At 41.3% G+C, this 140539-nt stretch overlaps 2 protein-coding genes across 15 annotated transcripts; both read left to right on the top strand.

Annotated features, from left to right (window-relative positions):
- The first annotated feature begins 25395 nt into the window (after positions 1-25395).
- Positions 25396-88916, top strand: mef2aa (myocyte enhancer factor 2aa). Of its 9 annotated transcripts, none has more exons than XM_046393238.1 (11): positions 25396-25667; positions 45368-45587; positions 54072-54275; positions 71640-71774; positions 73187-73409; positions 75589-75648; positions 81320-81504; positions 83052-83075; positions 84645-84774; positions 84937-85060; positions 85256-88916. In XM_046393238.1, the coding sequence occupies exons 2-11, from the start codon at positions 45534-45536 to the stop codon at positions 85590-85592; spliced, it is 1476 nt and encodes a 491-aa protein (XP_046249194.1). In that variant the 5' UTR covers positions 25396-25667; positions 45368-45533; the 3' UTR covers positions 85593-88916. The 9 variants fall into 9 exon arrangements, with proteins under 9 accessions (XP_046249194.1, XP_046249193.1, XP_046249196.1 ...); XM_046393237.1 differs by lacking the exon at positions 25396-25667 and adding an exon at positions 29096-29269; XM_046393240.1 differs by lacking the exons at positions 25396-25667; positions 71640-71774 and adding exons at positions 29096-29269; positions 71441-71572.
- Positions 88917-89818: 902 nt separating this feature from the next.
- mctp2a (multiple C2 domains, transmembrane 2a) lies at positions 89819-124788 on the top strand. 6 transcript variants are annotated; one of them, XM_046394651.1, is made up of 24 exons: positions 89819-89921; positions 91864-91968; positions 92473-93489; positions 94657-94716; positions 94807-94915; positions 97102-97244; positions 97342-97418; positions 97507-97621; positions 97727-97750; positions 100074-100250; positions 100990-101120; positions 101227-101413; positions 101622-101715; positions 101826-101928; positions 102021-102123; positions 102229-102330; positions 102468-102542; positions 102843-102962; positions 112957-113076; positions 114176-114217; positions 118992-119101; positions 119200-119309; positions 121724-121821; positions 123958-124788. In XM_046394651.1, the coding sequence occupies exons 3-24, from the start codon at positions 92485-92487 to the stop codon at positions 124015-124017; spliced, it is 3165 nt and encodes a 1054-aa protein (XP_046250607.1). In that variant the 5' UTR covers positions 89819-89921; positions 91864-91968; positions 92473-92484; the 3' UTR covers positions 124018-124788. The 6 variants fall into 6 exon arrangements, with proteins under 6 accessions (XP_046250607.1, XP_046250608.1, XP_046250604.1 ...); XM_046394652.1 differs by having other exon boundaries at positions 94804-94915; positions 100077-100250; XM_046394648.1 differs by having other exon boundaries at positions 94804-94915.
- The last annotated feature ends 15751 nt before the right edge of the window (positions 124789-140539 follow it).

The following is a 140539-nucleotide window of genomic DNA, read 5'->3' as shown; positions in this document are numbered from 1 at the left end:
GTTTACACCACTATTTTTTTTTTATTTACACCATTGTCATTGTAAGTAATTAACGTTTTAAAAGCATATTGTCTTTGTAAGTAGTTCATAGCGGGGCCGGGCTAAAGGAGCAGCAGTAGTAAAGCACAAAAAGTGACATGATTAGGGCCTTAAGGCAGGTCATTATTGTCTGATATTTATGCCCTTAAAGTCTAGCTTCAAAACCTGATTTAGTTTTGTTCCTATATGCTGCAAATTCTTAATTTGTGTTACTTTCTACACAGTATACCTGGGGTCAGGTATTTCACCAAATACCTGACAAAAAAGAAAAGAAAGATAGGGTAAACCATCAGCTTATTATTGTCCTGTGGCTCCTTTGCAGGTTGATCTGCCCATGCTGATCACTGGTTACTGAATTCTGTAAACATGAAAACCACCAGCCCTTGTCTAAGTTCTAATCAGATATTTTCTAAAAGATATAGTTATATATTTGATAAATGAATCTGATTGAATCCAAAATTATCTTCCAGTCATCACATGATCTGTTCTTACAGAGTGCCAAACTATAGCCTTTCTTAGTAACTGTCATTTATGAGAATAAATGGAAACCTTTGAATTTTATTTACCAATCTCTCCAAGTTGTTGTCTTTAGTATGAATTTTGGTTCATTTAAATCCAGCAGGAATGCAGATAATATGTGTCAGGTATCTTAGCTAGAAGTTGTTTGTGTAAATCTGGCTTCAAAACTTAATTCTTAGAAATAGAAATATCATTTATTCCAGGGTTTTTCTCCCTTTCCCCAAGATTGTTGTGCAGTTCATTCAACAACCTTCAGCATGTTTTCAACATATGAATTGTAGTATTCTAATATCGCCACAAGATGTCAGTATAGAAATACAAGCGTACTGGTCTCAGATCATACAGCAGGTTTTACCGTTAAACTCAAGTGAAGATTATAATATTGTTGTGCTCAAGAAATGATGGCTGGGATTTTGGCCTCTCCTTAGGGCATGCAAACTTCAAAGTGTTAAACTGGCAATATCTAAATGTCCCTGGGGTCGTCTTGTTATCCAAACTGCATCCTCAGCACTAATCAGACCATTTATTTCATGTTTTTTTCAGACCTCTGACTATGTTACTTATTTTCAGTGAACCGTAATTCGGTTGCCTACATATGCCAACAGTCTTAAAAACTGTAAAACATGAATGTAATTTTTCCTGTAAAATATTTTAAGACAACAGGTAAGTGCAAGGGCCATATAATCAAAAGCGTCAGGATGAATGCAAGAAAAATATGCAGTGCTGTCCGTTAATCAAAAATATCCTCTATACAAACTAGGGCCATAGATTCACTGCATCCTTACTGGTTTGTGTACTGTATGAGAGAGGCAACATTGACCTTAAAGTTGTTCAAAGTCAGTCGCTAATAGCTCATTAGTTTTAATGGGTGGGTGCTAAATGATCTGAAGGCACGCTAGTGCACATGTTGAGAGGTGCCACTCAGATGTAATGGTAAACAATGAACCTGAAAGATGTTCATCTATGGTTTTGAAACCTTTTGCAAAAGAGCACATCTTTCTGCAATGTTTGCTAATGGTCTGTGGTTCACTGAAACTATGCTGCCCGAGATTTAGGGAAACGTTATTTGCTCACAAGATCTGTCTTCTATCTAAATGTCCTGCAAATAAAACAGATTAAACCTTTTATGAAGAGACATGCTTTTCATTCTATTTAGTTACTTTTTATATAGCAAGGACACGTAAGGCTTTTTCAGTATTAAAATAAAGCATGGTTTTACAAAAATCCAGATAAGGATTACCTGTGTTCCAGATCTTTCATAGACATGAATTCTATATGCCAATAGTGAGAAAAGGAAATGTACATTTCCTTGTGAAAATATCCTTTCTTACATCAGTGCTCGAAATCCATGCCAAATAAACAAGAAGAAACGTCTCTGTGGCTGCTTTGAGAAATTGGTCTCTGGAGACAGCTTTCTAGGTTAATTTATTCTGTATCGGTCTGGCAGTATGTGTACTGTCACCACTTTTAAACTTGGGGCAGGGCCTGTTTTGTGTGCAAGACTGCCTAAGATAACTTCTTATGGCTCCTTGGGATGGCTGCTGCCGGTTGATTCTGGCAGGCCATGAGACAACCCGTTTATTTGTTTGTTTGTCCCGTGAGTTTCTGGCTGGCCGTTCAGGGCTCTGTTTGGCCCCGGTCCCTGTTGGGCTTCTATTTCTGAAACCCAAGTGGCTCTTAATGAAGCTGGTAGGGTTGGCATGGGCCCTCTGCAAACCCAGTCCTGATCAGACCCTTCTTCTTCTGCCTTGGCAGCCACACTCCATTTGCTCCCTCTGGCTTCCTAATTTAGTAACGGTGGGTAAAAATATGTGCTAACGAACAAGGTCTGGTATGTCAGGCTGGCGTCCAGAGAAGAGGGAGAGAGGGGAGGGTGGGGGTGAGAAGAAGCGGGAGGGGGAGGGCCGGGGCTGTTTTCACAGCAGGCATCCAGTGACAGGGGTAGAGTCACTCAGACCTCTCTGACATCTGTGTATGTGTGTACGTGCGTGTAGACGTTCAAGAGCGTGTGGGGGTGTACGATGAGACGTAGAGGGTGAGCACTTAAAATTACTCACCCTTGCCAAACTCCATTCAAACACTTCTAATCATCCCTCTCTTTTGTTCCAAGCACACTGCGAGGCTACAAAGTAAACCTGTGGTATACAGTGCAAATGGACAAATTACCGAAAGAGTTACATTTTCATCTAAGGTTGCTATTTAATGTTGTTGTTCACATTGTCTGCAGTTTTCTGGTTTATGGAGGCTAGTTTCCATAAGTGACATGCTTTCAGAGTTGAATTTCAAGCCCCATAGCATATCACGTAAGCTAATATTTATCTATTTATTTTTGTTAAATTATCTCAATGAAACATTAAACTGAAAGAGCAGCAGCAGTTGGTCATGCGAGCAACTACAGCGTTTGCAATATCCTCACCACAGACTTGCAGCCACATCTATAACTTCTGGTACACTTTTCTAATAAGACTAATAAAATGGTTTATAAAAGGTTAAATAGTTACGTAACAGTTCAGTTATGCAGCATTTGCTATAATAACTGTTGGGTTGCTGGGTTGTTATATCTTTATCTTTGGACATTTTAACGTTATGTAGGATGACCAGATATTTGATAACTGAGAAATACTGTTGAAACGTTTCAAAAATCAGTTATGCTGTACATCATCCTCCAATGTAACTTGCTTTGCCTTACTCTTCTCAATTAAATTTGTTTTCAGTTGAATGACCACTTTCTTTAAAAGAGCTTCAGAGAACCCAGACCACAATCCAGGTATTACTTAAAACTCTAACACCTCTAAACTATGAAACAGCAGTGAACATTCTGACTTGAGTGCGTATGGTTTTGAGCAGATGCATTGCTCACTGCAGATTATTTCTGCACTGTTCACTTTCCGCGAGGGCTTACTGGATGTGTAGAGTCACTCTTATGCATGTGATCTAAAGGGCTTTCTGGTTCAGCTCTTTGTGTACTGTGAGTAGTTACAAACCATGCAGGCAGCGGAAGAAAAACATGTTTAATGTATGTTTACCCTATAGACCTCAGACTTTGAAAGTTTTTTCCATTTTCCATGGATTCGTTCCAACAAACATTAAAGGTGAATAACTTTATTGAGTCCACTTCAGTGAAAGACTGAGAAGTGTTGCCGGTAAACTTTGTTGTAATCATACAATAAATGCAAATATTTGATTCTGAAAAAACATTTTTTCCTAAAATGGCCAGCTTTTGAATGATAACAAAGTGTTAACTTTAATGTAATGTCATTTTAATAGCTTGGTCCACTGCCAAAGATGAATCCTCTGCATGCAATTACTCAGTTTTCATCTGTCAAGACACCAGGCCATGGAAATCTGCCCACAAGCACTTTAGCACTCGCCCTTCCTGTTCACAGTTCAAGAGGCTCATGGCAACCTTGTCAACATGACTTGTAAACCCGAAGCTTTAGATGAAAACTGAAAACCTTGTTGGCTGATGGAAGGTAGCAACAGCAGCAACTCTAAATTTTCAGACAGGATAACAGCTGCTCAACATACGGTTAATGTAGTTTTTCTCTGATTCCTTTTGAAAAAGAAAATCACATGGTTGAAATCTGTATCTTGTTGAGTTTGGGTGAATTTCCTCAACCAGTGTGCTGAACTTCTGCTGCACAACTGTGTGGTCACAAACGGGGTAGGTAGCAAACCACATTGTCCCCAGGTTGTGCAGGAACAGTGTTTTTGACATGCAGTACGACTCACATGACACTCACAGGTAGCATGACTGTCCTCACTGAGCTGAAAAGAAATAGGCAGAAACTGCACAACACTATTAACTTTTTGATCATTTGGTATAACAGTCATGTATCATTATGAGTTTGGATCAATATAAGTATGTCACATTGTCTTAATCTGATGAGTGTTTTTCTCAATAAAATAATAGAGAAAATCATATATTTGCAAAACAGTCTCTTTGGAACTATTATAGCAGGCTCATTTGTGCATTTAATAGGGGGCTAACAAGGGAAGTGAGGCCATATACTATTATGTCTTAATATACAACTCTACCCAGATAAGTGCTTTACCTGCCAACACAGGAATGGGTCAGTCTTTCATAACAAGAAGACGATTTATCGATCAAATTCTCAGACAAGTGAAGGCCGACAAACTAATTTTCAATAGGCAGGAATCATCAATAATATTATGCAGTAATGTTGCACTTATTTCTTAAAACCACAAACTAGCACCTAAGTTTTATACAGCTGTCCCCACTTCCTGTGTTAGTTAACCCACAGACGCCCACCTCTCAGCAATGAACATTAGCCCCTTTTCATAACAGATAGTGTTCAGAGGAGGAAGTAATAGAGTAAATGGTAGTTAATGTGACACGTTTTTATCTAATGAAGAAAGGCACTTCATGTTCGAGACCTTCTGATATTCCTGCTTGATCTTTAAGAACAACATTACGCATTTATTTTCAACTGAATTTCCCAATTTAGGGAAAACTGCCTGTTTCTGTTGCCATTTAGCTGCTTGAGAGGTTTACCACTTACACAAAGTTATCCTTTTCTGACTCACAGCAGATACGCTGATGTCTTCACAGCTGCTGCACTTCAGATAACGCATGTTATGTGCACATAGAATAAGAAATGTGTTTGGGAAACATAATCAAAGTATTTGTGCAAGTAATGCCGTTGAAGAGAAAAAAAAGCCAGTCACTTAAGCCAGGCACCCCTTCCTTTCAACTGACTGTAGCTGTTCACAGCAAAGACATGATAGTCACAGTGTGATAAGATAAGCTCTCTTTCCATCCAGTAGCATCGTTCCATGCCAGCGCTTTGTTTAACAATAGTTTTGTATTCAAATGTGAATTGTTCTCTGCTATGGCGAAGACATAGGATGGCTTAAACTTGTGTTTATCCTTACCCAAACCATGGCCTAATTTGAAACATATGCGGGAAAACAAATCTACTATTGTTTCACAGCTAAAGCTTCATCTTTCCTTCCTATTCAATGTCAAAATCAAAGATTACGGAGCGCTTTGGAGGTGATATTGCCATTCTTTGTTTAGACAATGGCACGCTAAACCAATAACTATGTTTTGTGTGCTGACAGCATGTACATTCCTTCGTAATTAGAGTTTTAGCAGTGCTGTGACAGGGAGATATGTGTATGGCCAAGTTTCATCTTCTTCCAATGGTGCTGCAATCAAGCTGCTAAAACACAGATCAGCAACTGTTCAGCAGTCAGCGGGGGTTGTCTGTATCTCTTCACCCTCAAAACCAAAACATAAAGATAGCACTGCCAAGGATATCCCTCCAAATGACGGGAGGATGGTGCAGTTCCTTGTCCTTGGTGCACTGTGGTCCAGCCTTGCACACCCTATCACTTTGTTGTTAACCAGGGGAAAATGCGTAAGTCGTCTGTTAGCTCGCCCAGAGTCCTGCTATTCACAGTTAATTGTGCTTATGCCATGGAGCCCACCATAAACACATGTTTCACATGCTTCTCCAACTACATGTGTTAAAATGTGTGCCATTTGTCCAGGTAATAAAAAGAACCGCTCTGTCCAAAAGAATGTCAGCTATTGTGTTTTTTTTTTCTCCATCTCACTTTAGGCAATATGCACATTTAATGTCCAAAAAAGTCAACTTTTTTCTGGTGTAACAATGAACACAGTTTGTGAATATATATATATACATATATATATATATATACTTTTTGTACTGTTACTTTGAGCAGAATCACTGACATGAGGAAATGAGGAAGGAGCTTCTGTGTCCGAAAAGTGAAGTCTGCACAGAAATGCCTTAAACCTGCATTATTTCCAATGGCCAGCAGGGAGCAATTTCACTGGTTTCAGAGAGAACTGAGATTGTATTTAAGTTTATGAGAAAATTAACCTACTTCCCACTTAATTTATTACCTTAGTTCAGTTCATTTGTAAAATGCATTTAGAGTAAAACAGACAATAAAGAGGGGTATGCTTTAAGGCGAGGGATATCATCCAGATATGGTCACTTCATGCCCCAAACTCGAGGCCTCAACATGATAGTCCACAAACCAGAGGGTGATGTCACAGTGGATTTACACATGAGCAGGATGCTGACTGCAAAAGAAACCAATGTCCTCTGCTTAAAGCTGAACCGAATCACTTATAATTTGACCAAATCACACATTTGACCATCACCGTCCCCTCAAATATGTTTCAAAATTGAATGCGATATCAAAGCAGGGGTTGACTATGAATGTGAATAAGAGTGTAAATGTCTGCCTGTGGTTCTCTGACCTTTGTGGCTCCTCTGCTGAGTCGGTTCAGGTAAGTGCAGGTTGTGTGATGCAGTGGTATCAATAATGGAAGAAAGGCAACCCCCTCCCTCTGGCTGCTATATGGGTCAGAGGAGGCTCTAGGTGGATGGGAGAGATTGATGAAGAGCACCAGGGAGAGCGTCGGCGCGCCTACCTCACAGCAGTGCAACCTGAGCTGCTCCCCCTGCACTTGTTCTGAGGCCCCCCTCCTGAGCTGCAGTGCCTGGCGCTCTTTAAATGACCTTCAAATTAGCCTTATTTTTCAGGGCCCCAAACCCTTCAGGGTCCTTCCTGGGAGGATGGTGGGTCTTGTTCTCACTCTCCTTTTTTGCTTTTTCTTTTGTTATACTCATGTTGACCACAGATGGAGTCGAAATCAACAGAGGAGTAGAGCTTTTGTAGCAAAGGTGATTTTCACTCCTGTTATGTTTCTGATGTAATCAGACAACCAAGCTCCTACATGTTCCTGATTATGCTATTACACTCACAGTTTCTTACTTTTAAACTATTACATCAGCAGATTTCTCAGTTGATTATTTAGCTCATAACCTGTCAAAAAAATGGGAAAAATACTCATTACAGTTTTCCGGAACCCAAAGTGACGTCTTCGGATTGCTTCTTTTACCTTACCAACAGTCCAACACTAACTGTTGCAGCTCTAAAGAATATATGTTATATTTAGAGAGGTTTGTGTGCCTTCTTCCACAACATAACAGGACAACACCATCCACCCATCGCTACAGCTGTGGTTTATGTACATGCAGCAGATCATACTAGTTCTCTCTCCAGACGTGATGCAGAGCTTGATTATCCATTTGCATTAAGAGAAACACCCTTCTCTAATGGAACTAAATGACTCAGACGGCTGCAATTTGTGAGGTTATGCTTTGCTTTTAATGGAATGGCTATCTGTAGGGCTTTGATTTACGAACTTTTCAGCAATTTTCAGGATGATTTGCTCACAATTTAGGTTTATTATGGTAAGACAAATTCCCTAATCTCATGCCTCTACACCTGTGACAGAATGTGGAGGGTGAGGAAGTTCATCGCAATCTCACCTCACCAATCAGCAACAATCTACAGCAAATGACAGAAACAAACACTTGTGTAATCACACAAGCTGTGCTGTTAGTTGATGATTAGCTGATGTTTTAGATGTTCTTCTTAGCTGTGTGCACAGTGTAGCAGCCTTAAAGGTGACCTGATACAGTATAGTAGAGGCATATGTCGCATCCTTTTGGGAAAATCTTTAACTTTTGTTTCATTTTTATTACACTGGAATGATGCCTTATCCTAAAGAAGAATACACCTTCACTGGCATTATAAATTTTATTGGCACAAGTGGCAGTTTGTCATGGAAAGCTTTTCAACATCCTTTCCTTTTAAACTGACCTTGCGCACAATAGTGCATGGGAACTTTTAACTCCCCAAGTCTAGATGAGGTAGTGACAATTCGAAACCCAAGAAGAACAGATATTCCTTTTCATGATAAAAAATATTGCAAAAGGTAAGTTAAGAAATTCAAAGCAGTCTCTTTTCTGTCCAGGTCTGCTTGGTTTTGACACATGGCCAAACATTTGGAGCTAATTCTTCAGCTATCGTGGTGGAAAATCGACAGGCGGGATTGTAGCTCACGGGCAGCAAGGGAGTTAGAGAGCAAACATCAAGGGGAATCAAGTTGGAAAACATAATAAGTCATCATGTTAGCTGCAAAGTGAAAGAGATGGTGTGAAAATAGGCAAGAGGACAACCAGAGGTGGGGCATGACTGATGGCTGGGTACGAAGGGGGCTTGTTGCTGCAGAAGGGCAAACCTGGCCTGATTGATTGGCTAGTATTTCAGAGAGGCCCCTATGCCCATTTGCTTATGATGCTGGAATGCTTTGGTAGCATTTTGCAGAAGGAGTAAAGACAAATGATGAAAAGCAGCCAATGTAAGATTAAAAGAGTTCTGAGGGTGAATTAGGTAAAAGGGAGAATCAGGCCATGGGAGGAGATCGAGATGGTATTTATGTTATTTAAGCCGAATGAAGGCTGTTTAAATTCTAAATGCTACCTTATGATGTTAGTCTTTCATGTCACAGGAAAAGACACTGATTTCTTTTTAATTATCTTTTTTGTTGTCTTTCCTGGACCTCACTCACATATGAAATAAATGAATGTTAGAACAGAGAGGACAGCAATATGACACAATAGATAGATCTCAAAGTATCTATGTTAGGAAAAGTTGTAGGATTTTATTAAACACTGAAGACAAAGAGGTTGCATTTAGACATAGTGATCCTTAAATGCTAATGTCAATCACAAAATGAAACTGCTGAATGTTTATCTGTTTATCTGTTTTTAAATGACTTGGTTGAAAATTTCCACAATACCTTCTACCCTGCTTTAAATACTGTTGCTCCACTAAATGCTAATAAAGAGCCTGACTGACAGCTTCACCATGGCTGAACAGTGTTATGACGTTGAGAGAACTTTCGCGCAACTGACAGAAAATGGAGGAACACAAAGCTTACACTTCACTGTGAGCCTGGATGTCTATAACAAACAAAGGCATCTGGCAAAAAAACAATATTTCTCCAAGATTATTACAGAGCATGCTCAAAACTCCAAAATATTATTCTCCACTATTTATCAGTTTACTCACCAATGCTGTCGCCCATCTGCAGTTCTCTGCATCAACATTGTAAAGAACTTGCATTGTTCTTTGTTAACAAAAATGACATGAACATAGATAATCTCAGAAAACAGGGTGAGCAGGGGAAAATTTGTTGGTATTGCATTAGAGCTTTGAGCTTTGCAACATTGTAACTGAGTACAATTCCTCTTGAACTCGACATCTTCCCAGATGCCCTCAGAACGACTGTTGTAAAATTCATATGTAGATCTTAATGTACTAAGCAACTACAGGTTGACAGCACACCTTCCATTCACCAGTTAGATACCTGGAAATATAGTTTTAGTGCAAATTAACTGCTTTCATAATATCCTGGAGGTATTTGACTCAGGCATTAGAGCACACCACAGCACTGAAACTGCTTGTGCTAACATACTCAGTGACCTCAGACTAAATTCTAATGAGAATGAGTTCTCAATTTTTGTCTTCTTCGATGTAAGTGCACGACATCTATATGTTAACTATGCAAAATAAACCAGGTTGGACATGAATATGTTCATGCATATTCCATGCCAGACTCGTCCTATAGTTGTTGAGATATTTCACTAACGTCACATGTCCACCTACTAAATTCAGGAGAATCAGGAGTCATAATTTAGTCATAGTCATAGACTTTGTTGCTAGCCTGGCTAGAAAGCATAAATTCTGTTTTGATTATGCTTTACTTTTCTCTTGTATGCTTAATTTGCTGTAGTAGCACTCATTGATTACAGTATTATAATGAGAGGGTCATGTAGTTTGAGGGTTTTATTGCATTAAACTTCATATCTAATCTCCCCAGTCTCTCCTGAATAGTGTATGGCTCTGTTCCATGAACTACAACAGAAAGAAACACTTAGGTTTGGAATGTGCTTCACTGGAGAGCTTTTCTCCAGCTGGATAGTGGGGTTGCTGTTTCCTGACTGTCTAATATCTATCCAGAGAGGTTATTACAAAGAGAGGGATATCATGGTGCGTTATCCACAGACATGGTATAAAAACAATCATGGAAATGTACTGAGTGCTTTGTAAGAACATGACCAGCTGTTTGGCTGTTTTAAAGGAGGAAAGAGGATACATGCTGCTTCCACGTTGCACTTTTCCTCTGCTTTTGCCTCTTTGAACTTACTTCAAACATTAGTGAGTGTGTGTTTAGTGTCATGCCAGCCATGTGGATGGCATATGCGTACACTGCAATTGGACTTGCTGGTTATAGGTGTGTGTGGTGACCAGTAGCTCTTGGTTATGTCCCTGAGCTGTAACTTTGATGTGAACGTGGTGGATGCCAGTGGTAGAAAGGTGGTGACTGAGGCAAACGGTTGTATGGAAACAATTCAAACACAAGCAGTGTATGACAGTAGCCACATGAAAGGCTCCTTTGTGGGGCTCTGCTACCTTACAGATGGTCAGCTTCCCTCATCCATTAAATAATAACAGTATTCCGATCTCTCCTCGGGCCAGATGTGCTGAATCCATGATGCTAAATGGAAACAAATCAGCCAGGCTTTACTCTTTAAGTGAGCACTGGAGTGTTTATTTTCTTGAGACTGTCATTATAGACTTCAAAATTCCCATAAAAACTAAACTGTGAGGAGCAGATTAGCCCATTTAACACCTCTAGACAGTATTTTTCCACATGAGACAAGTCTTAAGTGCAGTTCTGCTGGTAGCAAGACTTCCACACGGGACTGGCCACATCTTTAGTCACTCCTTATTTCTGCTCTGTGATCTTGCACTTAGAAGCACCCCTTGTAAAAGCAGCCGTCACGGGGAGGTCGCCCTGACATCTTTATCATAATTGCCCTAAATACCCCCATTAGAGAAGCTAGCCAGTATCCTCAATAACACTAGTCATCCCTGGTAGCACTGGTGCATCTAATTGCCTGGGCCTTTTTTTTGAAAGATTGCCTGACATCAGCACGGCTCCCTGTGGGCTGGCCCTCTTCATTCTCTGCCCAGCAAAGCATATCGTTATCGCAGCCAGCAAAGAGACCCGGCCTCCCTGCTCCTGGATAATTAACTGTCTGGCTTAACTGCATAATGGAAAAAGGAACATTGGAGGTATAGTAGTTATTCAAGCAGGCCTTGGAGAGGAGAAGAATAAGACAATACTGGGGTCATTCATGCTTGCCATTTTTCAGTGGGATGGGTGATAATGTAGAAGCATAGGAAGTCATACTGTAGGCTGGTTATGGAGGATTGGTTTCATATGATAATTAGGTCCATATGCTAATTGCCAAGGAAGCTTGATGAATTCCTGCAGCCCAGCTCTCCACTCCAGTCTTGGCTCTCCTTTCAGCTGTCCCCAACGTCCCCCCACTTCAAAAGCTCAAACCATCCTCACATAGTCCCCCCCCCCACCCCCGAACATGAAAAAAACACGAGAAGACCAACAGCACCAAACAGCAGGAGTAGGGAAGTAAAGGGGCGTGTGCAGTTGTTTGACATTTACAAGTCTCTTAGTGAAATGCGTGATGCATATTCTTGCCTGTGTGCGTGCAAGTGTAATTAGAACACGGCAGGCATGTGTTTGTCTTTGTGTTGTTGTATGGCGGAGGTACCAAGGACAAGTGCATTAATGAGCACCTGGAGAGGAACAGCTTGTGTCTCCTGGTTAGTGTGACCGCGAGCAGGGCGCAGACTCCTTCACTGACTCAGATGATGTGACTGATGGAGGGGGAGGTTTCTGTCAGATCTGGGGCACTCCCAGGAGCTGCAGTTTGTCTCGGCTGACAACAACGCTCAGCAAAGGGGCCCCGCATCCCACACATCAGCTGGAAAGGTGAGAGAAGATGTTGTCCTTCCCTTTGTACTCAGAGTCCTACAGCTCCTCCTTTCCAAAATTTTTCGATTTTCTTTTAAGTCTGCATCTTTTCTCGATGTCCCTTTATTCACGGAAAATATGACATGTAAAGTAGCAGCTTCAAATTGCTGGAACATAAATGCATATAATGTGCTATGTGTTTATGAAATAGGCACCAACACAGTTTCCACCAAAACTGTTCCCTTTGTTCTGTACTCTCTGTAATCAACATTTGAAATACAGTGTATTTTTTCATCTGCAGCCATAAATGTCAATTCATGTCATCGTCATGAGCGTGACCAAATACGGATGAAGTAAATTTCCCCCAAATGTTGTACTGATGTGGCAAAAGAACAAAGAGATAGAGTCGTATCCTCAGCTACATATGGATCGAACAGGATGCATGTGGAACCAGAGATATGAGACGGCAGCTGGATTTTGGCGTTTGGCATTGCTTGAAAGTGTACTGACAAACTGAGTCCAGCCCATATGAAAAAAGGCTCCTACAGAGGCATCAATGCCACTCAACAATCATAGCACTGTGTTTGTGCTGTGTCATTGGTAATAACTGTCTTATTTGATTTGCTCTGTGGTATTACATTGCACTACTAATAGAGTTATATTCTCACTGCTAATAGCATTACATACATTCAAGTATCTCACATCCTCATCAGTTTACAACGCAACAATGTCCTGTCTTATTGGCTGCAGTAGCTCTGACATGAACCACCAACAGCAATGTGTTTATGTTGAAATTGATGGCTTTAGCCTGGATTTGTTAAAGAGCAAGAAGAGAATGAACAAACTACTCACGTTGAGAACTCACCAATGCGTACAACTCTGTCTCATTCAATCAAGATGTTTGATGCTGCTTAAAGGTTTCATTGTTGCTCTGGGAAACAGCAGTTGACAACGCAGCTGTTGTGGAGCTTTTGATCATTTCACACGATCTTCAGCTGCAGATTTCCATATAGATGATCAAATAGCTTTTCGTTAACGTTGGCTTAAATGGCTGCCTTATACAACATCAGTGTCTATAATTCCATGACAACTGGACCAGTCCATCTGCTGACAAAGAACGTGTGACGTGATTGACAAGTCCAGAGCTACTACTAAATGGACCTTGTCCTCGTAGCAAGAACATTTTGTATAAACAACAACATATTATTGTTCTGGGGAGGTGGCATAAAAATAATGACAATTAATTTCTTTTACTCACACTGAAGTTTCACAAGTTCTAGTCCGTGATGAGTTTTCCAGCTTCAAGTCCTCTGGTGTCAGAGCTGCTGCTTTTATAGGTACAACGGCCCTCAACAAAAGCTTTAAACACGTATTACCCGTTACAGTCAAGGATCTCTTCAGCTGTTTGGGGGAAAATGAAGCTTGGAAAATTGGAACAGCATACCACACAGTCATTCTCTTCTCTGTGTCTTCTCATTGCCTGCTTTTTTTTCACCGCACTTGGCTTTGGTGAACTAAACACTGACACAGGAAGAAAAGGCTCAAGGTGTTCTCTGTTTCACCCTGAGACAGGCCTTTGAAGCCAGCCAGACTTACTCAGTGAGGCTGGATCTGCTTTGACTGCATTGTGTTGGTAGTATGGTGCTAAAAGTTTACAGAACTTAATCTGCAAGCAGTCTTCTGAATGCTACGAACGTCCACAGACTCAATATGGTTATCGATAAAGTACTTTCCCCTATCTGTTTCTCTATTGAAAAGCCGAAGCTGAGCCCACGGGGACATTTGTGCTTGCGTTACAGCTGCCCATGTTTACCATCCTCCACCTCAGGCTCTTTCCACTGAGAGAAAGATGCTGGCTAGGGTACAACTCTGCAAATCCCACCTGGATGTGGCATTTGTAATAAACAACCTAGGGGCATGGCTGCCACCCTTTCTCTTTTCACTCCCAGCGCTCCTCCTCAAGCCCCTTCAATGGTGTTCACAGGCTCCCCAAACAACCTCTAATTTGTGTCTTGATTAGTGCCATATAAATTGTGGTGTGTTGTTTCTTAAGTAACTCCATGGGTAACATTTGACATGGCTGTTTCGCCGCGTGCTCTCATTTTCTCCCTCTTTCACCCACATGCACGCTCACTCTTCATTACTGTGATAGCACATGAGGGGGAAGATATAGTTATTCAGGGAATTATCTGCCTCATTGGTGCCATATCTCATCCCTTGCTTTCCTGCCAAATGGCCGTGTTTCCATGGAGTCCGCCTGTGTTTACTGTGACGTGCCATGGCAGAGCCCTTTCTGGTACGGAGGGACTTAGCACACAGCAGTGGAGGGTATTTCAGTCCCTGTTTGGAGTTTTGGGGCTTACTTCTCCATCTCTCCCCTCTCCTCCCACCTGCTCTCCTTGCTGTTCCTTCGCTGGGTGCCTGTGTGGCTCTGTGCTGGTGCTCCTGGCCCTGTTCTTAGACAGACACGGCTAATTGAAAGGGAAGGCTGCTCTCTGCTGATCAGCTTTGACAGCAGTGTCTTGCCAGAGGTGGGTGTGCCACCCCATGCTGAGAGTTTTCACAGCAAAATAACAGTGCTGTCGTGAAAAACACAGACCGCGCCACGATTACCCGGGCAGCTTGCCAAAAGAGCCAGATGAATTTTGCGGACAGAAGAAAGAGGGGAAACCCACTTTGTCTGCTTTACAACTTTAGGGAGGAGAACTGTGCCAGCATTTATTTAAAAAAAAAATCTAAGCGGCCATCTTCCATTTCATTCAGGGTTAGACTGAAATGACACCACATCTTTTTTAAAGAATGCAACAATTAATGATCATGTTTGATCACAGATGTACAGTCTGTCATTGTGTGCTGCTTTCCAAAGTTTAAGAATGAAAGGAATTGTTCAGACGAAATTTGATATTCAGTAGTTAACAGCTCACACTTTTGTCATCAACCTAACACACATCCAGTAGGTTTCATTTGATTAACTACTGAGGATAACAACATAACAACCAATATGTCACTCATAGTTGCCTATATGTTGATGTATATCTAATGCCAAGCTGCAGAATTTTGGGAAATTTTTTAAAGAGCTGTAAAAATCTGAAGGCAGAAGTATGATTCCACTGAATCTGATGATGATATATCATAACTACATTTCCATTTTTAACTCAACTTTCACTTTATGTCACAGTTCAATCTCCTTGTCCAACAGATCATTTTCATATCCTTCTGGTTCTTAGATAAACAGCACCTCTTTAAAACTTTTGTGTTGCGTCTTACCACGCTTGCAGGTCCTTCCCACTGCCCATATCAGAGGTGCCATGATCCACTGTGACTTGATGCACCAGGACAGGCCTGGACCCCTCAGCAGGCCCACGGTGGACAGCTGTGATTACTGCTGACAATAATTTATGGTCCCCTCTGATTGAAAACATGAGGGCTGGAGATAGAAAGGCTGGTGCAGAGTCAAGGCACCACCTTAAGATATAAAACTGAGGCCGCAGCTGCTGTCAGAATCAGGACTCCTGCCAAGCTCTGCAGGCCGTCTGCCCATCCAGACAAACACAAGCTCTCATTTCGCTCTCCTTTCTCTTCCTTCAAATTTTTCTTCCTCCTTTGTTTTTGCCTGATTATAATCTTTCTCTACATTCTCACTGTTGTAATTTCTGTCACACTAACACTTATATTTTGTTCTCTATTTTCAACTTCACGCCATATCAACCCTAACGTCCAACCTAATACAGAGGTATGGTGTTTGTAATAATTGTCTGAGATGAAAAGGGAACAAATACTTATCCACCCCGGCTGATCAGGTGTCTCCACAGTGAGCTTCTCGAGCCCTGAGATTATCATGTTAATCCTAACAATAGCGATGTGCAGCTGGTTTAAATGACTATCTGCACCACTGTTTATGTTGTCATCCCCGCTGGATCGCCGTCATGAGGAATAACCATTTTGTGGATTTGCATTTACTATTCCAATGCCACATCCCAGGGATGAAAAGATCTTCCTCTGAAGCTGAATGTGTGTTCTGGATATTATGTTCTATTTCAAAAAGAGGCCTTGAACTAAAGAGAAGGGACAGCAAAGCTCTTGTGTATATGAAACTAAAATGAACTGATCCCTTGATTGAATTGAAAGAGATTGAAATGGAATCAAACACAGTGAAAAGATTTGTTTTTAAAACAGATTAACTCAAATTCTCTCTTTGACTGGCCCTTGTGATTACCGGTTATGCTAAGTAGATAATTGTATGTTTAATGTGTCTGAACTTGTACAGTGGTTCATGCTAAGCTGTAGCCATGTCATAACAATGTCAGATGTTTGTTTTATAAATTATCATTATCATTATTATATATGTGTAATTGGTACCACTTTTCTAAATAATTTTACAAATAAGGTCTGGCAAAGGGTTATTCAGCTTGAACTCAAACCGAGTCTCTCTCTAGCATGTCTGCTGGCTACCTGTAAAAATAGCACCTCAATCTAAGGACGGAATAGGTTTCCTCTCAGAGCACAATGGTTTGCAGCAGCCTTACAGTTATGTCAACAAGAGAGCGAATGGAATCCCCCCAAAACTCAAGGCGCACAACTTTGCCGTCGTCCAAAAAAAGGAGCCTTTGTTCACATGACTACATGATTAAAAACAAAAGACAAATATGTTGATTGATTAGAGCTAATGAAGAAAAAGCAGCCGTGTCCTTCAACCTGTCTGGTATATACACTGTACTCTCCAGTCTGTGTGGTGGGACAGTCTCCGACCTCCCACAATCATGAACAGGATAAGCATGAATAGAAAATGGACGGATGAGTGATTGAGACACACACACACAGAGAAAGAGAGAGAAAACACTGTATCATCAAACTCACAAAAAAGGTGGAAAATCAAGGTGGAAAATCAAAACAGGGCAAGGACATATGGCATTCAACTTAGAAATCCTCACAGGACACACATCTGCATTGAGCCGCACCAGTGACTTAGAACTGGACAATGAAAACACTACTATTTTCCACTTTAAACAATGTGTTGCTATGATTTGGCAACACTGAATGACTGACAGATCTCTGGAGAGTGGGAGGAAACCACGTTAACCCAGATGAACACAGGAACTCTGAAGAGAAAGGGCCAGTGTTAAGAGTCAGCACAAGGACCTCAGTGGTCACACTGGTGCCAGTGACCTCAGATAAGTATTCATTATCAAATATCCAAATCAAACTTGATTTTCCCTTGTGTCAAAAACAACTAACTTTAATCACATTTTAAGAAGGCTTGTTATTCCGAGAAATTAAATTAGAGAACAAGTTTGGCTCATTGTTTCAATTAGCATCAGAACTGGCTTGTGTTTTTGGCTCACTGACAGCAACATAGAAACCACTGGAGAGTTCTGCCATTAAGTCAGTAATGGTAGTCAATCACTGTAAATGGGACACTTTTTTGGAGGGGGTAAAATATTCTACATCTTAGACGACAGTGATTCCTAACCAGCTGTACTCGTACCCCTACGCTACTTTTACATTTGCCAGGGAATACTACAGTTCAACTACTTTGAAAAAGAATGATTTGATTTTATAAAAAAGTACATCCACATATTGATGATGACTGATAATACATCTGCATACAATTAAATTAGTTATTACTGCAGTTAGGCATGTATATTGAGTATTTTTAATACAATTGATATTTTTCCGCAGGCTAAAGAACACCAAGAAAAAGGAGATTTTCAGACCAGGCTACTTTCAAAGAGAGTACATGTTAATTTTGAGTCATTTTTGGGGCTGTTTACACAGTCAAAATCCAAAATGAATATTCAGTGTTATGAAACATTTTCTTGTGTTTTACTGAGACATACTGTAAGCCCCACCGGAGCAGCTGCTGATATGTAGGTTTTATCCTCGTGCACCTGATCATAGGATCAAACTTTGCACCTTCTATACTTTTTTTCTTAATCTCATATGATATGACTTTGTTCCAGAGACACCACAACCATTCATCACTTTGTCACCTCTCACAAGAGACTCATGGGTGTCTCTTTATCCAAGGGAATACAAAATCTGATTACCGAATGTGTACACTGTAGCCTCCATAACCATGTAGGAACAACTGAGGAAAAAGCGAGTGAAATCTTCACAGAGAAACAAATGTGTTAATTTAGACATGTTTAAATGGTGCAAGATAACTCATTAAGGATATTTAAAATACCCACTACACTATTGGAGGAGAAAATAAAAAATGAAGATGCAGAAAGTGGAGCCAGCATTATGACAGAGTTGCAGGTTTGTTTCATGGTGGTTGTTGCCGGTTGCTTGATGTTTTTTAGCTCACAGAAGGCTGATACCATCAGACTTGCTATCTCTTTTTCTCTCTCATCTCCTTCTCTCCCCCAACGCCTTCCGTGCTCACATTCACTCTCTGCCACCTGCACTCGCTCAACATATGCACACATCGATGACATAAAAAGACTGCTTTCTGATGAATAAATTTGTATATTTTAGAACCTATCCCTGTTTCACCAAGTATTCTCCAGAGGCTCTGCCTTCTTCTCTCCTGAGTTCCCCTGCAACCCAGTGGAGTCATTAGTCTGCTTGCTGTGTTGAACTCTTTAATCATCTGTGTGTTACATAAAAAGAAGACTATTCCTCAGTGACACACAACGGCATGCTCAGTTTGGCTGGGGCTTGCTTTGATGTGTATAGGCTGTTGTGTTGTGTCTGCACTATAGGCTTCTTCAGGCTGAGTTTTTCCATCTCTCTGTGGAGGTGAGATAAGATGTCAGTCTTCCTCTTGTTGCAGTAAAGATGTTACTGTGAGTGTGTAGTTTGCTACTAAATAGGAGCATAGGGCCTTTGTAGACACATGTCCTACTAGAGTGCAGTCCCAGGTTTGCTCCCGTGCCTCTGGTGCCTGGATCGTGTTCACTTTCCCTGCATGACAGTGAAGTGCTTACTTCAGGTTCTGTAGCCCCCGATTTTTATTCAACACTTTTCTTTTGAAAAAAACAAAACATGTTAGCAAAACATGAATACCTGTGTGATGAATCTCTCTCTCTCTCTTGCACACATACACACACATACAGACCCAAGTGCACATATACATGCTGCATCAGTGTTCCACAGGGACGGAGGCAGGCGCCTGCCGCCCTGGTATCAGGTTGCAGGTCTGTCAGATACAATGGTGAGGACTTGCCCCGCGGCTCGGCCTGAGAGGGCAGAACAATGGAGCTGCAGTGCAGACGGAGCAGCAGAGGGCACGACGAGCCGATCTGTCAGCCTGGCAGGGCTGCTTGGGCTTCTCTGGCCCCAGACCCTCGCCTTGCACATACAATGGAAGAGTGGGAGGTCAAGAGCATGAGGAAATGGAGGGGAATTCCCAGCATGCTATAATAGAATGGAGTCCTCTATTTTGGTGACTGAAGCAATGGGACACAACTAGGCTACACCCAGAATATATCATAACTTTCAATGATTACAGTGAAGTCATTTCAGTGGGTCACCATGCAGCTGGGGATAATCAATTTATAGGTCAGTGGTTCACTCTCTTGGACCATCGCTCATTACTTTTGCATAAAAGTAACTGTCAGAAAGCTGAACTTGTACCATGAGACCATTACCATGCGTTTATGGTCATGCTTATCAGAATATTTTACCAAAGGATCTGGTAATAAATTGCGTTTTGAGAGGAAGGATTTTTTTCGTGACATTTTTATTTGAATAATGTAAGGGATTTGTGGTGAACTTCTAAACAGGCATTTTAGTATGCTGAAAAATAAAATTGAATCACATCAAGCCATGACATCCAATAAAGCTGAGTGTGTCTGATCTCCTACTCCTCTTACATGAAGAAGCATTTCACTTTAGACTGATTCTGCCACGAGTTCATACAGCACAGCCATAATATCTCCATTCTTTGCCTTTTATCTGTCGAGCACATGTACGCTGCCCGGTTCCGTTAAGGAGGACGAGGCGTTTAGACGGGGCTCTGTGCAAATCGAGGTCCTGAAGACTGCTGCCCTCAAAGTGGAGACTAAGGGGGGCTAGTGAAAGCCAGATTTTGTTAAAGCTCTTAATAAGGCACAGTGTGATATATAAGCCCACAGGCGGCAAAGCTCTGTGTGCAAACACTTCAACAACTCATGTGATAGGGCAATCTGTGTGTGGAACAGCGGACGGCCTAACATCTCTGTTATTTCACACACGACCCTATTTGGCCTCTCTGATATCCTTAATTTGGTAGCTGAATTTGATATAGTGCTGCAAATATTTGCTTAGGCACACATTTACTCTATTTGCTTGGTATGTTACGATAAACAAACCGCAATGGTGTAGTGAAAGTAATAAATGTTAAACAGTGCATGCAATTATATACTTGACATATCTGGCCCTCCACACTGAAAGCATGCCTTGTGGACCTGAGCTGTATTTTGACAGATCGTTATTCCCCTTCCTGGCCACCTTGGGTTACATTCAGAAATTAACTGTTTATGAGATGCCTAGGGTAGATGGCAAATTTAAGATCATATTTCAGTGTGAAGAAAATATAGATTTTGATGTGAAATTTTCACAGTTTCAGGGAGCAGAGACTATGTAAAAAGGCACCGAGAAAACACCAGTTTCATAGAAATCTTAGTAGAGATAAGAGTATGTACTGCCTAAATGACAGGTTGCTTTGTTTAGCTTTCTACTTTACCTCTTTTCTGATTATTTGTTTTATTAGACTTCAACTGTTGATCCATAGACACAGGCATGAATTCCTCTGTGCCTTCTGTCCTTCTTGCCTGTACTGTTTCTCTGTTTGTGGCCTTTCTATCCACAGTAACAAATTTTATCTGCTTGGCTTTTTTCCACCTCTCTGGGTCTCATAAAAACCCCTTTCTTCCTGCCACAATATCGCCTATTATTCCTATTATGTCCATTAAAACACTCAATAAATTACAAGGGAGGTTTTCGTTTTAGGAAAGGACTTGATTGACTTTTGCTATAAGACATCAAACTGTGAGAGGGGAAACTAGCAGAACATACAGGCTTCTCACTTGAACGGATGACGACATCCACCTCTTGTTCCTGTGGTGGTTTAATGTTCATAGTGCATATGCAATCTCATGTAATGTAATGCGTTTTTTCTTGATGTAAATAAAAAAAACAACGACTTATCACCCTCAAATAAGACCTCTAATTTAATACTGCTTCTGGGGTTAATTACCACAAATTCAAGTCCAGAATGGAAGGAGTGAGCATGTGAGATCAGTGGGAAGTGGGGCACCGGCGGTCAGCTGTATTTGGATTATAAGTCACCATGCTTTTAGCTGTGCTTCTCGCTGAATCAGCTGTTTCTTCGTAAGGATAGTGAATGATCTTAATTCTGTATATCTAGGTAACCTTCTCTGAAGGAAGGAGGAGGAGTACAGGAATAGCTCAGGAATAGGAATAGTTTTGTAAGAGACTTTTTTCTTTTTGAGAGACACTGACAAGCAACAGCTGATATGCCGTAAAAGGGACAATGAGTAAGGGGTCCTGATTCAGTGTTGCAGCTTTATATCTTTCTCTGGGAATACATACGTACCCTCCAGTTTCACAATGGCACCGGCAGTTTCCCTTACTTCTTGATAGTTGTTCTGAAGTAAGCTTTTCTCAGGATGGTGACAGCTTGCCGCACCGGTGTGAGAGGAGGAGAAGACAAAGCACTCTGTACTCCGAGGCTGTGTGTGATTAATGACAGAGGTGTGTGTTGCAGTGGGCACCCTCGGAGCAGCTACAGATCAGTCTTCCTGTAAGACAAATCTGACACTCACCAACCCACCGCCCCACCTGCTACCCCCTCACCACCATCAAACCCTCAGCTCCTCACAGCCAAGTGCACCCAGCACGACATCGCACTCATAAATCATCCTAAACAAAGCATGTTTAATCTGTGACGCGCAGGCCTGACACGCAAATTTATTACCTGTTGTAGGAAAACTGCATGTGCCCACTGAGTTAAGCCTCTATTTACCTTTGAGAAACCAGTAAAATACTGGAAAGACAAAGTCTGCGGCAAAGAAAGCTGATGATGGCAGTGCCTTTCAGGCTGAATTCAGAAAACAAAGCCCCGCTTTACTCAACCATCCCGCTGCCTTTTCATGGTGGATGACATGCTTGCACGACTTTCTCGACTGCACTTGCCAAAAAGATTTAGGGATTTTTCTCAAGCACATTTGTAAAACATGAATACCAAATTATCTCTTGTGGATTAGAGTTGGATAGCTGCTCTATGCCTGGTATGAGTCATAATGCTTAGTGAGAACTGGGCACCTACTACCTACAATTGTGCAAGAGGGTAGGTTTTTAGAAATCAACGGTGCAGTAATAGAACATTGTGAGGGAATATGCATGTGATATTCTGCTCAGTCGCCGAATGCATTTCAGAAAATGTGATAGTAAAACAAAAGCTAATATGAGGAAAAATGTTTCAGTATGTATTTCCAAAACACGTGGGCCTACTGTATACGATATGTCAGGCCTGATCAGTGGGCCACCTATCAGTTATAAAGGTCTAATATTGAAAAAAACAAACAAACATATTTTAGAGCAGAGTGGAGAACACTGTGCCTTCTCTAAAAGCTGCCTTCAGGTAAACAGTCCCAATATATTCAGATATCTTTAGCCTTCTTGCTATACACTCTGACAAACTGAATTACAGTGGCATGAGCTTGATGCGGAATTGCAGCTAAAATGCCAAGAACTGGCTGAAAGGCAGAAATTAGAGTGGCCTCTCCCACACATTCCCTTTGGCAGACTTCCTTGATCCTGCTCGTGCTCAACATGTCTTTACACTGTAAATGGTGGGAATGAGAAGTGATGGCACCTGCTGACTGGCGTTGGCAATGTCAGAAACTCACACGTACACACACGCACACAGCAAGGCTTTTGCTTATGATGCAATCATCAAGTCAGAAAATCTGTGAAATTAGCCAGTGAAATGCAAAAAGCACAAAATGATCGCCATACCTCACAGAACATCAAAGTTTTATCCTCTAAAATCCAGAAAAGACATCATTAAGGCATGCAACCACAGAAATTCTGTCTCTTATGTAAAAAAAAAAAGGAAGAAATTAAGAAATTAGAAGTGTCTTGTTCCGCTTAACTGGAAAATGTACGTTTGCAAGTATGAAATTCACTAATATCAGCCAGCAACTTATGGGATTGTGAATTATTTGACTCATTCCAGGTGATTTATTAAATAACAGTCGAAATTAGGGACAAAATGAATAATGGTAAGAGCAGTTTCATTCCTGACCTTGTTCAATTTTTAATGAGCTCAGTACGGTGGAGACTACATTTTATAAATGGAGCTATAGGCTCATGTGAATATTAGAGATAATTAAAGACCTTGTGTTATTATCTGGATCTCTGTACTTCTGCAGGGAAAAAAAAGAGGGCTCATCAAGCAAAACAAGGCAGGATGGATGTTCGGGCTACTCCACCTCACAGTTGACAAGCATTCAGTAGTGCAATAAACAGAGAAGAATACTTTCAGAAACCCAGGAGACTGATAATCTCAAGAGAGATCATCAGCTCATCATAAGGACCTTTTGTGTGCTGAGGTTCTGTGCCTCAGGAAAAGCACAAATGCTCCACAAAGCCTACTGCAGTGTCGAAGTTACAGAAGGGGCATAAAGAAAAGAAAAAAATAGAACAGAACAGCAACCGAGAAGACATTCCTATCATTAAATCTGTATAACAAACACGCTGCGACAACATTTTTCTTGATTAGCAAAAGAACATCTGACTGCAGTTGGCCAGTAAACCGAACTGGACACCTCTCTACTGACCCACATTCACTGGAGTTCTCATAGCTCCACGTTATCTGTTCTACTTTCCTCGGTGAACTGATACCATGTGGGTTTTCATTTCAAGTGTCATTCCTTCACATTAACAGTTGAGTGCTATTCTTTGCTATTCAGAGCCTTGGCAGCCCTTGGTTACTTTTAATTACAGTGGGTAATGAGAGAAGAGATCCAGACTGTGAGACAACGAGTATTTTTAGATCTTGATTATCTAAAACATTGCTGCAGTCTCCCTTCACACACATGACTTTGTTGGAGGAGTTTTGTACCATCAATACGAAGAAAATCACGGTGGATGCATAGTTTTAGCACTTTGAAACCATTAATTAAATAAATTAACACATTTTAACTCTAATAACCATTTTTGATTTCAATACTTTTGTACTTTAAGCTTTAGCCATTACAATAACTACTTCATTTGTCTAATAAACCCACTTGGTGGTGAGGTAAGGCCCTCATACCAAAGAGTATGTAATAGGCGGCTTTATAATCGAAAATCATTATCTCAAAAGTCATTGAAACTCCAGTATTTGTTAGCAGCATGTGTCCCGTGGCTGGATGTGTAGGACCAGGGATTGGTGAGGGGTGTTCAGAGCTTTCTAGACAGGCGGTTTTTAATGAGCCTCAGATAATTAAATGTTATTTCAGAACTCTGTGGTCAGATTGCTGTCTCAGAAACTTGTGTGACTCAGTGATCTATTTGTGCTTTTCTCATTTACAGAATAAACATCTATTTCTCTGCCTGCTATCGTACTGTAGATCAAACTTGACTTATATAGCCTAATAAAGCTCACTGCATGAGACGCTTGTTGTAGTCTCTTTTTTAATTGGAGAGAAAGAGTGTCTGAGTCTATTTGTGGTCTGGTGCAATGTTGGAAATGCCAGCTGTCATGCATCAAAGCCTTGCTGGAACGAACCATTATTTGGCATGTCCCTGCAACTTGTTGAAATACATCACTATTACTAGGCCACACAAAATAAGTTTTCCCCTTTAATTTGAAGCCTCAGCTTCACAAAGATGTTTGCGATCTTGATGAGGAAAAGATCCCATTATGAAGACTTATGCTTCCATGAACCAGACTACAATGAAGAAACACACATAAACGTAATATAACATGCATGTTCCCCAAAATGTTTCACTAGGTTGTAGAAAACTACATTTTTGCATTCTTTCCAGCTGTCTGTGAGAGGCAGGAAAATCCTCAGCACCTTCTGGAGTCATGACTGACAGCTGTGGCTGGTCCAGAGAGCCCTGAGCCAAGCCCCATCACATAACGCATGCCCGACATGTCTATGTCCATCTGGGGTCCTACCCTTCAAACCACTGCACCCCTTGCTCTCTGCCGGCAGAGAGACCAAGGGACAAGAGGAGGAACAGGGTGTGAAGACGGGCCTCTTAAGGCTCAAAGGGAAACATCCAAAGCCAGCTGGTCTGGCTTTGAGTTAAATCAATGGGCAGAGAGAAAAAAAAGGCAGCAGAAAGAAGACGAAGAGTTGTAGACAGAGCGAAAAGAAGGGATAAAGTAAGTCAAAATTTATAGGCAGGAAAAAAGAGACTGAAGCAGCAGGATCTGTGAAGGCGTTTGTGCAACAACAACAAACAGGTGAGACACGAGTGTCAGGGTCTTGACTCTTTTCACATGGTGGAAATTCGACACCAATTAACACTAATGTTATTTCAAGATCGCATGTATCCACAGTCAAGTGCAAGATTTTGTCTTTTGTGTGATTGTGTGCATTTGCAAAAGTATCTTATCACATGTACTGAAGTTTATTGAGCTGATGTAAATCACCACCTTAGTGTGAATTGCATTTTTGCCAACATCACTGTTTTTTTTTTTTTTTTTTTTTTTGTTTGTTGCTGGCATCACATTGGGAAGATGGGAGGGGTGTTTTTCTGACACAAAAGTGCTGCTAAAGGAGATGCTGAGAGCAATTTGGATCCACACTGTTGTCGGTTGGCATCAGACTGAACTCACAAAGAACCACTACACAGCAGAAACTTTACTGACTGAAAACACTCCAAGAAAACAGCTGGGGACTGTTTCTGTCTAATTATTTCTTGTCACGACTATTGTTACCATCTGATGCACAGGAAAGAGGAGACTAACGTGCGTATGTGAGATTATAAAAAGTGAACAGTTGCAGTAATTTTATCAGTGGTTTCATGCTGTAAAACCTCTATATGCAATATTGCTAAAAGGCTTGTGAACCAAATGTTTTCGGGAGATCAAAATCTAATCTTGCTTTTGTGCCACATTTTGGCAGTTCATTTTGCATTTCCAAATGTTCTGGCATGTAATGCAATTTGAGCCATCAACATCATAAATGAAATAAGTTTTTGCATAATTGTATTACAGTATAATTACCATCAGCAGTATGGATATGAACTAAAAATGTGCTTCTATAGTCATGAAAACATGCCAAAAACGCTCATTTGGTACTGATGAATACATCAGAAAACAAACAAACAAACTTATGGCAACAAATAAGCTACCCTACAAGTAAATAAAATGTAGGGAACGGTATAGCTTCAACATCAGGGCCAAAATATAATGCCAATGCATACACTGACAGCTGTGGACACCACACGTGTAGTGGTTCTGTTTAAACTACTTTGTGGAGTCTGCTGGGAGGATGAATTCCACACTTGTGCAGATGTTTTCCGTAGCTTCTTGTAGCAAAACAAAAAACAAAAAATATGCGGGTACGCGGAACAGGCCCAGCATGTACACTCTCTAATGACAAAATTTAGGTAACATCGTGGACCCTCATGCACTTGGCTGTCTGACTTTTTTCACAGGCAGTTTCATGTAGGAAGCATTTTCTTTCCGTATCACCGCACAGAAGGAAGTGTGCATCTACTCGTGGATGGGGGTCAAGCTAACTAAGGTAGCTAACGTTTCAGCTCAGCTGAGGAGGACGACATCCACTCATGGATGCAGATGGTCCATGAGTAGATGCACACTTCCTTTTGCACAGTGATACGGCATAGTTTAATATTTATTATAGTTTAATCCCACTGGAGACTGGCTTTGCACAGTTAAACAAAAGTAGACAAGGCTCTGGGACACTGCAAGAGGAACTAGTGCATGGCCAAGTGCCAAGACCAGGATAATGCAGGCTAAATTTAATTAACTTCAAGCAATTATTGCAGTTTGTTGTTATAAACTATGACACAGTAGGTATTGTCACTTATATAGCTATTGAGTTGTGATTAGTAATTCAGGAACTTTGTTGTATGGACATTAAGAGCCATTAAGGACAAATTGTGACTTCTTTAAGCACCGATGAAACAGGAATGAATAGGAAGACAAGACACGGCCTTTTCCTTTGGGACTGGGACTAACCGGTGAAAAAGGTAGCACAATACACCAGGGACCAGGCTATACTAGACAAATACAAATGAGCTACATACAGCTGCAGCTGTACTTTGTGAAAACGCTTTGCCGTCATTAGTGAGTGTGCAGTATACACTAATAAAGCAGAATAAAGCAACACAAAAATAGAAAAGGATGTCTTAGGAATCATGCATATACTAGTCAGCCATGAATAGTGCCAGTAAATCACTGATTCTGTTTGCACAGACAGACAGACTGCTTTAACTACTATTTCTAAAACATGAAAATACATGTGAGTATTTTCAAACCTCTGGTGACTCTTTCCAGTTTTAATTTTCAAACGACATAATCTGTAATGTGATGGAGTCATGTGAAACAGAGGCAGTCATTCAGAAGAAACGTGACATGCCTTTACTACAGGGTACTGAAAAGTGTGATTGTGTGAAACTTTAGTGCAGCTTGTATAACTCCTGTGACCCACAAACGTTATCAGGTTGGGACACCAGCTGTGGTGAAAGCAGACCTCAGATCCTTTACTTATCAAAGTCGCAATGTAAAAAAACATTTAATGACAAGTTAAACCCTTCATTTACTTTAATTGAGTTATTGGCAAAATGTACTATGAAAATTACTAATTAAAAGTATAAAATATCAGTGTCATTTTGCATTTGTGTGTAAGCAGCATTTTCGTGTTATAATTGGTTTATTTCATACATCTAAAAAAGGGGGTAGACGAAAAGATCATAAAAAATACGCGAGGCAGCTGTATACTTGTGAAAATATCCTAACCTCATGTGTGACGGCCTGCTCTTGTTTCTCGCAATAGGTTTCAACTGCAACATTTCTTCATAATAGGAGCCCATGTGCATGTAGTTACCCTGTCTACACTTGGTCACACGTCAACCCCACTCATTTTAAACACGCAAGAACTGAAGCACTCGATAATAATTGCGCTGAATTTGTTTTCGCACCTGCTTCCACATACCAGTTAGAAAGTACAGCCTGGCGGTCCAGGCTGTGGGTCCAGGCACCACACCTCCATGCTCTGATCCTGCTCAGACACGTGACATGCTCAGAGCGAGTCAAACACGTCCCGCCTTCCTGCTCTAATTGGCTGCTCAACAGACGCTGCAGATTTTCATTGGCTGCGAGGGACGTCCTTTAAGCCAAATTCCATTGCTGTTGTCTTAGAGATATGACGTCAAATGTAGCTAATGTGATGGATCAGAGCCGAGTGATTTTGGGAAAGGAGTTGTCCAAATCAAACAAGAAAACAGACTGTATGTCAGTGATTGTTACCTTTAGTGATTCATAACTTTGTACTTTTTTTTTGTCAAGTTGTTTTTGCCACCGTTTTCATAAGTTTCGTCTGTAACTGACACACCCCACCTTTCAGAAATATTATATTAATTATGACTCTAATCTGTCAGCATCAACATATTCAAACCAAACAGCGAATGCCTATGTGTAAGCATCATTATCAGTAGCCTTGATGTGTTATAGATGTGTTACCACTCGGATTATTTGCGTTTTTACTGACGGAATAAACATCATTTTACTACTTGTTCTCGTGTTTTGACGGCAGAGAACGTGCGCGCCTTTGTGTGTGCGTGTGTGTGTGTGTGCGTGTGTGTGTGTGAGAGAGAGAGAGAGAGAGAGAGGAGGGAGAGATAGAGAAGGAGAGAGAGGCCGTTCGTCAGATAAGGGGAGGAGTCTCTCACTGACAAGAGGGAGACTGGCTTTTCTGAGTTTGTCAGCTCCCCCTAAAATAGCAGTCAGCGTGTAAATGTGAACTGAAATTACGTTTATCCACTGGAGCCACCGATATAGAGTGTCTATACTCAGCGACTGACTTGGGAGTAAAGGTGAGTAACGGAAATAGAAACAATGTTGCGGAGTGTGGCAGCGGTACTGTAGCTACAGTGAGTGGAGAGTAGAAAGGCGCAAGAGGGAGACGTAGAGTGGATTTGGGAGACGGAGACATTTACTGTAAGCTCTGTCTTCTCCGATGTACGTGCCGAATATGAGACACGTACTGTAGAAACCGTGTCGTGCTATTAGCGCCAGTCATTTTACATTACCGACAAGGTTTTGATGCCGTGAAATGTCTTCTTAGTGTCTGTGTTTTAGGGTGCAGTCAGACGCGCGCGCTGTTGATATCAGTCAATCGCGAGAAACTTTTACGGGATTCACCGCGAACAGTAATGCGCCGGTGCAATTATTCACCGTAACTCCTTCAAAACGGCCCATTTATGAACTATGACTCTCATAAACTCCCTCGCAGTTAGTTGTGGTTATACAAAGTGCCAAGTGTTAAACTGTACTTTGTAAAACGGGTGCGTCGTCTTGGCAAAATAGTAATTAATGTGTGTACAATAACACGGTTGAGCCATCGCAGCAACAGCAGGCTACAGTTCACACAGTGAACATACCGGTAATAGAAGTTGAGGTGTGATTTTGACATAGCAGCAAAATTGTATGTTTGCACATCATGAAACTTCTAGAAAAATAAACAACTTCTATCAAAACTCTCGCACTATACGTCATTATTTGGTATATTTTAAGTTAGGCATCGGGCTTGCCGGTTTTGATGGTTGCTTGAAGTTAGTGGTATTGAAATGTAAATGGTGCACGATGACATCACTACACTTGCTTATTGCCATAACCAGTGTTGTCTGTGCATCCACAACACAACCTACTGCGATCTGTTTAACCAGAGGAGAGACTGGTAGTTGCATGACAACAAGCAAGCCTAAGCAAATTATATTTATAGTGGCACTATGTACAGTGATCTAAGTCCTGATAGCCAATAAAATATTTCCTGATATTAAACCAATCAGTCAGTACTTTATTTATTACGAAGCTGGAATAGCTGATGTACCCAATCAGGTGAAATAAGGGAGATAATTGTTGTCTTGGCAGACTGTTCGCCACATGAGAAGATCCCAGTTTTTAGTGGTTTAAAGGCCATAGGACAGTGCACAGTAAATTTCTGCTAGGCTGTGTCGGCTGCGTGCTAACAGAGAGGTGAGCTGAGAGGGGATCTATGCTGTCTGGTGGTTCTTTGAATCTCCAGGACTCTTGTGACCTTAACCTCATGCCAGAGTGAGCAATGGCTAACAGTAACCTGACCTTCTGAAATGTTTCTGGTGTATGCCTACACTGAACATGTCTTGTTAATATTGTGCGGCAGTTTATTGTATTATTATTGTATCAGAAAATACAACCAGCATAACATGAAATTGTCTCCTATTCACTTCTCCTTTTGCAAGTTGATATTGGCATGAATAGACTCTTTGGAAAAGTTTTGGTTGCAGCTTGTTAAGTGATATAATCCAGCATATTTTATGGATTGGCAACTTCAAACTGTGTATCAGCTTGCTCAAAAGCTGTGTATTGTTTACTTACATAAGAATGAGTACTCTGACTTAATCCCAAAAGTAAATATTTTCCTACTTACACTATATCCCTTCTTTTTTTTCCCCCTTCTTTTATTCATCATCAATATCGTAGCTGTATTTTTCACAGTTACTGTTCTTCTGACGGCATGTACATTACCATGCCAGCTGGTTGCCAGTGATTTCTAAAGCAAAGCAGTAAAGCACCCTCCAATCTGCAGTCATTAGCTTCTGTGCTGCCCCAGGCCTCACCAGTAATGGGCCTTGTTGCTCATGATCCACATCACGTGAGCTCTTATGTGTGATGAGGGATTCTTTCACCGCTGCTGAAATGAATATCATTTTAACAATTTATGTCGTATATTAGTCAAAGGAATGAATACGATGTCTCTGAAGCCCCATACAGAGCCGTCGTGAATGTCTTTTTCATGCATGCGGTGAACTGTTACTCTGACCTCAGAGACTCCAAATGTCAGTGATGTTTGATTAGACTCCACCCTGTATCATTTAATCAACGATACAATGATGTAAGAATGAAAGCTAGATGGATGCTATTCCACGAGGACTACTGGTGTTTATCAAATGTTTTAGCCTTGTTACATGCTGCGTTTGTGTACCCCCTGCATGTCTCTGTAAATGTGCGTAAGTGCGCCTTAACACAAGTTCTCAGTGGAAAGGGAGACATGAGAGGTAGTGACGGTGTGACAAACGGGCAGCTGCAGCATCTTTTACTGCACTCCTCACCCCACTTCAATCTCAGTGTCTCAGCTTCTCCTTCCAGGAGAAATGTGGAGTGTGTGGGCGAGTCGGATCTGCAATTAACGCTGGTTGTCAGAAAGAGAATGCTGGCGTTTACACGATGCCTCTGAATCATTGAGTCTTTCTCCTCCGCTCTCCTCCTCTCAGGACATTTTTCCAAGAAGGACAAAAACAGCAGAAAGCTGAAAGCCAAGGATGTATTGAATGAAAAATATGAGATAGAAGCTGAATCTTCCTGGTCCAATAAAGAGGATAGTGTTTCTCTGATTGTTTGGTAAGCCAAGATGTTCTTTTGCACTGCAAATTTAGTTGTAACATGACAGCGAACATTGTTTTGTGTATTTTTTGGTTGCGAATATATTTTTTGGGATCTTTTTTTTATTTATTTGAATAATATTTTCATTATCTTCAACTGAGCTTTAAGTGTGGTTGAATTTTCCGGTAAAAAATATGACTTTTATGATTACATGTAGTTGTTTGGTTTGGTTGAAAAAATCTCTATAAGGTGCTGAAGAAACAAACAGAAGCCTCTGTTCACAACAATCCATTGGGGGTGTTTGTCTTAATAATATTATTTCCTTTGTTATTGTGCAGTTCATTTTTTTGTATAATGGCATTCTTGAACTTTTTTTTTTTTTTTTTTAAGAAAAGTGCTGTGATAATACTGTGTCACATTGTAGCTGTAAGACTCTCCCTTTGACTAACATCTTACTAACATGATTCATTGTTTATTGGAGCACTATCGTCAGTATGGAGATTCCAGCATTTTCCTGTGAGACCTGGAGGTTGGATGCAGAATTTTGAGCCTAGCAGATAATGTTTTAGACCACAGTTAACTGTAGACTGTCCCCTGTGGATTAAAGAGAAAAGATTTGTGCTCCTGTTTTCTTGTAAACAAATGGATGGCTGTTGTTGTACAGAAAACCACTGATCAGACCAAACTATAAATTTAGGCTCCAAACTGTGTGATAGTTTTTAAGTTTATTTATTTTTTTTCCTCCTCAGTGTGGCTAATGCTAAAATAGGTCATGGTGGGACCTTTGACTAGCGATGCTACAGACCCGGGTTCAGTTCCTGGCCCTCCTCCCTGTGTGGTGTTTGCATGTGCAGTTTCTGTTAGACAGGACATTCATGTGCTGTGATCCTGAGCCATTTATATGGGTTTGAACTGGCACTGGGTGTCAGGCAAGATCAGCTTGCTATGTGCTATGTACTATGTATGTGGAGTGGCTGAGCTAGAGTTAAAGGAATTTTCATTAAAACATTAAAATACAAGGCATAATCTTCAATACAGTTATTAACTTGTTTAAACAAGTATTTTATGGAATCTAAAATTAATAATGACTGCTATTAAAACTTTGTTGAGAGTCTCAAGTATAGTTTAGGCTCGCTAATAGCCTCATGTAAGCTCAGGGGGGTGAATGTATTACTCGCTGAGGCACTGTTTGTATAGCAAGACAGCTCACAGTGACCTTTCAACTGTCCTGCCCTTGACTGAGACCTCTGGTGGTAAGCCACCTCGTTTGGCTCACTCAGCACATGTGCTGCTGAGCAGGGCAGAGCAGCTTAAGGCCGCGCCATCTTTTCCTGCCTCCCGCGCTCTTCCAAACGAGGCCTGACCAGCGTTCTCTTCACCTCTTCAACCTGGACCACACAGGAGAATCAGCAGGAAGATCCTCAAGCAGAGCCGCACTCTAAATCTGCTCTTAATCTGCTTTTCGCAACTCTGATCCTAGTCTGTCTCTCACTTCACATCTATGCCGCTCTCTGACCGTGACTCGGAATACAAGCAAACAAATGTGGTGTTATATTGCCACTGTAGCTGCAGTAGTATCATGAAATAACACCATAGTAACTTTCCGTTCTGGATATTTGTAATTGTTGTGTTTTTAGTCTATATGTTTACAGCGACGAGCATCGTTTGTTTTTCTGTGTACTTCATGAAGGCTACATGACTACTCGAATGAGCAGAAAGAATAGTTCATGCACACTATGTGGTTTGGTAGGGTAGACTGTGGAAGCATGCGGTGGAGCAAAGGTGATGACTTTGAGAAGCTAAGTCATTTAGCGCCTTTCTAAGATGCCTCCTCCTCCTCCTTTGGTTTGCTGGAGTGCAAGAAAAACCACAGTATCACGATGCACATCATCTCAAAAGTGAGTGGGCCACACTCAGACGACATATAACCCAAACGTGTGTGTCCTGTGGTTTAATTAGTCATTGTTTTTTGGCTTGCTTTCTTGTTGTTTACATGTAAAAGACGTTTGCCTGCTTGGAGATGTCACAATAAATAATGGCCACATTGCTGCACAATACGGTGATGTTATTAAGCTGAATTATGTAGAGAGCAAAACTGAAACCTGAGAAAGAAGTTAAGAAAGACATCTCTTTGCTGAGTTGCATTTTAACTGAATATTAATGAGACCCTGAAAAAAACATAAATCAAAGGAATATATTATAATCTAATTTAGTAGATCAAAAGATCTCCCATGATTGCTAATATACCCCACTGCATTGAATTCCTGATGTTCTGCTGTAGATCTTAAAAAGCATCTCTCACTGGAGATTTAACTTCTCTGGCTTTGTATAGAGCCGTTTCAGGAGATGCATCACTCACAGACAAACAGTTAAATTATGTGCAAAGTAAACTTTCTTCAAAGTCTGGTAAGCTGTGTATGATGAAGCTGTTTTTGAGTGTTTCTACCGAGCACTGAAAAAACATCTGAAACATCAGTTACAGACTTTATCATCATTTAATTCAGCCTGCCGTTATGGCACCCAAGATTGCAGGAAGTAGACTCCATGGGGAAATGTTTATCAATGGCTTCCATAGTAAATACAGCTGTGACACCTGGGTGTCACAGCTCCTGCAGCGAGTATGTTGACTACAAGTCCAGTAGCTACTGGAAGGAAGACTCAGATCTCCTGCAGCTGGACGGGCCCTGTGGTCTCCCGAGCTGCAGGAAGGAGGCCTGGCCAGCGATATCGTTGTTTTCCATGTTTGTCTGAGAAGCCCTGTGAACCAAGACAGCTGGGGAGGATGTGATTCCTCCCATTATTCTGCAGCACACATCAGCCATACGAACTGGGAAGGGAAGTGAACCAGCCCCCTCCTCTCCCTGAAAGCTGCTCCAGTCCACCGCAGGGTTCCGACATGTAGTTCAGAGCTGTCTTCCTCTCTGCTGTTAGGGCTGAGCCCGAGCAGCGTGAGCACTGCATGCCTCATGCATGTTCTTTTCAGGCAGAGTGCGAGTTTCCAAACTGTTATACGTTAGATCGAGATATGGTAAGTTGGTTTACATTGCGCAGGCAGATTGAGGATGATAAGAATGTCTTTCTGGCCTTGCCCCCTTTGGGCCTGATCAGGTATCACTTTAACAAGCTGACAATATCGTCTCTAGGGTTTTCCAGTTCAGTTTTTGAAAATTTTGAAATTCAGGTAAAACTAGCCTTTTAAAATCAAGGGCATTCAGAAGGTATTGCAATAGCATCTCAATTCTCTAGATCCCAGCTCTCTGTAGTGTGACTGTGATTGTGAGTGAAGTGTTGAATCTACCCGCTGTTTGTGCGTCTGCCCGTCTGTCCTCTCCCTTTCTCCCTTTCTCCCAGTCCACTTTCCATCTGTGTGCTGTGGGCTGCAAATCTAGTTGAAAATGGTGTAGGGTTTCCACCAGTGAGCTGTTGCCAGCCTGTATTCATGTCAGACTGTGTTCTTGATTTTGTTTCTCGCTCTTTCCCTCAACCTTTGTCGCTGGTCCAACTGCCAGGGGTGGTCAAAACGTAAAAAAGGGGGTGGGGGGGGCTGCATTCATCATCAGCCACAGGCCTTGGGGCTCAGGACCAGAGGCTATCAGAAAACAGTTTGACTGAAAAGATTCCTGGAGAGGTAAGCAGCAGCAGGACCTGTGGGGGTCTCCCCCTCTCCCTCTCTCTGGTTCTTTTTCTTTCTCTGTCTGTCTCCCTCACTTTCTATCACACTGTTTGCACACAGTGTTCATGTGACAGCTAGCACACATCATCTGATTTGGGAGAAACTGTGGGCTGTAGCTGCAGAAGTGCGCCTTAGATGACTTTTTCAGTTCATGCCGTTCACTGATGTCAATAGATTCTCAGATTGAGACACTATTTTTACTATTACTATTACTAATACTTACTATTAAACACATCATTCACAAAGCAGATTCTCTCAAATTGAGCAATGTTTCACAGTGTGACCCAAAATCCAGACTGTATATGTTTTCCAGCAACTTACAGCCTGTATGTGTCACAGTGTTTTCAGAAATGGGTGAGCAGTTGTTTCATTTAAATGTTTTACATGAAATGAAATGTGTGAATCACAGGCACGCGTGAGATCATTAGCAGACTAATCCTATAACATGAAATTATAGGAAAAAAAATCAATGCTACTTTAGCTAGCCCCTTTCACTGTTGTTATGACTCATGGCCATCCTCACTGCTCAGATTGCATAAACCTTTTATGTAATGGAACACTGTGGGAAAGAGGCATCGAGTAGAAGATAAAAATGGGAAGAGAAAATCAAATATTTATCCTGAGCTTTTTAATTTCTTTTTTTCCCATTGAAAGCAGACATTCTCTGAAGGTAGAAAGTAACTATAATCCTAAACAATAAGGAATAAATGTGCTGTATGTATACCAAAAATGTTGTCTTTCAGCGGTGTTCACTATTTGTTTAGTTTAATCTGCATGCTGATCATCAAACACCGGGGTAGAGTTGAATATCTGGAATCTCAGTGTCTAATCTCAATCTGCAGTGTTTCCAAAGATGTGTTGAGATCGGGTAAATGTGCTGCTGCTGAGACACATTATGCATGACGTCCCTAATATCCTTACACTGTGGATTCCCCCTGGAGGAAGATCTCGGTTCATTTTTGCTGTTTACCATTTCTGAGTTACGGTCCGCGCAACATCAAAAGGCTTCCATGGCACTTAACACAGCTCGCAGGGTTCCTGGGAGGGTGCGGGAGTGTTGTTGCCTATGGTGTTGGCATTATTATTGTTCCCTGGTGAGAAGTCCATCTGATGATAGACAACCATGCAAATGGACACATAGCATCACACCACATCAGACCTGGCACCACACTGTAATCCCATGCAAATTTATAAACCTCTAGGACCGTGCATGCATTAGTTTTACTGTATTTGTGCGCGTGCGGGAAACTGTTAGAAAAACAGAAAACGTTTCCAGATTTTCTTCGACACACTTCCACCAGTTTACAGCAGTTTATCAAAAAACAAACAAACCAACCAAACAAAAAAAAGTTAGAAAATAGCAAAAATTTAGATTGAACCTCACTCAGATGTGTGACATGTAACTTTATTAGCCGGCGCAAAGTGTGACACGGTGCTGAATTCTGATGTGGTGCCATGTCAAGACACTCACTCCTTAAACTGACACACTGTCATGAACAATGTTGGTGATGGAGTGTTTTTGCTCAGAGACATAGTTTGTTAAATCAGCGGCATTAATGTGAAGTGAGTAGTTAACCATTAGTCACATAAATTGCATTTTACAGATTTAGCGTGACACACTGTAGATTGTTTGAAAGGGTCAAGAGGTTAACCTAATGGAGAAGTTTCTCAGGTGACAATGACGCTGTACTCAGTGCTACAATGAGAAGTGCGTTACAGTATGTAACTCCAGCAGGACACTAGCCCCAGATTGTGCCTCATGCGTATCATCACTACATTCAAGTTGCAGAGCTAAGCATTCAACTTTCCACAGAAATCAATATCCATCATTCTTTGAAAAAATCCAGGAGGTCTTTTAACAGCACTTAGAGTTGTTCTGAAGGCATTTCCAGAATCCTTGAAGAATCTGGATGGAAAAATATTTAGTTCAACCCGTCTCTCAAAATTGCAATTGTATCTCCTAATCCGGGGAGTTGTAAATATATAAGATATGTATGCCTTCAGTATTTTTTTTTTGTAAAATACAAGCAAAATATTAACCTGATGTTTTACATGTATGGATAGAATATTGGAAAGAAAATCAGTATGTATAATGAAAAAAATAAATAGTGAGGATTGATATAATTGTCAGTTATGTCTTTGGATTGGAAAAAAGAGGAGAAACAGGTTAAAAAGTAATTTTGTCAAGGGGTGGATGTTGTTAAATGACCTTTTCAAAGATCTTTGGGGGGATTATTTTTCAGTAATCAAATGTAATGGAAATGCCTTAGAGCCACAAATTAAGGCTAGTAGGACATTATAGCAACTATACATCTATGATACCTCGATCGTCATTCATTTTTAATGAGACATAATTCATCACCCTACGCTTGCATCAAGGAAGTTATCATCATTTTCTTTGTTCGTAAAAGTTTCACTCAAATATGCATCAAGGGATTTACCTTGAGGAGGAGAGTAGCTTTTCTACATGAAATGGATATAACTGTTAGGAGAGGGTCATCTCTTTATCCTTGAGAAACTGAAAATCCATTCATTGGCTGGGCTCGAAAACCTGACTGACGCAAATGGATCATTGGGAATAGAAGTGTCCCAGCAGTAATTATGTTACAACGCCGCTGCCGCACACTACCACAGAGGTGGGATGGGATGGGCGTGGGGCGCTTCTTTTAGTCTTGTTTCCCTTACATCTTTCCGCATAGTTAACACAGTCATATTGTCTTCTCTCTGTCTGACTCTCAGCGATCCCCCCACCCCTACTCCTCTCTTGGTTTTTTCTGTCTGTTTTTTGTATGCACACCTGCTATATCAAGCCCAAATGCACAAGAGCAGCAATGGAAAGTTTTTGACTAATATTTATCCTGCTCCGTTGTGCTGCTATGTCTCGTCCCTGTGTTGAATGACTCCTAAAGTAAGGAAAAAGTTGCTAGCTGGTCATGTCATCTATTTGTCACTGTTGTCTTCCTGGCCTCAAGATTCCAACTGCCCTTTGCCTTGAAGCCAAAGCAAAAATGTCTGTTTCATTTTTTTCCTGCTATCCAGGGCTCTGTGGCACTAAGTCAGTTTAAAAAGAGACATGAAATTAATGTAATGTCAATGGCGTTTTCTCATGAAACCCCAAGGCACTTAGTCAAAGTCACCTTGCATAGTCCTCTCATCCCCTGACAGTACAGTGAGAGTGAGACGGAGGATGTCTGTCTTGTAATACTGTCAGCATATGATGTCCTCTGATTATTGGCTGTTGTATTCACCCATTGTCTCTAAAATTTTGTAGATTGAATACGTGTCTGGTATTTAGCTGAAGAGCGACATCGTTTCCATTCAGTCGGCTGTGTAACGTGGCCGACAGTGACACATTTTCTCAGCGAGAACAGGTTCATCCTGTGGGGTTTTCTTTCCTTTTGATGTCATTTTGGAGGTGATAAGTAGCTTTCCGTCTCCTGGTCCCTGCCTTACAGCACCATCCCCCAGCCCAAGCAAGGTGCTAGCAGCGTGGAGCATTGTTTGAACTTGCATTGATCCAATGTGGGATTACAGCTGGGTCATTGGAGAGTTGGACTGAGCTACCAGTCATCAGGGCAGATTAACCACTTGCTGTCTGCTTGGCTGCCATTTCAGTGCAGGCTCTTACTGCTGGCTTTGTGACTGTCCCTACTGTGCAGGTCGCTGTCTCCTTTTTGAACAATGCATTTTCACGTCTGACTCGATCGGGCTAGGTTCAGGGTGATCTAATATGTGGATGGAACAGATTGCTCCATGAATTCAGACATGAGGACTTTCTTGCATGGCTTTAACTCTGTGAGCAATTTGTGAAACATTTACCAGTTTTAATTTTAGAATCTCGTGATTTTGACCTGCAGGGTTTTCTTTTGAACGTATATGCGTTTGATTTTTCTTTATCACCTTCCAGTTACTCGTACCGTAATCTTTTCACCTCTCCTCCAAATGTTATTTGAATCATTCTCCGGAACGAGAAATGCCACCTCAAGCAATGCTTTACGGAGGAAGGGGAAGTGCTGCAGAAAGTCCATGTGTTGCAGTTTGCCCCCCACCTCTCACTACATCTCTCAAAGCTTCCTTTTTCACTTTTTTGTTCGCATGCCCTTGTGATAGCTCTTATTAATTATATCTCATTAGTTGCCTTGGAAACTGAGGTGAAGGGATCTATAACATGAGTTTAAAGAAAGAGGGAAAGAAAAAGACAGAAAGAAATTGTGAGAAAAAGCAAGCAAGAAGGAGAAAAAGAAAGAGGTGGTGGTGGTGGGGGGGTGGAGAAAGTGGATGGAGAAAGTGGTTGTTGCGGGATCAGCCGTGTGTCAGATTAGCATCAGGAGACATTAACACTGGTGATGCTGGCTGGGCCCACAATCCTCCCTTTCACTGCTGGAGAGGGAGATAAGCACGCTCTCACAAAAGAGAAGCGGGAGAGCGAGCGTTCGAGGGCTGGCTTGCCTCCACTCCCCTCAGGCCAACAGCCCCATTTACAGGTACAGCACCTCCTGATGAAAGCAAGAACAAAGAGGTGGATGTTCATTTCCTACCGCGCTGGTGTCAAGGCTCCATTGAAACAAATCGGTAAAACTGTGGATTTAGGCCGCTTCCCTTTATGTCTTCAGTCTGCCAGGAGGTAGTCATATCTGAGCCACTGTGCTGACACTTTTCAGTTCAATACAATTTAAAACGTCATCATGGATTATCTCACAGAATCCCCATATCAATGCACATCAGATTACATGCGTGAGGCTGTTGCGTCCTATCAGAAATGTAGCCCTGCCATAATCATGTTGTTACAATGTATATTAACTCGTGTCGTCGAGAGCTGTGATTCATTCTTATGTAACCGGTGGAGTGTTTGAATAACAAGGAAAGGTCTCTGCATACTAATTGTAAAGTGAGTGGCTGAGTGCAGCATGTGCATGTCGACCAGCCTGTGTAATGATCCTTCCAGTAAACATAATAAGCACACAGAGTGAAGCCACAAGAGATGGGCCTCTGTTGTTGTTTAGTCTCGGACTCACGGTCAGGACGGTAATAAGGGGAAGGATCAGAGGGGAAGGGTGTCCCCGAGGTGGTTCCTCCCTTTCTTCCTCCTCTGTGTCTCTCGCCGGCTCCTTCTCACTCCCCCACAGAGGGCATGTAGAAGGGTCCTGAATAACAGGAAGCGGAGGGGCAGGAAGTTGAGTCTTGTCTGCCCACGGCCTGTGGTAGGATACTGAGACTCACGCTGCCTTGCACAGGAAGCACAACTGTCACGGCTATGCTCAAGACTTTGGCTGCTGTCCATCACCTTCAAAGAAAAGGAGGCACATGGTGGGTGCTTCTTAACCAGTCTATTCTAATATTTAATATATTAGATACTATTTGGACACTGAAGATGTAGAAAAGATAAGAGATTAGTCAATTTAGCACAAACAGTTTTATTATAGTACAAACACACACTGAAACATAAATCTACTATGTAATTTACTTACCTTTTATATAGGACAACAGTTGGAGTCGTGCCTCAACTTTGTGCGGAGTGAACACAGACTTACAGGCTGAGAGGGAGGAGGACATGCTGGATCCATTAATTACACTGGGAATTGAGCATGTTTTATTGATTGCAAAAGGGCCAGTACTGTCACCAAGCCTCCCGGTGTCTGCATGCTCTGTCTTAAGGGAGGAAGAGGAGGCAGACTTTCCGCCGTGTCACTCGACTAGCCTCAAACCTTGTCGTGGACGATCGAAGCGGCTTCAGTCAGAAACAGTTGTAATATTTAGTTACTTTTATAGATACTGCATGTGCCGAAACTGCTTTGTGTGTTCAGTCAAAGGTACAGTAAGGCATGGACTCATTCTGTTAGACATGTCATATTGACTTTCTGTCAAGCTGGTGTGGCCCATCCTATGGCCATGTATTCTCTCCATGTTGAGTTATGCGTTACAAATGTTTGGTAAGCAACTTTCAGAAGTGCTGGACGGTTTATATCGAAGAGGACCAGGTGTATCATATCAAGGTCTTTTGTGTGATGAGATGCTGTTATAAAATGTGCTGCCCGTGAACTAAGTAGGGCACTGAAATCTCCCCGTGACACTGATTGCTTTCACAAAATGTGAAATATAAGTTTCTCTCTGTGGAATTTATTAGGGAAATTGAGAGCTAAAGTGAAGCTGTAACTACAGATTGCTTATTAACTAAATGAAGACATTAGGTCATGCAAACATTACAACATATGCACCTCATAACAGCACACAGACCATTAGGTTTTTTTTCTAAGAGATGGAACACACTTTGTGCTGTAGGATTACTGGTGTTGTGAACAGGTACAGACCCTTACAAATAGCTGCCGTGAGCTCTGCACTCACTGTCCTCTGTGCACCCACACGGAAAAGGCTTCCCTAAGTATAATTACATGGTGTTTGGTCTGTTTTTCTCGAGCCATAATCGACCTGTTAGACAAAGTAGCTCTTCCAATAGTGTTTTTTAAGTTTCTGAGGATTCATTGTTAATAAGCTGTGACCTCAGTCCTTGTTCTTGTTAAAGTCATCATAAAATGTATTCCCATCCATGCAACAAAGTAAAGCGGACTCCAGACAAAAAGGCCAGAGAATTAAAAAAAAAATTCTACTGTAATTCTGGCGTTGAAAAAAATATGTGGAGTAAATCTTTGCTTTAGTTAGGCACCTAAGTCAGTTCTGGTTTCACAGGAAAGGCTGACTGCTGTCTTCACTTTAAAATAAATTGATTGTGCAGCGAATGGAGGACGCAGCAAAATATCGGTGGTTGCATTAATCATATTAGCTTTCTACTGGAAATGACTGGAGCAAAACAAAACAAAACAAATGTATTTAATAGGTGAAGTTTGGTTGATACCCACTCTGCTTAACAACACCAATCCAAAGATTTGTACTGATACATTCTCAGAACAAACAAGGTTAATGACCTCTCCTTGCAGAATTATGTGAAAAACTTACTGAGGTGACAACTGAGAACTTACTGAGTGCAGGCTTCCTGTATACATGAGTACGTAAGTATCAACCATGTGGTTATAGATATTTATTGAGATGGCCACATAGCCTTGTGTTGTCCTTCCAGGCTCATCTTGCCCCCTTTCCTTGTTTCTTTTTATGTTTATCTCTTTCTTACACACACACACACACAGAGCACATGATTTAGGCCATAAATAGGCACTCTGTCCTGTTCTAACACTTAAGAGAAGTCAGAGTGTCACGCACAAACATGTACTCCGGTACAGTACACACATTGTTCTTATTTGTAATCTGCCCATCTTCTGACATGTTTATCTGGGCAGTGGTTTCAGTTGAATATTTCCCATTTAGTTCTGGAGATTTAAATTGTATTATTTGATCTACAGTGAAATATGTTGAGATACGATCACCCGCAGCATTAGATTAGAGTAATCGTTCAAATCCTGAAAATGAGGATTTGTCAGCAAGATGTTTTGGCTTTCGAGTAACTTTTGATGAATGTGGACACTAAGTCGGGAGCATGGTACACCTGCAGTCTGAAGGCCCTTAGCTTGTCATTTTGTATCTGTGTAAGAGAAATGTCATGACACAGTCTATTATGCCCCTAGACTTGAACTGTCCTGCTGTGACAGCTCGTCTGTGAAAAGAGAGGAAAAGCTGTGCACATGTGTGTGTGTGTGTGTGCGAGTTTGTCGATTGTCTTGGATGTGCAGTCTCACTACACTTGTACAATGTGAGTGACACTGCAGCATTGAAGGGGGTCAGATTGTTAATTTAGATGGGATACACTTTTTATTATACAAATTCACATACACTGTCAAAGAAAATAATCTGCCGCAGCCAGTTCAGATGAGCCTCAACAGATGATTACAGCTAAGTTCACTTGAGATAAGCTCTTCTAAACCAAGACCAAATTCACATGTAGGTGCATGAATAAAACTGTAGAATACTGTAAACTTGTACAAACACAGAGTGAGGATTGGATTGTACGCCACTGTGGTCATTTGTCTGTCAAGTTCAAGTTCATCACTTGCCCTTTTGGTAACAAACGAAAAACATTGAGCTCACTTAACTTCACTTTAGTTTTTTAAACTAGTTTATAAATGATATTATTATAGTTATTTAGTTCATTGTTGACACCGTGTCATAAAATCTGATGTAAAGAATCTCTTCTAGCCGAATCAAAAAGAAATATATTTCTGTCATCATTTAAAGATAGCTCAAATATGTCTTTGAGAGAGATGACTCTCCCCTGTTTGAACACATGCTTTGTCACTGTGTGTGTGTGTGTGTGTGTGTGTGTGTGTGTGTGCGAAATGCTGAATGAACAAGAACATCGTCATTGTCCCTGTCTTGTTGTGATGTGGTTTGGGGAAATTTTTAGTGGGGGTTCAGGCAGTTACTTTCCTGGCTCAGACAGCCATGCGTGGGTAGTTAGCGAGGTGATCTCAGTCAAGTTTGCCTACAGTGGAGCCCCGATTCAGACAGCCAGACACCATAATGCCAGTCCATCTGTAACCCATAATGACTGTGTGCCACTGGAACTGGTCATTTTCATTTTCACTGCCAATTCGGCCCCTGGCTTCCTCGCCTCACAACTGCTGACTGCATCTAATGGCCTGAGTTGTTAACCTTTCTACATTTGTACTCATATGGGAAATGTAGTTGTTTAGACATTTTCTATTTGCTGGGTGTAAGTGATGGATGTGCCTCCAGAGAGGGGGTATATCTCTTCTCGCAAAGAAAGCTGAGACAGGACAGAGGTGGATGTTCCTAGGGGAAGAGTGCAGTCTGAACCACTGGCCAGGTTACAAGCTCATGTGGGAATACACCCCCCACACCCTCCTCAGTCTCCATGGCTTCCACTCCAGCCCAGAAGATTTCATCTACTGTCATCCAAAGACTGGGTGCTCTCTTGATCATCTTAAGAGCAAAGCTGGCATCAGGGTGGGTCAGCTCTGGAAGAGCAAAAAAAGGTTGCTGTTCTGTTTTGCAGACAGGGGAAGTTTTTTTCTGTCGAAACTCTATTGTAACATGTAGAGTAAGTGAATGTAATGGGAGTAATGACAGCAAAGATTTTACATAAAGGGAAACACAATTATTTAACTTCTTACTGAAAGTTCGATAATATTTGTACCATGCTGTGCAGTAGAAATGAAGCCACAGCCAGTAGCCCCTTAGCTTAGCTTAGCACAAAGACTAAGAGAAACAAAAAGAAACGACTAGCCTGCCTGTGGCTGGCGGTAGTCACTAATTAGTACATCTTATGTCTTGTTTGTTTGATTCACACAAAATCCAAAGTGAAAAACAACATTTTTTATTTCACAGAAACTTATGTAGCAACTTGACTGTTTCCTGCGTCAAACCAGTTGCCATGTGCGTGGTGGAGATTATAGGAAAGCACTGCTCCCATCCTGGAAATAATCTGGCACCCACCTGCCCAAAGCAGTTAGTTAACGAACTTTAGAAGTGCTTAGCTAAGCTAATTGGCGGTAGCCTTATATTTAACAGAGAGATATAAGAGAGTCGTCAGTCTTCTCATCAAAATTCCAAAAATGTCAAACAATTTATATTTAAAATATCAGTTATCAGTTTCGGGAATTATTCATTTTTGTCATCAGCTCTTATTGCCTGTCTGTGAATGTGCGATTTTAATCAATAGAACTAGTCAGTGAGTCTTGTGCAGCTGCTGCCCTGTAAGCTTCAAACTGTCTTTCACTGACTTCAGCTGTGGCTGAGATGCAGCCACAGAGGAGATAAGACTTACGCCATGTGGGTCTCACACTTTTCGAATGTGCTTGAGAACGGAAAGCAGAGCCCTCCTATGTCTTGAAGGGCCAAAGGAGACATTGTTGAGTGTCAAATGTCAACGCCTTCTCTAATTTTTTGTCCTTTTTTTGTACTCTTGCAGATTGTGGTGTGGTCTGTCGTAGAGCGTATTGCAAAGAAAGAAGAAAGAAGAAAGACTGTGTACGAGAAGAGAGACTGTTGCACAATGTGCTAGGAGAGTGGGGGAAGATATTGTGTTGTTTTTCTGATATTGTTGTGGTGTCAGAGAGACGGGAAAGGACGCAGCCATGGGGCGGAAGAAGATACAGATCACCAGGATTATGGATGAGAGGAACAGGCAGGTGAGTGTCAGAGTTTGCTATCTATCTATCTATCTATCTATCTATCTATCTATCTATCTATCTATCTATCTATCTATCTATCTATCTATCTATCTATCTATCTATCTATCTACTTAACTACCTACTTGTTGTCATATTTATCCATCTTGTTCCATTATATTCAAGAGGAGGCAAACTTCTCTGTGACCAATAGATCAAAATATTCATTTTTGACTTTGGGGTGAACTGTCCCTTTAAAATATAGTTTATGTAAAACATTCTCATAATATTAGCTCATTTCTTATTTTATTTGACAAGATGCCACTGTATCCTCTGAGAAAACAGTCCACTCTGTACCTGTCTGAAGGTTACAGTATTCTTCTATTTTTCATCCTGCCTTGGACCAGGGTTCAGCAGCTGTCATGGTGTGCATGGATCTAAACAGACGTACCTCCCTCCCCAAAGTCCCAGCCAGCTGAACAGGGACCATGACATTTCTTTGTCAGTGCGGTCATATTTACAGACATGTTTCCCCTGCCACCCTGCAATTTCAGCCGGAGAAGTTGATGAGGCAGCAGGAGCGCTAGGCTGTAGCGGGGGCCTCATGGCGTGGGAGTGAACTGAGGGTAGTGTGGAGCACAGCGGGCCGCCTGTGGCCTCCCCACACTGCAGGGCTTGTCCCCTGGCCTGGTAGCATGGCTGGGCCCCTTCGCTGTAGCCCTGTGTGTTTGCAGCTGTTTGGTAGTAATTAGGAGTAGCCACTGCACCACAGCACCCTCTCATTTGCAGGGTGGGTCAGAAGGACACACAGCACCCTTCTCTGCCTCGGCTACACTGGTCCCGGCTAGCCGCAGAGAGGGAGAGAACTGGAATTTACTCTGTCTGCTCATGTTAAATATAAACTCCCAAACAGCAAAACACTGTACAAAACAGCCTGGGTCTGTTTGAAACAAGAATAACAGCCTTGGATATCTATAGCAGAAAGGCTGGGTCCATTTCTTTTTTAGCTACGCGTCCTTTGATTTAAGACCTAAGTTGAGGAACGTGAGCGCAGTTTTGACAATTTATACAGGTTAATAAAGATGCATAGGTGTTCCCATAGCAAAATAGAGCGCATCTTGTTAACACGTCCTCATAATATCATTCTTTCACAGGTGGAACAACTTTCTGCTGCGCACACACAAATATAATGGTAGTGCAGTGGTGCTTCCTCTCCTGAGGGCATTAACATGATACGGTACTAGCCAGTCAGTACTCCGACCGTGTCTGTGTCTGTTACTGTGAGGCTAACAGTTCATCCAAGTGGAAAAACAAAAATTCACACTGTGGGCCAATTATCAGCACAACACCTGGCTCTGAGTGTGATCTCAACAGAGGGGCAGGAGGCATTGCTGGTATCTACACTATGCAATGACCAGTGACACTGGGGAAAAAAGAGAAAGAGAGAAGATTACATGTAAACAGATTGTCAACAGTTCGCTAGGTGAGCAAGTTAACCCTTCAGAAGATCCATTCTTTATACTGCACGTCTGAAGGGAGCGAGCGGAAGACATTTTGCTGTATTGTTTTACAGAAAAGAGGAGCTGCAGAGACAGACGTTCCTTATTATTAATGTGTCTCCCAAACTCGAGTGTTTGCATCAGATTTTAAATGTCTCACTGTATAATTTGTGAGAAAGTTTATCAGCAGAACGCAGGCACTTCAGCTCGCATTTAGTTGGTTTTAGCTGGCTCAGCAGAGAATCTGCTCTGACAATAGACTGCTAAAATAAAGCTTCGGTATAAAGTGATGTATGCGTGTGTATCTTTCTCTCTCTCTTTTTTTCCTGGGCCATGAAGCGCACAGTGCCATCTCCCTGGGGCGTGCTCCTAACCAAAGGGGAATTGCCATTAGCATATGGTCCCCATTGTCGGGAGACAATTTGAATCTTTATCTACACTGCTCTGCTGCTAGCTATCCATACTCATAGCCTTAAAATGAAAGAAGTCCTTAAGTGGGCTAATTAGATAGTATTGCTGTACAGGATGTTGTGTGGGGACAACGGGGGCTCCCTTGCATTATCACTGCAAGTGCTTTAGAAGGGCTGTTAACCTTTCAGGATTTATAATACGGAGCGTGGCAGAGGCTGAGGAGGTCTGTAATTGCACAGTCTATCAGGAACTGTCAGTGCAGAGTTGCGACAGGCTCGTGAACTTGGCTGATATTTTTCATTTTGCTTCAAGTGATTACCTACAGTGTCTAATGACACATTTTCATGGTTCTCAGTGATGAAGTGTGTTGTGTTAAAATGACAAGAAAGACAACAATTGAAATATTGCGCCTTTTGGTGTGTGTCTTTGACATTTGGCTATGCAGAAGTCATAATTGCATTAAATGCTCCGAAGAACTGTTTCTGAAGAGATGCAGTGATACCTTTTTGTGCAGTAGTACTATTATGTGCAACATTAGAGACTGTGTCAGCACAATGTGGAATTAATGTGTATGTGGTTTTTTGTGTTTCACTTTCTGTATTAGCTTCAGTTATTTATTTTATAGTTTTTATGATCTCTTTTATAGAGTCTTTATAGCTTTATTACATCTCATTTTATATAGTTGTATTTACTTACTTATTTACTTTACTGGCACTTCAAGGATTGCATTCCAATTTTGTTATACATGTACAATGACAATAAAGATGATTCTCTTCTTTACGGAGGGGTGCGGAAAGAGGCGTGAGGGCAGCAGAAGTCCTGTCATGCATACTTTAGGATGGTAAAAGAGCCAGCTGCTAAGCCATGCCCTGCATAAGTGATGGTCCTACAGCCACACAGTCTTCAGCCAGATTAACATGCTCATTGCAAATGAATGCTAAATAATGTGAGACAGCACCTCCCAGTTTGATTCTCCTCATTTACAGTATTCACTGCAAGTATCACCCTTTGAGTTGCAAATAGATACACCCATCTTTACCATACGCTTTTATCTGACTTTCACATAATCTCTCCCCCCTACAGTCTCCTGCAGTCAAATGGTGCAGACTGGTGAAAGTTGGCCTTCAGTATCTGTGTGTGTATCTTGTGTTTTGACTTGACAGGTTCAGAACTCCTGAACCGCAAAAGATAACAACAATAGAAGCAGTTGCGCTCAACAAGCAATTTCAGGGTCGTTCACCTGCTTCTCAGAGCAGCAACAGTGGATCAACAGTGGAAATTTTGGTGGAGAAAGGACGGTACACATTAGTCTTGTAGGTTAATGTAGGGGGAGAAGCTGGTGTAGCTTAGTGAGCAGTGTCTGGTGACGTCCTCTGGATGCCATTAAGCAGGCTCACTGGGGGTAATTGCCCAAGTCATTAAAAGTTTGATGATTTTGCTGCTGGGTTGAGGGTTGCCTGCCCTTGCTGTGACTCATTTTGGATTTTGCTCTGCCACTTCAGATGCCTGTAGGCACAGTGCACCTCTCTCTCTCTCTCTCTCTCTCTCTCTCTCCAGGGAGTAACACAGTGCATGCCTCCCATTTTTCAGACTTAACTCATTCCTGAAGTTCTCAGCGGCCATCATTATTTTTTGACAGGTAAAGAGCTTGTTGATAGACCATGGAGAGAACAAAGGGACACTTTTAATATGTTATAATTGTACAAGATGATATGTAGTTTCCGTAAAACTGCACTAAAGCAACAACACATGAAGTTGGGCGATGGTGATTGCATTCTTGGTGTGAAGGCTGTGACTTGTTATGCACCACTAAAATCTACAGAATTATTTACAATTTAATCAACATGCCACACTGTCTCACCACCAGACACCAAATGAGTCAGTAGTCTTTAAACTGGATTGCTCTCATTGTTGATTAGAAATATTTCCAGGAAAACTACTGATGTTTTGTTAACTAGCATGTCACCCTCTCCCCTAAACAGGATCAGTCACAGTTACTGTAGGTTTCAAGGGCAGTTCCACCCAGTGGATGAGGCCTTTGCACCATCAGTTGTCCACACAGGGATCCTCGGGCTGTCCTTTCTCCCAGCGAGAGCTGATCGAGCCAGACAGTCACGGTGGCCCTGGCCTGTCTCCCAGGCCCGCACACTCTGGCATAGCATAGCCAGGGCAGCAGCCACGGGGCCTGGGTCACTCTGCCAGCTGGTGCCAGACCTCTCTGACTCTCAAACCGACTCTCATGTCTGCCATGGGGACTGTCAGAGGTGACATGAGGTTCTAATAAGGCCGCTAGCTCATCACCCCTCTGAAGGTGTTAGTGACTCAAGCATCTCCTGCCATGCTCCAGTCACAGCTGTACTCTGAGTCCCAGATGTCTTGTTTGTCATCTTGGCACTTCTGCCTGAGGACAGACATTGATAGACCTTTTGATTGACACACCAACTCTGTGTGGATGTGTGTGTCAGGGTTTGTTGTAGCATATGTTATTATATACTAGACAGGTTTCAGTGACAGGATCTCTTGTGGAAGATGAAAATGATAAAACAAAAACTGGACATTGCACTAAAAGTGTGGCTGACAGGCACAGATGCTTGTTAAAAGCTTGTTAAAAGCTTGTTAAAAGCTGAAAACCTGTTAACTTGTTAACTGCTCAGTACATTTAAGGGACTGGAACCAGTGACCCCTGTTTCTTCTGAAGGAAGAGTTAGTTCAGAATCAGAATCAGAATTCCTTTAATTATCCCTGAGGGGAAATTCTTTTTTGTACAGACATTACACTTGCAATTTTTCCATCAAAGAAAAGAAATTGATAGATTTGAAATAGGATTAAAAAAAACTTGCCCCCCCCCCCCCCCCCCCCGAGTGTCAAGCTCAGTAATATGTCCAGAATCTTATTCAGACAAATAAATAAAAAACACTGCCTTTTAGGGAAATATGTCATGTTTTATTGTGCTGCAGCCCTGATTTTGACCAATATGACTTTTACAGACACTTCTTTGCATAGTACAGCTTAAAATATGTTTTAGACTCTTCTTAGCTTGCATGAAAAGCAGGTGAAACTCTCACCCAAAATAATAACAACAGAACTACCAAGCTCAATCAAATCTAAATAAATAATAATAATAAATAAAAAAGTAACGGTGCTGGGCACTTGGGAAGAAGTTGCACTTGGGAAAAGTGTGAATTTAGATGAGAATTACCACCTCAGCTTGACATTGTGAGAGCTTCTTAAAAGGTCAGGGTTTTCAGCTTGGCACCGTCTGAACTGAAATGCTAGTATAGTCACTGATGGTATTTTATGAACTGCTATAATGACCTTATCAAAAGCAAAGAAATTTGGAATCACTCCAGTTTATTGAAAGTTTAAAAGTGGCCTCACTTCTCCTTTGTTCTGACATTTCATTTGACAGAACAGCTGTAAGATGTACTGGTACTGTGGCACGACACAGCTTTACAATACTGAGGCTAATCCTGTCATTGTGCATTACATGAATTAGTCAGGGAGGCAGACTACATGTGCACCACGTCTTACTATAGGAGCCACTCGCATTTTTGAAACCACACTGAGTGTTGCTGTGGGTGTCTTTGACTTGGTGAACCATAGGAAAGCTCCGCCAGTGAACCTCCCACTTGACCTCAAGGATGTCTGTGGTTTTCCACTGTCTCACCAGACACCCCAGAGATGTTGGAATGGAGGAAGGTTATATTTGTATATGTTGGTCTTTAAGCTCAGAACTGTTTTTGGCTTGTCTTAAGCTGGAATACCTGAGAATAGTGTAGAAAAACAGGGCAAAACTGTACAAAACATCATTCTTCTATCCCCATTCAAGGTAACTGTGTAAGTAGAGAAGAGTAATGTGGTTGTCACATTTAATGGCTGTGTGAGTAGTTGGCTTTTGTAGTGGTATTGTGTCTGGGGCTGAGACACGGACAGAGTCTCAGTGCTGCTGCAGAGGTTAAAATGAAGCAGTGCCTGGGTCAGCAGCCCTGCACTCAGCACTCTGCCATGCATCCAGGTGGAACAAAGTCCTCGCTCAGCGTCTCATCCTGGGCTTCCTGCTGAAAGGTGACATCTCCATGGCTTAACAGCCACATTCATCTGCTAAAGAGCATACAATTTGTTAATCATTTTCCACGTCACAGTCCCTGCTTTCCAGTTGGTTAGGCAAACAAACAAATATGCAAGCAAGCAAATGAGCACGAGTGGGCAGCCCTGGTGTTTAGTCAGAGGAGACTAGTATCAGCTGGTAAACACTGCAGGTGCTGTAAGTGGGTAGAAACAGGGCCTGAGACTTATCAAAGTCATATCCCCATGACTGCAGTGGTCCACCGTGAGAAAATCGCACACAAAATCAGGCAATGCTTTTTCTCTAACACTTTTTCTGTATTTAAATCATGTCATCTTGAGAAAAGTCATTTTAGAATTTGATTTGTCATATAAGCTGACTAACATGAGTGCACGGAATAAAAAAATGACACAAGGACAGGCTCCTCCATGTCTAGATTGAGAATAATGTCCCTGTGTAATTACCTGTAGTGTGGAAGATTTGAAATTCGTTTATCACAGTTTGAGTGACCCCACTGCTTCAGTGGTTAGATACACACCATGCAGCACATAGGATTATACTGCATTATACCAGTTAAAATGAGGGTATAGCCGCAAGCTGTGACCAATTAAAGTTGAACAAAGCCAGTTCATCTGCTCAACTCCTCTCTTAGTAGGTCAATGAAACTGATGGAGAATACAGACACATGCACCCCTCCGTAGCTCTAAGCACAGCTTCTACTGGTACATTCACACACGGTACATAGCCACGTTGTGTGATAGCATTCAACAAGACGTGCAGAGAGGAAAAACATAAATCTGAAGCCGCGATTTCAAATACATAAATTTTAAAGTTATTTTCTGCAAACTGCCATTACAAAACCGAAGGGTAAAGCAACTGCATTTCTGTCCTCCCTTCTTGTGAGTGATGTTTGCAGCTTGAGAAATGACTGTTGCAGCCTGTAAAGAGGTGGTGTAACATAATGACATGTGTGTATGGGTCTGAAGCGACCACAGAGCTGCAGAGATACGGGACCTAAAGTCACTTTGCAGAGAGGGTTGCGTTACCATTGGAGTGATGTATGACCCCAAGTCCCATCTGAGAGCTCATGTTACAAGGCTCATGCTGCACTACAGAGATAGCTTTCCGTATATGGAGTCAGGGGCTACAGTAATGTATGGACCCCTTTTGTTGCCAAAGCTCTGACTCAGCTCGTTGACTCGTGCCTATAACCCTGACCTCTGTCCTGATAACTAGACATTTCAGACATGCACTATGTCATTGCAATCATTCCTGAAGGAGGAATGATCTTGTTATCTGTCACCTTGGTTACAGTAACATTGTTTAATATAATGAGACTGTTGATGCTGTTATTTTCCTGGCTTGGCCTACATTGCAAAGCGGCTCGGCAGTATTATCTAGAGATTTTTTTATGCTGCTTCTTACTTTATTCTACTCCACTGCATTTCAGAGAATAGTACCCGTCCGTAAAGCATGCCTCCAAACTACTCCACACTTGATATAATGATATATTTATGATATAAATAATGATAACAGATCCCGTTTGTCAGATGCCTGATCACAGAACTACTGGACCTCCCATTTACTGTGACACAAGCTCAGTCATAGCAATGCTTCACCTGAACTGGAGAATCAGTGTTTGTACTGAAGTATTTGATTTAACACTTAAAATGGTTATGGCATGGATTTATTTAAAAAAAAAAAAACAAAAAAACCACTGCTATCATGCTGAAGTAATCAGGCACGTGTTGCAACGTTACTTTAGCATAACAGAAATTACTTTGAAGAGAGCCATATATCGTGTGAACTGTGAATGCTTCTTTTTGCTGGGCAGTATATCCATCCCTTACCTTCCTACATCGGGACCGTTTTCTCAGAGTAAACTGGGCTATCTGCTGTAAGCAATGTTTTAAGCTGTCTACTTTTCTGTTTGAAGAAATTGAAGTTTGAAATCTTGTGTGCTATGCATCTCACTCACTCACTGACTTGAGTCGAGCCCTGGAGTCCCGTCCCTACAGCTGTGCGGAGGACTGTTGGCTTATTTATTTATTTAAGTTTATTAATACTGAATGTGTTGCGTGTCCAAATTGTACCAAAGTTGACTCTGCACATCCCTGAGTCCCAGGCAATACAACCCCCAAGTGTGAAGTAGATCAAATGAACAGTTCTTTAAATATTTGGAGGACGGACAGACAGACAAACAGACAGAGATTCCTTGCTTTACAGTAAAATGATGCCTTTTAGGTGACAGTATATAAAACATATAAAAATTAGCTCCTCTTTGACCAACTATAATTGACCTTGACTGATATTTGAATCCTGATTATTCTTTAATACAGCAGTGAGATGAATCTACTCATATAATTAATAATAACATGTTGTATAATGAATAATTCTACTTGTGAATAAGTAACTACTTCTTCCACTGATGACAGTTTTATTTTTTAAGAAACTCGGACTTCGCTTGACTTTGACTTGAACTGTTTTCTTCTGTAACGGATGGTTTTTTGTTGTCTGTGTTTCCCTCAGGTTACGTTCACAAAGAGGAAGTTTGGCTTGATGAAAAAGGCCTATGAGCTGAGTGTACTATGTGACTGTGAGATAGCCCTCATCATTTTCAACAGCTCTAACAAACTGTTCCAGTATGCCAGCACAGACATGGACAAAGTGTTGCTGAAATACACAGAGTACAACGAACCCCACGAGAGCAGAACCAACTCGGACATCGTAGAGGTGAGTGAGCGAGTGTTGTCTTCAAACTTTATGAAGACCAACATCACTATGATAATACCAAATATTTCCCCTTCTTTCTAATTTGTCGTACATGTGTAACATATATTCACATTGGTTAGATTTAGGCTAAGTTAGTTATTTTAGAACTGGATACAGACAGCAAAATATATTCATTCTGTGAAGACTTTAGTCTTAAGAGCTTTTTAAATGCCCCGAATATAATGTTTTAGACACACAAGATCGAGGAACCAGTAACCGCTTCCTTCTAGTCACCATTCAGATAGGGAACGGGAGGCCTGCACTCTCTGATAAGTTCAGCTTCTCCTGTGCCCATCAACTGACACGAAAAACATATCTCTACACATAGTGGCTGCTGACCACCAATGCTGACTCTGTTTCCCATAGATATTGTACCTGGAGGGCTCAGTTCTCTGGCTACTCATCATCACAGACAATCAGCTTGGTTATGGCAGCAGTGAAAATACAGTGTTTAGTACATTCCATACTGCTGTGTAAAACTCAACAAGCACTTTGGTTTCCTGGCAGCTCCTGCATGCCCAGCGACTAGCGGAAGAGTAATCCACATGTTATGCCAGTATACAAAACTGTCAGCCAAAAGTGTAAAAGCCAAAGTAAATGAACTGATTAAGGATGCATCTTGCTCCAAACATCTTTCATTGGTACACGTGTGGTGTCTAAGCTTATTGAATATCTGCTTTAAGAGGCTGGTATCTTCGCTCTGACTAAATGAAATCATGTACAGTGCATTTTAATGACTATTGATAAAATCATGCCACTGCTCGTATAAATTTGCCTATTTGATTTTTCAGCTGTTATTTGAAATACACTTAGACTAGCTTCTTCTACACTTAGATACGTTTTTATTAAATAATGCAGATTGCTCCATCGCCATACTTACACTGCCACCTGCCCACTGAAACATAGAGTATCGTTTATAACTGCTGCCCAATTAAGAGACATTAACTGTTTAAAATGGGTGAGATTGGAAATTTTCAAGAATCCCAGTTTTGGAAAAGACTTTCACTTGGAGGGATTAGTGAAATTACATGCAGCATAAAGGAGTCAGCTGTGGCCCATTATCTTTTATTCATGCTGCTGCTGCTGCTTGTGAATTACCTGCTTGGCAGAGCTGCAGAAGAGTGCTCTGGCATCCAGTAGACTCATGCAGTCATTCCGCCATCAGGGGCCCTCAGAGCAGAGCAGGGGCTCACCTGCATAAAAAATACATGGGTACATTCCTCACTTACGTAACGGTGACCACAAATTTGTTTTTTCCGTGACTCTGGAAACTGTCTTATTTTAAACAAGCCAACACAATAACACCTTGTACTCTGAATCATTATGATGCTATTCAGCTAAGGCTGTTATATCACGTTAAAGGGTGGTATAACTAGAGTGTACATTGTGCATAATGTAGCATCAGTGGTCCAATGCAGTTTCCCCCTCTTAGCCCTTCTGGCTGCTCTCAAGGAAGCTGCCCCACTGCACAAAATGTGAGAACAATCCGCTGTTGTCCCCTCTCACTCGGGCCACCATCTTTGCACATATGCACAAACCCCCTCTGCCTGCTGGCTACTTGTTCAAGGTTCAGAAATGAAGAAGCAGAGCAGAAGTAACCAGCCCAATCCACTTCACAGCATCAGCTCCTCTATTCACTTGGCCATAGAGACGATGTCAAAGGTTGTTGATAATGTTGCCATGATGTGGTCATGTTTTAAGATGTTTTTTTGAATTGTTTTCGTGACTGCATGTTTCTGTACAGCTGTGCAGATCTTTGTAATCTACAAGGAGAAGCTGATGCATTTGTATTAATGGGAAAAAAGGCTACCCCTCCCCCTCCATTTATCCACTGAAATGGGACTCACATGAGGACACTTAAACTGGACACTTATCTAAGTTTTTAAATTGTGTTAGGCCAATCTTTGCCATGCAAACAATCATGTGCTCATTTGTCTAGTTTGGAAGGCCAGAAAAACCCTCTCCCACTTTCCATTGGGATGCTGGTTCCATGAGAGAAACTAAATCAAAGGTCACATTCCTGCTCAGTAGTACCATCTGTAGATAAAGCCTGGGCTGTGCAGTGTGGGAGAACAGTCTCCATGTTTTCCACAGATGGATGCATGCCTGGGCCACAGTTTGATAACCCAGTGGAGAGCTATGGACTTTGTTTCAAACTTGGCTTGCAGTCCAAAGCAGAGCAGTAGGCTCAGGTTTTTCTTCTGTGTGTGTGTGTTGGTGTGTGTTTTTGTGCACGTCTGCATGTGTTGACAGTCTTAACCTTACCAACACTCCAGGCGACAGGTGAGCTGTTGTATGAAATCTCTCTTTTTTTGCATTCACCTGTGTGCCACACAAACCATCATCATTTTTAAACATTTAAATTAAATAGTATTAAAGTATTAGTGTTAAAGTAGAATGCTGCTATTTGGTCTTTCTGTTGACCATCTACAATAATTTGTAATTGCCTCAGTAGTCAATCAAAAGAATCATAGAATTTTGTTTGTACAGCGTAGTTATTGCCAAAACTGTCTATAGTCCTTTCATTCTGTGGATAAGCACGCATAATAAATGTGCTGCTCAATATGGTTGTGTTATTATGAACTGAGCAGAGTATTCATGACTAAAGGTTTTATGGTGTTGTTCCTATTGTGCTTCGTATTGAAATCTGTTTATACCACAAATGAAAATGCTGCCGTTAGTCATTAGATTAATCTAATAATATTTACTCTTCCTCCCCTCCCTGCTAGTGGAGGTAATGAGATTTTACTCTTGTTCCACTATAACCTCACACCGTTCCTTTAGCGCACACAAAGACCACTGTGTCTCCAGAAGATACCTTGAAATCAGATAGCAACTTCTTAGGCTTCATTTGGCATTTATCTGTCCTCTCTTTGAGCAATTTAATACAATTAAAGTATATGGCATACATTGGGATTACCGGTAATCATGTTTACAGGCACACGGAATTGGCATTAAGTCAAAACTTAATTGTAATCTTATAAAAACAGGATTGTGGATGGGCTTTAACCCCATGCAGTTTTTGTCAAATTCCAATGTTTTCTAATTGTAAATAACTGGACTGCCCCATATGCAAAGCAGTGCCTTTCACTGCTCTTTTTAAAAAATGTCTTTTACCCAGATGATTTGCGAGAGTAAACAGCCTGAGATCATTCATAGGGAAATTCTGCTTATCTTCCTCCTATAATAAAGAGGGTCGGCCATTGTTAATGGGACCTGGGAAAAACAGACAATTCTCTCTCTGTTTCTGAAGGAACGCCTCCCTCTCACAAGACCACTGCAGCGAGAGGAAATGAGCACAGTATTATCAGGTTATTTCCATTGGGTTTTTTTTTTTCATGATCTCTATCAGCTGTTGTCATAAATGGGGCTATATTAATCATAAAATAAGACATGCAAATTTGACCATTACTGAATGTCAAGCCTTATGTTTTCATCTGACTCTGACCTATTTCCTATTTCGTTTGTAAATTTCCTGACTGCCCTTTTGCAGATTTTGCAGTGACTAAAGCTACAGTATATACAGTCACAATAGGGTTTCAATTTGTCATCATGTCCCATATCCTATATCTTATTTATTTAAATGGACACCATAATTTGATGTGTTTCAAAAGTTGCATTTTCAGTGTTTTACGGCTCAAAGAAAAATGCGTCTTATTACCAGTTTTGGAATGAATCCCTTACAGTGCTCTGGGCTGAATGAGCACCAGGAGTTTCAAACAAGGGGATGTTTATGTTGTCAATCAAAGGCTGAGCAGTGATTAAGACTCATTTCTATCTTAATGAATGCAAATTGGCACATCTGCTATGGTGGGCTAGCTGTCCAGACTCTTCAATTAGCATGATTGATCAATTATCCTGCTGGTGGCTCACTGGAAATGGAAGCCGGGGAACGGAAGGGTAGGAGGGGGTGCAGGAAGGGAGATGAAAGAGCACGAGTGAAAAAAATAAAAGTCAACAGAAAACTGTCCAAAACCTTCACTCAGTAAATCAAATTATTTATTTGATTAGAGGAATAATGGAATTTCATTTTACTCAAAGAGTAAGAAACATTTGTTAAAGACAGACAATAATAAGTGTAACTGGAAAAAAATGCTTTTACTTTTTTTTTTAGACCCACATGGAACAACTGCAGTTTTTCAAATGCAATACGCATACAGTATGGTGATAAATGTATATTAGACCGGGTTGGAATGCGTCATTGTGACTTTCTTAATCTCACTTGTTTGTGTTCCCGTTGTGATGCATCAACTTTACATGAACAAAAACACAATTTGCATTTTAAATCTGCGTCTGATTTTCCCATCACCACATTTTCTGATCAAATATTCCTGTGAGAAATGAGCTTCAGCCATGCAAATATTTAGTGCATCAGAACTCTTTCGTTTGACATTGTGGTGCGCAGCTTGTTTGTGTTTGTTTTAACAGTAACACAAATCCTTGAATATCAAGGCACACTGGTGAGACTACTCTGAGTAGCAGAGGCAGATTGTATTTATAATTATGACTCAAAAACATAACAGGATGGTCAAATGAGCCTGGCACACACAGCCAAAACTGTCCTTACTACAGTTATCTTATGCAATATTATCACAGTCGCTATGTTGTAGCCAGAATATTTTCAATACATTCATTATGTAATAATAAGTGAATTAATATTAACACATGACACAAAACTGACAGGTCTGTATGATTATTATAGTATAGAAGTAGTACAGTGAAGTAATTTATCCATTCAGTATTTAATTGATCCATTAAAAGGTGAAATAGTCACCTGAAGCCTGAAGACACATGAAACTTAGAAGCTGGTGAGATTATGAAAGTACAAATGGTGAACGATAGTGATAACAACAGTCACTCAGCTTGATCATAAGCTGGCTACATTCAAAATTGCGGTTTCTGGCTGATGGCTGATGGCTGATGGCCGATGGCTGGCCTGGTAGAACTGACTGGAAGCACTTCCTTCATAATGAACACATACATTGCCATTGATCTAACAAGTATTAGCCCATTTCCCATGTATTATGAACATTGCATTTCATTTAGATATTTCACTCTGTGAAACATCATTATCATACATCATTATCTTAGTACTAATATTATGTGTCATAGTAGTAATCTACGGACTTATGTAGGTACTCAATGATGATATGATCCACCACAGTAACCTAATGTTTACTACAGTTACTGTCACTCTTTGCAAACACAAGGAAACAGTGTCTGGTTTAAATCCAAGACAATAAATTATTAATTTAGTTCTGAACTGTGTTCTTTTGAATATTAAAACCCCACACTGTTTAAAAGCCTTCTTAGTTCTTTAGTCAATACATACTCCTGCTGTGTGCTCTTCTACTACATTACCTACATTACCTACTACATTAAATGCAGTCATGTTATTTACAAATTATCTTTTGTAACTTTTTTTAAGAACTCTGTGTATTGATAATCAGACCAAATTGAAATTAAAAATTAAAATTCAAAACTCAAACCCGGCAGCATACTTTGTGAAATGGTGTCTTGGTATCCGTTTTGGGAAACCAAGTATAACAGACTAATACAACACAAGTTGTATTACATTGGCTGAACAGTTAATGAGTTGTTAATACTAAAAATAGTTGGGGAGAGTTGTACATACAGTATTATATTTTCAAAGACTCAATGTTAGAGTCGATTTTTGTGGAAGTGGAAGTCCATTTGGCCGTGTAATACAGGCATTCACTCTCATTGTTTTTGTTAAGTTTGAGCTGTATTTTGGATAATTAAACATGACACTAGTGAAAGTTGATAGTCTTAATCCAGTTTCATGTGTTTCAGAAGATTTTCTGAGTGCAAGCAGTCAAGGTCCTTTGTCTCTCTCTGCTTCTAATTGTATTTTCTGAAGTCGTCTGTTTATTCTGGACAAACTGACGTTGCTGGAAAATAAATTACATCACTTCCTTTGCAGCAGAGCATTTTTCTCTGAAAGACTAAACTCAGTACCTGTTGTAGGGGCCACCGTCCTCTCTGTTGATTTTCATGGCCAGTGTCTTAACAAGGTTGCCACTCAGTCTGTTTGTCCTCATGTCTGTATGTTACATTTTATTTGTGAAGTTTAGAGAACTTTACATTTTTTCTTCCTTCTCCTGTTCACTTCTGACCTTTGGCTGCACTATAATTTGCCCAGTGAACACGGAGAAGAAGAGATTTTCTTAACTTACTTGACCTACTTTCACTAAAATTCATTACATTATCACATTGATGCACTTAAACACATATATTTCATCCCTTTTTTCAAACTTTTAGCCATTTAACTCATTCTCTTTCAGTTTTTGGTTAGTATTTTCAGATCTTCAAAGAAATAGATTTGGGTTCTCAGTGCTTTATTTCTTTCTTTTTCTAAAAACCAGTGATCTGTCATTTCTAGAAATGTAGAATAGCAAGTTAATTAAAGATTTTGCATCTGGGATAAATTACACTTGTGACAAGTCATTATTCTAGTTGGAAATATCCATGATTTCTTATTGTCTGACTGGTCAAATTGCTCATTCTTTGTATGTAATTATCTACATCATTATCTATCATTTGCCGGTCTATTTACAGTGGCTTAGAAAGGGAGAACACCCGTCTAAATGCAACAAAATTTGAATTCAGAACAGATTATTTTATTTATATGTGTTTCAGTCATGTATATTAGACCCACATGGAACAACTGCAGTTTTTCAAATACAATACGCTTACAGTATGGTAATAAATGGTATATATGCATGCTTCTCCCTCCATATTAGAGCCTCTGGACTCCATGTATCACTACATTATATCAGTACAGGTGATACATTTCTCACTCATCATTCCAGCTTACACTATATCGGCAAAAGTATCCAGACACACCTCATTTTGTGGCTGTTTTTCAGGGCTTGGGCTTGGCCCCTTAAGGCTTCAGCATACCGAGACACTTTGGACAATGCTATGCTTCCAACTTTGTGGCACCAGATTGGGGAAGGTCCTTTTCTATTCTAGCATCAAAGCAAAGTCCATAAAGACATTTGTTGGATGAGTTTGGTGTGGAAGAACTTTACTGGCCTGCACAGAGTCCTGACCTCAACCCCATCTAACACCTTTGGGATGAATTGGAATGTAGATTCAGGCTTTTTCATCCAACATCAGTGCCTGATCTCACAAATGCTCTACTGCATGAATGGGCAAAAATTCCCACAGAAACACACCAAAATCTTGTGAAAGCCTTCCCATAGGAGTGGAAGCTGTTAAAACTGCAAAGCTGTCTATGTAGAATGAGAATGCAATGTCATTAAAGTCCCTGTTGGTGTAAATGTCAGGTGCCCCAACACTTTTGTCTGTATAGTGGGATGGTGCTCTTTAACAAGCAGAAGTGAGCAGGATGGTGTATTGTTTAGTTTTAAGGCTTTACTAGAAAACAGCATAGCATACAGCACAGCATTTGCTTGAATTTAAATGCAGAACTTACCTCCTGTTCACACTGAACTCAGAGAAAGTAGCTAGAGATTCTGTGCTGCAAAAAAGATTACCTTCCCTTGTTTCATCAGCACATTTAAAAGATTGCACGATTGTAGTCGCATCTAATTAATTTTCTTAATTGTGACAATGCACATGTGCCTGTGAATTATCTGGCTCTTTCAACTGTATATGTCCATTTTTTTATGTATGCAGTTGTCTTGAAAAAAAAAAGCTCCTGAGCTCAATGAGACTACCTGTTTAAATAAAAGGTTAAATGGAAAAACCAAATATAAGATATTAGATGTTTGCAAACTTTGAACTAAATGATGTGAAAACTGGCAAAGAGCTGGTCTGCTCTCTCTTGCAGTTGACATTCACCTCATGTTAGATGCATGGCATGCTTTTGAAGACAAATCTAGCCAATTCAAAGGTTTTCATTAAATAGATTTACAGATCCCATAACTTCATTGTCAAGTCCCCATTACACTTAATATCAACCTCCAGCTCTTCACCCTTATTTTTCAACTTCAGTCTTCTCCCCCCACTACACTGTCATCATATTATTCTTCTACTTTTTGGTATTTCACCATAGAGCTCACAACAGGAATGATGAGAAATCCCTTTTTAGCTAAATCAAATGTCATTGCTATTGACATAGACTTATTGGGTTGATGTTGATTTTTCAGGGGCTTTTCAATATATGTGAAATATTCTGCCAGACCATTTTTAATATTACAGAAAAAGAAGTATGTGCTCCTTTGGTCTCCTGTTATTTATTGGAGTGATATTGAAATGATTTTCTTTATTTTCATTTGGACTGCAGGTTACATACAGCACAGTAGATTATCGTAAATATGATGGTATTATCTTAAGTGTGATTACTTTTAAGGAAGAAATAATAGATATGTGCCTTCTCTGTGATATTACTTTGTACCTTCTTTCTTCTCTCCATGATGCCATGCAAATACTAAGACTATCAGTCAATCCATTGTCTCTGGAGGGGACGATAAAATAACGGCACGGGCAACCATTAATATGTCTTTCTGAAATCCCATTACCGCCTCTTATTTGGGGCTCACGTAAACACGGCGAGTTGTGGAGATGAGCTACGTCGTGTTTCTTGTGTGGACAGAGTGTTTTGTATACCTGAGAGCAAGCATTTAACCTTTGGGCCCTTGGGTCAAAACAAACACGCTGGCTGTTTATACAGCGTCTGCATCTATTTTCAGACTAGTGCAGTAGGACAAAGTTAAAAATAAATAAGTCACAAATGTTATAGTGAAAACAGAGAGAGGGGTTATATTTGTTAGCTGCAGGAATGTAAATGTTATTTAAGGATATAGCATGGTGGTTTAAATCTTATATTAAACGCCTGTGGCAGAGAGATACTAAATAACAAGAAAACATTACTGTAAGTTTTTTAATGGATGTTTTCAGCGTTGCATTCAGACGGCTGAATATGTGGATTAACTGAAAAAAAAAATCAAAATGTGATTTGCATACATTTTGTGCGTGTGTGGTAATCTTTATTATGGCTTCTTTATGACGATAGGAATGTGGTAGTGTAAAGTTACAACTTCATTGCATTTGTTTTTACTCTTTTTTACTCTTCTTTGCATCTTAACATTAATATCTCCAGTATGGCGTAGTCTGGTGAGAGTTGTCTGAAAAGTCTTCTCTTTGCACAGTGAATGAAGCAGTATTAATGGTTCTGTTGTGAGCAACATGCTGGGTTTCAAAGTGCCCCTTTTTATAGGACAAGGACTCCTTTTCCTCTGGGCTTTTAGTGAAAAAGGGTCACCACTCCTCCTTTGTAGTTTTATCAGTGTAATGAAACTGTTGTGGTAATGTTCATGCAAGTATATCAAATACCATTCTGTAATATTCCTACTGTGCAGTGGAAGAGGCACACTGTAATTTTTATTTTATGACAGAGTGATGGCCTTTGATTTTCAAGCTGTGTAAGTGTAGTTTGATTTTTGAAATCAAAGTTGCCATAATAAGCAGCATTCCTACTTTTTATATAGGATTTTCTCCTGTAGGGTTATACAACAGCTTTTCTTTGAATTGCTGAATATCTTAACTCCATTGCAAAGTACTGGTTTTAAAACCATCATGTATTACATCTCATTGTTTTATTATGTCCCTGCTCTCTGCTGTGTGATGCTTGTTACCAGGTTACTGCTAAGAGATTTTTGCTTTTAGCGCATGTCATACCTCATTGACGTCAGAGTTTTTTTCCACCCTCACAACTATTGGCTATGTCTCATTTCAAGTCGAGGGCCTCTTAGAGAGCATATATTGAAAGGAGACACAACAACAAAAGACCAAATTCCACAGTGCCTTCCACTAAACATTGGTTTCCACTGACACTAAGGACTTAAAATTAGGTATGCTCCTTCTCACAATCTGGAACTTCACAGTTTATTCACCAAACAAAAGAAGATGTATGAGTAATTTTTCAAAGCTGAATTACATTTTTGTCCTGTTACTTTTTCTTCCTATTAAAAAATATTGCTGATTTTTTGTGAAATATTAAATCTCTGCCGAGTGGTCAGATGACACTTGTCTAGTTTGTTTGAGAAACTGCTAAGACAGCTCATTTAAAGAGACACAGAACTGATTTGTGTGGACATGTGCCTTGTACATCCTGATTCGGAAAAAAAAGTGAACAATTTCTTCTTTATTCATGATCTTCCTCAGAAATGAAAATGTCTGTCACCCCTCCTGTCTGCCGTTGGTAATATTAACAGAAAAGAGAAGATTAAAGCTCTGAAGTACCTGCTCAGTGTTTTTTCAACCCTTCATTTTATATTGACTTCCACCCAAGTTAAAATTAAGTATCTAGTGTACTTGTTGATATTGACTGTTGCTAACCAGTGTTGCTATTTGTCTCTTTTTTTCAACTCATAACATTTATAAAAAGTTCCCTCTTTTCAGTAGTAGACTAGTAATACACAACTACCTGTAGAATGCAAACAAACGAGGCAACAGGGGTGAATAAAACTCCACTTACTATTAAATGTCTTTGAGATTTTGCTGCTGTCATATTTATTATTCCTGCAACTAATTTGTGCTTAGGTTCACTGCATTATAGACTGATGCACCCGAGTGACTTAGCAGAATCTCTGGGTGTAATACAGAAATACCTCATTGCTCTTAAGAAAAGTGATGGTACCATGATTTGTTAGTTTTGTTTGTTAGTTTTCAGAGTTGGCATGTAAATGTGCAGTATGTATAGCTGCTCAAACTGAGATCAAACCACATACCTTTAATAACTGTGGTATGAACCACATGAAATAGGTCAGACATCCAGATGACCTGATTTGCTTTGATCTAGTTTCAGAGCAACACTGACACTAGTTATGTTAAAGATCGTTAGGACCACAAGCCATTCGTCCACCCTCTGTGTTTTTCAGTGACCTTCAGTGGCTGAGCGTCTGAAATGAAACCTTACTCTCGTGCACAGCGGCTTCTGTGAGTTAGCTCATGCAACAATCAGCTTGCCCTTGTGGCCCCCTCCTTCCACTGAGCTTGCTGTGCGGCCAACCCCTCCTGCCCATGGGCGAGGACAGAGCAGAGCCTGCTGGGATGGGGGTGGCGGTGTGGACTGGGGCTTAGCTGGCACTGTGCCATCTTCCCCTGGCTGCCCGGTCTGACTGGGGGCAAAGAGTGAGGCTGCTGTGTCTCAGATTGATGAGGACAGGTCTGTGGTCTGAGTATAGAGTGTTGCAGAACAGACGTCCTGCTGGCACATCCTGCCCTCTCTGCTGCACGCCCCCCGGTCCTCCGTACTTGCCTTATCGGAACTCCTAATTGTCCTTATGAATATTTTAGAGGCGAGCAGGAATGGGAGTTCAGGGTTGGGGGTATGGTTTCAAGGGCCCTGACAGCTAATGATCCACTCAATGACCAGAGGAAGAGAGCGAGAGGGAGACAGAGAGAGACGGGCAGTGACAGTGGTTAGAAAGATTTTCAATAATCTGTATGTTAATGTTTTTGCCTGGATTGTTACTTTTTCTGATCGGGATTTAATGTGTGCCACCTCTTCCGTCTGTAGAGTGGGAACAGAGTGTGTGTTCTCATTCTTCTTAATCTGTAGATAATCGTGACATTGGTTTGCCTTTATCCTCAATTTGTAGTTTAATTCCCTCTTGTCTATACTGAAAATATGCAGTCCGCTGATTGAGACTCTTCTCTCTGACTGTGGCGGCTAATAGCTTTGTCACATCAGTCGCTCACCACAGTCTCAGAGCAGAAAGCTCTGAAGGGACTACTCGCCGTCTCACACTGTAAAATGGATGGGCTATATTTAATTGGCAATCTAGCCAGTCAGATGCAGGTAATCATTTGCAGTATACAATACAGAATGTGATGAGCCTGTTTTCAAAAAGGGCAACAGGATGTGGTAAAAAACAAACCAAAAAACATAGGTTTGGCACAAAACAACGCGATTATTTTGACAGATATTGCTATTGCGATATGATTTTACAGTGGGCATGACCATTTTTCATCACAATTTTCATTTTCTCTGAGAAAACTATTTTGAAAAGTTGCAAGCAAACTCCTGTGACATATCATTCAAAGCTGCCTGATGAAGACCTAGCACCAAGACATTGCAAATGAATGTAATTTTGCAGGTTACTCATCCTACTCCTACACACCTAGTTCATTAAATAGATGTGTCAAGTATTCTTCTGCACTGAGAAAACAATTTAAGTGGTGATGATGATGATGATGTGACATTTGCTAGGGTCTTTACCAAACAAAGTTTTACATCTGGAGAACAGGATATGAAGGCCAGGGGAGACACCCTGGCCCATCACAGCACTTCTTTGTAATGCTGTGTTGCTTCATCAAAACACTGAAGCTCTTGTGATTTGGCTTTTGCTCATGGCCGTATTCATATTGTCATTTCAATGATATTCTGATTAATTGTTCAGTCGTGTTTGTGTCACAACTTTAGATTTAGTGAGCATGACTCATTTTGGACTAATAAGTCACTAGTAGTCTGACTTGGAGCTCACAGTTCATTGTGGTCTGTCCATTGTTGTGGTGTCAGCTGGGACTGAATCTTACTCTGTATATTGTTTTTCGAGTGGCTACAAGACAACATCAAAATAAAATGCAGACGAGTGCGCTCGCCCCCTCCTGCTCCTCTTCCTGTCCACTGAGTAACTAGACAATGGTGTGGGCTAAAGGAAGGACATGAAACCAGCCTCATATCCTGATATCAGTCCACTCAGTGATGTGTAATGGTCATGAGATTAAACAAAATGTGTCTGAGAATTACAGAGACCTCTTTACTAAAAACCCTTCACTCCCAACTCATACTATGTGGTGGGAAATGGAGAGAGACGATGGCTGTCCACATAACAGTAACCCAGCGCTGGGCTATGGCATATAGTGCCTAAAGACGGTCCAAAAGAGTCTTTTATTCCCCTCAAGTGAAGACTACAGCACCACAGGGGAAAAGGAACATGATGGTAGTGAAAGTCTCTTAAGATGTTATATAAGAGCAGAAATATTCCTCAGCAGATAAAAGCCTTCCTATCAGCCGCCTCCCCATGCTGATTTCCTAGTGCGTTCACACTCAAAGAAGCCCTTTGATAAGCACATTAGATGGAACGGCCTGGACACAATGGTGATGTCATGAGGATTAGCACGCTACCTTGCTTAGCGTAGGGGTGGGCACAAGGGCTAATTCACAGCACTGCAGGGCGAGAGGCTGAGAGCCCCGGCAGAAATGAGGTGAAGGGAGGCCGCTGTGCCACTACCAGTTAAAAATTAGCTTCTTTGTAGGGAAGGCTGGAATAAACACATGCATTAAACATGCACAATGTTCTCCAGTTTTTGGAGCATTTTGTGTAATTTCCTGCTGTATTGCTATTATCCCACAAACTGCCTTGCTGTCGAGGGGCCTGTAATCAGAGCTGTGGTGCACCAGCCATAGGTCAGGTGGTCCTCTGCCAATAGTGAAAGCTACTGTAAATGAAAGCTACTGTGATTCAGGCACAATGGAAGAGACCATAGAAACAGCCTCTTCATGCCTTCCTTTCAGCCATCTCCCCCACAATTTTGAAGTTGAGCTTTTATACTAAACCTCTATCTTTCTCCTTTCACCCTGCCTTCTATTCATGTACAGTACTGTGCAGTACATGAATAAGTTAAATGCGGAAAGCTCTCTTGACACAAGAGAGGGGGAACATCAGAGTGAAATTGTTTTCCAAGACTCACAGCAGCAGAGTAAATTGCTTGGGCCCCATTTCACTGAAAGTACTTCTCAAGAAACAGGTGATGTAGGTGGCTTATGCAATAGCTTGGGTTTTATTTTTAATCCTTGAAATAGTGTTTGCTTCAGTTTTGCAAAAAAATGGGAATATGATGCTTAAAAAGATGGTCGAAGATTGAAAGTCTAGGATTAAGCAGGAAATAAGCATGATGTGAAATGATGAATTGTCTAAAATGTTCATATATTTGAGTAGCAGTTCTTAAGTGTAGTCATAAGCAGAATTACATAAAATATATTGATTTCAAATCAAAGTGGAATGCAAGGTTGCCTTCATTGCACAAAAACCATCTCACCGGATCAAATACTGCAGATCTGGAGAGGAAATTACAGTGCTGATTTTTCTCCATGGTTACAGCTGGGTTAGTAGTGAAGGCTCAGGTGGAGATGACAGATAGATGTTTTCTTCAGCATAAGGAAGCCTCAAGGCCTCCTGCAATAGAAATCGTTATTTAGGAAAGGTTGAAGCACATAAGCAAACTGCTGGACACACAAACACACACACACACACACACAAGCACAAACAGACAATAGCGCCCAGTCAGTTTGACGTCAGCCACTCAGAGAGTCTCATTTTTATTTGAGGAGCCAAATTTCTATCAATACAGGTTCGGACTGTTGTGAGAAAATAGCAGCTGGCCTTGTTCCCACTCATCTTTGTGAGCCACTCAGGGCCTTGTGAATAGATTACACAAATTCCCTTGTCTATACTCTCTGCAGCCCCTATCTTTCATCAAAAGTGCTACTGAAAATCCCAACCTCAGCTGTGTTCCCATCCAGCCAACTTTATTTTCCAAAGTACAACCCCCACAGCTTCATTCAACATTTGAGAGGCATCTGAAAGCATTTTTATCAAACTATTCATAATACAAAAACGTTTCCTTTTCTTTTTTGCATCCTGATTGTCTAATAAGTTTCCCTTTTCTAGGTCAGGACACTGTAGTGTCTGGAGAGGTCTGCAGCACTGAAATATAAGAGCAAAGTTGATCTGGGGTCGGGTGGCCTTCAGGGCTTCATGTGGGCCCTTCTACGGCCATGTCTTTGCGCGGCTGCCTCTGATTGGCCAGCATGGGGAGCCAGGTTTTGACAGGTGTTTGGAAGAGGGACACCTGTTTGGCCATGTGCTGATTTAGTGATCCATTTACTAGGAGCTGTGGGCAGCGTCTGTGGGATGCCCAGAACATGCCAAGTCATTTAACAAAGAATTACAGCCGTGCTTTCCCAGCCCTTCAGTGTTACGTGCATTAGAATGTCACATCGTCTCGATCAGCTCTTGCACACACAGCACATGCGGTGCATCTTTTTGAAGATAATATGTACTATACTGAATCACATCACGTATCATGGAAAGGATCTGAGTGTTGCCTGCCCTTGCTCGATACTATCTGGTTCCCGCTCACCCACTGTGCTGCTGCAACTCCTCCCTAAGTGGCTTGGGCCAGTGGGTGCGGTGTACTGAAAGCTGGCCAGGCTTGTTGTGAAAGTAAAGCAACCCTGCCCATCTCACACAGCCGTGTCCTACCGAGATATTCCCATAATGAGCAGGTTGGAACTTAAATTTGCAGGTTGAGATCAGATCTTTGGTTCACTTGTGGAGAAAGTGCATAGTTTAACCTCAGTAAACACAGGCCTTTCAGGACCCTAACTAAAGAGGGTTCGTTCAGTAAACAGGAAATGAACCAGCAAGGCGTTTTCTTAGAATGAGAAGAATGCCACTGCTCTGTACCACACTAAACAGTAATGCATCTGTGGTACAGTGCTAGCCATTCATTATCCAGAGCACTTCTCTCTCCCTTTCTCACTCTCCTCTGGGCATTGGGGACACTTATGTTTGAAGAGATGTGGGTGCTTTTCTGAACTTCCTTATTTGTGCACAGTGTTGCATTTGCGCCTCTTCAGTGTAGATTAACGTTTTTCTTTCACCCCCCCCCCAAAGTTTACATCCTCCAAAAAACATGTGCATGTGAGTGCATGGAGATGGAGCGGTTGGGATTTAGCATCATCTGGTTTTAACGAGCAACAATATTGTGCAGGAGTCTCATGAAGCCATGGCACAGGTTTTAGGAAATGTAACTTACACTGAGGTTGTGGTGAGCAGCGCTGGGTTAGCCGCATTGTCTGCACAGACCTAAACGTACTGTCACATCGCTGTCAGAGGATGTAGCAGCTGTAGAAATGCCCCCCTCCCCTCCCTCGCCCCTCTCTCTCTCACACACACACACACACACAAGTCACACATTTTCACACCCAACACAACACGCAGACATTGCACATATGCACCACACACACCTACTTGTATAGTTTCTGTTTCTCTCTCTCTCACTCACACACACACACATACACACATTTTCCACTTTGTTGGGTGATGAAGACCGCAAACAGAGAGTAAGGTCTCATTAGTGTGTGTCGGTTCCCCTTTCCTGCCTCACACTCTGACCCCTGCATCCACAGGAGTCAGCGACCTTCCTGTAGACACGAGGCCTCTGAGGCAGCCCACAGACAGGGCAGAGTGCTGCTGTGGACCTGCAGGAGACTGATAGAGGAACATTGAGAGCCACACATAAATCATGTTTTGATGTACACTGCCTTGATATCACAAGCTGTCACATGCTGTCAGCAAGTCTTGTTAACACTGCTATTCAGAGCTGTAATGAGGAGCAGAGAACAGCCTGTATGAAAGTGAATACAGGAGCACAGCGTTGCATATATTTGTTTAGCTGTATGGTTTTCTTTTCCCCTTGAGGTTAGAATAGGCTCTTTATAACGCCGCAACACGCCATCCTAAAAGAGCTCTTTGCTTTTACAATAATTGCTAAATTTCACGCACAAATAAGCATCTTTGACCACATTTGATAATCCATTTTATTCCCCACATGCATTAAATTTGATAAGATCCCATGAGTGACGACCATGCTGAATTACAGTCTGGGACAGTCTTAAAGTGCTCTGCTGTAGGATCTTCTTAAGCAACTGTTTCTTCCAGCTGGGTACCTTATGATAACTGAAATATAATGAAAAATGCAAACACACACTCGCAGAAAGAGAGGGAAGAACAGAGGGATGGAGGGAGGGAGGGGACTGAGAAGGAGAGAGAAAGAGAGGAAAAGGGTGGAGGATAATATTTTGTTTCTCTGAACACTTCTGACGAGTGAAAGGATATAGAGTGACATTTCAGTTTCCCCATGGTACAGAGCCTTGCATTGAACTACAGTTTAGCCCAGCATTGTACTGCAACAAAGAAACAATTGAACATTCAGCATATGTTGATATTTGTACGTTTGCTTCATGTTTTTCTGGTAGAAATCTATATATTAGGCAACAAGCAACACAAACACAGAACCACATCTTGTATTCTGTTTTTTCCAACTGTGCAATTTCATTTCAGAAATTGAGAAACAAAGGCCATAATGACTGTGCTAGTCCTGATCCTGATGACTGTTTTGGGCACAGCCCCCTCATGGACGACCATTTCGGCAAACTAAGCGAAGACAGTGATTTAATGTACAAGCGCTGTGGTGTAAGTACTTCCCTTGTCCCCTGCTGTTTTGTGTTGATTCCTGTCTTTATGTTGATGTTCACTACAGGCGCTAAACAAGAAAGAACACAGAGGTTGTGATAGCCCGGACCCCGATGCCTCATATGTCCTCACTCCTCACACAGAAGAAAAGTATAAAAAAATTAATGAGGAGTTTGATAATATGATGAGAAATCATAAAATCGTAAGTACTGTAAATGCAACATCTTTGCTTGGCTTTGTGGCACAAAGGATTTTCACTCCTTTTTTTCATTTAACTTTTTCCTCTTTTTGTTACCCCCCCCACCTCCCAACCCCTCAGATCTTCTGTCAACTTTTTCAGAACTACTCTCTCTCAAGATTAATGCTCCCTTCACTGGGTGTGCATTTGTTTCTTACGTTGATTTGTTCAACAACTGATGTTTTGACACACCCTGATAAGATCACATTTCAGGTGAACAGGTGTAATGTTGCATGCTTCTGCTGGAAGGATTACACCCTAGCGTTGTGATCATGTTATCTTAAATCAAGCAGGAGTTGTAATTTAAACACATCAGGAATGTACACTTAATACTTGCTCCCATATCGCGAATTTTTCATAAAGATCTAGAATTCTGTGATTTAAAGTTCCATCTCACACATGATTGTCATCTCATAATATAACAAAGAAACCAAAAAGACTTCACAGTTTATTGTTAATGTAATGTCTACAATGTCTCCTTCCAGATCTTTCTGTTACCTTTCTCTCAGCACAGTGTAACATAAAATGTGTTATGCTCCTAAGCAGTTTCAACAGTAAAGTGTTCCCAGAGCACACTAATACTGCTCTATCATTAAGCATCTTCCCCATCCTTCATCACGTCCCATTTTGGCTAAAATACCGCAAATCTTTTGTGATCTTATCATGCGTGACAATATTAGAATTATGCAAGAACATAGTGCTTACTAAGCAGTCGTTTTCTCTATGTTCCTGACATGAAGAGCATCACTGTACCATTAACAAACTAATGATAACACCTGACTGGCTCAGAGGATAATGCTATGATGAAACGTTTTCACTGCCACCTGTCATTCTCACTTAACGCTTTGCACAGTCAGCACTGTGTAGGTAAATGCAAGTGAGTCACGATTCTTGTAGATGTGAATCCCCGCAACCCCTCTCTGCTGTGCTGAGAAACACATTGTGCAGTCGTGTTTCAAAAGGCAAAAGTACTACTGAAGTGCTGACTGCTGTAATGCCGAAGTGATCACTTGAATGCATGTTTTTGGATTTTGTGTTTTCTGTGTGTTGCCGTAGCACTGAAGATTTATGTGCATTCTGTACAATGTTAATGACATTAAGTGTTTTTCTCACACGCTGTTCCCTGGATGTCAGGCAGAAATGTTTCTTAAAATATTCTGTTATAAAGCAACTGCTAATTTTAAAATGCACAGCAGTTGATGCTGTTTTGCAGTTCTTTAGTGCTCTCTGCCTGATTATTTTGTGAATTTGTTCATTTAATAAAGCACATCCTCAAGGGTTACTCTCTGTTAATGATGCCATGACAATCCTTCAGACCTTGGATTTCGAGTGCGTTTGTGTGTAAATATCTGTGTGTGTTTGTCTCCCTCTTGTAGCCCACAGCATTGCCTCAGCAGAACTTCTCCATGCATGTGGCAGTGCCTGTATCCAATCCTAATGCCATGTACCAGCCAGGAGGGACTCTGGGTAGCCAGGCGCTGGCGGCAGCCACAGCCTCCCTCAGTGACAGTGGGATGCTTTCCCCTCCACAGGCCTCTCTCCATAGGAATGTGGGCTCCAGTGGAGGCCCGCAGAGGCCCACCAGTGCGGGCAGCGCAGGTCAGTGGGCAACAGCCATAATCACAATCAAAATATTGTACAGAGGATGAGCCAAACCACTCAAGGCAGATTTATTAAAGCCATTTTGTTTATTTGAGTGTGATCACAGCATCTTTCAGACTATTGTGACAGCACACTGTAAATATTTTGTGTGGAGATTTGACAATTCTGGTGGAAACTGATCTGTGGTCTGTCACCCACAGAGGTGCAATGCTGTTTATTTAAGTTCTGGAGTGCCCCTGTGGCGTGCGTGTATACATGCACATGCGCTATTGTGGCTCGTTTCAAAGGTTATGTAATCACTGTTCCTACAGTTTACATACACTATCAGCTATAAATGATAATCAATCAAATGTTAGACTGACTTTGGCTTTGTCATGTTTGGAATATTCTGCAATGGATGTAGGTTGTTGGAGGCGTTAAGCAGTATAGGCCAGTAAACACAAGTAATTTGAGTTTTGAACGATTTAATTTATAAATGAAGCCGCATTCGAAATATCCATCCAGAGGACAAGTCGCTGTGCAGAGGTCAAGCTCATCTAACAGGCTACGAAACGTAGCTAAGCAAGATTTCATTTCCTGCAGGTGTGGACGCAGCACTAGCTGGCCAAGTTTAACAGGCTGGCTTTGTCGTCTGTCTTTGCATACACATATCACAAATAAATACACCACTAAAAAAGTGATCAGAGTCATCTTTACTAGCTAAGGTTAGCTACCTTTAGACTGGAGAAAAAATGTGTTTGCTGTGCAGCAACTTTTTTACTTCTCTTGTGTTTTCTTGCATGTTGCTCAATGCATGAGTGCACAGCATGAATCAATACACACACATTAAACTTTGACTTTTCCATTTGATTTTATTAGCTCTCTTGCGTGACTTATGCTTTAGTGATGACTGAATTGTCAAATGGTTAAAAGTATGTGTGAATTTCGACTGAGTTATGTGAACAGCAGATAATATTTCCTCTCTTGTTGGAAAAAAAAAGTGATGGAGCGCTCTGGCAGCACTACACCTATGGTCCAATACTAGAAGCAGGGGGAAACAGCTAAGCTAAAAACAAAGTAGGTTTTGAGAAAGTGTAGTACTTCTAACAATTCTTTGTTGAACAACAGTTAATCAGCGTGCCTAGCATTTCTCTCCTATAATCCCCAACCCCCACCCCCCCCCCGGAAACCACAACGCTTTAGAGGTGTTGCATCCAACCCAGAAGAATCCCCTTGCTTCTACTCTTGATGATAAGCTAAGCTAATGTGTCAAACTATCCCTTCAGTTTTTTTTTTTTTGCTCTAATACATATATAGAGTTTTAAGATGGATGGATGTAAGGGACCTAAGATCAAGCAGTCATGTCATACAAACACCCTTCAACCGTTGTTTGTGTGATATATTTTTTCACACCCTCTGAAATGCTTATTATCACACCTTTTACTGTATCAGCGTTGTAGAAGAATGAAGTCACTCGACGCTAGTGCTTGCTTGACTGGTATGACTCAGTCAGTCCAGATGGCTTTTGCAAGATTCAGCTTCTCTGCATACGACAGAAGTACATGCAACAAGGTGTGAAATGCCTCATTCAAATTTGACCACGTATCAAAATTGGCTGACACCTGCCCATTTACAGGGGGTTTACTTTGTGGTTGTTTATCACAATATTTTTTCTTTTGTTTTTACTCGCTGCAAGGCTTCTACTCTATTTTTTCTTTTTTTTCTGATTCATGTTGGATCAGTGTATTTCAAAAGCTAAAAAAATGTTCAGGTCCATGTGGCATTCTAGCATTGTGTGCTTTGATTTAAGTATCTCTCTTGAAAGCGTCTGTTTGGCAAAGTGTTCATACGCACCATTAAGAGAGGCTCCAACAGATACCTGCTTTCCAAGAAAATGAATAATTGCATGTTGGAGGGGTGTCCTCGTAGTGAAATGCTGCATTCACCATCTCCATCTTTATAAACATAACAAACACCATGCCGAACACAGCTTGATGTTGCTGTTTTTAATCATATCTCTAAAAAAAAAAATCCCCACCATGAGGACACTGGTGGGAGCACATGCCCTTCTTTCATTTGCTGTTGAAGATAGCGCTACATGACATTTTCATGTCTGGTCTGGCATCTCCATCACATGCTCTGCTAGCTTGCAGAAGGATGCAGATGGTTAATCATATCACTCTGTGCATCTCATTAGGTGGCATGCTGGATACCACAGACCTTTCAGTGCCAAGTGGTGTGGGCTCCAGCCCAGCGGGTAAGTCCTCCCGGAGAGATTCATTAGCTCTCTGTAGCGCTGCCCAATAGGCCTCCTGCTTAGCACGCAAGCTGGAAAGTTGCGTATCCATCTGTGATTGGTTCAAGATAGTTGTCATTATCATTGACTGATAGTGCCTTTTCCCTGCATATTTTCACTGCATGCAAAGGCAGTACATGTGTTGCTCCTGTCAACAGATGAAATATATGATATGCCTGCTAAATGCATGATTGAGAGATGGGAAATGGCTCAGCAGCATTTACCCAGCATTACACAGGCGACGCAATTAGCTGTCCAACTGACTTTGGCAGGTAAATAAGCTCAGTGTTTCCTTTAAATTTGTCGCCCCTGTGTAGCCCTCCCCCCTCCTGTTTCCTTCCCTCTATTGACAGGTGCATCTGTTTTCCCCCACCACTCTGGCAGCCCTTATAAGGCTGGAGAGGGTCTGTAAGATGCCTAGACTAGCATAACCCTGTAGGTATTCGGGCCATGACATCCCACTAAGTCCTCAGTACACAATGACCGGACAGCCTGTCATGGCTGCAATGTGCCATGTGAGATGCGGAGGCAGGTGGAGTTTAACCCTTTCCGTGTCACTCCATATAGGATTTCTGTCAAAATGCAGGATGGTGTTACGAAATTGTAAGATGGCTAACATTCATATCTTGCGGCAGACAATTAGGATATAGGCTTACAATTAGATGTTTGGTTAGGCATTGATTACAACGTCTAAAGGTCACCTCTGATTGGTTTCTAGTCAGCAATTTAAAGGGAGCACTGGGTGAGTTTTAAGTTTTGGGTGTGGCACCAGGGTCGCGGTAGAGTTGGGATCCTCTGCCAAGGGGGTGTCAGCATTTTGGCACAGTGTGAGCATGCTGCAGCTGTTGTTTGTACCAAGTGTGTAGACCAGCAGAGGCTACAGGGAGGAGAAACCTCTCCAGCCCTGCTGTCAGATGACCATTCCTGACATAGCTCTGATTTTTCACAAGTAGCAGCGATGACCACAGCAGAAGCCTTTCAGAGTGGCCAGATGGAAGATGTGCTGTGTGATGTCTTCTCTCCTGTTCGATGGTGTCGCCTCAGAAAAAAAGATTATGTGTTCTTTTTAGATAAGGCAAACATTAGAAGTAGTCTCTGTGTCCCTGAGGATTTACTAGCTGATTGTGAAAATAACCTAACTTGCAAGCCTGCATACAGTATGTTGATGTCAGAGGGAACATGATTAGAACAAATTTCAGTTGTTCTTTCTAAAATACGCCGCCTGTTGTTGCTCTTTAGTCTTTCATATAATGGCTCTACAGCTACTATACATAAAAAAACCCTTCATACTGTCAGTCCAGTGTGCAGTTCTATACATGTAGCTGCACACTGGACTAACAATTCTCACTTTTACATATACCTCATTACCAGCTCTGGTCGGTCCTTGACTGGTGAGCATTAAGAATGAAAGTTGTGGTGAACGGGAAGGATTTAAGAGCATGCTCTGTCTTATGCACTATGCCACATTAATACTGGGACATTACAAGCTGTAGGAACAGAATTACAAAGCATGTTAGTATGTTGAGCAGGTCACATCGTGTAATGGAATCAACAGTTCTGCAGCCGTGTCTTTCAGAAAGTTTTTGTCTTTTATTGTAGTGTTTGGGTTCTTAATGCTGTGGTTAATTGAATATGATACATGTATGCAGGGTTGGACAGTCGTGATGAATCATATCCATTTTGTACAGGAAGAAACAATAATGTCATAAGAGTGCGGGGCAATAGAAATTAACCTGTTTGCCATCTTAAACAATGTATAGACTCATGCAAAAGTCATTCCTCTCCAACTAGAAGTGTGTGTGTGTCGACTGGGACACTGCCCTCTGCCTTTTTCGTACTACTGTCCCGTGTTCTGGACGCCCTTTGGGTCGTGTGAGATCGGGAAAAAGTCTCGACCACGCTACATCACTGTTGCCATCTCTCTCTCTTCTGCTCCGTCTGTGTGAGATGCAAGTACTACAAACACTGTGAACTACGTGCACACAAAGAGCTGTGAGGAAACAGCGGACAGGATGAAGCCTGCACTTCAGATGAATTCATACAAACTCAAACAGTGTGTCACCTTCCTGCACTGGAGGTGTGTGTGTGTGTGCTGTAGAACATAATAGATGTGAAACAATATGAAAAAAAACTTTATTTTGTTTCTCTGATCCACTGCTTCAATCTCTTGTCTAGCTTGCTCGACCGCCATTACTCTTAGTGAAGCCGTGAAGGAGGGTCCAACTTCGAATGCTTTGTTTTCAAACAGCAGTTGACAAAATGCTGCATATTACGCCTTTAAAAAACATCACCCTCTGCCCCCATCCTGCCCGAACTCAGTTTTGTGAGACTCAACAATAGGAGTGTGCATGCCATCTATTATTAGAAAACTGTTTTTGGAGGCCTTGATTCTCATCTACCATTTCTTCTCATTCATCAAGAGATTTTGCCTGAGCCTGACACATGTGGGATGTTGGGCACAATAACTCACTGTGTTTTCTTTCCCTGAACTTGATGAAATGAAAACTAAGACTGAGTATTTCAATTGTAAACACAAGGCCTTATGTAATGCCCCCTCCCAGACCGTGTTAATAATTCAGTATGCTGAATTGAAACCAAACAGGTTTCAACATGCAAAGTTTTTCAGCCAGAGAGGATGTATTGGCACAGCCAGTCCATCGGAGAAGTCTGAATATCTGAATATGGAATGAGGGCAGACGTCAGAAAAGCCCATTGAAATGTCCCTACTGAAAGGCTGGGTCCTGTGTCTGTTACCTTGGTTCAAAATGAACTTTGTGGTCTAAGTATTTGTTCAGACATGTGTTCCCTTCTTGGCAATTAATTGAAAGAAGTGTGGGATTTTCTCTTCATCAGACATCTGAAGTCATAATCAGAGGCACATTCCAAAGATATGCAAGTCAAGTGGGTTTATCCAAGTCTGAATTAGCTGGCGAATACAGCACTGAGTGTCTGTCTGTCTCTCTGTCTTTTGCCCTGTGAAAGGTTCCAGTGTGTCATACTGTTATCAGGCCAGCGCATGTCGGTATAGAAGTGAACAAAGAAAATGATACAGTGTGAATGCGTTCTTGTTTTTGTCTTGTTGTCTAATACAAAAGAGCATCAGTTATTTTACTTATCTTTACAACATCAGCAGCTGCATAAAACGTGTATGTGCTGTGCAGGTGCACAGGAGTTTAGAAATGTTTGGATTTAGAAAATGATTTAAGAAGTGCTCGTCATTCTTGGATCTATTAAAGTTTTTACTTTGGTGCCTTTCATATATTTTGTATTAAAATATGCATTATTTGAAGATATATATATACTTAAGTTATTAATTTTAATTTGTACGGTTTACTGGAAGGTGTCTTGCTATATTTTTGATGTTCACTAGCTAATTGTATGTCACAGTAGATGTTTTGATATGTCATAGCAGAAAAGGCAAAGGCGCAATTATTGTCATTAATAGCAGCTTCATTACATTGAGGTTTACCAGTGCTGCAAAAGCTAGCTTACCGATGTGGATGGTGCAGAGTGCAAGATATGAGAACATTTTGCAGTTCAGCCATCCTTACATGTTGGAAGTTACACGCGTGTTTACCTCTGGTGTGACAAGACAAAACGTCTGTGGTGAAAGATGGACCGTCATGTCATCTCCTTTGTCTTCTTTTTCTCAGCAACAGCTTTCACAGCTCACTGATTGTAATCAGAAAGCTCTTGATATGCCATTCTGCCACACTGCAAGCCATTCCTTTACATGATATTCTATTTGTGCTATCATCTCATTCCCACTCAGTGGCAAATTCACTGCTTTTAATCAGGTTTGCTATTTTAAGGGCCTTGGTCATTTACTCTGCTAATTCTGTAAACATTGTTTTCTTGCAGCAGCCAAGTCTCGTATGATCAAAGCCAGAGCTGATGGCAATAGCTGCTTGTATATACTGTTGATTCAGCTGTGTGATACTATTGTCGGCATCATAACTGTTTATTTGACCGTGGATTGTTGCTGTTGTTATCTGTAGTCAGACGGGCTATTGTTCCATTATGTTCTTGTGCAAGAGCCCACTTATTGTGCGCACACTCTGTGTTTCATTGGGATACACTGAACACAATGGAGAAGTCAGCAACTTGTTGAAGTGTTACTGATCTGTTGATGCGTGGCAGATACAATTCATTCTGTCTTCCCGTCGCTTTCAGCAAGACTGTAACCACTGAGTCAACACTGGGGGTGGGAACCAACCCCACCCCCGTAAAAAAAAGAAGTAAAAATTTGTATATTTGTTTGCTATTCTAGAATATTTAAAAATTCACTATCAGTTGGGATTTACTTCAGATTTATTTATCTTTTACGATTCTTTTAAGATAATGTCTAAGTGTACTGAATTACATTGCTTTCTTTTTCTTTTTTTTATTATTATTGTTATTATTTTTGCCATTTCTTATTTCACTGGATGTAGTGGCAGAAATTAAAGATGAATAAGGTAAAACCATAGCTGTAATCATGTAAACAGAGACAGAAACAAATTGTTGTTTAACTTCTTTTTTTTTTTTTTTTTTGTAATTTACAAGTAAACTTATGGGGAGTTTGTTTTGCTCTGTTCTAATTTTCTTCTCTTCATTTATATTTTTATATCAAAATTCAAATGCACTTTAAGTTATTGCTTTTGTTTGGTTATTTTTTTCATAGCGATTCACTGCTGCATTTTTATTAGTAGATTTGTGTGGAATCTGCACTCAATCCCACTGCAGACCTTGTTCGCATGAGTCATAGAGGCTTTTGCGATTGAAAACAAGGTATTGGTGAACAAAACCAGGAAGAATTAATCTTTTTCTGAATCCCTTTTTTTAAACGCAGCAGTTCTCAGAATAGAGGGTGAAAAACAGTATTCAGTGTTACAGTAGTTAATTGTGAGAGATAAAAGTGACGACTGCGGGAGTAGTCTGACGTCAGAATGAATTATTTTATTGATTTATTTCAAATTTTATATTTGAGTTAAGTTTCAAACTTTTACTGTAGGTCTGTAACACTTTCATGTGACACTGTGAAACGCATTTATGTTATTCATTTTCGGCAATCTGTCCACACCCACTGATAATATTCGCCTTTTGCATGGGATAGTTGTCCAGTGATAGAAAGGGAGTGGGCAGGATGGGAGTTTCTAAAATAAATTGGTGGGGACTCATACAAATTTTTTGAAATGAGGAAATGACTAATGACCATGCACATTGAGGTGTGAATGATGAAGGAAGAGTCTGGCACTTTGCTTCTGTTTGTGGGCACGGTGTAAAAACAGCATCTAGAGTTCCTTTATTGTTTGTATTCAACTGTAATGGCTTCAGCTATTTCTTTTAAGCAGTCACAGTACATTTGTCAGTGAACTGCTCCTCATCCCAAGATGTAAAGGACTGACTTTGATCTAATCATTCACAATAAAAATAAAAGGCTCATCAATTTTGAAATGGACATTTTATTTTTGTAAATGTGCAGGATAATTATCCAAGTCTATTAAAACTTCCCAGAGGGTTGGAAACACTTAACGCTGTGTGCCGCAGCAGGAAAACAACGCTGTGCGAGAGGTTTGCTTGATGACTGGGAGTGTTGTCAGTCACAGTCCGTGGTTTGATGATGTGTTTCTGTCGCTGTGTACCTCTGCAGGGAATGGTTTTGTTAACCCCAGGGGCTCTCCAGGCGTCCTCAGCACACCCAGCGGCAATGGCCTGGGTAAAGTCATGCCCACCAAGTCTCCACCACCCCCTGGAGGGAACATGGGAATGGGAAGCCGCAAGCCAGACCTAAGGGTTGTTATCCCTCCATCTAGCAAAGGGATGATGCCCCCTCTGGTGAGTACAGAGCACACCACAGCATACGAGTATCACCAGCTAAAGGACCTTTAAATTTCTCTGCTGCGGGGCAGACCAGACCTTTCCTTAGTGTCTTAATCTCGACATTCACAGCAGAATGTGCCATCAGTGTAGCATGTTGTGCTAGTGAGGTTGTCACCTCACCAAGGACTCTCTGCCAAGTGGCACTCGCAGTGTGCAGGCCACATCTGAGCAGCATTCCTCTTGTGCTGCGTTCGTCTTAGATCACCTCCATTAAAATGTTGGCTGAGCCAAGAATCCGCAGCCCAGGTGTTACAGCACTTGCTGAATTATTCCCATTTGAATGAGAGGCATTTTCTAATTATAATAATGAAGGTGCAGAGTGCTGTGACCACAATGAACACCTGAGGCTAAACTACTCTCTCGTGGTCATAAATCAATTGAAAAAAAACTGTAAGTGGGCGATTTTCAGACACTGGCCAGCCAGTATACTATTTCCAACTTTTTGTGTCGCTGGTGTTGTCAGCAACAGGAGCCACTCCAGGAAAATGACTGTGTTTGGTAAATAAACCTTGGGTTACTGTTGGTGCTCCTCCTTTTGCCGAGCCACAGCTAGCCTGGAGTGCAGTGTTTAAACAACTGTGTGTTACCATGTTGGCATGTGGAATCAGTAGAGCAAGACAGGTATTATTGTAAGAGGTCTGAAACAGGTTAGGCAGTGGCTGGGGGAAAGCTCTGTTCTGTCTGAGCCAGCGGAGCATTTTAAATCGAGGCTGTGGACTGCGCCGGCTGTGGCAGGTCTGCAGACAGCCTGTCATTAGGCCATAATGGTATTAAATTAATCACATCTCAGTGTGACAGAGTGTAGATGAAGACTTAATCAGGGGCTCAGGGTGTGAGCCAGATAATATCTTGTCGCCCTTGTCGTGTCTTCCTGCCGCTATTGATTGAGTGTGGGTATTAAGACAGCCCTGGCCTGGCCACAGTATGTAAGATGGCAGAGCACAGAAGAAATGGAAGAAGGGCTTCTGGTTCCTGTTTCTGCGCTGGGAGGATTTGAGATACACAGTACTATTCAGTCATTGTTTGTACTACTGAAAAAAAACTTTATTTGGAATTTCTGATGATTCTGCGATGACTGAAATGTCCCAGTAAGAATCAGATGAGCGTTGGTCAGTATCCATAACGGTTCTGCTGCCATACTAAACTCTTTGTTCTTAACTTCAAACGTCTTTCATTCAGGATTTGACCGTTTCTTCGGCATCGTTTACCCAACAAACTATAGCTTCAGAAATTCACATTCACATGTCATTGCATGGAACATTGACAACTGAATGGTAAATAAAGACAAGATGATCAGGTGCCTTTGGACAAAATGCTTCTTGAGCAAAACAGCAGGCTACAGACTGAGATTGAAAATGTGATTTTACAAGGACTGCAGAAGTCATCCGCCCTTATTGTCCCTTCTGCTGTAAAATCTAGATAGCTGGCGCTATTTTCCAGAGCGATTTACAGTTGCTCTGCTTCTTAACCCTGCCTTTCTTCTTTTCTTCTGCTGAGGGCAGTCGGAGGAGGAGGAAATGGATTTGGTGAGTTCTGACAAAATGCCTGGGCAAATGGCTGAAATGTGAACATGCTTCCGGTAATCACACATGCTAGACTAAAGGCAGTGCTCAGACCGGAGATTGGCTCTCAGGACTGCCAGCAATAATAAATTAAAAAAAAATGTTTTGTCACTGCATGTTTTTGGGTTTGGCCTGTGAAAATTGCCTCAGCCTGTTAAATTGGCTCCTCCGTTTCCAACACGTCAATGTTAGTCATATATCACCAGGAGTGTGTAAGAGAGTGAGAAAGAAAGAGACTAAAAGCTAAGCCCAAATTAATGCTCATTGTAGTTACAATCCGAAAAGTTTTAGAGGAACAAAAGTGTTCAGCGGGTAAAAATATAAATAATTGATATTTCTTTTCTAAGGAAAAGAAGATTGCGTCATCTTAAATGACATCATTCTGTGAGATACTTGGTTTGGGTGAAGTCATCTGGCTGCAGAGCGTTGGAACAATACAAGGAAGCCATCAACTAGAATATGATGCAAGGCTGCTTCACTTGTAACCGCTGGCAGCTACTTGTTACATTATATCCTGATGATTTGTTATAGTATTGTCCTAAACTACGTCTGCCTTTGATTAGTGCGGTTGGAGCGTGTGCGTTCGTAGCTCACAGCGCAGTTTGCTGCATGACCACACCATGCCGTGCTGGTTTGTTTGCGTGAACTGCATGCCGGTCACTGCACTAAAAACCACTGGAGCTTTACTGTTGTGTCACTCTGGGGATTGAAATGTGTCATTTGTATTATCCTTTTGCACCCTCTCACTTCAGGGTTGATTATTTGATCATAAAACTAATCACTTCACTCACTTCGATTTGTTGTGCTCTGAGTACGCAGGCAACAGATGCTGCTGAATGGGGTTTACCCATGACAGGCGTTTGTTTCTCACCTGCACTGTCCTGAAAACTGTGTTCTTTTTTGTTTCTAACAAAGTAAAATTCATTAAACAGATTGTACTAAATGTGATTAATAATTTGTTGGCACTGTAGCTCCCTGTCAGGTATTGTTTTTTTTTGTGATTTCTGTTCTGATTGAATCTGTTGTTCACTGTAAAATGATGGAAGAAATTACTAATTTATTGGAGTTACTGAAATTTACTTATCTACTTTAAACATATAGTAACCATTTTGAATGTGGGATAAATTCAAATGAAATAATAAATATGTCCGTTGTGTATGTAAACATTGGACTTTATCCAGATAAATATCAGAAAATTCATGTAAAAAACCCACAATATCCCTTTATTATTATATTGTTTCATGTATTTTTTAATCCTCTTTTTAGGTATATTTGTCAAAACATGCAGTAAATGAAAAAGGAAGATCAGAATGTTAATTACCATGAAGCTACAACACCACCTGGTGGCAGCTTTTATTATTACAGTCTTATTTCTGGTTACTGTAATCAGTACCAACTTAAGATGAACAAAAAGGTCTATATTAGATTTTTTAAATGATAAGAAAATACATTTTGTTATATTATTAGAGTGTGGTATTGTAGTGTTATGTTTTGGGCTAATATCTTTTCTGTGTTGTTTTTTGTGTTTTGCAGAACACCCAGAGAATAAGCAGCTCCCAGTCCACCCAGCCTCTGGCCACTCCAGTAGTGTCTGTCACCACCCCCAGCTTACCCCCACAGGGCCTGGTTTACTCAGGCATGCCCACCTCTTACAACCCTGCTGGTGAGTCTGGCTTTGCTCTCCCCTCAGACTAAAAACAACCACGTCAGCCGTGACTGTTTGTACTGCATGCTGTCGGTTCCTGCTCTTTTCTCAGTAGCGCACGATGTTGTAGCTGAAATGTGAGTGAGTTCTCACTGTGTGTGGCTGCTTTTGTTTTTACAGAGTTCTCCCTGAGCAGTGCAGAGATCTCTTCCCTACAGGGTTTCAGCTCTCCTGGGCTCTCACTGGGCTCCATGTCGGCATGGCAACAGCATCAACTGGGCCAGGCAGCTCTTAATTCTTTGGTGTGAGTAACACACTTCCAAACAAAGGCACACTCTCCAGACGCCCTCACATAAAAGCAACACCCACTGTGCTCTGTGATATCATGCTGAATCACACATCTACATATTCCCTGCTTTTTCACATTGTTGAGACTAGCATTTGTTGTTTTAATTTTTAGATTTGAACACAAAAAAAATCCTGCTTATCTTCTCTACAGTGGTGGAGGTCACCTACCTCAGGGCTCCAACCTCTCAGTCAACACCAGCCAGAGCATAAACATCAAGTCCGAGCCCAATTCGCCACCGAGGGAGCGTGTCACCCCCTCTGGCTTCCCCCCTCAGCCGCCACAACAAGGGTCCAGCCGACAGGAGGTTCTGGGACGTTCACCTGCTGACAGCCTCAGCTCCTCCTGTAGCTCTTATGATGGCAGCGATCGTGAGGACCACCGGCCAGACTTCCACTCACCGCTGGGGCTGGGCAGGCCCCCTGCTGGCTCTGAGGACAGGGAGAGTCCCTCTGTCAAGCGCTTGCGCATGGACACATGGGTGACATAAAGAGCCTCGATCAGGCCTCCAGTCACCAGCCAGTCGGAGAGAGGGAGGGGTTAGACGTGGAGATAAAAGAAAGAGCAAGGGTCCTTAGAGCTATCATTATGATACTATTACTCAACTCCATTTCAATTTGTAAGACTGAGTGGCAAATGTCATAACACATCAGGACATATCTAAAGTAATTTCTCAAACTGATACAGGAACATTTAAAAAGAGATCTCAGTTCGCTGGACTGGGGTATATGCACAAGCAGGTGGTATCAGGTACTTGGTGCAATTCAGATTACGTTTGCAGAAGAAAGATGTTCAAAGAAAATTGTTAAACAATAGGCGGTAGATTATTATAGTCACTGGTCTAGTCAGACACTTACATGTAGTTGCTGTATTGCTGTTGTGCTCGCAAGTTGCAAACAATCAGAGAAAGTTTGTGTTGCTTTCAGGCTGAGGACCCTTACATACGATGTTCGCTACAAGAACGATATCTTAAAAATCATGCTGTAACCATACAAGACCTTTATCTCAAGTGGCCTCTTCTAATTTATGGATTCTGTCCATCAGGAGACACAAAGAACATGGAGTTAAATACCATTCAAGAATATTGATCACACAGTAAATATTTGCAACAGTTGAGACTACTTTAGTGAAGAAATCAAACAAACATAGCAACAGAATTTATCGCAATAATGGCATACTATTCATTTTATAATTTAAAAGAGTAGGATATATAAATGTGCAATTAAGATAATGCGAACCTGTCCAGTTGAACTGGTGAGAAAATCAACATGTTCACGTTTGTGTAACAGTTCATCAGTAATATAAGCCAAAGCTGTTCTTTTGTGTTGTTTTGTACAGTTGCTACGGTTTCCTAACAGTTCACTCAAATGCACCATTTCTTTCATCATAGTTTTATTTTTTTCGTGCTGTATTGCAAACAGTGTAAAGTCGTGTAAACCAGATCTTGAATCGATATCTAAAGCCATGAACATTTGCTGTTCTGTTTGTATAATTGAAACTTTGAGCCAAACATGTTCTTTTGTTGTGTAAATAACGACTTTAATATATATATCACCAGGGTGTGAGTGCGTACTGAATGTACCGTACGATCACCGTTTTCGAGAAAAGTATATTTTTGTGGATTACAGCCAAGTTTACAAGAGTAGACCCTTAAGAAGTAGATCATTCACTGGTCAATATTTGCTTTTTTTTTTGTTAAATTTACTGTAATCTCTTCTAAATTGAATTGCCACCATAACCCTCCATGTGTTTTAGTTCCTGACGATCAATTTGTTTTCCTCTCTCTTTATCAGTGATGACTGTTTGTCCTGAAGACATTGTAATAACAATGCTGTGAGGTTGAAGTTCGAGTTCTGAAGCTATTTTCATATTTGTGAAGGATGATCACAAGGCTAGGGGAAATGGGGTTTCTGCCCTCCTATTGTTAACTTGTGTTAGTTGTATACCAGCTGCTGCTGAATACACTGCCAACATTAAAACCCAAGGTCCCAGCCCCACACTGAAGAATAATCTATTGTTATTGCATGTAGCTCAACTGAAAAGCTTGCCATCTCTAAAGCCCTTTCCACTCTTCTGTTATTGGTTAATAGAATACAAGCAGGAGACAGAAAATGTGGTAAAAGTGGCTGCTGACCTTCACTCAAAACTTATCCTGCCCGTGCCCGTACACGGTTGTAAATATTGCAGTCTACTTGAAATGTCAGTCATGATTATGTACAAGAAAAAAAAAATACTTGTGTGTTTCCTTAATTGGCCCCAGAAATTGTATCTTAAATCAATACATAAAGAGTACTATAGGCCTAGGAACTTTAGGAACCAGAAAAGTGAAAATCTGAAGGCGTTGAAGTCATGTTGCCTGCGTTATCTGAGACAAGGAGGCTGTGGCTTGTTTTCTTCTCCATCATCACAGAATCAAATAATTCAGCAGCTAACTCATAATAGCACCAACAAAGAAATGTCACTGACTTCAATCTCACTGCTGGATTGCACACATTTGTTTGAGAAGTTTGCTGTACGAGAAAGGAATCACACTGCATTCACCGTGACATATCTTGTGTGGGTTCCTGAGGTTTCTGTTCTCGCCGTCCCATCATCAGCTCCATGGTAGTTCTCAGCATACACCCGTAATGATCTATGCAGCTTCAGCCCCGATTCTCATGACGTATACAGAATATGATGTCATTGCAGGTCATATTTAGTCAAAAGTGCAGCAGGATGAAGAGTATCTGAGAGTAGACTGTTAGCCTCTTATACTGAAGTGCCACAGCTGCAGGTTACTGGACTACAAGTCACATTCAATTCATCTTATTAAATGATTAATTTGGATATACCCCCAGGGCAATCTCTTCATGTTCATATCCACTGATATACTTTACACAATGTGTCCATAATGTAATCCAGTCAAACACAGCTGGTGAAAATAGCAATAATAAATGACTACAACAAAAAACGTCTGCCTGTCCGGGCAGCACCACCTCGTAGTTGAGCACATACTTAAGCACTTGATGACATATCAGGGAATTTTGTAGTTTCTCTATCTACAGTATATGCACAGTTAGGTAATGCCTTATCCCAAAGAAAAATTAAACCATTTTTCTTCTATCTTCTCTCGGTTTGAAAAAAAAAAAGAAAAAAAAAACGACAATGCAGACGTCACTCAAACATGACCAGGCCTGCCTCTTCTCAGAGAAGACTCACACAATAAAATGCCCTGTGAATGCACTGTGATACACTTTGCTCTTTTGGTCTACGTCCAAATTGTGCACAACTGATGAATGTGAAAGGAAGGAGTAAACGATGAACCTTTGTCAAGGAATTTCTTCACTTTGCTGTTTAAGAGTACACTGCTTTGCTTCATGGCTTTTATAAACAGAACTATGTGTTTGGTAAGTGTTTGTAGTTGATAGTTCACTTAACTAAAGGAGCTGTTTTCGGTTTGAATGCTCAGACCGTTTGGCGGCACAAGCTGGACTTTGTTGCCAATAATGAAATTATTTGTTTCAAAATGGAAAGAGATTTTAAGTTAATCAACATTTTATTTCCCTTGAATGTGTTATTTTATTTTAATCTTACAATAAATATTCAAGTGAACTTTTTATTAAACAATTAAGATACTATGCTAGATATTGTTGTACAAAATTTGTATTCTTCACAAAAGTACAAATATTGGCTTTTAATGTGTAATTTAGGTTATCTCTCTTATTCTGTATAAAATGAAGTACACAACTCTTACATAGAATTTGTTCTCCTGTGAAGTCCCAAACAGTAGAAACTGTCAACTTTATTAAACACCTCAGTGTATGCTCAATCTGAACTCACTGTCTATTCCTCTTTGAATTTTTCTTGAGAAATTGCATTTTTGACTGCATGCATCAGGTGGCACCTGAGGCCACCGTCATTGTCAATCACACAGTGAAACAAATGAAACAGCACAATACTGTTAAGCTCTACATCTTGCAGACTTTATCTAAGAAAATTGTCTGACACACCCTTTCGATGGAATCACCAGAGTCACGATGCTTATTTAAAAGTGAGTGCTGCTGCAGAATTTAATGCAGGGATTTCCTGCATGCTGGTCTCCTTGCAGTGTGGCAGCCAGTGGTGGGAGATGTTACTTGAAGAAAAGTAGTAATATTACAGTGTAAAAACTTAAAATTACCAGCAGAACTCTTATAAGTCTTGCTTAAGCAAGACCATATATATATATATATTTAATAATCTTTTTAATTGTTGCAGCTGGTCATGGTGGAACTAATTTTAAGTTTTATACGGTACATGAATGGGCACATAGCTGAATCTATAATGTGCCATATTTTATGAATGGATGAGATTTTCTGAATGAATAATCTGAATCTGCAAAATACGGTCAGATAAAAGAACATTTCTGTCTGAGTGAACAATAGTAAAAATATAAAGTACCATGAAATGGAGATAATTAAGCAAAGTATCTCAAAATTGTACTTTAACTGCAACGTATAAGTAAATATACTTAGGCTAGTTACCTATCAGCAGCCCATGAGCCAGCAGCACATACCTGAAGCTGCAAAACTTCTTCTTAGCCTTCAGCTGATTCTGGCAATGACTTCAAGAATGTTGAATTCACATTTCTATTTTCTATATTTTATTTTAGCTTGGACTGCTTATAATATGAATAATGTTTTCCTCAGGTGATCTTGTAATCTCTTTCTCTTTTTGAGTTCCTTTGCAACACCATGGTGTATTTCCACGGTGTCGCCAGCAGGAGGCACTGTAATACAATGAATTACTCTGCACTGTGAGGTTGCTGGTCCGGTGGTACATGTTGTTAGCTGAGCTGAAGGTAAGTCGTTTTAGCACGGGGCTCTCAAAGTCACAAGCAGAGAATTACTAACAGCAGAAGAAGACATCTGGGCTGAACCATTGGACAGCTAGCTAACTGTGCCATTAGCACCTAGCTAACTGACCGTTGCTCGAACCTGTTGTTATAAAATATCCATTTCCGTTTGTGAAATAAATTAAATGTTTTAAAAAGTTCGAAAATTTCCGTTTAGAGTAGGTTTCGTCTTTTCAAACACAAAAAATTTTACAATTTGTAACATTAACATTAGCTGATAAGAAGAATGTTAACGTTTAGCGTAAAGCTAACGATTAATAAGTCAGTTACTGTTGTGAAGAAAACATTTGTTTGTGAGGCATCTTTGACTTTACTGTACTTTAAAGATAAATAATTTTACTTTTCCCTCTGACTGACTAAAGTATAGTTTCTGTACTCTTCTATACAGTGAGATTTAATGTAAGTTTTAGCTCATTAAATTTGTTGTGGTGTGAACTCATGAACGAGTAGCGACAGCAGGTTAGAGTGCAAGTAGTTGATGTAAACACCTTTATTGTGGTACAAAAGCACATGGTACTTACAGTTGTTTGCTTAAGTTGTAATTTGATTTTTCTGATTTTTTTTTAATTTTTCTCCGTCGTGGTATTGCTACTCTTTTCGACTAAAATAAATTGAACTGCGACACACGAAACACTGCAATACAAACAGGGGGTTTAAGGTGAGCTGTGTAGACCACAGCCTCCATGACAGTGTGAAGGCTTGCATGTGCATCACTCAGTATATTTGTCCCCAAGTGCATGTTCTTGGCTTCCGGTCCATCAGACCAGCTGTGCTGCAGGCTGGAACAGGTCCAGTGTGCATGTGTAGAGTAACCAAGCAGGGTTTTGCGCTGTTTGAGTTGTGTGAGAAAAAGGGCGACAGGCCACCTGCCATAGGGGCTTGCCCTGTTCAGATCCCCCAGCCTTGCCTTTCAACTGGGAGCCAAGTTGGGGTGCTTTCATGTGGGCCTGATCTCCTTAAGACATCAGCAAATATTGAACAAGACTCAGTCCAGACTCAAACACATCTGTTGTCATATAGTCTCCACTGTTAGGCACAGACAAGGAGAGGGAGAGTGAACACAAGTGGGTCTGTTGCATAGGCTCGTATGTGTGGACAGAAGGCTATAGTTTATGCTTTGCAAACACAAATGCTCACTTTTGACGAGCTTAGGCTAAACCATGTTCCACTGTAAACAAATATGGGGCTGTGTGAAAGAAATTCAGTTTGGTATGACAAGGCACCCACGGAGTGCCAGATCCGTGCTGAAGATCAGGGATGAGATAAGATGAACAGATAGCCAACATTTCATATGCCTCAGTCATGTTGTGGAATCCATCAGCAGTATTTTGGGAATGTTTGGGACAGATAAGAAGGACAGTTGTATGGTAGAATTAGTCTAGATTATAGCATTAAGCGTTTTTTATTTTTTCCAAACACTTGGACCTATAAGAGAATGCATATTAGGGGAAGTGTACTACTTGCCAGCCTTAAAAGAGACAAATATCTCACAAATTAATATAGACAAAGCCAAATATTCAAATCAACATTAAACAGAGAAGCTGGCAATAAACAGGCTGTTCAACCTACAACAGTTTCCTCATAGTTTCATTGCTTCAGTGTGTATTTAATTTCTTGCTTAAGTGTCATAATAAATTCAATTTCCCCATCCCACATACCTGAAATGACAGTGTATGTTGCTTCAGCCAGAATGAAAGACTTGGGCAGGACTCAACACCTGACTATGGCATTCTCATAGTCGTTGAAACTCACCTTGTGAGACTGGTATGGCCAGTTTCGCCCAGTTAAGCATTTCCACCAATCACTTGTCTTCAGAGTTGAGCTAAAGCAGGAAAGTGCACTAACTACATATTGTATTGCCTGAAACACTTCCTCTTTGTCGTCATAGTTAGGATGACTGAGCTGCCTTGCTGGAAATATACTGCTGCTGTCGGTGGAGATTGATTCGGTGCGAGGCTTTGTCGAACTGTTCAGCAAAGGTTGGAGTGGACAGGTATAATGTGTTGTTCTCTTTGCTTACATTATACTGAAATCATTCTTGAGGTACTGTAATGCTGATAAAATAATTTAGGTGAAATAATTTATTAAGGAATGAGATTGGACATAGCACTACTGGTAAGATCTTTCTGTTATCATGTAGCCTGTAATCTACATTTGGTTTAGCTTGGCCATCTGTACATTGTCATCTCCTGTAAAAACACACAGTACAGTAATAGTGTCTCAGTAGCTTTAATTGTGCCTCTATCAAATACAATTCAAGTGTTGGAACAAAAATTTAATGTTGAACACGATAGGAAAATTTGTTTAGAGGATTTATGTTTTTTTCCACAAAAGAAAGTGTGAGTGTAGCCAATATTGTTTTAGTAAATACATTTATATCTTCAATCTTTAACCATTTCAAGGTGACTTTACATTTGGCTTGGGATCGTATTAGGCCTGTAAACATGTAACACTAAGCATCTTGTTTTTTTGTTGTCATTTTTTTTTTATCTGAAAGGTATCACTCAAGATGGATGTCAAGAAGAAGAACTTCTTGGAGAACTTGCGTCAGAAAACCAAACTGGCCAACCTGAAGAAGCCACGTAAAAAGCTAAATGACAAGTACGGGAGGAAGCTGGCCCATCGGCGCAGTATTTCTGTACCAGACCTACGGTTGGTTCCAGGTGAAGCATCTTCTATAGAGCTGATGTCCAGTGCTTCTGAAGCCATTTTCTTTGGCGTCTCTCCTGGATTGAGTGATACTGATTCTGTTGCAAGTGGGCCCAACATTGACGGACCACTCTTCACAGACAAACTGAACGATTATGTCTCAGAAACTACACTCAGAGTTCCCGCAAATCACACAGATTCTGCTTTGAATAGAATGAGTGCACCAGTGCACAGACTGATGCCTGGTGAGGAAATTGATTACATGATGAATTCAGGCTCAGAGAACAAGGTGGATGTGACTCTTGAAGGCTTGTATGCACAAGTGAATAAAAAAGCTCACGTCAGTATACCTAAATTTGATTTTGACCCAGTTCCTGCACCAAGATCTGTTTTTACCAACGCACTCGCCGTTTCACCGAGGCCAGACCTCATAGAGAGAGAAAGTCTGTCTGGTGACGATGCCCCGATGGACACAGTGTTTTCAGGTCCTGTTTCTGCGGCACTGGCCAGAGCAAGCTCACTTGGAGACCAAATGACTCCTTACAAAGAAAAGAAGGCCACACCATGTGAGCCAAGGAAGCCATCATCTGAAAAACAGACTCCACCAACAGTGCCAAAATATCCCGTAGATAGAACATCTCTGATATTAGATACTCAGAGTACTCCTTTGGAGAATGCAGATGGTACTCCTCTGGACTCTGCCTGTGGGACTCCTAATGACGAGCGAGTCACCATGCCCTGGACGACAGACTCAGAGGATCTGGACCAAGAACCCTGCTCTCCTCTTTTCATGAGAGGCATCTCCATGGAAGAGACTCTGCTAGAAGGAGGACAGTCTGCAGACCCCCTGAAAGAACTAGCAGAGGTCAGTTCCATAACTGGTGTATTTAGTCACATGAGTAGTCTGAGGATGTTAGTCTTTGCATTCCTGGTGTCCTGTAGACTGTGTTTCATTTCATTCAATTTTTTTTTTCATGGTGATAAATCAAACAGATTGAAAGCTAAACTAATCCAGTCCTGTTCTTTACTACTTTTCTAGAAACTATAAACATATGCAAGCTCTACCTCAATAATAAGGTGGTCATGAAGAAACTGTGCGATAAAGCAATGAAGCTATAAATAAAAACGTGTTACCTATAACTAATAAAATACTGCCTGATGTCAGTCACTCTGTCAACTGTGTGCAGTGGGTGGATTTAAAGTCCTGCACCCAGGCAAAATCAAATATGAAACAAGACCACAATAACTAAGCCAATAACGTCTAATATATTCTCACATCATTCATATTTGCATGCTTTCATTTCACTTTCAAATGGTGTGGCTTGGTTTTTCACACACTTCAGCTGTTATGCTAAGACTAAGCCCACAGCCTCTAATATGATGAAAAGTCTTCCTTCCTTCCTAGACCTGGCTTTGTTATGTTTTATCACTTACTATGGGCATATTCTGTATTCTGTATACCAATTGTGACTAACTATTCAGTCCACTGGTGGAACATATCAAAAGCATCCTCAGATAGTTAGTGCTAAATGTGAAGGGACCATTTGAGATTTGACTACAGAGCCCTTTTGCCTAGATGCCTCTTCGATAGCGAAACCAGTGTTACTTGTCAGAGCACAGAAAGAGATTGATGGTATCTCAGTTTGCCTTGCTGTTGACACTTTATACTGCTTCTTAGCAGTATCTACATACTGCAGACATATTGGTTGTGATCCTTAAAAGACACTACCTATAGTCAAGGATGTAGGTTTTGTTTCCACACTACAGGGACACATATTAAACAGAAATGTTGAATTTTTCATATTTATTTATTATTTTCTACATCAACAAGTGTTTTTGTCCAGATAGGAGTCCGCTCTGTCTCTTTCATATCCACATGTGCCCAGTGCTCCCGGATAAACAGTTATAAATATCATGTAGACCACAAGGCGCTACATGTTGTTAGACTCCTCACTTTGACTGTACTGTGTGTATTTTAAGTGTCTGCATTCCCATCTTTTTTAAAATGTCATGACAACCCATTTCTGTGTAGATTTCCAGTGAGCAGTGTGATCTCTTTGATGAAAATGTGATAGATCCTCTGGAAAGCTCTGTGAGTACTCATTGTACTGATGTTCCCATCGAAATAAGACAAGCATCTGTAATGAGACAGCCTTTTAACGTGAATGGTTCTCAACAGCAGGTCATGACCAGTGGGACTGAGGTTCAAATACCTGCTGCAGTCCAGAGGTACCTCCTGAGCATCAACCTAAAGGAGGGAAAGAACCTGGTCATCAGAGACAAGCGCTCAGGTATGTCAACAGCCTTCAGGTGATCCGTAAGGTGAAGGTGAACCCTTGTTGAAACACAGCGTATAAGTACAACACGTATACGTACAACACGTATACATTTTGTTAATCCTGCTGCGTTTATGAAGTAGGGAATGAGGAATGTGTCATTGCGTGTTAAAGTGAGATGAACTGTGTTCAGTTAATGCTTCTGTTTACTTGTGAGGATGACATCTTTTGTCAAGCGACGTAGAAAAGCATTAGAAAACACAAAAGAAGTATGTAGTCCGACCAGTATGACAGAAGACCAACTGATTGTGATAAAGCAACCAGTACGAATGAAACAGAACATAATATGTACATGAAACCAAAGCTACTGCAACTTAATTAAACATATGATTTTGAAATGGTTTGCCAGGTGTTTTAGTTGTGGTTGTGTGTTTTTTTTTTTATTTTAATTTTATTTTGAAAAGTCAGATCTTCATAATTTTGCAAACACAACTGATGGGCTTTTTCAAAACAAAGGCTGTGACTAATAGATTTTCATAAAAAAGAGCTATTACTGACCCCACATTTTATAATCTATTTAAATGTTATTATTATGTCTTTAAATATGACAGGCCTCAACAGTAAGATAATTTATTAATGTAACCTTCCTAGTGCATTTGAATGTGTAATTTGGTTACATTTATTAATTCTCATTTTCAGTTATAAAATCAAAGTTTAGATTTTAACATATTTGAATTCATTGAATTCATTTCATAACTGGGTGAACTACTGACGTATTGTTTAGAGTATTGACGCCACAGGGACAATGAATTTGATTGGTGAGAAAGAAAAACACAGGCACAAGTGAGAGTTTGCTTTGGGAAAGCAGTGACATCAAGTGGTCATAAGTGGAACTACAGTATATGAGAGATTCACGTTTGGTCTCATTAAGTGTAGCTATTTACCTTCAAAATCAACCTTTTTGTTTTGATTTATGTGATTAGTTTTACTTGAAATAAAAATAAAAGTTAACATTTTTCATTTTACAATGAAAAATGCATTTCATAGTAGGAATTTATGATATGACAGGTTTGTTGAAAATTGACACCCTGAGGCTATGCTGTTTTAACCAATGTAAAAATTTGTTGTACTTCCTGTAGCTTTGGGAAATCACTTTACACTGAAGTGGTGAAAGAACTTCCTTCTAGGAAAGATTTTTTTTTTCCTTGCCTGGTGGTGGAAGATCCTCTAAGCCCAGTGCCCTACTCCCTGCTAGTTGAGACCTTACTTTGCCTGACAAGATGGCACCATGACGATGCAATCCCCACACGCCCCCTGTCTCTCCACTGTTTGCCCAACAATAAACACCGTGCCAAAGGCTCACCAATGGCATACATTGTCATTACATATTCTGAAAGGACCCACGCCGCCAGCCCCCGCTCCTTAGTTTTTGTTCTCCCCTTTTTTTCCCATTAATTTCCATCGTCACCGTTCTCAGTCATGCCAGAGCTTTTCTCCTTGCTAGCTGCCACATTCTCCTCCTGTCAAGTTGCCTGGAGGTTTCCCTGTCACAGGCTGGCAGGGTGGAGCTGCTGTGGGTCCTGCCTGCCTTTGCGAGATGTTCATTTGGAGTGGGGAGCTGACAGGCCTGACAGCCCATCCCCACAGGGCCTTTGTCATGTGATTCAAGCCTCCCTGCAGGCTCTCTCAAGCACCCCTTTATTCCCCTATACAAATGAAGGCATGGGACTGGCTTTCATTTTTTGGCCAATCTGCATGCAATTGCAGAAACAAAGAAGTCCCATACCCCCACCCCACTTGCAGACAGACTTTCTTAACAGGCTTGGGAGATTAACACTGGTTGCTTCTAGATTTTGGTTTCTGGTAGCCTCATGCTGGCGAGTGTTTCTACCCTTTCACAATTAAACAGCTACATCCCTCTGTTTTTGCTATGTGTGGGGTGCACCTCCTCCTCACATATTTCAGTCTCTCACACAACCAGCATGGGGGAAGGGTGTGCATGTTTGTGTTTTTATAAACAGTGTACATTTTTAAAGTGACAATATGTTCCACCCAAAGTAAACATAGTTTTCCTTAAATAATACATAGATTGCTACGAAATCAATGTTTCTGCACTGTGGTTGTATGTTAATTTAGCACTTAAGGTTATTACCACTTGTATCGCACATCTTGATTTTCTATTTTTTATGTTTGGTTTTCAGGCACCAGTGATCCTTATGTGAAGTTCAAACTCGAAGGAAAACAACTTTATAAAAGCAAAGTGGTTTATAAAAACCTGAATCCAAAGTGGAATGAGTCCTTCTCCTATCCTCTTCGAGACAGAGAGCACGTCGTTGAACTGCGGGTGGGTGTGGGTTTGTTCGAATACGAGTGGATTTTCTTATGACACAAATGTGGTCTCTTGGCTTATACTCTTAATGATGTTTGTTATATTGTTGCAGGTCTACGATAAAAATCGGACTGCTGATGAGTTCATGGGTTCCAGCTTTATTTGCCTGAAAAACCTTGATTTGTACAGGTGACGATTTTTAGAGAATAGGTTTTTATAAGGATGTCAGTAAGCGATCATCAATTTAAATCTTCATTATCTTTCTGTCTCTTCACAGACGCTATGAAATGGAGTTGCCTCTTGATGATCCAAAAAGCAAAGAAGTTGATATGGGCGTTATTTTGGTTGAAGTCTGCTTAATGTTTCGAGATGCCACCATCAAAAGGGGCCCAGTAAGAGTATTTATGATTTAAGAAGTATTTGTTCATTCAGTTCTCCGTTCTTATTCTTCTCTGAATACTTTGTACTAATTCATATAATTCTTTTTGCTTTTGTAGAGATGGGTACAAAAGAAGAATAAGGTATGTTTTTTGTATGTCATTGCTTTTGTTTTTTATCTTGAATTTCCAAATAGCATCCAGAATGCCATAGTGTTTCTGAGTTCAACTTTGGCATTACATGGTAGTGCTTACGGTTGAGATCTAAAGCACTAGGGGGCAGTAGCTCACTGTGGTATGGTGCAACAAAGAATGAGGTGTATGCCCGGGACTCAGTCTTTTGTGTGTAACCTTGGTTTCAGCACAGCTTTTGTGATTTTATAGTGAATCTTTTTTGCAATGCATATTATTTTCAGTGGTATCATTTGGTGTGAAAAAGGTATGGTACAATATTACATTCTGATCAAAACCAAAATAATAATATTGACTGAATATGTTGTCCTGAAAGAGCCCCTAGATGAGTATTATAGAGCAGTATTTGATTTTGTAGTAAACAAAGTTCCATCTCTTCTCAAGTGGCTTTCAATATATTGCAGCTGTAATTAGATTCAGAGTGAAACAGGAGGGTTGCTGTTTGGGACTCGCACGGCAGTGAGTGGGTTTATATTCACACCTATGTAGTCACTACATCTGCCACTGTTCAGTCTCTTGATGGTCCAGTAGACAATCTCAATTTGAAATTAGATGACAAAGGAATGAAGCCATTTTGATACACATTGTAGGTTATCCACTACAGATGGTTAAAGATACTCAAAGGGAGACAGAAATGTGTGATGGGACTCTTCACAATGTTCTGCCGCCTAAATCGCAGTGCTAATTTAACAATGTAACAATGCCATTTTTTTCCCATTTCATTTTTGACAAACGTACAATATCTTATTGCATTTAACACCTATCCTGGAAGTGCTGAACACCCAGCTCTTACAGCTCTACTCCCCCTCTTTCAGAACATCGTTTTCTCCCTCTGTGTTACCACCACAGAGACAGGGAATGGCAAGTGCCTAAGTAAAACTCTGCTGTGTGATAGTGTTTCAAACAGGAGGGGGGCGTATGGGAGAAGCGGGAGGGGGGGCTCTGCTGTTCGAGGCATGTTGCCAGTGTGGGATGCCTAAGATCGGCAATGCTGATAATTCCCAGGCATAGCGGGCAATAACCCAGATGTTAGGATGTAATATCACAGCTGTGGATGGACAGTGCTGAGGTACCAGCCAAATGGACCTGGGTCTGAGCTCATCGTGCTTGTCCCCATGCTGTCCCACCATATGGAAGCAATCGCACAGCCCTTTTAGGACCAGGAATAGATTCTCTTTAGGGGCCACTTACAGTTAAGTGGAATTGTTTTATTGGCCGCTGAGATAGAAATGTGTCCAAGATAAACACTTGGGATGACTTGGCTGAGGCCTGTTTTATATCGCTCCTCTACTCCCTCTGTTCCTCTTCTTTTGAAGGGGCTGATATTTATAGGGCTGTGCCTGTGGTATTCCATGTTAATTCAGGTCCCTGAGATGTGCTTTGATCCCCCCGGATTGGGTGGCAATGTGGGTTGTGACCCCGTAGTGAAGAGGAGGGGCCGGAGTGGCAGGGGAGTTGTAGAGGGACCGTTTGAAGCAGCGTCGCCGGGGCAGTCGAAGGAGCTGGGCAATCAAAGAGGCTAGAGCAGATTACGGTCCTGCTCTTTAATTACAGTCAGCCCTACACAACCTCTCTGCTGTTTGTTTTTACAGCCCTGGCCTATCACCGCATGGCCTCACGGGAACTCTAACATGGAAACATATCAAGGCCTCTCTCTCTCACTCCCTCTGTGACACACGGCAGGAGAAGTGGATTATTTGTTGGGCTTGTCCACGATTTCCAAAGAGTTCTTGAATTCACAACATATTTATTTGTTTTGTAGATTCACTTCAGTAGAAAAGATTTTGTGATTTTGTTGGTTAAATTAAAATTTGTTGAATTTGCCAACATGCAGTAAACTCTGATGCTGGCCATACATGCTTCATGTATGCATAATTTGCTGATGAGAGAGCTGTGTGGTTTGCATCATTACTCACTGCTGCCTGCTGTCTCTTGTGCAGTATGCCAAGTGTCCTGCCTCCCCACACTCAGTCTGGGAGCCAGTGATGAGTGGGACTGTCACAGCCAGGGACATCTGGCTGCTCGCTGACGTCCCTCTCTTCCTCTCTCTCCAGGAGCCTCCATGGTGTGGCTTGCCTGTCAGTAGAGATGTGCTAATGTGCTCCAACAGAGATGTGCTGTATAGTGTAAACCTTTGTCCTACTTTCATGCACTCTGTGAACATGATGAGGTGCCAGATCGTGGCAGGAGCAGGTAAACAGAGGGGTACTGCACAGAGTTTCCATACACAGTGCCTTAAAAAGAAAATCTGTCTGTGTTTATGTTTGCCCTGCAGCAGAACCAGGCCACACCAACCCAGCGGCCTGCTGAAATGCCAAAGAATCAGCTGAAGAGCCAGATGTGGAATGGGGTGCTTGGTATCACCTTGGTGGAGGGACAGGACCTGCCGCAGTATGGCCAAGGGGACATTTACGTCCGCTTTCGTCTCGGTGATCAGAAGTACAAGAGCAAGGTTGGACTTTTTCTTCTCTTTCTAAAAGTCTCTCTTTTTTCCAACTTCTCCCACACTCCCTTTTTCTCATGCTCTTCTGTCTTTTTAATGTGTGCTCTTTATACTTCAGATAATTCTTCCCAGCCCCTATCTCCTACTTCCCCGCTTCTCTCTCTCAGCAGGTGCCTGTCAGTGACTCACCTCCACCTTGGCTCACTGGGCCATGGCAGAGGCAGCTCATTAGACTGGGCAAGGCTGCCACTCACTTCTCCCTCTGCTTCGGGTGCTGGGCTTCATTGCCTTCATTTGCATACCCAGCATGCCCTGTTCATCTACCTGTACTTGTTGGCCTCCCCCCCTGATGATTCTACGGTGCACTTGTCTTGTGTTGTCGTGTTATTTCTTTGTAAACCTCTCCGCTTTCCTCTCTGCTTGTTTGTTTGTTGGACAAAGCTGATTCTAATTGGAAGCTGTCAGTGTTTACAATCCCAGAGTGGCTACTGAGGTGTACACATACAAGCACACACAAATAGAGACACATACACGGTACACACATCCCTTTCTCCTCTCCTGGCTCGTTCTGGTTGAACTGAATGAAGACTTAATCCACCTGTCATGCAGGAGCAGCTCAGTCTGATAATGCATTAAACCTGACATTGCATCAAAGTGTGTGTGTGTGTGTGTGTGTGTGTGCGCGCGCCTGTGTGTGTCTGGTTCCATGTTACTGTATGTGCTGAATCTATTCCTTTTCTGCCCTCAGAACCTTTGCATTCAGGCCAATCCCCAATGGAGAGAACAGTTTGACTTCAATCAGTTTGAAGATAACCAGGAACCTCTGCAGGTGGAGGTGTTCTCTAAGAGAGGGAGGAAGGGTGAGGAATCATGGGGGATGTGAGTATTTTTTGGCGGGTAATGTTAATTTTGCTCGCATTGGCTCCTCCACAGAACGATTTGGCCTTATGCATTTCAATGGAACTATTTTCCCTTTGTGTCTCAGGTTTGAGATTGACCTATCGAGACTACCACTTAATGAGAGGCAGCTCTACAATCATGTGCTGGACCCAGGAAAGGGCAGGCTGGTGTTTCTGGTCACCCTGAGACCCTGCTGGGGAGTCTCCATCTCTGACGTTGAAACAGCTACCTTGGAAAAGCCTAATGAGAGAGACACAGTCATGGAGAAATTTGTAAGATCGTCTTTGGTGTATTTTAGTTTATTTTTATGTGCAAACAGAGTTCACAAATGTTGATATTTTTTAAGTATGGATCCTTATGTCAGCTGATTGAGTAATTATTGCATGTACAATAACACTGATGTCATTCAGTTACACATCAGGTGTTGAGAATGCAATGTTATGCGGTGCCTTTGTAATATCTCATGTTTTCATTTTTCAGTGCTTAAGGAACTCACACAAGTGTATGGGGGAGGTTGGCTTCCTTCAGGTCAAGGTTATAAGGGCAAACGATCTTCCCGCAGCAGACCTCAATGGTAATCAGCAACAATGATTCACTTCTCTATGAATCACTTCTCTGCTGTGCTATTCATATGGTCATGGCCTTTTCTTTACACTCTCTTTTCTTTTTCTTTGTCATTTACAGGAAAAAGCAACACCTTATGTGTTGCTGAGCTCGGTAACAGCAGACTTCAAACTCACACAGTCTACAAGACCCTCAATCCAGAGTGGAGCAAAGCCTTTACATTGTAAATTTTTCTGGAAAAACAAGACATTTCTCTTATTCTGTATTCTGTATATCTGAATGTGGATAAGATGTTTCCTAATTCTTCTGTCACAGCCCAATTAAGGACATTCATGATGTGATAGAGCTGACTGTCCTTGATGAAAATGGAGACAAAGCCCCAAACTTTTTGGGGAAAGTGGCCATTCCATTACTGGATGTAAGTATGTTTGTGATCAGCCTCGGCATTACTTCTATGACAGGATTTAGTTTGTAAAGGTCTTACATTAATATACAACATGCACATTGTATTTAATTCTGAAAGGTTCAGAATGGGCAACAGATATGTCTGCTCTTGAAGAAAGAAGACTTGGGAGGTGTATCAAAAGGAACCATCACACTGGTGCTGGAGGTTATCTATAACAAAGTAAGAATCAAACTAAATATGTTCAAGCTTATTAGAAAGGTGATAATATTCCACATCACATAAAGAGTATATACTGTGAGGTCAAAAAGTAGATAAAGTGTATTGTTTATTATTTTTTTTCTTCCTTTTTGTCCTAGGTCAGAGCTGGAATCAGAACCTTCAAACCAAAGGAGACAAAATTATTGGAGGAAAACTCGAAGTTCTCCAAAAAGGTAATCCCTATTGACATTTCAGAACAAAATGAATTGAATTCAGCAGATAGAACAAAAAAAAGGTTGCCAGTGTGTTTCCCTCACATCCAATCAATGAAGCAGCCTCGACAAAGCTACATGTGGTCAAAGTTTGGATTGGACATAGTCAAAGTAATTTGTTTAAATGGCTTTAAAAATGTAACTTCACAAGAAGCAAATAAAGGATTGTAAAGCTGATTCAACCTCTTTGGAAAGTCATAACCATTATGTCCAGTATCAAATGATGCTAACCGGTGTGTTGTTCTAATTATTCCCCATCAGGTTCTTGCCCGGAATATATATCGGGTTCGAAAAATCAGCACAGCAGTTCTGTACACGTTACAGTACATTAAAAGCTGTTTTCAATGGGAGAGCACGCAACGGAGTCTAATAGCCTTTCTGGTAAGTCATTGCCTCACGTTAATGAAGTCTCTTTAAGCCTTGGGGCCAACGAGTTTTGTCCCATTTCACTGCAGCCCAGTTTTAACTCTTTCATTTTATGTGAAATAGATGTTGAGGAGAATCTTTGGTTTAGCCATTTTCTCTCTCTGCTCGTCTTTTTCCCATGAAAAACAATGGCTGCCTTCTGTTTTTGTCTCATGTGTATGTGATGGATGTGCTTTATCCTTTAAATCAAACCCCACTTGGCTTTCCTTCAATTCTGATGACATTAGAGTGTATTTGAAGGGATGGGGTTTGGGCGTTTGTACATCTGACTTCTTAGCAAAGCCTCCTAACTCGGGGGACGGTGTAAGGAGGATCACAGTCTCAGCTTCCCTGGGTGGAGGAGTGACAGTCTGCCTCTGAGATTTGAACCTTGTTTAAATGTCTCTGTTTAGCTGTTTTTAATGAGGGTATGTGATCCAAGGTCCTAAGCTTAAATAATCTTAAATCACCCTGTGAATCCCCCTCTGTACAGCACATGTAATGGCATGATTAAGAGTGTACACTTGCCATGAAAGCCCTGCCAGCGCTGTGTCAGGGTGAGGAAGCGGTCACAGACAGGGTGTGTGAAGAACTCTCCTTTCACCGCCTTTCTTCTGTCTGCTATGTCTCAGAATGACATGCAATTCATACCTGGTGTATTCTATAAGCCCTTCTCACTGATCCTGAGGTGCAAATCCCCCCAGGCAATGGCCAGGCTCAATGTATCACAGCCTTTAGAACAGCAAGACAGGCAGGCAGACACACAGACAGGAAGACCGAGAACAATGCAGGCGATTGTATAAGAAAAGAGTGGGAGGCGGGCTACTATCTGGGAAAGAAAGTTGGAGCAGAGAAAGAGGAAGACAGTTTGGTAAGAGTGCAGTGTACGAAGGCAGATAGCGAGAGACTTGGAGGCAGGGATATGGGCAGGAGAGCAGGAGGATAGGCAGGCTGACAGGTGACAGGTCAGCGGGATGGGGCCATCTTCTTCCACCTATAATTAGATCCTCCGCAGGCGATGGGAGTGTGTGGTGGCACATTCTAATCTTTCATTTCCACTTCTACTCCACCTGCTGTTTAGGAGTCAGGCACACAAATAGAGATCTTAGAATGAAGTGAAAAGACTCGCACAGCCAGTGTTTTCATCATGATAATCATTGTTGCTGTAGTGTCGAGCTTCCAAATCTTATTTTTGTGAGATGTGTCATCTGCTCCCTGTCACTGAAGATGGTAACTCTTGTGACATTGACTGCAGCCGCTTTGTCCTTTTATTTGAAACAACTGCTCTGTTTTCAGACACTAACACCAGCTCTCTGGTAGGTGTTTTCAAAAGAAGGCAGTAACAGAGCGGTCAGAGTACACCTTTTTCTCTGATGAGGTGTGCTTCAAATTATTCCAAATGTCAAAAGTGCATGGAGAGAGTTGCCCAAACAGAGTGAATCTGCCTCGGTGTAGTCATCACCCACTCATCAGCAGACCGAGAGTTCAGCAAGTGAAAAGTTCTTTTTTTCGGTGATTAATTACATTCTCAACGAGTAACAATCACTGAAACATGCAAATCGCATGTAAATATGGGATGTAATTGATAGTAACAGGAAGGAAACTCAGCGTCTGAACTGACGCTAGCGTCTGACACTCAGTGAGGGCAACACCGAGGTCTTCACTGACTGTCATAACAAGCCTAGTGCCATGCCACTATCCGCACTGGTGCCCCTGCCCACTCCAAGGCTAGCCACTGTACAGCCACTCCTCCTCCTCCAAGTCATCATTTGCAATTAAGTTAGTGTTTGGAGCTGTCTAAAGCAGCATGCCACCATGTGCCTTAATGAAAGCAGCTCCCACTCCTATCTTTATATCTTTAGGCAGTGGTAATAAGGTAACTGATTCAGACATTGACAGATGGCCTCTGCTTGCCTCTCAGATGTGCATAATTATACCACTAGTGTCTGCTCTTTTCCACAGTGGCAGGCAGTGCAGGGCTTCTCAGGGTATGCCGGTAGGAAACGCTGCAGTGGTGGGTCTAGCTTTAATATACATTACAATACATTATTTATCAAGCAGGCAGACCAGTCCTACCCTTTTACACCATATACATCCTGTAATGCATTACCGCTACTGTGGTTTCTACTGGGACTGCGGGACGCTCGCGTAGTGCTTTACCAGGAATACTTAGCCATTATATCACTCAGTCCCACAGGCCAATTTTCTGACCTCCACACAGCATGCAGTCTACATTTGTATCCTGTTTATGTAGATTCATGTATGCATTATGAAGTGGTTGTTGGTGTGTGGTGTGTAAGGTATTCAAATTTTGCATGAGGGATCACTGCTCGGGTCCACATTAACCAAGTCAATGGGAAAAAATATATATTTACATTCAGTTTTTTCTGTTTTTTTGGCAGAGGAGAAGTCTTTGTTCACATCAGGATAACTTTTCCCTCATGAGTGGCAATCAGAAAGCTGGACATCCAGCAACATATGAATTTAACATTTACAGATTGGTGGTTTATTTGGTTTTATGCTACTATGCTACTGCTGGATGTTGTTGTGTGAGAGGAATGGAAATACTTGCAATATTGTCACTGTCTGCGAGCGAGTGCTGGAGGTTACTTGTTTTGATTGTGCAATCTCATCAACAGTCCGAACTGTTTGAAGTCGACTTCGATTTTCCACCAATGTGTAGCGGTTTTAAAATGGAGTTTCTCTAATTAGGTAATGCAACAAAAAAAGGGGGGAAAGGAAAAAATCTTTCTCACGCATTTAAACAAAGTTCTGGCAAATCCTCATAAACATTTTAATCAGTGAGTGGAAATATAAACAAGAAATTTGGATTTTTTTCCCCTCTTCTTGTTTATGCTACAGTAATGAGCCTAGGATCTGCGCTTTTCAAGAGTTTGACAACAGCATGTTCCTTTCTCTGAGAGAGAAAATATGACAGCTAAAATCTTCATAAAATAACGGCCTTTAGATGTGCTTTTCACTAAGACTGAGCGAGATGAATGTGCTATACATCAGCAGTGACTGCAGAGGGGTCACCCAGAGTTCTTTGCTGCACACAAGAATAGGACCTGTAGATGGAGCTAGAGCACTGCTGCAAATGTGAAGGGAGGCACTGAGGAGATAAGTTACTTTTCCAACAGGAGCCATTTGTGGGAACAACTTGGAGTGAAATCCTCCATTCTGTGCATTAGACCAAGAGACACAAGTTTCTTCGGCCAAAAAAAAAAAGAAGGAAAAAAAAAACGGCTAAATGAACATGTATTAACCAGCCAAATTAATCTGCTTCAGAAGTTTAAAGTTGAGAACAATTTTGATTTAGATGAAATGGATGAAAGTTTAAAAAAAAAAAAAGAAAAAGGATCATTTACACTTGAAAGCTGATTTTGAGCTTTGCTGTCATTAGATCGCTTTAAGTATTTAAGTAGAATTAATATTTTAACATATGAGGTACCTCATCTGTCACAAGTTAGACTAGAAAGAAACCTGTATACCTTATGTGAGTATTTGAACCGTTTTCTTTTTGACATTGCCAGCTAGCAACCGCTTTAGACATCATATGACAGCCTGTGAAATGCTGATTGCCTCACATCACACACTGTAAAGATGGCATTTGATGAATGTTTGATGCGGTGCAGCTGTAAACACACTTGGCAGCTGCAGTGGGCACTTTTTTGGGGGACTGATAGAATCATCGTCTCCCCAGATGAGGGCAGGACAGGGTCAGATCTGGCTCCAGAGGTCTCGGGAGACCACCTGTGTAGAGCCACAGCAGTCGGGGCCATTAACCAGAACACCAGCCCCGCCAAGATCAAAGCCATAATCAGAGTTGTCATAATTGTTCTTGTTAACACTGTCCCTGAAAATGAGATGCTTTGTGAGTCTCGGATCTGCCTGTTTGTGGTTAACTGCATTGCAGTGTGGCCGAGCTTTTGTGAGAACCACGAGAGGACTGTGTGCGCCTGTGAATTGTCTCCTTGTTTCTGCTTTGCATCTGTTTTGTCTCTGGTGGAAAAAAGTTGGAGGCCTTTAAGGAGTGGGCTTCTTCGGTCTCATGGGGGTTACACTCTCCATCTCTGTGGCTGTGGGAGTTCTCACAGACTGTGCAGTGGGAATGTGTCTAGTAGGGGGAAAAAATGATGGCAGTGATGGTGTGTATTCATGGTTTTTAGACTGAGATCTATTAATTATTAAATGATAGGCTATGACTACTTGCAAAATACTCAGCAGTGCATTCTGATTTAGCACAGTGTTATTATTTATCCACCTTGAATGTCACTTGACAGCTCTTGAGGTTGGCTCAGTGCAGTGTGTAACCTTGAAGCATGTCCCCTTATTACTAGGATTAATATGTTTTCTCTGCTAATAGTCATTTCATTAGAGCTATGAAATTGTTCCCATTTTATGTCTTGTTGGACATGAATTTCAGTTTAGAGAGAACATTTTGTTTAATTTAATCTAACCAAGTTCATTGTTTTATTTAGCATTATTAAACAGTTGAGGTAACTTTTAAGAACAGTTAGGTAGAGAGTAGATGACTGAATAAACAGACTGACTCCTGAGAACACACGGTTTTATCAGTGCATCTGCCACACTTGTACTGACTGTTTTATGTAATACATGTTTTCATCTTAGATGAAGTATGCTATGTGTTTAACCCCATTGTGTGTGCCATATCATAATGACTGCCTTTAACATACTTGCCACCTTCCTAGTCACAGAGGACACCTCTCCCCAGGCAGCTGCGGCGGCGACCTGTCCGCCCTTGTGCGTGGCTGTTCCGGGGCCAGTCTTGGCCCCGACGCGTTAACGTGCGTGTGAGCCGAGCTGACAGGGAGAGAGAGTCTATGCCACTCCCTCCCCACCTCCTCAGGGGAAAAGGCTCGCATGGCAGATCTGTCACCCAGGAGGTCGCTCAGTGTTAACGCTCCCGACACGGATTAAACACTAGTGGCCAGTGCCGGAATGTGGGGTCAGTGTAGCCTCCACTGACAGGCACCACGGGGCCCCCGCTGACTGCCCCGCTCCAGCCTCATACTGGTGCTACTCTGGCCCTGGCATGTGTCAGACAGTCAGGGAGACAACGGCCAGAGCTGGCCCCTGTGAGCAAATGCTAATGCATAGCCTCACACGGCTGCTCTTCCTCAGTGCTTTGAAAAAGAGCTGCTGTGAACTGTGCAGGCATCCTTTCAAGCTGTGGTATTATTTTGTTGAGGCTAACTTTTTGTGTACAAATTAGAGAAATTTGTGAACAGTATATGGAGTGAATTATATCACACCGTTCTGGCAGATTTACCTTCGCAATATATTTTCTATACTGACATCCAAGCAAAGGGCGTACTTACTAAAATATGTGCTTTTTGTTGTTTTTTTTATTAAGTTATCATAAAGCAAAATAATAGCAGTACTTGTCAGCTAAACAAAGTGGAAAACTAGCCACTTGACTTAACTTAAGTAACTTTAGTACAGTAAATAACAACGTTACTGTGTCCGTATTTGATTTAAAAATTGAATTGTAAATTGCATAGCACTCCAGAACCTTTACAACTGATTCCTCCCCGCTGAAGAGGGACATGAGATTCCCCATTTTATTGCTCTCACTCGAATATAGCCTCTTTCTCTCTCTCTCTCTCTCTCTCTCTCTCTCTCTCTCTCTCTCTCTCCCCCCTCTTCCTCTATTTCCCTCTCTCTCCCCAGTCGATAAGACTTGAGCTGAGCATATGTGAAATATTTATTCAGCGTTAGCTCAGAGCACCATAGCTGCCCACACACTCTACCTGCCCTGAAGTGAAATCTTATCTGTGCTTCCTCTGCCTTCGACACCCCCTGAAAGCCTGTCCCCACACTGGCCCAAGCTCAACACAAATTACATGTCTCATTGCTCTGCGTTTACAGCTACTTTAAAGCCTGCCGCTCCTGTCCCCAACATAAGCCCTCAGACAGACTCTTTTTCAGCCTGAGTGAAAAGAAAATTAAAAAATAATAAAAAATAAGACCTCTGTGTGCTGAGCTGCTACTTGTGCCTTTGATTCATTATTAATCTCTTTTTTTGTATTTTAATTGAGGAAGTAATACAGATTATTTTTTATTGCCCTCGATTTCACCCAGAATAAGAACATCTCCATCAGAGTAAAGGCTGTTCAAGGTTTTATAGAGCTTCCTATTTATTATTTTAAAATGATGATCATTTTAATTTATTTTCTTAATTTTTATATGTTCCTTACTTGCACGTAGATACACATGCGGATTCTGTCCTTTTTTTTTTTATTCAGCTCTTTCACACTGAAAACAACATGCATACACGCAGACAACCACACACATTCACAAACCCTGCAGCCTGTAGTCAGCCTTGTTAAACTCTTTCAGTATATGTTCACGTAATCTGGCATCCGTCCACGGCCCCCATGACTGACCCTCATAATGCTGGCTGGCGCTCTTCTCGCTTTGTTTAGCTTTCCAGTTGGAGTGCAACTGAATTTGAGTGGTGAAGATAAAGCCAAGATTAAATCTTATGTGTTTTTGGATGGTACACAGTCTTAAAAATAAGGGTATTTTTCAAACCTACCACCTTTAAAAATACTGGAAATTGTGAAGCAGGAGGGTGGCGTTCAGTTAGCCGTTTCTTTTTACAGCAACGCTACTGTGCGGCCCCGTGTGCTGTGAATATACATTAATTTGACTCATCAACAGTATTATGTGTGTTATACTGATGTGAAGCCTATATTTATAGCCCGTTGTTTGCTGTAGTGTATAAGCAGAGTATTTGGCAGCCTTGCAGTCTGGTGGTATGTCTGCCAATCAGTAGTTTGGGTTGGTAGACTGGGCCACCCCCCCCCTCTCTCTTAATCAATTTACAGGATGGTAGGAACTCTTATGGAGGGTGTCTTTGTCCCTTTGTTCCTGCTACGATCCCTTCTCCCTCTCCTGGGAGAGTGTGGGTGGTGGGAGCTGCCATGCTTGCTCAGCTTTAAGTTATTTTATTCACACTTTTAATCGCTGAGTGCTTTATTATTAGGTGCTGGATTCTGCTGGCCAGGGGATCTGCATGAGAAGGCGCAGAATGCATTTAGTGGAATCATATTAATGGCACTATAAAACAAATCTGTCAGGCTGTTCTTAACCCTGCTGGCAGAATTGCTCTGCCCAGGGTTGCCCCCTTCTCCAAGCGCTTACAGGTGGCTAAGGAGAGTGCATCTCCATCATCTCCTCCACCGTGTGCTAATAGTTTTATTAATTCATTCTTTTTTTTCTCCCTAGACACCCTGTGCATAATCATACAGACATTTTTCAGCTAAATGGTGTTTGTCAAGGGAGGTTTTGTACATTAGAGACACTCCTCCCATACATACATACTAACACTTGTTCAATTACCAGTCATTCGTTATCCAGTTCTGCTGTGTGTAAACCTAAATGCTCAGGTATATCATTAATTATCACCTCCCTTGCTTTTGTTTGTAGCTTTATGTCCTTTTAGGTTAAATAAATGACTGTTTTAGTGCTCATGCAACATATTAGCATTGCCGTAAAAGGCCAAGATTTTTCTTGTCATGCGTAATTTGTTGACGGATGAAAAAATACACAGTCAGGCCCTTAAGACTGAAATGGAGATCATCTTTGACGGCAATTAAAATGTGGATTATATTTTATACAAATTTACCCTTATACCTGAAAGGTTACACTTTGTCCAACTTGTCCTTTAATCACTCAGCTGCGTGCTAATAAAACATAAACCACTTAGTGGGGAATTAGCTCTGTCTCCATTTCACAGAAACTCTGGAGAATGCGAGGAGACAAGGGGAAGCTATAGTCCTGCCTCTTCTCATTACTGCGGGATATCTGACGGCAAAGTTGCAGTCTGTGCACCTGAGTGAAGGAATCTGAGAGGTTTTCCCAGATGTTTCTCTCTATCGTTTTTATTAGTGTAAAAAAAGCATGTAAATCCTGAACACATGGGCTGACATACCATGAGGGAGGAATTGAGGAGATATTTCTGACAGTTTTGGTTTATACCCTCATTTAAGCACTCAGTTTAGACACGAGGCATTGTATTTCTGTAGGCTTTTATCTTGTCCACTGAGCCAGAACGTGGTGAGCAGAAATTTGCATTAGTGGGCGATTATGAATACCTGTGACAGATTCTCTCTGCCGACTCCCTGGGTGGAAATGAATTGGCTCCCTCTGTTGACTTGCACAGGAAGACAGAGACCAAGCAATTAGACTTTAGTGGTTAATGTAGCAGCTTTTGCAGGGAGGGCAAGGAGGTTCAACATTCCTGCTGGGCTCATGTCAGTTTCCAGGCACATTTCCCCCTCTTTTTCCTTTTTTATACGAATGCTGGGAATATGACAAGCTACCTGTCCAGCTGAATTCCTCTGGGGTGAGGGGAGCGTCGCTTTTGAATCGCCTCATGGGAACTGAGGTGACAACACATGACGTAGGTTATTCATAACAGGGAGGAGATGTACTGCAGCTACCTCTCCACATCATGCATATTCATTGTTTACCTTTTTTTTTTTTTTTTTTTATCCCCCACCCGCTCTAGTTTGTTGCTGCATACGTAATTCAAATGAGCTTTTGTGAAAAATAGCAATAACATATTGTTCATTTCTCTATTTCTCTGTCACCCTGCTGTGTTTCTGCATGACGCTCCGACTCACCCACCATCTCCCAGGTTATACTGAGGGATAATAAGCAGTACATTGGCAAAGCCTGGGGCTGTTGGGCCACAGTGTTGTCTGCATTACTCATGGTTCACGTTTCCCTGGTGGCCGTTTGAACCTAGACCTGGTGTGGCAGTAGGTAGACTGGCCCCCAGAGCAACATGCATGGACTCTGCATGGTTGCTATGACAGGAGCAGTCTGCTGTTTACAGGCCTGCTATTGAGGCCTGAAGGCCCTAGTGCTTCACATCCTGTCTCAGGCTTAACTCGAACATATTGTTCATACTCTAAGCAGCCTCCAGCTCTCTGAGCCTGGACTGCACAGTTCTACCATCATGTAGGTTCACACTAGCAGTTATATTCAGCGCTTCCAAATGAACTTTGCAAAAGAAGAACAAACAAACAAAAAAAAATGCCCAACTTGTTAAGAAAGTAAAATTAATTTTTACTCAGTCGGAATGGACGTGTTAATTTGAGAAAATGTATATAAAGTATGGGAAAGATTTTAAATTTCCACTGTTGAAGATGTCTGTGGTAAGTGAAAGTGGACCGTATGTTTGGTGTATTGGTGCATGATCACACTACAATAGACTTTAAGATTCAGCTTGCTGTGGGGGACATTTTTATTTCATCCCTGTCAACCTGCTGGTGTGATCCTCCTCACACATTCCTGATAATTTCAGTTGGAGACAGACTCATTAGGCTGTCACTAAATGGGTTTAAATGCAGCCGTCCAATTAGTGCTCTGCTGTGAAATGCAGTGGGTGTTGTGCAACGTGCTTAGCACTACTCCTTTACAGAATTATGAGGGATTACTCATTCAGTGTGATCCATCTTATTTCTACCAGGGGTCTTGGCTTTTCTCAGTATCATCGCCACGGAGGGGGTAAATGTTGCAAATGCTTCTCCTGTTGCCATATGCGCCTCGTCAGAGAGCCTCGCTGCCTCCGAATCTAAGAGGATTTGATGTGCTAGTTAAAAGACAGCATACCATGCCTATCCATGTCATACTTTCTGTTCTGCAGTAAGGCACTCTGCCAGCGCGGTGTTACTGGTGTATATAAATAGGATTTTAAGATATTAAAAGTTGTCCCTGAATGTCTGTTACTTTCAAACCACTAAGAGTAAAATCTATTGCCATCGGCTGTAAATCTCAGAGGCTTTACGGTCTGTAGTGCTTTTCATGAGATTTAGGATGTGGTTAAATCCATTATATATTTTGTTTTGGGAGCAGGCTTGCTGAGATTTGAAAGCTGGGTCCCCGCTATAGTGTGATGGGATTTGCGTTATACTGTCATGTCCTGTCTTCTCAGATCTTCCTTGTGACGGTGTGGCACTGGGAGCTCTTCATGCTGCCCCTCTTCCTGCTTCTACTCATTGGATGGCACTACTTCCAGCTCTCTGCAGGGAAGGCAAGCTCCAGCCAGGACCTAGTGAGTCTCGAGTGCTCCACACTCCTCAGTATTCATCCATACATCTGTAGACGCATGCTGTTACAGTGAAAATTCAATCTGTATGTTAACCCACCTCTGGTCACACACTGATGGAATGAAATCCTTTTGGCATGCATTGGGCAAATTGCACTTTTCCAGTGATGTCAATTAACAACTTTTTACACTTGCATGTGTCCTGTATAATACAGGAGCTGTTCTATAAAATCATTTCACAGTACAGTCGGCTGTAGCAGCATTTCACATGTTTTATAGCTATTTGAAGTAGTTTCAACATTGTCTCCAGAGGCCCAATAAAACACCAAGCAATAAGAAGTCACTAAAATGAAATGTACAGTATGTATAGCCTATAGTCTGTTGATGTAGTCTCACCACAACTGTAAATGCAGGGGTATAGTTCTCCTCGCAACATACCACTATCTCGACCTACTGTTATGGAAATTATGTTTGCCCTACACTTGTCTGTGAAGGTTAATGCTGTTCACACTTCTGACTGCCCCCCAATTTCGCTGTGTTGTAAGCCTTCTCGTCGGCCAGCCAGGGGCCTGGCCTTCTCACACACCATCCCCAAAGCAACATACCCAGCCCGGTGATTGTGTTTATGGCTGCTGGCAAAGATGCCGTCCCTGGGCAATGTTAAAGCCCAGGCTCGCCCTCATATCCAATGTGGAGACTCTGCCACCCCTCTGTGACCCTCTGGCCGGCAATGACACAGCTCTGTTCCCAGGCAATGTCACAGCGTGCACCACATTGGGGTCAGGGATGACTTGATATAAAGTGATCTAGGCAACAGCATCCAAATTAAATGTGTTTTTTCCCCTCTTTCTGTTTTTCTGTGTGCTTATGTTGTGGAGAAATGAGATTGCTTTAGTGTGACAGTGCTCTTGTGAGGAAGGCCCTCTTTCACCTCTCCTTTTGTGTGAGGTCACCCCTGTGATGCAGTCTCTATGGAAACAAGCCTCTCCCAATAGGGGTGAATGTACTCAAAGAAAATTTCATTACTAGGTGTTTGTTAAAAATGCTCCAGTGCCCACATGTCCCATTCGTTTGAAATCACCCACTACCCTTTATTTTCTCTTAGGTGAACATGAGCATGGGTGACGACGAAGAGGAAGACGAAAAGGTATTTTATCTTGTCTCTTTCTAACATTTTAAGGGATAATATGTTTTGGTGGAAAGTTATCAGATCTCAGTATCACTATGAATATAAATGTATGTTTTAAGGTTAATCATAAACACTGAGTGAACATTTTATGGTGACGTTTCTTGTGGAGAACTGGTCTCGGGCTTATGAGAAGTGTGGCTCCTTGTAATATTCCCTTCTGAATAGTTAATCACATAACATACTCTCCACTGTTAGTGAGTACACACTCCTAGTTCAACAAATAGCTGTAACCCTTCAACAAATATCCTATACAGTCCTTTACAAATTAATACTCTTTTGCCATACCGGTTCTCGTCAGTATTTTAGTATAGTCACGATGACAGCTACTTCTCAGAGGCTCTTTTCTAACTAAGAATAGAAATATTTTCCTGCATCCCAAATGAGGGCAACATCCATGAGACAGTTGTAGCATGTAACTCTTTATTCTGTTCCTCTGGGTATTCGGTGTCACTCTACAAATGTACTAACCCGAGATACTGCAGCCCTTTGAAAATCTATAAATCAAATTTAAACAGCACCATCAATTAGATCTTGCACAGCTGTTGGGGATAAAATCAGTGCATTTTTTTTTCTGTATCTTTGTCTAAATGTGATAGTCACAGTGAAAATGACCTTTTACTACCAGAACAAATGAACAAAGCACAGTTAACACAGCAGCAAACCCAGACTTTGCCCCAAAGGTTATCAGTCATTTTCACTTCTTCTTTTGTGAGAAATCATAAATGATGATGTTTATTAATACATGTCTCTAGTGTCTCTTGAAAAACAAAACAACAGGAAATCTTTAAGTAGCCTGAAAATTATACTTCCCCACAGCACACAATATTCAATTACGCTCATCCCACTGTTTTCTGTAAAGAAGGAAGAGTTAACAGAGATGTGTATTATTGCTTTATGGCAATGAAGTGTGGAGCTAACGCAAAGCCTCCAAGCAATGACCCTTGTGCTGCGTGTCTAGGCCCAGGATTCATATCCATAATGCGCTCAATATATTCTGCTGTGATGACCTGGGGCTATGAAAAAAGCCAGATTCCTTTAAAAACACTGGCACATCCTCTAAATCCTGTCTGAAAGGATGGGCTAATTCACAGATGAAGCTTGCATGATATGTCTGCACACACAAAGTGGTAAGCCGCGCTTGCTATCATTGCTAGGAAAACAGGCAAACTGGTGTTTGAACAAACAGCAGTCATACAGAAAATTCAGTGTATTTATGAGTGTTGTATCAGACTGGCTTACATTTATGCATTGAATTTAATATCACCTGCTATGTAGAATGGTTATTACATTTGTCTTTACCTTGAAACCTCATATAACACAGGAATCTTTACTTTTTTAGTACGAATAGTAAGAATTGGCAGCGTCTTTAGAAAGGTTTAGGATTCTCTCAAAACATTTTACGTGTACGTGTATGCACTCAGCCTTTAAAGCTATTTGAAAGGTTTTCCATGAGCTTCCCTAAGCCCTTTCACACTCTGAGGAAATGAAATACCTCCTTTCATTTACTAATTAAGCAGTCACCCATGTTTGTTTTAAGCTGTCAGCTTTAATTTAAAGTGGCTTATTTGAAAGTCTTGTTATGGTCTTGCTGTCACTTGAATGTGATATCATGCAGTTAGATCAAGCAGTGTAGCTTTACACCTCCTATCAAAGTCTTCTTTAAAAATATTTGGGGTTAAAGAGTGATCAGTGTTAAATTTGATGTCTTCAAAGCCTTTGCTTTTTTCCCCTAGTCTTTCCTGTAACATGTGAATAAAGGCTTTTCCCTCTGAGAAGGTTATGATTACCACTCAAATATGTTTTTATCCCCCTTTTTTTCCCCTTGAGGAAGGAAATATTTAGACCTCAGACAGAGCAGCTAGAATGTGAAGGCATGACGTTAAAGAGAGACGAAAGGCAAGGCAATGTTACAGCAGGATAATACAGAACAGATTCTCTGCCTGTGAACAAATCTGTCCTCAGGGAAAGAGACAGCTTACAAATTATGTGTGGGCAAAGTGACTTCCCTTTGGCCTTAGGTATCAGTTGTACAGATAGACAATATTTAATCATAACATAAAGAAACAGAGAGACAAAACAAGTCCATAGATCTCCAATAGAAATGAACAGGGAAGATTTCCTTGCCCTCCGGCTGGCAGTGCTGGTCCGCGGTTGACTTGCTCCCAGAGCCTGTAGCCCAGGGGAGTTACGGGGGGGGAGGGTGAGGAGGTGGTTGTCGGGGTGCTAGACTGGGCTGGGGGGTTGCTCCATCTCTCACCCGATGGTCAAGAGTCACCACTGGGTCTCCTTGAACACACCAGTCAAACAGACTTCCCATGTCATGATCTGTGGCGTGCATGATGAGAGCAGCGCCGCACATGGACCCACCAACGCATTAAAGCCTCCGAGAGCTGTTTCTGTGTTTTATCCCAGCAAATTGTTTGTTAGCTTGTTTTAGCTTCATGTGAGATCATTTGCCAGAAACACAGGTGTTTTTCATTTAGATGCAATTCTTATCTTTGTCCAAAAAAAAAAAAAAATTCAGTCTGAGAATTCAAATTTGGCACGTTTATTCTAATTAAAATGATGCTAAATGAGCTTTTTCCAGTCTTTGATAACACCCCACGTGTCTCTGAGAGTATATTTACCTTTGTGCAAGAGATCAAATTGGTTTCCATTACTGCACCTTAAAAGGAAGCTTTTACAATTTTATCTGAAATGAGAATATGATTTCACACAGGTTTTCTAATCAGTAGACATTTAGGATTCATTTAGTCCATCCCCAGTTTACCCATCCTTTTCCATTTCAGAAGGAGATCTTTTATTTATTTTTGTTTTCTCTGCACTCATGAACACACTGAAAAGAGAAATGAACAGAGATGAAGAATATCATCAAATGATTAATGTGGAAAGGACTTCAGTTTTGGTCGCTAAGGAGATGGAGGATTTCAAGAATCTCAAAGCATATGAATAATGATAATGATGAGAGCTCTGCCTCTTGATGCAGAGTACATCTATTTGTCTGTTTTTCCTTTTAGAAATGAAAGCCAATATGGTTTCCTCCTTTTATTTCCTGCTGGAGTTGCATGTTTGGAAAAATTTACCTCTCGTGTGTGTGTGTCCACTTAAGTAATGCTCATATCTGTTATTACGTTTGAATTCTAAATCATATAATTGGGTCACTTAAACAAGTTTCAGTGAAAATAGGAAAAGGAAAGTGAGCCCAACTGATGAGGCTCCATATCAAGTGTGCTATCATTTCCCAATACATGGCTCTCTGGGTCCATCAGGAGCTCACTGACACGGATTGTAATGGCTTTCAGCAGACTCTACAGTGTTCCCCGCTTTCAAAATAAACTTAGGATAAATAGCTCAATTAACACCTAGTCTCACATAACCAGACCACCCCTCACCCCCAACACACACACACACACACACACACACATACACACATACACACACATACACACCACCACCCCAGCCCACACACACACACACCCTCCCAGTGCAGTGTGGTGGAGTGGATGCATAAACACAGATAGTCCTCTGATGAGACCATGAGATGTTAATCTCAAAGAAAGCATATTTGTGATAGTTTTTCCTTTTTTGGACAGTGCTGAGCCTCCTGTGTCTGTCCAGATCCGAGCCCAGTGTGGGAGGCTCTGTTAGTGTGGGAATTGCTCTCTTCCTGCGCCTTTCGTGGAGAAGAGTAGGCCTGACAGTGGGGAGTCTCTCTGTGCTGGCAGACAGTGTGTTCCCAGGGGCTGCCTCATGAAGCTCTGATAAAGGCATTCTGTCTGGACCCTGTCAATGCGCACAGGCTGCGGCTGCGGATGACTTGTAACATAAACATATAGACATCTTCAGGCCTCCTGTGAGGGTCCATCAGAGCGCCCTCCCCCAACACCCTCGTTCCCCTTCTCCCTCTCGCTCTTCCTCTCCTGCCCTCTGTCATCATTCCTGTCATTATTTCCTGCTTTTGATGTGAGGCTTCTCAGCCCTCTTTAGCTTGTTTTACTTGTGTTATCTCTAGTCACTCCACTGCCCCTGGAAGGCTTCACACTCATCATTATTTCCAGCCTTGATGTGATCACATTTATTTCATTTTGAGACAAACCCTTCAACCCCCCTCACATGTTGACTTATTGCTTTGCCAGAGTCAGTCATTATTATGTCAGTGCATTAAAAGCAAATACTCTGTATACACTTTTATCTGTGACAAGAATGATACGAGTGAGAGAGTCAACATCCAACTGGTGTTCTATGCGGGGTGAAGTGTTTTTCTCCTGCCGAGAAAGCGTTAGAGTAGGTTGGAAGTCTGGCCTGACAGATTTGTAAAAACATGTTAAAACTTGTCCTGTGCGCACTGCTGGAATGGAATCTCTCCTAAGTTGTGAGGCCCCTGCAAGTCGCCTAGTCTGCCTGATTGCGGATGGCCATTTTGTGTATTTTTCATCTACCAGGAGAGTCTTGATTGTGCTGCACTTGTGCAACAGCTCTATTGTATGTGGCGGACAAAAGCTGAAATCTCTCAGCCATCCACATAACAGCTTCTGAGCACTGAGTCTGTCTCATCTTCAAAAGCATAGTCTGAAGATGTACAGTGTTTGCTCATTATGGGCCATTCAATAGATAAATCACACATAATAGCACAGAGATAAACTGGTCTTTGTCTACCCTGCCCAACAATTGACATACAGTGTGCCTCATCAGTGTATATGTTTTTTGTTTTTTTTCTTTTGCTTATTTTTAGGAAGCTGGAAAAAAAGGCTTGATGGATAAGATACATATGGTGCAGGAAGTAGTGCTGGTTGTCCAGAATGTTTTGGAGGAAATCGCAAACATCGGAGAACGAATAAAGAAGTAATTTGACAATTTATTTTTGTCGTGCAAAGCATGTTTATATGAAATTGATCTTTAAAAAAACTTCACTTTAATCTGACACAACTATTCTTTTATAGCATATTCAACTGGTCTGTCCCTTTCCTGTCATGCCTGGCCTGCTTGGTGCTGTTTGTGGCAACGGTCCTACTATATTTGATCCCACTGCGATATATTGTGCTCATATGGGGTAAGTTCTTCATCTGCAAAGACAATTTCAATTCATAAATTTGTAAGTGAAAAAAAAACACAAAACATTTTTTTTAAATAAGTAACAAACTCCCGCTTTCTGTTTCTCAATAGATCCTTCATTACTATGCCCAAAACATCCTTACAAATTGTATAATAATCAGTGCCCATGCCAGTGTTGCAAAACACAGTTCTTATTTAGTCTTCCTTCCTGGAAATTCATGGTTTAATGAAGTACAGTAATGTAAGAACTCTGCCATTCTTACACCTCTGCAGATGCACAGAGATCAGACAGCTGCAGAGGTTTGCTCTGCTCAGTGTGGGCTGATAGCAGAGCCCAGCAGAGGCAAGGCCTAGGGTTTGTGTGAAAACAAAGCAGAGGTAGAGTAGCAAGCTGTATATAATACATGATGTCCTTGGGCAGTCTGTAGGCTCCTGGTCTAGCCTCTCATTATCTGCTGTAGTCATACAGAATAGACAGTCATCTCAGTGGTCAGGGAGATACGCTGCCCTTAACAGGCTCTCCTCCTCCAGCTGTAAGCCTGCAACCACTGTATTTCCACGCTGCCTTCAACACAATCAATACCAAAAAACCATCATATCAAACAAAAAACACACAGTCTGAGACACTCCTCTGCCTCCCCAGTTAACCCCCATCTCTGTGGTTGCAAGGCAAGCCTTTCAAGTTGCTTGCACATATTTAAGTCCTTAGGTTCTTTGTCTGCATGTTGAGGTACAGGCAGTACCAAGCTGTGAATATAATGGTCCCATTACAAGACCCCAGAGATATTTTTTTCTCTGTGGTATGCAGCCATGTACAAAGTAAATATAGATGTGCTAGAAATGATCAGATTGAAGCAAACAAAAGTGAAGAAAAGTTGTCATGACTGTGTGCCTGTTTTTCCAAGTAGAGTTATTATGGAGGGAAATTGGACTCAAAATGGTCACGAATGGGTATTATATGATCTTCAAATGAAATTAAAGATTTACAAATTTGCACAATGATCTGTACACAATTTGGCTACTCACAAATGATCAATTTCTTACACAGTTTCTGAGCAATTTGAATACATGTGAAACTTTTTGAAATTGGACGCATCATGACCTGAATACATATATTTCACAAACAGGTTTTAACTTCAACATTGAGTGATGGACAGATCTGGTCTCTGTGTTGTCTGTTTATGTATGAATTAAAAAGCTTTCATTAAAAAAAAAACAAAAAACAAAAAAAACATTATCAAACTGTACAAAATACTTATTAGGAGATGAATATTTGCTGAAACACTAGCTGCCTTATTCATCTGCAGGGTTGAGCTAAACTGAAAAGCGCAGACACAAGATAAATATTAGCAAGGTGGCACAGAATTTTCACAATTTTTGAGAATTTCTTTTTTACATGGTCATAGATCGGATGTTTGTTTTTTTGTTTTGTTTTGTTTTTTTGACAGTGTAATGTTATCACGTTTGGGTTTGACTAAAGGAGGTGTCCCTCTACTGAGCATTATTGAGATGTTTTCAGCCAAGCCCTTTTATAAGTAAACACTAAACAAAATGATACATGACAGCCACAGTCAGATGGACTGTCAATTTGTTGTTTTTATTTTTATTTTTTTTTGGGGGGGGGGGGGTAAAGTGTTACCACCAAACCTCTTTCATAACTTCAGAGAAACATAGTTTGTTGCTGATTGCACTTTGAGAAGCTGCCTAGGATTTGGAAACTGATGGCGGGAGGGACGAAGCAATAGAGTCTGGATATCAACTGTATTTTGTTACACTTTGCTCGATAACTTCACTGAAAATGAAACGCGTGTGACAAGTCAGTGATGATGACATGTTTCATATAGCCAGTCAGGCAGCAGTGCCGTCAAAAGTGGGCTTGAATCATACCAATAGTTTGAATTATTTATCAGTAGAGGTTTAATAATATCTAATGTTTAGTATAATATATTGATAATGATGGTGCTGGCACTAAATCTATTAGCTGACTGCAGGTTGTCCAGATGTGTAAATATAAATATCTATCTGGGATGTGTGCAATTGCAAATCTGTGCTCAAAATTATTCACAAATCATTGTACACATTTGTAAATCTTTAGTGTTTATTTGTAAGTATGCAATACTCATTTGTGACCATTTTGAGTCCAATAAGTTATCATTATTCATCTGTTTTTATTCATTAACTATTGCTTTATCCATGGTTCTCTCCGTTGTATTGTTCTGGCCTGAATTCAGTTTGGCGTAAAGAAATCAATTGAAACAGCAGTGTACAATGCATTTACAGAGTACTCTATACTGTACACAGATTTGGTTACACAACTCTTCAGTATTATTTTTCACACTGTAAAAAAAACTGTGTAAAAAGATGCCGGTTGCTGTGACACCTTTATTTATTAATGTGTTCTTGTTTTCACAGGCGTTAACAAATTTACCAAGAAGCTGCGCAACCCATATAATATTGACAATAATGAAATACTGAATTTCCTCAAGAGGGTGCCTTCTGATGTTCAAAAGGTAAGGGTCCAATTTTACATACAGCTAGGGAGGGAATTCCCTGAAGATGTCTGCATTATTTGCTGTACCAGAATTCCCAAGTGTTGCAGAAATATATCCTCTGGCTTTGTTTGATTATTAATGGACTCTCGCCTTTAAAGCAGCCCTGGCCCAATTATTCCTCAGTGCAGTTCCATGTAGTCGCCGTGGCGCCTGGGTGAGGAGATGCTCAGATCTGTCCTCAGCCATATTGCTGTAGCTTCGTCTGTTATTAGCAATTTTGTCTGTCTGATTGAAGCACTGTGACATTAAAGCCGGTGATTGGCCGAGGGTCGGCAGAGGGCTCCTGACGTCTCTGGCTGTTGTGTCAGCATAGAACCTCTGATGTGGCCTCAGTCACTTCAGGGTGGTAGAGTCAATTAATGTAGTCGTGAGCTGCAGTCGTCTTGCTGGGTGCCATATGTGATTACATATTAGCCATGGCTGATATGTCATTTGCATTTACATCACAGAGCTGAGGAGAGCTGTCAGGGTGTTGTAAGTGGTGCTGGGTGCTCGCAGTTCTCTGACTGAGAATTTTGCTCGGCCAGGAAATGAAGTGCCACACAGTGCCTTCATCTCCCAGGTAACTCGGCAGACGGAATTCAGCGAGAAATCCTGACAGTCTGGATCTGGAAAGACACACTCACCCCAGTCTGTTTCTCTGCTGCACCCTTGATGTCCTCCTGCAGCAAGCCATTCCTGACTTCTCTGTGATGTTGGAGGGAGCCTGTGTTGTTTGAGATTTGGCTGACTGAGTTGGCAAAACAAGGTGGTGAATACATTTTTGATTCAGAATCCTTTGTATGTCTTCTTCCCCATTGGGATGCAATGTTTGAGCTTTGAAAATGACTCACTTTCAAATCTCATGGAAACAATACTTTTTAGCCTGGTTTAAAAGAGAAACTACATCTTGAAAAAAATAGCTCCAATCATAAAAAACAAAACACCCTTAAGATTGATAATAAGTACGTTTCATTATGTACTGTGAAAAATAACCTTAACATCATATACACAGGAGACCCAAAACAATAGACCACATATTTTGTTTTTGTTGACTTAGAACTTCAATTCTCAGATAGGTGTGGACACAAAACACTACAAAGGCTGAAAATTGACTCCTGTCTTTCTTGCAAATGTGACTTGGCAATTAGTGCCTGCGCACATCTACAAAGTCTGCCTCAAACGGGGACTTCTGACAACACTGTGTCTGTCCTGAAATAAGAAGCATCTGTCAGTTCTGAGGACAGTTTCATGTTCTGATGCAGGAGGCAGTCACTTTGTTCCCACATTCCATCTCCCATTCTAATAATGGAGACCAGCTAATTAGCATAGAGTTCTTACCTTTATTCAACAGATTCACCGTATTGTTTGAGCTCAGCAAGCATGCTTCAAAAGCAACTTTCCACATTTTCAGCTCTTCTCCTTTTCAGTTTACCCTATGATCAGTCCTCTTTGGATTATGGTGACATTTTTGGAAAAAAAAATGGACAATGGAGTCAATGTTTTGAATGCCAGGGAGAACATGATTCTTGCACCATTCATTTATTTTATAAATTCATTTGGACATCAAAGAAATTCCAGAAAAGGAAATGCATCTTGAACTTGAATTCTACATGTGAAACTAGCAGGGAAAAAAAGTAAGTTCAAATGTCACATTTCAGGTCCTGTTTTCGAAATCGAAGTCACGCCAGTTGTCTGTAAAGGTGTGAAGAAAGTTACCTGTCAGCTGATGATAGTAACTTAAACAAGGCTCACTTTATACTATTCTCAGGCTTTAAGAAAGTTTTCTTTAGGGGACAGAACTTACAGTGAGTGATTATGCAGTTTGCAACTTCCTCACTGGCCTGGCAGGTCATCTCAACAGTTGAAGTCTGTTTCTAATATTGTGATTGTGGTGCAGAATGAGGGGGGCGTACACTGGTACGGAACCCTTGACTTTTCAAATCCTTCCTCCCTGTGATTAATCCCCTCTGCTCCTGTGTTTAAAAAATGATTCATTACAGGCGAGCCCGCCTCGCTTTCCCCTGCACCAGCTCTCCTCAGGGGAGCCATTACCGTGCGCTCCACTGAGCTCGGATTACCTGCCTCTGACCAAACTCCTGTTTGTTTTTACAGGTGCAGCACAGCGCTCTGAGAGCACCCATCAGCCAAAGCCAGCCGCGGCGGAAAAGGTAAGCTCCGCAGATACGCTGGAAAGGTTGGTCTGCTTTTGAATACGGTACAGCGCAGTCCACCTGACAACAATGCTCCAGTGCCAGCGGAGCCCATGACCCCGTGCACCCCACCGTACCACCCTAACTCTGCCTCCTGCTGCTGAGGGGCAGCCTCTCTGGCTTGTGTACTTGCCACCCCCCCTGACAGAGGCTGTGAACTGCAGCAGCTAGGAGGGCAGCACATGGTGCTGTCAATCACAAGCCTGGAGGTAAAGAAAAGAAAGCGCCGCAAGGCTCAGCCTTCATCTTTGGATATAATTTAGAAAAGGAATGAAAGGGCTGGTTTTGGTTTACCGTAGACCTCCAGTGTTATGCTTTGTTTTTGACTTTGGTGAAACTGAGAAATTTGCTTTAGGTTAAAACACGCTTATTGAAAACAAACCATGTGAATGTTTTTTTTTCCTTAATCTGTGTACTGATATAATTAAAGGTCAGAAGGTCATAAATCTTGCAGTCGTTTGTCAAATAATTGCAACAATGTTATGTTAGGACATCTTAATGTTACTGTTCTTTATGTGGTAAGGATTTACCGTATGTAACGTAATGTTGTCAGCTTTCTCAATTTTATCTCAGCAACAAATATATATTTATATGTATGTGTAATATTTCCAGCTGACTTATTTTTTTAATTAAAGTTTCTATGTTACTGTATGTGAGGCCGATTCATTTGAGAGTTTTATTTTCACTCAGTATCGTGTGCGAGTCCTGAATAAAGAATCTTTATCAGTTTTGAGCTCTTGTTTTTGCCTGTGTTTTTTTTTTTTCTAATAACCGCACTCTAGTGGGGATGGATTACACCACCTCTTTACTTGAATACACAGTAAACACATCTGATTACACAACACAGCCATTGGAACAGAGCTCACACACCGGCCACCGCTGCGCCTTGGTTACCGAGCTCACATCAAAGCTGTGTGGCTCCAGTGTGCTTCCTAATGCATTGCTTTGTTGCCTTCTCACAATAACAGGGTCCAGATGAGAGAGAAAGAGCTCATCTCGCAGAGAGTGCTCTCTCCATCCTCAGCACTTAGTGCTTTACATTTCCACTGAAATCACCTGGCCTATCTAATGGTCACACACACACACACATACTCTGGTTTTTCCATTTGTCTCTCCACAATAGTTTTTCCGAGTAGAGGGATGCAGTATATCCTTTGTCAGTTTTCTTATCCACATTTCGTTTACGTACAAAAGAAATCAATTAATGACACCTTTGCCATTTTGGTTTTTGTAAAACAGCTGTGACAATTTCCTTCAAAAAATGTTTATTGCAATGTTTCACTATATAAAGTAGTCTGTAAGAAACAGAAAAGACAGAGAGCAGTACTTTTTTAAAAAATACACATAGTTAGAAGTTGGGCTGTACTGAGGCTTGGAACCCACCGGTGGGAGTTTGCTCTAACTGATTGGGGGACTGAGCATCGCGGCCGGGTGCCCCCCTCCTCAGCAGAAGCATGCTGGTGAAAGAGCATCCATCTGTGCTTTGTGAAGAGTTTGATTGGCTCAGGGGGACCTGGTGGAGCCCCGGGCTATCTCTTTTGACAGGCTGATAGAGACATCACTGGGCTCTCCCAGGATCTGCCACCAGGGGTCCATTTCAAAGTGAGAGGGTGTGGAGGTGACCCTGAGCTTCTGACAAGCTAAATCCCACACACTGGCTGAAACTCTCCTACATTCTTGGCTCTTTTGGAGCTGAGGTGGTGACTGTGCTGGGAGAAGGGCAGAGTTACAGAGGGAGGGTGGAGGTACAAGCAGATCACTGGTAAGATCCAGTGTCCCCAAGAGATGAAACTAATTAAGCAATACTCCCAGGGTACTTTTAATCGGCATTTCAACAAACAACCAAATTGCCACACCAGGACATCTAAATCTTGTGAAAATGAGAACCTGACAATTAATAGACATAAGAAGCCCAGTTTAACTTTGAAAACTTATATTTTTTAAGTTCAAATAATCTTGTGTCATGGGCAGATATATTATTGAGGTAAATGCTGGCAGTGACATTATGAGAGGCCATATGGGAATACTGCCGCTGCCTGCCTCTAAGCTGTCAAATCTTTGAAACTGTGGCACTGAGGTTGTGGACTTGGATGTTTCCAGTATCATTCATAGTCGGTGGATCATACAGACAAGTCTGACAGGGTTGCAGCAATTGTTGATTCGGGTCTCCATGCGCCAGTGCACACTCATGCTCACACACGCATACAGGGCACCCACACAAACACACATAAGCCCCTCTTCAAAGAGGTGTAATCATATTTAAGGAATTATTTATCAATGTATTTTCTCCTGGGAAGGCTACGAATCTCAACAGAGGAAGTCACTGTGCAATATGGTCCCTGAATGCAGTGGGGAAAATCCCTGGATGTTTTACAAGCTTGCTAATGAACATTTGAGCCACACAGCAGTTAACATTGTCTGATCACATTTTTTTCTCCAGTAGTTGTTGTTGTTGTGCATGGTGTGGCAGTGATGTCTTCATCAGGCTGTCAAAAAGGAAGTGCCTGCAGCTGTGGCGGATCCCCCCAGAGCCTGTCACACTCCTTGTTTCCATGGCAGTCCTTCAGGCAGCACCACAGGCAGGCTGTGTGCAAGGACCCATACAACCTGTTTTTTCAGCAGCCGCCCCTCTGATGTTCAGCCCCGGAGCGGGCGTCAAACTACCAAGTGCAGAGAGAGAGAGAGAACATTGCACCCTTCCTCTCTGCTGCAGTCCTGCGCTGCTTTTACAAGGATGTGCATAGCAAAGGAAAAAAAACCCTAATTTGAATAAGTCACTATTCTCAGAACCTCCTTAGTAATTGTTACATGTGCAATGCTGTTAAGGTTCTCTGACCTCCTCTCAGAGAGACATAATGCACGCAGTAGGACAAAGTAAGAAAAGCACGACTCATCTGTGACTTACATGACTTAAAGCTCTTATGCATGTGTTACGTGGTCTGCTTGTACCTCCTGAGAAGCAGGTCAAAGAGATCAGTGGCTGCGCTCCAAGTCCCAACTGGCCTAAATTAAAGGTGCAGAGGTTATGTTCTGCCTCCAGACAGAACCCTGACACCAATAAAGAGCAGAAATTGCTGGGCATCAACAATGTAAACGCAATCCAAATGACAAAACAGACTGAACTTGCTACTGTTGCTGATTGTTTTGCCTATATCTACCTGAGGTGACCACACGGGGAGCTTTTAAAACGATGCTGTGGCCTGCTTTTGCCGTTTGTTCCAGATTGTGACTAACCAGACGGCACATTGCTTTAGTCACTCCCAGTGACAGAACATATAAATCACAATAACCAGGATTGATGTTGTCTCTGGGAATAGGGGTGGGAATATGACTGTGATAACAGCAGAGAGAAAAATGGTCGCTAATAGCAGCTGTTTTCAGTGGCTCCAGTTTACTAATAATTCATTTTGTGGCCCACAGTACACACTGGTGTTAAGACATGGCAAAAGCCATAATTCTTTATAGCATCAAGAACAGAAGATGGCCTTTAAGAGCTGAAATTAAATCATTGGCCTTTAAAAGCATCTCTCCAAGGGGCAAGCTGCATTAATAAATTCAACTGATTCTGCTTTAATATTATTCAGAGTGCATTAAAATGAAGACAACAGCTGGGATCATGCCCGGTCTCTGGAGTATTGCTTGGGCCAGTGAGTGCCGGCGAGATGCAAAGCATGTCTAGGCGCAATTCTGCGTTGTGGAACAGGGGTGTGAGGGGGGGGCACAAGGTCTCAGTGTTACAGGTGCAGGCCTGACAGTTGGTGTTCCTGGATCAGAGGTTGTTGGGTACTGACACAGGCCACAGGACAGCCACTGCCTGCCTTAAAAACAATGTCACATGGGACCCGACACCTGGGCCACACAGCCAATCAGGCCAGCCACTGCCACACTCATGACAGTACTGCTTATGAGAACTGCAAGAACCTTCAAACTATCAAATGATTTCATAGCCACTGTGCGGAATAGTTATGGGCTCCCTTTGTTATGCTGAAAAATGGATAAACTGTGGGAGCAAAAAGGAGAAGAAATGAAGTGTTAAGCTTTCTAACATTTGGTGTTACATCAGTGCTCTATAGTTAGCACGAGCACATGCGTCAGGAGACAATACAAAGAATAACTGAACTGCATATTTCATTCTAATTAACAGTGATATAACGCAATGTGACTCTGAGCCTCCTGAGGAAAGAGCACCATATTTTGTTTGATGAATCTGCTAAAGCCACAGCTAGTCTCGCCACTAACCCCCAGGGAATCAGGTATCATTAGAGATATGAACAGATCCGCTTTTTGCCTCGGTGAAAGAAGGGGAAAACACATTTCCTCCGTGCCGGCGAATGGGTGAATTTGAAAGTGTTCAATATTAATAGCCTTTCATCAAGGACACAATTAGGACACCTCCATTTGACACATTCTATAGGTTCTGAATGAATATGGATATATGGTCCCAAGGAAGGAGCCACTGGCTGAATAACAAAGTGAAATCTCCAGAAAAACCCAGCAGAAAGAAGAATGCACAACATGACAATCAGGGGAGCTGATGTATTTTGATCCAGCGTGAATTTAAAAGAAGCAAGAGACTCTAAGTGTATTATTATTAGCCCAATTTATAATTCACAGCCAAGGGCAAGTTGTATATTTATCCAAATTAGCATACGTGCTGCTGTACAAACACAAAAATCAGCACACATGTTAAAAGAGGCCACATTACTTTCATCTGGTACACTTGAAGTATTACTCTTCATAAACACACAGATGCTTCTTGTATGTTTCAGTATTTCCGTTCCTTTCCAGAGAATTAAAAAAAAAAAAAAAATAACAATAAACGATTAAAACTTAACACTGGACATGGATCAGTCAGAGGTTCACGCGGAGCCGATTTGATTAGTGAGCGCGGTTCAGGATCTGCGATTTTCTCCACCAGAGGCCTGCGGAGCTCACTGCGAAGCTAAGGTGTGAAGTGTGGTGAAGTGAGGAGACTAATCACATGTGTATCAGCCCTGAGCACCGTCTCTTCCGAGCTCTGCCACATTATGACACCAGAGAGTCGTGTAGCACGCGAGCACAGTTAGGCCCATTAACCAGAGCGGCTAATTATCGGCTCCTGCAAGGTCTTCAAGCTCTCAGGCATTGCATGCTCTCATTTCTGATTAAAAACATAAATGCATGCAGAAGAAAAAAAAAAAGAGGATCAATTACAGCGAGGCAGAACAGATAACAGCCCCATACCACAGTAATTAGGCTGGATGTTTCATCGGAACCGCTTGCTCTGTGATGATGGTTTAAAGAGTCCAGTGGCAGAAACACCGTAACTGTGTTTGTTTTATTTATGATGCTGCAGTGTCACCCACCGGGGCCCAATTAGCCTGCGACTGATGCCTTGGAAAGCATCTCCCTGCTCCTCTTTGACGGGAAATGAAAGCTCCTCTCGCTTATGTCCTTCTGGTGACCTGTGGGCTTCAACCTGTTAAGGGCAGACTGGCCAATAGCAATGACTTAAGCATGCCACCGCAGCCTCCTTCCTTCTTTCAGGCTGTTCACCAGTACATTTCCTACCATTTACCTGTGTCGACAGAGGACGTTGTGGGGATAATGTGCCAGTTGGAGGTATTTATTCTATATACATTTACTTCCACACTTCCACATGCTCCTGGCTGATTTGATGGTGATGCTCTGTAATGTATGTAACAGCCTTCTCAGCGCTCCTTACCCACATGAGGGAGCACCACCATAAGGAATGAGCCTGATTGCACTGTTGGCTACAGCTCAAACAGTTTGTCAAAGTAATTTTCTTAATTAACTGTGATGTGCTCTGATTAAAATAGTATTTACCAATTACATCATATCAGCCAGCACTGGTTTTAAATTGGCTTTCATGGACGTAATGCATATGTTTGACAAGAGAGAGAAATCAAGCGGTAAATGATCTAGTCAAGCTTTGGTACGGTATTATAGATACTCTTAGATTCTTTTTAGAGGACATGCTCATTTTAGCGAGAAGCTCCTCTTTCAGCCTTAACAACAACAACAACAACAACAACCATTCTTAAAACTACTGTAATAGCACTCCTTCACACCCACTTCTTTTCTCCACTGCTTCATGTAATCCTTGATTTACTACACCCACACAGTCACACAAACACAGACAGACATAGTTTATTAGTTTCAATAGGCAAATGAAAAAGAATGTCTATGGTCCTTTAAGCAAGCGGCAAGAGACCAATTAGCAAGTATCTCTATTCAATTTCTCCATATCTCTACTTAGTGAGTGTGAGGGAGAGAGAGGTCTGGGGGGGAGGAGTTTGAGCGGCATAGACAGGAAGAGAGAAAACAAAGCCATCATCTCCCAGTGCTTGCCCTCCTCTCCCCTCTCCTCTGCAGCTCCAATTACTGGCTTCTCTCCCTGCCATCAGTATGCAGCAGGGCCGCTCCTCTCCTTCACTCGCCCCAGGCCATTGAATACGTTACCTCCGCTATGGGGCTCGGGGCTCAGGGGCACTGTGCCCCCTAACCCCCTGGATAATTTGGGATTCCTGCTCCTGCCTCGGAGAGCTGAAAACAAATAAAACACCCAGATAAATAAAGAAATAAGGTTGCCTCACAAATATCCAGAGATCTACTGATTTATTGATTTGTTCATTCCTCTACTTATTATTTGTAAATCATTACTGATCCACCCACACCTCCGTCCTAAACCTTCATGAGAGCATGAGAATTCACACTCAGGCCACACTTTTGTGTGGCTTAAGCCAATGAAATATAGTTTTTAAAACTTTATTTCTTCCTCCAACAAAAACAGCCAGAATAAATGTTAATATTTGTGAACTATTTTATAGAGTAACACTATACAGGTCTCTTCATTGTTTTTGAAATCCCCAGATTTTTTATTTCAGTTTCAGTTCGGTGTGGGGCCTGCATATTTTGTTTGCATAAAGTTCTCTTTATTCATGTTTGTAAATTATGCAAGCATCTTTCTAACCTTGTAACATTTAAATGTTGATTTTCAGACATCACTTTGTTTCTCGCAGAGTGAAAACGGCCATCTCAGTCCCCTCTCATTTAAAATATTCTGCAAGAACACAAACCTTTTCGTTTTATGTGAAGACCAGTGTCAGGTGAGACTAGCCATTTTCATTCTTTTGTGCCCCGAAATCTGCACAATGCACTTGAGGTAAGTCTATAAAGCCGTTCAAACTAGACTGCCTTTGGCTTAGATTTCTTTTCCATCTCCCTGTCTTTGTCCAAGGTTTAAGGTTTAAGATAGCTCACAGCTACATACCAGACAATTCTTGGTAAAGCACTTCAGGTTTCAGGCACAGTACAAAAAGGTGTGTTTTAAAATCCTTTCTGAAACGCAAACAAAAATATTTTATGGAGAACTTGTCGAACTGCAAAAGTCCCATAATTTACATCACTACGCGTATCAGCGTCACAATATTTAAGTGGCGCTCAATGTAGTGAAAATGCATACAATCATGAGGTGGAACGAATAACAAAACGGTGCTCCACTGCGGCTCTAAAATTGTGAAAGAGTATCTGTGTCTGTCTAGAGCCTTTTATGTTGACAAACACCTACACCGCAGTTCTCATGCAGTGATCTGTGTCCACAGCTGTGCTTCCCACTCGCCTGCGAGCAGATGCACGCTTCGCTCTTTCGGGTAGAGCCTCATGACTGACTGAATTGTTTTTGGAGATCGGGATAACAATGAGATGCAAAGAAATGGGGTGGAAATGGTGGCGTGAAAAAGAGAAATCTTCCACTTCATTGTACAGCTCGAGGAGGTAACTGAGACCGAAACCCCAACGTGGGCCGTCCAAGTCGGAAAGCACCCACATCGCACCCAAACAGCTCCGCTCTGCTCATAGTGACATTAATGCCTGTTTAATATGCTTCTGTTTCTCCAAAAACAGTTGGTGTAAATGATTACTAGATTACTTAATGTAGCGCTGAATCAATTCTCAAATGTGTCTGTCCCTGCTATCCAGAGCAGGCAGGCTGGGGGAGCAGAGTGAGACAGTGAACATGATACAGCCATGGGGGAAATTATGAGACTGTTAAGGAGACGCTGTTGTTACTCTTGGATTCTCGCAGGATTTTGCCACTGGATGTATCTCCATTTTAATAATTGGCAGCAACTGGCCAGGTGATGTTAACTCTGCTGGTCTCGTGGTTTTATGTTGTGATATTGTCAAATAATGTGTTCACAAATTCAGCCATGATGTAATGTTAGGTGAGGTAATCCACTTACAGTTATTAAGAGGCCCCACGTTTTCTTCTTCTTCTTCTTCTTCTTCTTCTTGCATCACAGTACACCAGCAGATCTCCAGTTTCCACTTCAAGGCTTGTTGACTGCACTGAAGCACTGCTCCATTACGGTCCATATGTAGAGAATTCTACATTTGAAACAAACCACATACAAGGTGGAATTTGACATGCTCATAAAGTATCATCTGCTTAAATGCTTTATGACAATGTAAGATTAATGACGGCCCATTCAGTGCTAAGCAGCAGAGGTAGAAGAGGCACCTGCTCCTCAAAGGCCGGCTCTAATCATTTACATCTGGACTCCCCGCTGACACTAACCTGCTGTTCTTAAGGAAAGGAGATCTGCCTCCCAGATCCTCAAACACTTTTGTGGGCCCGTCGTATTACTTTCCTAATTCAGCCCAGATGTGACGTCCCTACTCTGCCATCCTGTTTTTTTCCCCCCGCTCTGCTTCATCTCATTCCCACCTGCTAGCTGACCTGAGGACCCAAGGCCCAGACTCTCATTTGGTTTGCCTCTCTCAAAGTAAAGTCCTGTTCTTTGAATTGCAGCAATCTTTTCCTTTTCTTTGCCTCAGCCTGGAGGGTCTGTAGAGACGTCTGCACACTATAGTGAGTCCTGGAATCTGCCTACTGTCACATCCTCCCACACCTTGTGTTGTCTTATTAAGAATCCCCTTCCTCATCGCAGAGTGGTCAGTCTTCCATGTAGATGGCTGATGACTGGTGATCCCTCCGGTGCACTCTGACAGACTCTCGTCTATTAGGCTAAACAACTGTAATCAGCGTGTTTTGGACCATTTTAGGATTGGCCTTCCTCCGTAGCTCCTGCAAACAACTAATGAACTTACATGTTTTACACCTCAAGATATGTGTTTTGTCCTTTCAATAAAAAATTATCAAAGCAATATCACTACTGCATGGTGAACACCATCGGTTAGCGCTGGCTGCCTGAAAGATCTCTACTTTAATTGGGTTGCTTGCCTTCCCCAAGCTGATGGACATGCTAGTCTCTCAGGACCACTGAGCGTCTGTCTCCACTGGATGGGCCCCAGTAAATAATCTCTCTCCCCTAAACGCTTACCGTTAATTGTGTTTTTTTCCCTCCTTCCTCTTGTTCAGATGGGGGGCGGGGGAGGGGGAGGTTGGGGAGGGGGATAATTAAGACAATGCCTTTGCGCTTCACTTTGGAGCTGGGATCTCACTTGGGTTGAAGCAGGTGCCTCTTACTGGAAGAGACTTACTGACAAGGCCTGCCAATCAAGCCCCATAGAGCTCTCCATTTCTTCAGCTCTTAGGTGCTCTATTCCCTTTAGTCCGTTTATTCCAAACACAGTTTTAAAATGCCGGGGATTAAGCAGGTAGCAAATAGGCCCAGTCTGTCAGAGGGAATCAGTGTTCCCCAGCCTACGTGCACATTGTCTGTCTCGGCTTGTCTACAGCTGCACTGGCGGTGGAAGGCTTTATCGTGCAGTTGATTAGAGTGCTCATACTTAAGAAGTCCAATTGTTACAATGAAATGAAAACAGTGCAACAAAGTTTTGATAAAAACTCCGGGGAATATTGATGTCACATAGCAGCGCAACGTCTTTTTATTTCTTTTACATGCCCACTGCAAAGGTTGTTAAAGGGGAAGCGCCAAATATACTCCTTGGTTGTTGATGCCAAGCACCATTTTTATTTTTTTCTCTGCTTTTGTAATTCCTGCTGAGCATTTGCTTGGAGAGTAATGCAACTATACAAAGAATTTTTTGAGGAACACAGAAGGAGACTCCTTTTTTGTTATTCTTATACCTGACCTGGAGGGCATTGTCAAACTGTGCAGAGCCATGCGGACACAGCATATAGTATAATAACATAATCAAGGCAAAAACATAATGGTTGTGGAAAAAAAAAAACGTTGAATCTCTTTAAACTTGCTTCTCATCTAGTAGACAGGCTGGAGAGAGGTGCCAGCAGCTATTCACAACAAAGCGGGAAAACAGGTCATGGAGTCACGGCCACTAAGAGCCGCTGTGCTATAGAGTGCCACTGACAGGCTTGTACAAGGCCAGGGCCTCATCTGGCTGCAATGCCCAAATGTAGCCATTGAATATGATAGAGAAAAGATATCCTTGCACAAAAAGAATATCCATGTCCATCCAGAATATCTTTCAGCTGCTGAAAATGCATGTTTGATAAAAAAAAAAAACAAAAAAAAAAAACTTTAAACCAGTAATTAAGTTTAAAATCAGAAATGGGATGTTTGACTCAGATGCATTTCATTTAATTGTCATGTAGCATCTTTTGAGTTCTTTTTTTTCTTTTTTTTTTTTTGAAAGATGGGCAGCCACCCGGTTTGTACTAAATGTGATATGGGAGTTAAGTGAATGGGAGAGTGGATCTGAATTCTCCAGCAACCATAGCCACTCGTCACATGCAGACAGGAAATGGACAGCCACTTTGGGAAAATTCAATTCAGTTGTCGTCCACTGTGAAAAAGATTGAATCATGTAGACATTTGAGGTGATTTAATGGTGTTAACATACGCACAGCGGAGCTCCATGACTTAAGCTGCACAGGCTTTGGATTATTGGGTTCAGTGTAAAATCAGTCACTTCTCCAGAGTCCATTTGACTGGGAGAAATGGATGGACATTAGCAGGAATTCTGAAAGCGATCCACTTTTTTGCGGATAAACTAGTGATGGATTTTGCCTCAGGCGCTGTTTTAACAATCGCTTGAAATTCACTGACTCTCACTTCTACTTTGTCTTTCTTCAAATGCATTTGGGTAATGTTAGATTTGGGCATTTTTCAAGTTATCATGCAGGTCCTGATTTGACAGATACGGTAGGGGGTTGGGCTGGATAGCTGCTTTTTGAAGCTGCTCCTCACCAACGCAGACCTTCTGGCCCTTCATATCAAGTGAAGGGCCAGAAGGTCTGCGTTGGTGAGACTGGCCAATGAACATCACAATTGTTTCACTTGAAACGTGGTAGGGTACAATGGCAGATTTTCACCATAGTTGGGCATAACCAACCTCCCTCCAACAATATAAACCATCATACTCCTACTGACTACCATGAATATCACAATACTCATGATATAAATGTGTACTTGTTACACAGTGATGTCATCCATTTCTTTATGGACAAAATGCATATTCTGTTTTCCCCTGCCAATCTTTCTCCATTAACGGTTGTTGTGCATATTTACTCGATAAAATACGGCTGCGGGTTCCTTGGCTTTAAGCACGGACGATAAATTCTTCTTTGATCGGTGCGGCATTTCTCCTACCACTCTGACAATATTTGAAGCCTGCAGTGGCTGAAGCCCAAGGCCAGAAATGTATTTGCTACTGGCCAGATTGAGTCTTTAAATGAAGTGAAAAGATGGTTTGTCGGTTGGTTTTAAACACCCTGGTCATGTATTTTGTGAGCAAGGTGAACAAGGTGGCCTCTGCTGGTAGGGATTTTCCCTGTTGCGGTGATTCAGTAATTGTTCATTCACTATTCACTGTGTACAAATTGTCAAAATCAGAAAATAGTACCATGTGATTTTCATTTTATTCTCTTATTTGCTGCATTTATGTCGGTAGACGGTACATGCAGTGCGTGATGTTGGGCTAGTTAGCTTAAGTTTTGAGGGCAGTATATGTCAACATTGTGAAGTCAGTTCAGTTTTATTTATATAACCCCAAATCCTAAATCACAAATTTGCCTCACAGAACAATATGTGCAGCACATGACACCTTCTTTCCTTTGACCATCAATTCAGTTAAGGAAAAGCTCTTTCACCCCAAAGGTGAAAAAAAGGATAGATATTACTATAAATACACTTCCTGATTTGAGTCCACCACTATACTATAAGATCTATGTAAACATTTAATGAAACGTAAACATCAGTAAAAACAACAGTAAACTTCCAGGCATGATCAGTTTCAATCTTAGCATAGGTTGCATATTCATTTTCTGCAAATGGGTTGATTCTGTGTTGGGTGAAAAAGAGATTTTCTTTCCCTAACAAATAAGATTGTTTGTTTTTTTTATTCGAAAAGATTTAAAAGAATATTTTTATTAATTGAGGATTCCTCTTATATTTGAATAATGTCTACAAAATGCCTTTAAAAGATATAGAGAACTTACAAATAAGTGAGTGAACAACAACATGAACTCCTTACACTTGTGTATACACATAATGTCATTAAGCCTCCCACAGATTTTTCTCCACAGGACAAACTCTGTTGCAGCGTGCAAGTGGCCAGCAGGCTTGACCTTGAGTTTCACATTGTACACTTGTAATAAATAAATATTTTTAAAAGTGGAATGAACTCATTCTCTCCTTTCTTGTTACTGTCAGTTTAAAGTTTGTCTTGCGTTGAACATTCACAGTTTTAGTCCTCTTCACCAGCAGAGATATGAACAATGTTGGAAAGACTTCCTCATCAGCTGCAGAGAGCGTGGGAGTGCACGTATCTGGAAACAAGCTTTAGCTGACTTTTTTCAGAGTACTACAACAACATCCTCCTCCCCATGCTCCATACACATGTCCTCTCACTCCATGCATTATAACCCTGATGAGCTGACCACATCCTTGGAACACTTCACAAGATAAATAATTGAACTCTCAATAGCCCTTGATGGACAAAAATTGCTCCTCCAGCTGCCACTTCTTCTTTTGCTTTGTTCTCAAGAGCAACAACAACAAATGGGCCTTTGCAGAATCCCACACTAAGAAAACACATTTCACAATGATAACACATAAGAGCTGGGGTTACATTACTCTCCTGCTCAGATGATTTGTGCCATTAGAGGTAGCCTATGTGTTGTACAAATAGTAATAAAGAAGCCTTCAAAAGAGATATGTGATCTTAAAAGAGTGTTTTATCCCAGCACGTGACTGATGTCACTATCATCAGTTATCTGTTACCAGCTAACTTGTCTTCTCAGCAATCAAGAGAGAAGGCAGACAAAGGTTTCAGTGCTAGAGATGAGGACTTTGAACAATAGGTGGCAGTGTGCTACCACAGAAGGCACCTACAGTATCTGCAAGTTGTCTGAATCCAGCCTTGGCAGAGGAAGGCTTGAGGCTGTTCTGCGGATTTAATTAGACAGAAACAGATACTCACATGTTCATTTCTCAGCTGCCTCCCATCCATTTCTTTACAGTCTGTTGGGGAAAAAACGCTTTATGGTCCAATTGTAACTTTAACTGTGAGCACAGAAAGAACCACACATTCATAGTGAAAAGCCAAGTGTTAAGACCTTGTTTCACACCTCCTAGAGGCAACCATTACAGCAGGTAGAGCTGTAAGAATCACAGGCCAACTGTTAAAGTACACAAAAGAGAGGGCAGAGACTTTTTTTCCTGTGGACAAAGAAAGTATTTTTTTTTTTTAAAGTCTTGCCTGGGCGAAGACCACACCTATGGCACTCAAACAAAGACCCAGAGAAACATTTTGCAGAGACAGAAATACTATTACATTAACAAGACAAGTATGTACTTTTTTAATGATATATTTTAACAATTGAGATATATGCATTTTCTGACTTTGAGCCTTTCAACACTATAATGTTCTGATTAACCATCATATTGCACAAAATCAAAGAATTACAGTCTTCTGAATCAAAGTTTTCATTCCGAGTGGTAGTGGGGTATGCTGACATTAGACGAATATGATGAATACCAGCAGAGGAACACAGCATGGGAAAAAAAGAGGGGGTATAATTGAATCACAGGGAAAACGTGACAGTGTTCATGACAGTGGGGGGACAAGGAGCTGGAAGAACAATATTTAGACCAGTGGTAGCTGAAAAAGTGTCTTGGCCTACCACTAACCTTCACATCCATATTAAAAGCAAGGTGTCAGTGCATGCAAATTAGAAGTAGCTGGGTAAAGCACCGTTAATGAACCCAGTCATTGAACTCCATGCAGCAGGCTTGTCGTTAGATAGGTGCACCATAAATAGTCCATTTGGCCGAGAGCCAGAGGGAGAGGCTAAGGCAGAGTTACCAGCAGTGGGATAGGGCCTTTATTGTGTTATGACAGACAGAGGGGACGATCAGACAGGATAGAGATATGGGCTTTCCTTTCCAGATTAATTAAAGAAAGGATCAATTAACAGTGATGAAAACCATGGCGGCATACTGACTAGCTGATAGGCCAATCAAGCCTTGAAATGCAGAGTAGTTGGCATGTTTTATCTCTCCAAACTTAATTGCAATTTTCCAGAGGGAATGACGTGATCAAAATGGCCGGGTGAAATTAGCTCCACATGAATAAAGTATTTATTTGATGCATTTGTACTGTGATTTCAGGACTAAGTCTGTATTGTATTTATATCGGAAACATTTTGCTTTTTTTTTTTTGCTTTTTTTTTGCCATGCACACATAAGTTCCTGATTTCACAATTTATTCTTCCCTCGCTCACCTTTATCATGGTAATTGTGAGCACGGTTCCACTCCTCAACATTAGCTTTTGCTGAGTAGTAAAATGCCTCGGCTGTGGACAATTTGTCCCACACTGCCCAATCATGCCAGATGCATGTGGTTTTACAATATGGAGCATTTGTGAATTCATTTGCATACTAGGACATGATTTTCATACACCCTCACCGCTGCTGCTTTCCAGCAGATTCGAGCTAATAATGACCTTACAACAGATAAGAAGGCAGCTCACTTGTGCGGGTAAAATGAATGCAGTATGAAACAGGATTGTGATGAGGAAGTTTACCGGGGCAGAGGGAATTTGTTTAAGTATTGTAGCAATGACCTTTAACCCAAGAAAACAGAAGTTATATCTAAGGTGTTCGGGTTTATTATCCTTCCCAATCTCTCTACACAAGACTCACATCTCTTCAACATTTTGGCAGTAAGGGCACCCGAATAAATCTGAAATCTCATCAAACATACATGAAAAAGCTCCACTGTACAGTTAAAAGTTGTTTAAAAAAATGCCACAAAATAAAGTTGCACTGGTGGTCTTTGGAATGTTACCATTTGCTTGTTTTTAATAATTTATCCTGTTATTATAACAATATTAGCTAAGATTAAACACACACACACATTGCTCATTACCTTGGGAACACAGCCCACCAAAAGCTCATTTCCTGTTGAGGAAGACTGCCTAACCCCGATTGACCCTCAGATATTCCCATTACCATGGGCCAATGTTTAAGGGAAAGCTTATTGAGCCACCTCAGCTGGAACACCCACCACTGATTTATGAGACTACTCTGCTTTTAATGATTATCTGTTTATTTTTTCCCCACAAATCATATCAGAAACAAGGAAACAGGAAATATTATTCAAATGTGGGGGAAAAAAGGGAAAAGAATCAAAGGAATCTCAGTATTGGAGTTTTCATCTGATTGAGAGAAATCTGAAATGTTAAAAATTAAGATGCAGGAAAAGAGAACTTGTTACAAATTCCCTAAGGAAGAAGGGTGTTAGAAAAAAGTGTATTTTGAAGTTAATTTCCCATTTGGTGTTATTTCTATCTTAAATTGATGTTGTTGTTTTTTTAATGTGCAATGAATCAGTAAAAGACTAATTAATCTAATCCTTGTCAGTCTTTAAACAGCATCCTGATGGAATAAATTCAGTCCACCTACCTTCCTCGGACACCTTTCATTACAAGCACAAGATCTAAACTGTGGACGTCGTAACCTCTGCTTTTTCTGGCGGTGCATGACCATTAAGCACAACAAGAATCCTGAGATCCATCCATGTCAGTAATTCTGCCGGATGGAGGAGAAGCTTAAGTGAGTCTGTCATGGTAATTATGGTGGATAGTTGAGGACTATCAGGTCCTCAGCTCGCTCGCTGCCAGCCTGATCTACCCTGAACATAAAGAGTCTCCTGTGAGCTTGGGGGTGGGGGGTTTGAAAAGATGCACTTATCTACCTAATGGCAATAGCTGAGGCAAATCACATGTATTTTATGGCAAGGAATAACTGTATTTGAGGCATAGTGTCAGTGTGTGCCCTGTGGCCATATTAGGCTGCTATGTTTGATTATCCATCAGGCAGTGTCAGAAAAAGAGTGAATGCTACTGCACCCAGCTGACTTGTTAAGGCGAATGCAATGTCACAGAATTGCCATTCATTTTATAATTTGCTTACTGGCAAACCAGTCAGTCTTTGACAGGAAGAGTGTCTGTAAGCAGCCACTCACAGTACTCATATAAAGCAGTTTATGTTGTTTTTTTTTTTTGTTTTTTTTTTGTAGTTTCTGCACGTCCG

The sequence above is a fragment of the Scatophagus argus genome, chromosome 7 (genome assembly GCF_020382885.2).
Source record: "Scatophagus argus isolate fScaArg1 chromosome 7, fScaArg1.pri, whole genome shotgun sequence".
Taxonomy (NCBI): domain Eukaryota; kingdom Metazoa; phylum Chordata; class Actinopteri; family Scatophagidae; genus Scatophagus; species Scatophagus argus.
The sequence above is the reverse complement of the archived record's forward strand: the minus strand, read 5'-3'. Positions and strand labels throughout refer to the sequence as shown.

Bases quoted from the DNA above. Each gene is read 5' to 3' on its own strand.
- mef2aa (XM_046393238.1), top strand. From the start codon at position 45,534: ATGGGGCGGAAGAAGATACAGATCACCAGGATTATGGATGAGAGGAAC. The intron at 73,410-75,588 runs GTCAGTGGGCAA...GCATCTCATTAG, and splicing joins CACCAGTGCGGGCAGCGCAG to GTGGCATGCTGGATACCACA. The intron at 83,076-84,644 runs GTGAGTTCTGAC...TGTGTTTTGCAG, and splicing joins AGGAGGAGGAAATGGATTTG to AACACCCAGAGAATAAGCAG.
- mctp2a (XM_046394648.1), top strand. From the start codon at position 92,485: ATGGATGTCAAGAAGAAGAACTTCTTGGAGAACTTGCGTCAGAAAACC. The intron at 94,717-94,803 runs GTGAGTACTCAT...GGTTCTCAACAG, and splicing joins TAGATCCTCTGGAAAGCTCT to CAGGTCATGACCAGTGGGAC. The intron at 119,102-119,199 runs GTAATTTGACAA...ATTCTTTTATAG, and splicing joins ATCGGAGAACGAATAAAGAA to CATATTCAACTGGTCTGTCC.